The sequence below is a fragment of the Mytilus californianus genome, unplaced genomic scaffold (assembly GCF_021869535.1).
Source record: "Mytilus californianus isolate M0D057914Y unplaced genomic scaffold, xbMytCali1.0.p SCAF_10, whole genome shotgun sequence".
In the NCBI taxonomy this organism is placed as follows: Eukaryota; Metazoa; Mollusca; class Bivalvia; order Mytilida; family Mytilidae; genus Mytilus; species Mytilus californianus.
In genome coordinates, this window is record NW_026262582.1 from 22,114,862 (window position 1) to 22,259,040 (window position 144,179).

General features: G+C 32.8%; 2 protein-coding genes across 38 annotated transcripts; one reads left to right on the forward strand and one right to left on the reverse strand.

Annotated features, from left to right (window-relative positions):
- Positions 1-5,827: 5,827 nt before the first annotated feature.
- LOC127717770 (tyrosine-protein phosphatase non-receptor type 23-like) lies at positions 5,828-80,808 on the forward strand. Of its 37 annotated transcripts, XM_052223565.1 has the most exons (29): positions 5,828-5,934; positions 9,394-9,468; positions 14,436-14,563; positions 18,840-18,966; positions 22,539-22,673; positions 23,623-23,784; positions 25,042-25,200; positions 26,407-26,465; positions 27,190-27,269; positions 33,817-33,931; positions 34,923-34,988; positions 38,486-38,625; positions 39,721-39,812; positions 40,990-41,194; positions 42,260-42,423; positions 43,182-43,333; positions 44,414-44,607; positions 45,717-46,906; positions 48,910-50,895; positions 51,428-51,476; positions 53,790-54,034; positions 55,082-55,453; positions 57,151-57,247; positions 68,799-68,863; positions 70,765-70,908; positions 71,554-71,735; positions 73,624-73,728; positions 75,889-76,088; positions 77,152-80,808. In XM_052223565.1, exons 1-29 carry the CDS (start codon positions 5,848-5,850, stop codon positions 77,832-77,834), a joined length of 7,458 nt encoding a protein of 2,485 aa, XP_052079525.1. In that variant the 5' UTR covers positions 5,828-5,847; the 3' UTR covers positions 77,835-80,808. The 37 variants fall into 37 exon arrangements, with proteins under 37 accessions (XP_052079525.1, XP_052079531.1, XP_052079532.1 ...); XM_052223571.1 differs by lacking the exons at positions 5,828-5,934; positions 9,394-9,468 and adding an exon at positions 9,530-9,563; XM_052223572.1 differs by lacking the exons at positions 5,828-5,934; positions 9,394-9,468 and adding an exon at positions 9,720-9,753.
- A 6,445-nt stretch (positions 80,809-87,253) lies between these two features.
- Positions 87,254-101,236, reverse strand: LOC127717771 (perlucin-like). The gene is made up of 5 exons (XM_052223606.1): positions 101,217-101,236; positions 98,200-98,288; positions 90,194-90,284; positions 89,713-89,944; positions 87,254-87,341 (listed from the first exon to the last, which is right to left on the reverse strand). The coding sequence occupies exons 2-5, from the start codon at positions 98,233-98,235 to the stop codon at positions 87,305-87,307; spliced, it is 396 nt and encodes a 131-aa protein (XP_052079566.1). The 5' UTR covers positions 98,236-98,288; positions 101,217-101,236; the 3' UTR covers positions 87,254-87,304.
- Positions 101,237-144,179: the final 42,943 nt, after the last annotated feature.

Consider the following 144,179-nt stretch of genomic DNA (forward strand, 5'->3'; position numbering starts at 1 on the left):
CTGTTTTGCTCAGTCTGGTTAATTATTCTAATCTTTGATGACATTTTATTAAAGTTCAAAATAATGAGTGAATGACCATTGAAGGTGAAAATTAAATTTAAGTTAATTGTATCTTGTATGATGTGGTTTGATTGCCAATGAGACAACTATCTACAAGAGCCCATATGACGTAGTCGTAACCATGGGGGTCTTCATCGTGAGCAAACCTGTATCGTATAGTCAGCTATAAAAGAGGGTCTGGATGGGGGTCCTTCATTTCTTTATTCTTTAAGTGCCAGTCTTTGTAAGAATCAGGCAATTTCGAAAAAAATCAACAGCCGAAGGCCACCAATGGGTCTTCAACACAACGAGAAATTAAATCCCGCACCCGGAAGCGGGCTTCAGCTGACCCCTAAACAAAAATCTGTACTATTTCAGTGAAACACTAAACTCCGAAACATATAAATGAACTAAAATTTAAAAAAACATACAAGACTAACAAAGGCCAGAGGCTCCTGACTCGGGACAGGCGCAAAAATGCGGCGGGGTTAAACATGTTTTGTGAGATCTCAACCCTCCCCTATACCTCTAGCCAATGTATAATAAACAAACACACAGAAATACGCACAGTAAAACTCATTTTAAAAGAAGTCCGAGTCCGATGTCAGAATAGGTAACAGAAGAAACTAAGCAAAATGACAATAATATATAGATTAACAAAGGACTAATAGCAGTTACTGATCGACATGCCAGCTCCAGACCTCAATTAAACTGATTGAAAGATTATGTCCTCATCATATGAAAATCAAACACGATCTTGAATGCATGTGTAGTTTGGTTGTATTTAATTTGATTGTTTGCTAATGTCCAGTGGCTAATATTTCATAGATATTCATTACGGAAACTATTGAATCAATCTAAAATGAAAAACAAAATATGATTATGTTCTGCTGAGAAGATTAGCTGGAATAAAGTGAGTAAAATGTTGACTGCCAAAAAATATGTTGGGACAGAATGTTGTAACAGTTCCTTAACGTACAAAGAGCAGATTCGACGACTAAATATAACAATAATAAGAGGTTGTATGATTGCCAATGAAATAACCCTCCACCAGAGACCAAATGATGACATAGAAGTTTACAACTATATGTCACCGTACGGTCTTTAACAATGAGCAAAACCTATACCGCATAGCCAGGTATAAAAGGCACCAAATTACAAAGGTAAAACAGTTCAAACGAGAGAACTAACGACCTGATTAATGCACAAAACAATGAACAAAAACAAATATGACATATTGCAACAAACGACAATTACTGAATTACAGGCTTCTGACTTTGGTCGATTGGAAATGAAAAAAAAAAACATTTATTGGGACATAACATTAATATACTATTTGAAAAGGGGTAGTGTACATGGATACCACGAAGACATTCGAAATGCATAAGTCAAAGAAAAATGTTCTAGGTCATAGAAAAAATTGAAAATCGTCGAAGTCCACGAACACTGCATGACAAAATATAGAATGAGCAAGGTATGAATAATAATATATACGTGGCTGGGAAAAAAAAGAGAGGCGATGTTAAGTTCTGTATTCTAGAAACTATTCTTTATGTCAACACGAATCAACTGCAAATGAAAAAAAAAACAATTATGAGCACTTCAACATACTGCCACTAGATGTTAGTAACCAAAAATCAATCAACATACAGACTGCACAGCTATATATCTATAGCCTGGTTAATCTTTATTATCTTGTGGTCTCTTAGGACCTTCGCATTATGTTTGCATCATCTTCTCTGTACTTTTACCAGCACCATACAAAGCAGGTTACCGTTCCAAGCATACAACCTGCATGGTTCTACATAGTTTTAAATTGTTACACTCACGGTGAGTGTTTAAGTCAAACACTCAGTCAGTTGTTTTATTAAGCCTACGAATAGCTATAAGTTTAATCTTGATAAAATTTCAAATGACCGAGAATTGTCTTACAAGAGGACGGGCTATACTTCATCGCCTTCTTTTGATACATAAACATTGCATGATGGGGCGAAGTGAACATCACCATCCAAAAAAGGAAACTTAATTATTTGGAACGAAAAATCGTCCCTTTTGTCGTAAATTCTGTATATAATTTCCCGTGTAAAACTGAACTATCTAAATCTAGAAAAGGACAAGTATTGTTGATTATATTTGATTGAAAGTACTCGCTCGGAAAAACATAGAAAATGGAAACACAAAATTAAACCCAATTTACGGATTGTGGGAGTTGTCTTATGGACGAAAAACCCTTAACATTAATACCTTGGACTAGATAATAGTCCCAGGAATTTTATAACATAATTAATAGCTCATTTACTATATGTACTAATTATGTAAACAGGCAATAATCTAATTAATTAATTAATAAATATCTATAGAAAAATTGATTACTAAAACAACAGTATTTGGGAATCGTAAAGAAACACATTTATGATCAACAAAGGGGTGATGATTAGGACTTTAACCATTCTCTGAGGGTCGACACAGGGTGCAACGAATTTGTTCTTATTTAGAAATATTATCTTGTCAACTTTTTCTGAGACAATTCAATTTTTCCACCCTGTTTACGTAACTAATAGTCCTGCTGATGAAAATATTTGCTCTAGCGGTACAGAGGTCACCTTGGTAGAATGCTAGGACACGATTAGCTAAAAGTGCAGGCCTTGGAAAGGTGCTCTTGTTCATAGCGCATGAGTGAATTTTAAATGACAATTAAACACAAACATTCGAAGCGTATTATTATTTTGATTGATATCTAATTTCCCGGGAGGCGCTATTAATAAAAAAAAATTCTTTAAGAAGGCAACAACATTCTAACACAGAAATAACGATTAGTCGAGTATCATTTTGGTATTCGATACTCGGAATTACCGAGCGATACTCGAGTACTCGTTGACATTCCTAATATATAAGGTCGATGATTAAGCAAGGATGAGCTTTGAGTTTTTCATTTTGGTTGATGAAAGCAAAATAGACTTGAACCGCATTAAACAGTAAAAGGTTTCAAGATTTTAGCAGGCTGTGGCTGAATTTATAGAAAACATTTTATTTTTTTTAACAGATTTTTTTTTTTTTTTTCAAATTGATGTTTTTTTTTTGTTCAAATAAAAAATGTCACAGTGACTTCAGTTTTATGAGCATCAATATTTCTAAACTGTTTTGCTCAGTCTGGTTAATTATTCTAATCTTTGATGACATTTTATTAAAGTTCAAAATAACGAGTGAATGACCATTGAAGGTGAAAATTAAATTTAAGTTAATTGTATCTTGTATGATGTGGTTTGATTGCCAATGAGACAACTATCTACAAGAGCCCATATGACGTAGTCGTAACCATGAGGGTCTTCACCGTGAGCAAACCTGTATCGTATAGTCAGCTATAAAAGAGGGTCTGGATGGGGGTCCTTCATTTCTTTATTCTTTAAGTGCCAGTCTTTGTAAGAATCAGCCAATTTCGAAAAAAATCAAAACATGGCGAAATAGTAGGTCTTTCGTTTCTGTGTGTCCGGTAATTCGAGAAATCTCTAGATAACTTTTGGTTAGAATGATATTAAATTACGGAGTTAGCTCCCCTTAATTGTAAATTTCTAGTGCATTTCAACCAAATTATATCTTACAGGAAAAGGAAACAAATGTTATATTCGTGCACCATTATACACTTTGAACATAAATTAATGTCAACCTAAGTGGGTTTTTGTTTGTCATGTTTTCACCACTGCCTGATTCTTAGGCAGATTGGCACTTAACTTTTGAACCATTTTTCTCTATTCTTTACTTATTTTTTGCCATTATTCGTTATTATTAATTTTTGGGCCTATTTCTCTATACTTTTACCCTTTATTCTGCACTTTTTGGCCTTTATTCTCTTTTCTGTAAAAGACCCTTATAAAAGGTCCTGACATGACATAATATAAAACAATTCAAACAAGAAACTTACGGCCTGGTTTGTGTACAACAATATACAAAAACATAACATGACAGACAGCAACCAACGACAACATCTAAATTACAGGCTTAATTCTTACTTTATTTTTTGGACGGACACATTAAGAACGCGGCAGGATTAAACATGTTTGTGAGCGCTTATTGTCTCATTGGCACTCATACCACATCTTCCTATATCTATTGTGAGCTCTCAACCACCCGTATAACCTGAGACAGTGGTGTAACAGCACAACATAAGTAAAGAACAAACTGAAAAACAAGAAATGTAGATGTCCTTATTCACAGCTGTAACTAGTCTACTAAACGAGGTATACATTAGATTTTGTCCAAGGTTATGGTTGTCTTTTTGATATTGTTTTACATCTAACCCCCTTGCTTTCTTAATTTTGTAAATACATTGTGTCATATGTCAAATTTATTCGTTCAGTGTATGTTCACTTGTTTTTGTTAATATGTCTTTTGTTTGAGTTAAGCCATTTCAATTGATATTTTATAGTGTGTCTTTCTATGTTGTGCTGTTACACTATTGTTTCAGGTAGGGTGAAGGGTGGCGCCTTTTAAAACGTTTAAACCCGCTGTATTTGTTTGTACCTGGTCCTAATTCAGGAACCTGAGGTTCAGTGGTTCATAAGTGTTTCTCGTTTTCTCGATTTTTATACATATAATGATTAGACCGTTGGTTTTCCAGTTTGAATGGTTTTACACTAGTCATTTTGGGGGCCCTTTATAGCTTGCTTTTCGGTGTGAGCCTGGGCTGCGTGTGCGTGTTGAAGGCCGTACTTTGACCTATTATGGTTTACTTTTACAAATTGTGACTTCGATGGCGAGTTGTCTCATTGGCACTCATACCACATCTTCTTATATCTATTATATGTTGTTTTATGTAATATGATGTATTTATAGTTTTCAATGATTTAAATCTATATGCAAACCATGTGTGTGCGACCTTTGGAAAATTTTAATCTTCCAATATATACATCTATGATCTAACCGAGGCAGATAATAGTAAACGGTCAACTTTTATTTAAAAACACGTGTATAATATGCTTCAAAATTTTAGGCGACTTTATAGTTTAGACAATAGTTTTATTCGAAATAAAAAGTTGAATTTGGTTGTGCAACAGAGCAAGCCTGGGCTATAATTAAGCTTTCTATGTGGCTTTCAATTCTTATCGATCTGAATGCATTCCTTCTTACGGTTGTTCATTTAATGAGAAATCGAATTTATTTGATACATTACAAGAAAAAGAGAGAAGAAGGGAATTGTATTTCCCCTCACTGAATGCGCACATGCTAACACCAGATACATATTAAGTAAGATAAAAGTTCCGTGGAGCATAAGCCAGCACGGTTAGACTTGTTGAAGACTGTGGTACATGAGGGTCTGGATGGGGTTTACAGAATAGAGAATAATGGGTCAATAAAACTGACTGTGAAAAATGGTACGGGTTAACGTATTGCCTGTTTTCGTAAAAAAAAAAAAAAAACAAAACAAAACAAAACAAAAGAAGTGAAATAAAGAGGATAGTGTTTGAAAAGTAAACGTTTATCCGTGGGCAGGAGTTTTTCGTCTGCAGAATATATAGATTGTGAAAGGCTGGACAATTGGATTAAGTATTAAATATTTAATTTCGTTTATTGTGATGGATTAGTCCGCATGCTGTAAATAAGTTGATCATTTATTAACTTTAAGTTTATGTACATAAATTGTAAACAAATTTTAAAAGAGTGCTCCGTCATATGTCCGTGTGTGAGGGTTAGGGTGCAAATAAGTAAGCTTTAGAAGCGAAACTCCTGCTAGAGGAGGAAGATAAAGACTAGGTAACAAGAACAGTGATTACTTCCCCTGAAAGTACTCTTTCGCAGAACCAAAACAAGAAAATGGAGGCTGTGCCTCGGATGCCGATGCTGTCTTTCGAACTTAAACAGTGTCCAGAATATGTTGATTTTGGTCCAGTCTTAAAGCAGGTTAGTTTATTCAAAGCTTGAAGTTATTGTTTACGCTGTTGATTGTATATTTTAGAATATATTCTTGCATTGAGAGACGATTATTAGAGATACTATATTTCGTGTAACAACTGTCAGAATGAAAAAAAATAAAATAGATTATATAAAAAGGTTTATAAAGTTAATGAAATTTATATCGATTTCAGTGAATTTCCTTTTATTAAATCTAAATTAATAGAAGCTACCTGATAGATAGAGAGTTATTTTTAGTAACATAATTGTAAACAACAACACATGCCAATGACTCATCATACTCATAGGATTAAAAAAAAAGAACACTTTTGTAAATGATACTTTCATGTAATACTTGATTGTTTGGTAGCTATAAAAGTGTTCTTATTCAGGGCTGTAACAAACGTGTAAATCAGATGATACAGCACAGTGCCCACCTTTTTATCTGACTCCCTGTAGAATAGAAAATTTTATTTTAAGTGGGGTTGACATGAAACATTACAAACAGAAGCTCTGTTGAGCTTTTTCCCGACATTAATAGAAATCAAAACATATTCAATATTAAGACATATTAAACACAGTGATTTTGCTAGCGCTCGTCATTTACGAAACGGTTTTCAAAATGACGAAAGTATTCCTAATCAATTTTGTCACTTAAATTTTGAAAGAGTAGAAATATTTTTGCATGAAAATACTATTATTCTACCTGTCATATTGTTTCTGACAAGTTTATGACCCTCAGCTAATTAACATTTACAACAGGTGTTATGAGTTGTGATTACAGGTAATCCGCTTATAGCCATTGGATGGGTCACTAATCCGTTAATTATTTATCAACCTCATAATTGATCATCATAATTATTTTCCCTAGTAAAATCAGTCAGTCGGCATTTCAATTTAAATATTTATAAAACGAGCACAATTTGCAGTTCGTTTGTCGTAGTTTCGTCATTTGAGTTTTCCCTCTGACAGTTCGCATTTTAATTTCAATATTTCTCAAACAATCACAATTTGCAGTTCGCTTGTCGTAGTTTCGTCAAATGAACGTATTTTCGTCATATTTGATATAACTTTTAATCAAAAACTTTCGACAATTTCGATTAAAAAGAACTTTATTCAGAAATGTTTTCACGAGTCAAACAGGTGCTTCCTTTACGATGTACTGCGCATGCCCGAAAGTATTCTTATGAATTTAAAGACACTAAAAACATAAAATACGAAATAATTAAGTATCAAACTAAATGAGAGAGACAAATATGGTTCTTATTTAGCAAATTCAATTTAAAAAATGATAATTTCCTGCCTTTTTTAAACACGAACCAATCCGTAGATTAATCCAGATTCATTCTGAATTTATTATCCACTGTCACTTCCCGTTTTCATTTCATTTGGAAATCGAAAGTAAACGCGATCTATTCATGATAAATTTACAATTTAAAGTCATAATAATTTTTCCAATAAGGAACCTTACAAGTTCATTTATCATCGGCTGTGATTCCTGGTTTAAAAAAAATGGATCCCGACTTTTGCTGATTAGGAATTTACCCTGAAACTAACTGAAGTGAAATTGTGAACTAGATTTCTAGATCATATATCCTAATCTTCGTATTAAAGTGCCACATCAGTCAAATCATGCAGTAACTGCCTAGTATGCCCTAGTCCTCCAAAGTCTGACAAAGATGTGTAGATAGTAATATACATCCTAAGTCCCTTGCTGCAACCCAAAATAAGGTTGATTTTCATCACGCGCAAAAGTGACTAAAGCCCTCAAAATCCTAGCTTAAACCCTGAAACATATCATACAAAGTAAGAATGCTTCATTGCATAAGCAAAATGTAGTGATCTTTTTTCTTGCAATTCCTATTGGTCTTAAGTAGAGGAACTACTGTACATTACATGTAGCTTGTCAACACTGAGGTTGTGAATTCAAATTACGCACGTAGCAGGTGCACTTGACTCCAATCTTAATTGACTAGGATTGTTTAAGTTTTCCTACCAAAGGTCAGTGGTTTTCTCTGGGCACTCCAGCTTCCTCTGCCAATAAACATGATAAAAAATAGTGCTGTAGTGCTGAAAGTGGCATTTTACACCAGTCAATCAATCTTTGCAATTCTGGCGTCCTGTCCTTTTTATTTAACAACTCTTCCCTTTTAACCTCAACATTAATGATAACCAGTCAGGGATATAACTCTATAGGGTTATTAGAGAAAATATCTTTCATGTGTTATTACAGATACTTTCATGAGTTGTCTACTCTTTATTCCTGAAATTTTCTAAATCTGTAGTAACATATGTTTGTTATTTGTTAAATACATCATAAATATTTTAACTTTTAGTGGGCACTTGGGAATTCTTGAAACTTTGTGCATAAACAAAATACATAGCCTTGATAACTAATTTTCATATTAAATTAATACATTTTTCATCAACCATGGTAACTCAATGAGACAAGGCTTTTAAGGGATAAACTTAACAAGGCTTAGTTATTAAAGGCATGTAACTTATTATATGAGACACTTGGGAATCTTGCGCAGAACCTCTTTACATGCTCTGATAATTATTTCTTACAATGAATTAAAATACATTGTGATTAAGCATGATGTATGTCTGAGCAAAGGCTTTGAAGTGATGTAGAGAAGCTGTAATAACACCCTTTAGTTATTACAGGCATATTTTTTTTGTAATAGCATACGTAGGTGTACTATGCATGATTGGCAAACTATGAACTGTTATATCTTTCAATAGTTTAGTATACATAAAGGCAATGATAGTTTCAATAGAGCTTGTATACATTTTATCAAAACAAATAATGTATATTGGCCCTATGAAACATGTAACATACATACATGTATGTTATCACAGTTCTTTTTAACTTTTTTAGTCCACAATAACAAATTAAATGTATGTTATTTTTCTCTAATAACCCTATAAAGTTATATCCTTGACTGATAACTGACCATTGATTGACTTAGCTTATCTAATGATTAATTACTTACGTAATTCACTATCGATTTTATTCAATAATGCAGATCATTTGCATTCATTATAGTAAATGTATCACTTGGATGCCATGTCGTCAATGAAAGGGACTACAGACCTAGCTGTACAAATGTACCTATGTTGATGTAACACTCGCAACATTGACCCCAAATTTGATTAATACCATTTTCTCTGTAGATATATAGATATAAGAAGTTGTGGTATGAGTGCCAATGAGACAACTCTCCGTCCAAGTCAAAATTTATAGAAGTAAACCATTATAGTTCACAGTACGGTCTTCAACACGGAGCCTTGGCTCACACCGAACAGTAAGCTATAAAGGGCCCCAAAAAATTACTAGTGTAAAACCATTCAAACAGGAAAACCAACGGTCTAATCTATATAAAAAATGAGAAAGAATTTGTTTAAACCACACACTCAAGTACAATACATGTGTATGTGTAAAAATAATATGTCTTTCAATTTCAGTACATAAAGAACAACTATGGAGAAGATCCAGCTCATTATAACAAAGCTTGTAGTGATCTAGAACAGCTTAGACAGGTAAAGAGGCTAGAATACCACGTCTTCTTACCCTGAACCATAACATATATAACATTTATAACAAAGCTTGTAGTGATCTAGAACAGCTTAGACAGGTAAAGAGGCTAGAATACCACGTCTTCTTACCCTGAACCATAACATATATAACATTAATAACAAAGCTTGTAGTGATCTAGAACAGCTTAGACAGGTAAAGAGGCTAGAATACCACGTCTTCTTACCCTGAACCATAACATATATAACATTTATAACAAAGCTTGTAGTGATCTAGAACAGCTTAGACAGGTAAAGAGGCTAGAATACCACGTCTTCTTACCCTGAACCATAACATATATAACATTAATAATAAAGCTTGTAGTGATCTAGAACAGCTTAGACAGGTAAAGAGGCTAGAATACCACGTCTTCTTACCCTGAACCATAACATATATAACATTTATAACAAAGCTTGTAGTGATCTAGAACAGCTTAGACAGGTAAAGAGGCTAGAATACCACGTCTTCTTACCCTGAACCATAACATATATAACATTTATAACAAAGCTTGTAGTGATCTAGAACAGCTTAGACAGGTAAAGATTTAGGCTAGAATACCACGTCTTCTTACCCTGAACCATAACATATATAACATTTATAACAAAGCTTGTAGTGATCTAGAACAGCTTAGACAGGTAAAGAGGCTAGAATACCACGTCATCTTACCCTGAACCATAACATATATAACATTAATAACAAAGCTTGTAGTGATCTAGAACAGCTTAGACAGGTAAAGAGGCTAGAATACCACGTCTTCTTACCCTGAACCATAACATATATAACATTAATAACAAAGCTTGTAGTGATCTAGAACAGCTTAGACAGGTAAAGAGGCTAGAATACCACGTCTTCTTACCCTGAACCATAACATATATAACATTAATAACAAAGCTTGTAGTGATCTAGAACAGCTTAGACAGGTAAAGAGGCTAGAATACCACGTCATCTTACCCTGAACCATAACATATATAACATTTATAACAAAGCTTGTAGTGATCTAGAACAGCTTAGACAGGTAAAGAGGCTAGAATACCACGTCTTCTTACCCTGAACCATAACATATATAACATTAATAACAAAGCTTGTAGTGATCTAGAACAGCTTAGACAGGTAAAGAGGCTAGAATACCACGTCTTCTTACCCTGAACCATAACATATATAACATTAATAATAAAGCTTGTAGTGATCTAGAACAGCTTAGACAGGTAAAGAGGCCAGAATACCACGTCTTCTTACCCTGAACCATAACATATATAACATTTATAACAAAGCTTGTAGTGATCTAGAACAGCTTAGACAGGTAAAGAGGCTAGAATACCACGTCTTCTTACCCTGAACCATAACATATATAACATTTATAACAAAGCTTGTAGTGATCTAGAACAGCTTAGACAGGTAAAGATTTAGGCTAGAATACCACGTCTTCTTACCCTGAACCATAACATATATAACATTTATAACAAAGCTTGTAGTGATCTAGAACAGCTTAGACAGGTAAAGAGGCTAGAATACCACGTCATCTTACCCTGAACCATAACATATATAACATTAATAACAAAGCTTGTAGTGATCTAGAACAGCTTAGACAGGTAAAGAGGCTAGAATACCACGTCTTCTTACCCCGAACCATAACATATATAACATTTATAATAAAGCTTGTAGTGATCTAGAACAGCTTAGACAGGTAAAGAGGCTAGAATACCACGTCTTCTTACCCCGAACCATAACATATATAACATTTATAATAAAGCTTGTAGTGATCTAGAACAGCTTAGACAGGTAAAGAGGCTAGAATACCACGTCTTCTTACCCTGAACCATAACATATATAACATTTATAACAAAGCTTGTAGTGATCTAGAACAGCTTAGACAGGTAAAGAGGCTAGAATACCACGTCATCTTACCCTGAACCATAACATATATAACATTTATAATAAAGCTTGCAGTGATCTAGAACAGCTTAGACAGGTAAAGAGGCTAGAATACCACGTCTTCTTACCCCGAACCATAACATATATAACATTAATAACAAAGCTTGTAGTGATCTAGAACAGCTTAGACAGGTAAAGAGGCTAGAATACCACGTCTTCTTACCCCGAACAATAACATATATAACATTAATAACAAAGCTTGTAGTGATCTAGAACAGCTTAGACAGGTAAAGAGGCTAGAATACCACGTCTTCTTACCCTGAACCATAACATATATAACATTTATAACAAAGCTTGTAGTGATCTAGAACAGCTTAGACAGGTAAAGAGGCTAGAATACCACGTCATCTTACCCTGAACCATAACATATATAACATTAATAACAAAGCTTGTAGTGATCTAGAACAGCTTAGACAGGTAAAGAGGCTAGAATACCACGTCTTCTTACCCCGAACCATAACATATATAACATTTATAATAAAGCTTGTAGTGATCTAGAACAGCTTAGACAGGTAAAGAGGCTAGAATACCACGTCTTCTTACCCCGAACCATAACATATATAACATTTATAATAAAGCTTGTAGTGATCTAGAACAGCTTAGACAGGTAAAGAGGCTAGAATACCACGTCTTCTTACCCTGAACCATAACATATATAACATTTATAACAAAGCTTGTAGTGATCTAGAACAGCTTAGACAGGTAAAGAGGCTAGAATACCACGTCATCTTACCCTGAACCATAACATATATAACATTTATAATAAAGCTTGCAGTGATCTAGAACAGCTTAGACAGGTAAAGAGGCTAGAATACCACGTCTTCTTACCCCGAACCATAACATATATAACATTAATAACAAAGCTTGTAGTGATCTAGAACAGCTTAGACAGGTAAAGAGGCTAGAATACCACGTCTTCTTACCCCGAACCATAACATATATAACATTAATAACAAAGCTTGTAGTGATCTAGAACAGCTTAGACAGGTAAAGAGGCTAGAATACCACGTCTTCTTACCCCGAACCATTACATATATGACATTAATAACAAAGCTTGTAGTGATCTAGAACAGCTTAGACAGGTAAAGAGGCTAGAATACCACGTCTTCTTACCCCGAACCATAACATATATAACATTTATAACAAAGCTTGTAGTGATCTAGAACAGCTTAGACAGGTAAGGCTAGAATACCACGTCATCTTACCCTGAACCATAACATATATAACATTTATAACAAAGCTTGTAGTGATCTAGAACAGCTTAGACAGGTAAAGAGGCTAGAATACCACGTCATCTTACCCTGAACCATAACATATATAACATTTATAATAAAGCTTGTAGTGATCTAGAACAGCTTAGACAGGTATAGAGGCTAGAATACCACGTCTTCTTACCCCGAACCATAACATATATAACATTTATAATAAAGCTTGTAGTGATCTAGAACAGCTTAGACAGGTAAAGAGGCTAGAATACCACGTCTTCTTACCCCGAACCATAACATATATAACATTAATAACAAAGCTTGTAGTGATCTAGAACAGCTTAGACAGGTAAAGAGGCTAGAATACCACGTCTTCTTACCCCGAACCATAACATATATAACATTAATAACAAAGCTTGTAGTGATCTAGAACAGCTTAGACAGGTAAAGAGGCTAGAATACCACGTCTTCTTACCCCGAACCATTACATATATAACATTAATAACAAAGCTTGTAGTGATCTAGAACAGCTTAGACAGGTAAAGAGGCTAGAATACCACGTCTTCTTACCCCGAACCATAACATATATAACATTTATAACAAAGCTTGTAGTGATCTAGAACAGCTTAGACAGGTAAGGCTAGAATACCACGTCATCTTACCCTGAACCATAACATATATAACATTTATAACAAAGCTTGTAGTGATCTAGAACAGCTTAGACAGGTAAAGAGGCTAGAATACCACGTCTTCTTACCCCGAACCATAACATATATAACATTTATAACAAAGCTTGTAGTGATCTAGAACAGCTTAGACAGGTAAGGCTAGAATACCACGTCTTCTTACCCTGAACCATAACATATATAACATTTATAATAAGGTTTGTGCTCAATCTAGAAAAATTTGGAGGGGTAAAGGTCAGTGCTGGTTTAAGATGCCATTATGATTTAACCATATTAATAATGTTTATTAAGATAAAGCCTCTAATGACCTAAAACATTGTAAAACAACTAAAGACACAATTTTCCTCATCTTTGGTATTGATGATAAATACCCAAGAAATGCAGAAAATTCACTTACCTCGTCATATACATTTGTACATTACATGGATATGAATTTTAAGGCATTTGCAAAGGAAAAGAAGCATGCTGTCTTTGAAAGCATGCAAAATCTATTGGGAGAGGGTTGGAATTAAGTTTGAGGTAAATGAATGAAGGCTGCTAAGGCAAAAAAAATGTGTGTTTATGGTCACCCGACCAACCCTCATTTTATTGCTGCGACCCTAACTTCTTTTATCAATGGCTGCCTTCAGTGCCAGCACTGCCAGCATTTTGTCGCTAACTTTTAAACAGTGTCCCATTTAAAAGCAGACAAAAATGTCATAGCTTTCATTGATATATTCAATGAGTATCACGATAGTGACAATTTTCATTTGAAAAATAATGATTCTTGTAAAGTAATGACATCTCCAAATAATTTTGAGGTTACTCCTACATCATGTACATTGTCAGTCGGAGAAGTACCGGTAGTGACATTTTTCAGTGTTTAAACTTTTTTATCATTAAGAATTTTCACTTTTAGGTCTTCTTTTCTTTTAATGAAGCACGTCTTTATAACAAGTTTGATTACAAGTACTGAATACTTATTAAGGTTAAATAAGAGAGAAAATTCTGAAAAAAATGTCAACAATAATTTAAGATGCATGGGCAATGTTCATGTATGGAAATTGGGATACAGAGGAGACATGGCAGATACATATACATTCTGTTATTTTAAATTACCTTTATTTTCAGAGTGCTGTTCATGTGTCACATGATTTCATGGGATGTAGTACATTAAAGAAGTACTATGCCCAGTTACAATTCTTACAAGGGAGGTTCCCCATGGGGGAAGAAGGAGAATGTGGTATAAATTTTACCTGGTAAGTACACATGTTACTGTGAAAGTACTTTTATTTGTGGGTATCAATTTTCGTGGTTTGAGCAAAAGTTACATGTTCGTTGGTTCTTAAACTCATGGATTATAGTTTCTGAAAAAAAATTAAGTGAAGAATTTGAAGCCATCAGAAACGAAGATGAGAGAAATTAATCATATGTTGTTTTATAATGATTTGTGGGACATTGAAAAATAAGGTGTTCAATTTCACTAACTTGGTCATCTTTCATTACTGAAGACATTCATAGCTGATTTATCTTTACTTACAAATTGTCTCAATTGAAAGAAATTGCAAAGTAAACATTTGAATTGTAGCACATGTACATGTGTAATCAAAAGTGAGGACACTAATTAACCGGTGATCCAATCAACAGACTAACGTTTATCAAAGGTGTTAATTTGGCAATAAACATGTCACTTAAAGAAAAGGGTTAGATAAAACATGCTGCAAACTTGACAAATGTACATTGAAGTGTAGAAATGTTCTTTTGAAATAAAAATGCAAGCCCAATATGAAATTTTTTTTTTTCGTGTGAGAATTATGAGGAGATAGATTGAACACGTCATGATCCAATATCATCACCGGAAGTTTGACTTTAATTGATCTTTGTTAATAGTCATACAGTTTAGGTTTTTTTAAAGGTTAAATGGGTTAAATCCTTTCTAAAGCTGTATATATTTCATAGTATGTTTGCTGATATTCGATTTATTCCCGTATCCATGTAGTCAAACCTACAAGGGGATCTTTCCATGTATTGATTTGGACAACAGTTGTTATATTTCGTTTGACACTTAAATTCATTGATGGCTTTATCATGTTTATCCACAAAAATTGGTACCCCATGAATGAAGGTACAGTCACAGTAATCATTGTTTATATATAGCTTTACTAGAATAGGCTTTACATGTTGCTGATCAGAAAGGAAAAAACATATTAAGGGGGCTCGCGGGTATAAATTTTTTTTTTTTAGCTCACCTGGCCCAAAGGGCCAAGTGAGCTTTTCTCATCACTTGTTGTCCGTCGTCAGTCGTCCGTTAACTTTTACAAAAATCTTCTCCTCTGAAACTACTTGGCCAAATTTAACCAAACTTGGCCACAATCATCTTTGGGTATCTAGTTTAAAAAATGTGTCTGGTGACCCGGCCAACCAACCAAGATGGCCGTCATGGCTAAAAATAGAACATAGGGGTAAAATGTAGATTTTGGCTTATATCTCTGAAACCAAAGCATTAAGAGCAAATCTGATGGAGTATAATTGTTTATCAGGTCAAGATCTATCTGCCCTGAAATTTTCAGATGAATCGGACAACTTGTTGTTGGGTTGCTGCCCCTGAATTGGTAATTTTAAGGAAATTTTGCCGTTTTTGGTTATTATCTTGAATATTATTATATGTAGAGATAAACTGTAAACAGCAATAATGTTCAGCAAAGTAAGATCTACAAATAAGTCAACTTGACCAAAATGGTCAGTTGACCCCTTAAGGAGTTATTGCCCTTAATAGTCAATTTTTAACCATTTTTCGTAAATTTTTGTGATCTTTTACAAAAATCTTCTCCTCTGAAACTACTAAGAAAAATTTAACCAAACTTGTCCACAATCATCATTAGAGTATCTAGTTTTAAAAATGTGTCTCATGACCCCACCCTCGAACCAAGATTTGCTGACATGGCTAAAAAATAGTACATAGGGTAAAATGCAGTTTTTGGCTCATACCTCTGAAACCAAAGCATTAAGAGCAAATCTGATGGAGTATAATTGTTCATCAGGTCAAGATCTATCTGCCCTGAAATTTTCAGATGGATCGGACAACTTGTTGTTGGGTTGCTGCCCCTGAATTGGTAATTTTAAGGAAATTTTGCCGTTTTTGGTTATTATCTTGAATATTATTATATGTAGAGATAAACTGTAAACAGCAATAATGTTCAGCAAAGTAAGATCTACAAATAAGTCAACTTGACCAAAATGGTCAGTTGACCCCTTAAGGAGTTATTGCCCTTAATAGTCAATTTTTAACCATTTTTCGTAAATTTTTGTAATCTTTTACAAAAATCTTCTCCTCTGAAACTACTAAGAAAAATTTAACCAAACTTGTCCACAATCATCATTAGAGTATCTAGTTTTAAAAATGTGTCTCATGACCCCACCCTCGAACCAAGATTTGCTGACATGGCTAAAAAATAGTACATAGGGTAAAATGCAGTTTTTGGCTCATATCTCTGAAACCAAAGCATTAAGAGCAAATCTGACGGGATAAAATTGTTCATTAGGTCAAGATCTATCTGCCCTGAAATTTTCAGACCAATCAGGCAACACGTTGTTGGGTTGCTGCCCCTGAATTGGTAATTTTAAGAAAATTTTGCAGCTTTTGGTTATTATCTTGAATATTATCATAGATAGAGATAAACTGTAAACAGCAACAATGTACAGCAAAGTAAGATCTATAAATAAGTCAATATTACCAAAATTGTCAATTGACCCCTTAAGGAGTTATTGCCCTTTATAGTAAATTTTTTACAATTTTCATAAATTTTGTAAATTTTTGTAAATTTTTACAAAATATTTTCCACTGTAACTACTGGGCCAAGTTCATTATAGATAGAGATAATTGTAAGCAGCTAGAATGTTCAGTGAAGTAAGATCTACAAACACATCACCATCACCAAAACACAATTTTGTCATGAATCCATCTGTGTCCTTTGTTTAATATGCACATAGACCAAGGTGAGCGACACAGGCTCTTTAGAGCCTCTAGTTTTTTAAATATAGGATTTCGCTATATTTTTCTATAAATGAACTTTATCATATACTTAATAGAAATTAAAATAAAAAAATGGGGTCACTGTTCAATTAAGCTTACAATCTGCCTTCGAAAGAAGCATACATTTTTGTACAGGTACTTTTTTTCTGTTAAACTAATAGGAGAAATAGAGGTAATATCGAAATAAAAAAGAACTAAATTACAGAAATCGCTTAAATTTTACAATTTTGATGAAAAAAATTGCGTTTTTGCACCAAAGGGAGATAATTTGGAGCTTTTTCAATGACATGTACATTTTAAAAGTCATCTTGGGCCAAAACAAATTGATTTTTTCGGTTGATTTTTGTACCATATATATAATGAGTAACAACTAATAAAGTAATAAATAAAATTTGTAATGAAAAAAAAAATGTTTAAATTTTTGCTGAAATTTTTGTACCCTCGAGCCTCCTTAAGTGCATGAAGTGTAGGCTATGCTTTTCTGCAGATCAATTTATTGATATCAATGGCTTTGCCTGTCATAAAAATACTGAACAAATGTTGAATATGTAATTTGAAGCAGACTACATTGGCAAACAATGCACATAAAGATCTGTTATCTTGAATCAAAGCATTTTCCAAAAATTGAATATAGTCATGGCTCAGGCAGCTGTTTGGTCCCTTTCGGCAGTGTTCAGTGTTTTTGAAATGAATTTTTCACACATAAAAGATTTTATTAATAATAATACCCAGTATTTTACACAGTATTGTAACTTTAATAGTTCAATGTAATGTAAAATCTAATCTTGTTAATTTAGAATCTTTTATTCAGTTTGACACTTGTCTACCATTGTAAAACATATAATGTCTTCCATATATATAAATAAGAAGATGTGATATGAGTGCCAATGAGACAACTATCCATCCAAGTCGTAAAAAGTAAATTATAGGTCAAAGTACGGCCTTCAACACAGAGCCTTGGCTCACACCGAACAGCAAGCTATAAAGGGCCCCAAAATGACTAGTGTAAAACAATTCAAACAGGAAAACCAACGGTCTAATCTATATAAAAAAAAGAAACACTTGGGAACCACACCAACAACGACAACCACTGAACAACAGGCTCCTAACTCAGGACAGGTGCATAAAAATGTAGCGGGTTGAAACGTTTTAACAAGTGCCAACCTTGTCTATTCATGATTACTGGGGATTCATTTATTTTCATGAATTGAGGAAAATGTTTAGTTTTAATGATATTTGATTTCATGGTTTTGCCAAAATCTGCATACAATCCTATATCATGTATATAATTGATTTATACTTTGTTGAAAATTCATGATTTACCCATAAACAACCCCTGAAAATTGGTATCCCACGAATAATGACAAGTCTACAGTAACTAGTCTCATTGAAATTTATGCAATAGCGCCTTTATATTTACTTTGTTTAAAAATTTCTTGACATTACTCCAACATCTCCTCTTGTAATTATGTTCACAACTGTATATGTGTTTGCTGTTTCAGGGAGGATGTTTTCCTGGGAAGAGAAGTAACAATCCCGGATGTAAAGTTTGAACAGGCCTGTATCCTATATAACATAGGAGCTTTACATTCTATACTGGGTAGTATAGAAACCAGGCAGAGTGCTGATGTAAGTAATTTTATAACAATCCCTGATGCGAAGTTTGAACAGGGCTGTATCCTATACAACATAGGAGCTTTGCTGTCTATACTGGGCAGTATAGAAACCAGGCAGAGTGCTGATGTAGGTAACATGACAACATGAAAACTTGTCAACCTGTTTTTAGCTCACCTGGCCCAAAGGGCCAAGTGAGCTTTTCTCATCACTTGGCGTCCGTCGTCGTCGTTAACTTTTTACATTTTGAACTTCTTCTAGAGGACCACTGAATGGAATGAAACCAAACATGGCATGAATGTTCCTTATGAGGTGCTGACCAAGTGTTGTTACTTTGAAGCCGATCCATCATCCAAGATGGCCACCAGCGGGGGACTTAGTTTAACATAGGACCCTACGGGAAATACATACAAATGTCTTCTTTTAGAGAACCACTGAATGGAATGAAACCAAACATGGCATGAATGTTCCTTTTGAGGTGCTGACCAAGTTTTGTTACTTTGAAGCCGATCCATCATCCAAGATGGCTGCCAGCTGGGGACTTATTTTAACATAGGACCCTATGGGAAATACATACAAATGTCTTCTTTTAGAGAACCACTGAATGGAATGAAACCAAACATGGCATGAATGTTCCTTATGAGGTGCTGACCAAGTGTTGTTACTTTGAAGCCGATCCATCATCCAAGATGGCCACCAGCGGGGGACTTATTTTAACATAGGACCCTATGATAAATACATACAAATGTCTTCTTTTAGAGAACCACTGAATGGAATGAAACCAAACATGGCATGAATGTTCCTTATGAGGTTTTGACCAAGTGTTGTTACTTTGAAGCCAATCCATCATCCAAGATGGCCGCCAGCTAGGGACAATGTTTAACAAAGGACCCTATGGACATTTTAATACATACAAATGTCTTCTTTTAGAGAACCGCTGAATGGATTAAAGCCAAACATGGCATGAATGTTCCTTATGAGTTGCTGACCAAGTGTTGTTACTTTGAAGCCGATCCATCATCCAAGATGGCCGCCAGCGGGGGACTTATTTTAACATAGGACCCTATGGGAAATACATACAAATGTCTTCTTTTAGAGAACCGCTGAATGGAATGAAACCAAACATGGCATGAATGTTCCTTATGAGGTGTTGACCAAGTGTTGTTACTTTGAAGCCAATCCATCATCCAAGATGGCCGCAAGCTGTGGACAATGTTTAACAAAGGACCCTATGGACAATTTAATACATACAAATGTCTTCTTTTAGAGAACCGCTGAATGGATTAAAACCAAACATGGCATGAATGTTCCTTATGAAGTGCTGACTAAGTGTTGTTACTTTGAAGCCGATCCATCATCCAAGATGGCCGCCAGCTGGGGACAATGTTTAACAAAGGACCCTATGGACAATACATACAAATGTCTTCTTTTAGAGAACTACTGAATGAATTAAAACCAAACATGGCATGAATGTTTCTTATGAGGTGCTGACTAAGTGTTGTTACTTTGAAGCTGATTCTTCATCCACGATGGCCCCCATGCAGGGGGACTTCCTTTAACTAACATAAGACCCTATGGGAAATGCATACAAATGCTTCTTCTAGAGGTGCACTGAATGGAATGAAACCAAACATGGCAAAATGTTTCTTATGAGGTGCTGATGAAGTGTTGCTACTTTGTTGCTGATTTACTGTTCAAGATGGCCACCAGGATTTTTTATTAAATTACAGGGCCAATATTAAACCAAATTTGGCCTCGCTCATTATTAGGGTATCTGTTATGATTTTAATCTATTTTTAAATTACATGATTTCCAAAACCAAAGTAGAATCAGGTGAGCGACACAGGCTCTTGAGAGCCTCTAGTTTGAGTTGTTGCCCCTGAAATATACATTTTTTTTAAATTTGAAAATTATTTTTTTGCCTATAAGAACTAGTTTAGAAAAGTGTTAACTGCAAAAATGATGAACACCACAAGATCTATCTGCTAACCTTTTATTGCCTTGAAATGCTGAGTTCTAGGGTTATTTGCAGTTTTTACTGTTATAAAACTATGGAACGTAAATATGATCAGTAACACAAAGAGTAGCAAAGTATGTGCATATAAAAGTCCTAATTAGCAAACCGGCAACATAGGTGTGCCTCTTGTTATTTTTAATAATGAAAAGACCAAAACAAATTCTGGACAGTTTGAATGGAATGTCTTTTTTTTTTATTTTCATGTTAGTTTTCGTGGGTCAAAATTAGAGGTCTATTGCTTGGAAGCAGCAACCTCGATTTTATACATAGCAAGCTTTATCGAAGTTCATCTAGATAGATGCCCCAGATAATTTCATTTTATTTATACATCATTCTAATATGACGTGCTTCTTTCGCTTTGTAAACAACACCATGATAAAATTCTCGATATATCTATAGTTAGCGCAGACTCAGCGATGTGCATATTGGTGGCTGTTACTATTTACCTCCCACGTAAATCCACATGTATCGTAACCTATGTGCAAACACTATGTCGATTTCGTTGTGTCCAAATTGAAATTAAAAAAGAAACTACAGAACCGTTATTCCTATTATATTGCATAACAAAATAATATAATGCACAAGAGCTTAAAAATGTATAAAATCAAAATAAAATAAAATTCCGCCAAATTTCATGAATGATCTTGGCGCATTAACGTCATGTCATAACATGACGTCATACGAATGAAAACTCTAAAGCTGAATGTTTTCCGTTACGTATACACCCTAAGTTCGGATAATATTGCATTAAAATGGAGTTTTGAGGTAGGTGTTATTTCATTTTCTATTCCATTGCATTATTTGCACATTTGTGGATTTCAGCAAGTCAACATGGCGGCTCACTCCTTAGTCAACTCTGGCTTTGACAGTAAATAGTAGCCAACGAAAAATAAATGTTTTGGTAAAGAATTATGAGAATTGAACGCTTTTTTTCTACTGCTTATTAGAAATAATTCATGCAAGACTTAGATTTATATGAAATTTGTAGCTTTTATCTGACAGGGGGTAAAATAGAACAGCCATACACACGGCAATCCTACGTTTGCTTCTGTTTTTAAATTACTGTATTTGTCCTATTAGAATCGAAACAATTCATGGAAGCCATAGATTTGTTGGACATGTACACATGGCCTGGGCCGTGATATTCGTTAATTTTATCCCTCGCTAACGCTCAGGAAAAAATCGAATATCACAGCCCAGGCCATGTGTAAATGTCCAACAAATCTATGGCTTCCATGAATTATTTCTTAATTTAAAGGGTAAGTAAACTACATTAAGGGCAGATAATTTAATGAAGCTTGGTCATTTTGATGCTGTATCTTGTTTCTATCCCTGTAGTTGAAAAACACGTTTGAGGGTCTGGATCAGGTTAACAGAATAGAGAATAATGAACAAATGGACCAACAAAATAAAAAAATATATCCCTTAAAAAGTTGTGAATTAAGAGAATAATGGCCCAAAATATTAAAGAATACATAAACGAAGATCCCCAATCCAAACCCTCATGTATAGATGACTTTATTGAAATGATATTTTTTATAAATATTTTATATATTTTTGTACATTACAGGGGATGAAGGTATCCTGTACCCACTTCCAGTGTGCTGCTTGGGCATTTGAATATTTACGTGACCATTTTGGATCGTCGAACCTTAGCGTTGATATGTCACATGAAGTCTTAACATTCCAAGTTCATTTGATGCTGGTAAGTATAGTTTGTAGAAGTCACTGAATTTAGAGTTCAGACATATATTATAAACCCAAACATTCCGACTATTTTAGACTTTTGGTGATTGAGTATAAGGTGGAGCTGAATAATAAGAATGAGAATATGAAGCAGAGAGACGTGCCTATAAATAAGGGCTATTGGGGATGCATACATGAGACATCAATCCAACACTACTAATGCACCAAAAATAGACGTAGGTCAAAATATGCTTTTTACAAGTGTCTACACTTTATGATATACTTTAAAATCAGAAATTATTGCAATGATTTTATTAATTTGAAAAATTCAACAGCATCAATTTTGCAATAATAATAACTCGCATTTATAATTTCAGTAGTGACTTTGTTCCACAAACTTTTTGCAATCACATTAAATAGATTCCACATTTTTACCAGTGATCAGTGATTCACAATGATAAATGCACGCATTAATTTCAGAGTTTACAGTCTGTTATGAAGATAAAGTGTAAATCAATTCTGAAGAGAAAATCATTCATCTTTTATATGATAACATGACACTATGATTATGCAATATAACTGCTGAAAAGAAAAATATAATAATGATCGATGTACAAAATTATTGTAAAACAGTGCCTTTTTCATTACAGAAATGAGAGAACATTTAGTCTTTAAAACGTTAAAATGATGAAAATTATGTTCAACCTTAGGGCTATTCCATTGTATGTGGGAGGGTAGGAAGGGAAGTTTAATTATTGAATGTGGGTCATGGGTCTTTTTTCAGTATGCGTCTATTACCATTATGCAAAATTATCTAAAAAATGGTTCTTGGTTGTAGGGATATTTTGAAAGTCCCTTCCTACCCTCCCACATACATGTTAATGAAATAGCCCTTATAGAATGTAGATTTAAAAAATTTAAAACATGATTAAGATTTTAAAAAGATTTTATATTATTTACACATATAGGCACAAGCACAGGAATGTATTTTAGAGAAGTCAATGATAGATAGTAGAAAGAACACTATCACTGCTAAAGTCTCAGCACAAGTTGTGGAATTCTACAGAACTGTGATCAAATCACTTCAGACAGAAAATATGGATGCCATCTTAGGCTCACGCAAGTATAAGGTACATTAACTATGACAGAAACTGCTGTTGAATGGTCAAGGTAGTTTTATTTCTACCATGTCTACTACTACTAGGGCCAATTTAAAAATTTGCCAAATTGTACTTTAACTGATTGAACACGAGACAGTGTTTAATTTATGAATGCGATAGATTTTGCAAATTACTTACTGATATAACTGAGACCTGTCTGAATGAAAGGTTGATATTCACATTTTAAAAATATATTAACACCATATGATACATGTTTTTGCATAATTGTTGAATTTACATATATATCTTTGCATTTAGATAGAAGCATAGCTTCCTATAAATTCCCAAACATTATAATCTGATTAAAAGATAGAAGCATAGCTTCCTATAAATTCCCAAACATTATAATCTGAATAAAAATAGAAGCATAGCTTCCTATAAATTCCCAAACATTATAATTTGAATAAAAATAGAAGCATAACTTCCTATAATTCCCAAACATTATAATCTGAATTATCTTCCTTAAAGGGGCATTAGCTACGAGATATAAACAAAATGAAATATGATTGTTTTTTTGTTCATTCATTAATGAAAGTGAAATAGTGAAATAATAATTTGCTTTTAACAACTAGTTTGGTTCAGTTTTGTCAAAATAAGCAAAGAAACATTGCTAATGAATTATTCACTTGCAAGTAATGTAAAAGAATGTAAACATTGGAAGTGAAACAAAGGTAAACAATTTGGTTAACTGATTCCATCTAGAAAAAACTCATTCTTATACAGGTAAAAATGATTATTACCATATTTTTTCAACCTATAATATGAAATCAAACAGACCTAGCAAAATCCAATTGCACGAGTTCGCAATCTATTTATATCATGTATATCTATGTTTATGTTAAAATGGTTTATATGACCGTCAGCAGTCTTCGGAGGTCACCTCGATAGTTAATTAGATGGCTTCTGGACTAGAATACACATGAAATGCTGATACATACTATTGAGTCTATGCATCTTAATTTGTTTATTTTAGACTTTTTATAATTTGGATATATGCATTTTAGTATGTTACAAGTCGAATGTAAGAATTTGAGTCAAATCGGTGAACATGAATTTGACAGCTAATGTCCCTTTAACAAAAAGACTGTGTTGCAGTCTGAATGTCAATGTGAATAATATTACATGAGTATATGTTTCAGTAAAACTCTTTAATTGATCCACCTTACCAAGGGAAGCTAGGAAATTTTTTTTTTTTAAAGTATAAAAAACAAATCTTTTATTTTGTAGGACTGGAAAAAGAGAGCAGAACTGAAGATTTTATTTTACGAAGTTATCACAAATTATTACATGGGGAGAAATTCTGAAGAACAGGAAAAGTTTGGAGAATGTGTGGCTTACTATACACTATCCTATGATAAACTGAAGGAAGCTATTAAAATGGCTAAGGTATGGTCATATTCAACAATGAAGTAAATGAGACTACTATTCATCAGAGTCCAAATAAGGTGAATGTTAGCAACTATAGGTCAACTGTACCACCTTCAACAATGAGCAAAACTGTATAGTTAGCTATTAAAAAACAAAGTTTTTTGACAAAACAATATTCGATAAACAAATATGACAGACAGCAACTAATTGCGACCACTGAACTATAGTCGCTGTGCCTGCTTAATAAAAAGTAGTATTATGACTGATACAAAATAAAGTGAAAATTCTTGAAATATCATTGCTGTGTATTTACAAAGGAATGAATAGAAGAAAAGTAAACTGAAAACATAGAAATTTTTTTTACATATGAAATATTACTAAAAATATGTTTTAATAGAACAGATTTAACTTCAGTCGACTCTCGTTATCTCGAAGTCAGCTGGAACCAGAATAATGTTGTAATAACATTTTATGTTTTCGTCTCTTATGTATTTCTTTGTAAAATTACAATTTTTTCCTGTTGTTTTCAGCTGAGAGAGTAATTTCCAATCGATCTTAGTGTTATTTAAAGTTGACAAAATTGTTCATTCTCGTATGCAAGAGATTTTAGAAAATTTAGATTTTTTTTCATTGTCTTTATTTCAATCTTTTTCTGCAAGCGAAAATACAAAAAGATTAAAGACGTTGATTGAGTAGTTTTGAGTTGATGACCAACAGAAGTCTTAATCCCTACTTTATACACAACCAAGCTCATCAGTGTATGTTTATGGTGAATTTTTTTAAAGCATTTTAAATAATGTTTCATAAACTATAACAGTGTATAAACTAATTATTTATCATGGTGATCAAAGATAATCTTAGGTAAACACTTGTGGAAAAAGATATCATAAATCAATACAGTGGTCAGTGACCTGAAACTTAATTACACGTGTATTGTCAGTTTAACTCTTCAATCCATTTAAATCCCTATGGTCATGTTTTGACATATGTGTATTAGTTCAAGATAAACAATGCATTTTGAATGCTTTTGTTAACCTTGGGACTGTAAATTTAGTTCGAGTCAACTGAAATTTTGACTCATCCAATTTCGACTCATCAGGAGTGGAATTACATATGGTTATGTAGAACAAAATTTGGGACCACGAGAAACCTTCGACTGATCCGAAGTTTCTAGTCAACCGAGTTCAAGACAACAAGAGTTAACTGTATTATATATATTTTTAGAGTGAGTCATCTGATATCCAAGAGTCTTTGAGATTTACAAATGATGTTGTTGGTGGCAAGTAAGTATTTTAAAATTGAATACATAATTTATGGTGACCTATACAAATACCAATTTGTGTTTGTCTTTTTGAATATTTATATATAATGAAAATGTATGACTGTCATGACTGTCTAAAACTAACAGCTAAACATTGATAAGTTAAAAAAGATTGAAATGAAATTTACATTAAAATTTACTAAAAGCTGGAAAGAACAAAACAAACAGGTATACAAAAACAAAAACAAAATTGAAAAAAGGGATTATCTACAGAAAAATCTGATACCTTTGTTCAAGCTGTGGTGCCTTCACTATTATGTGAAATAGTTGAGGTTGTCTCACAGAGTGATACTTTGGCCTGTTTATGATTCATAATTGCTTAAATAGTAGAATTGAAAATCTTCTATTTGAACAAAACATATGTATTGTTTATTGTGATTCTAAGTCTATATATACACACCTGGTATCCCCATCCAAAATCCTCTGAGGGATCAGAATCCCGAGGAGCAATTTACACTTTGTTTATTGCAATTCTAAGTAAAACCTGGTTCTGATTGCCACAGTGAATTGTGAATCTGATCCAGATATTAATTACCCACCTTGTTGTGGTCTCGTGTAATTGTTCCTCGGGATTTGGATCCCTATGCAGATTTGGGATTGGTATACTCTGTCTGATATATCAAAAGTTATAATCTATAATGGAATGTTTAATTAATTTGCATGTTATCTTCATTGTAATTTTGTAGGTTCCAGTCTGCAAAGAAAGACAATGATTATGTATACCATGAAAAAATTCCTGCAGGAGACACACTTCCAGAGGTTAAAGGTAAGTTCAAAGTATGAAGGTCATTGCCCAAGATTGTATTATTTTTTCTCACAAAAGTAGAAAATCCTATTTCTAAGAATAAGCAGGGTGGGTAGTTAAAAGTCCTTTCACAGTATGTGAGTTGTGTCTGATAGAAATCGACTTTATGCAAGTTGATGTATACATGTACATGTATCAGACTTTGATTGGTTTTGAAACATTCAGATACAAAATACACGATGAAGTAATGTCTTATTTGGAAAGATTGGAACTATTGTTTCCAGTCTTGCCTAAGGCACCGGCCTCCCTTACAAGAAGTAGCACAGGTTAGCTACTAAATCTACAAAATGTATACACACTGAAGTATAGTTCCCTATGATTCTCCAGGGACGATTCCACTATATAGTTTAGAGCCCTTAAATCGGTCGGCGGCCCCAAAAAAATGTATGTGAATATAAATTCTCAATTCAGGAAAAATAAAATAAAAATCGATAATTTTGGAAATGTTTCCGTCACCGATTTAGGCAACTTTAATTTTTCATAGTTTGTTGTCAAAACGTATTAAAATCCGGATAAGAATGCTGTCAACGATCGTATTTTTGTCGAGCCTGCGACTTATGTCGCAAAAGCGAGACATAACGATCCTACATTCCGTCGGTGTCGTCGGCGGCGGCGTCCACAAATATTCACTCTGTTGTTAAAGTTTTTGAAATTTTAATAACTTTCTTAAACTATCCTGCATTTCAACCAAACTTGGACAGAAGCTTGTTTATGATCATAAGATAGTATCCAGAAGTAAATTTTGTAAAAAATAATCCTGTTTATCCGTATTTTACTCATAACTGGACTTAGTTTTTCTGCAAGTTAACATTACATTCACTCTGTGGTTAAAGTTTTTCAAATTTTAATAACTTTCTTAAACTATCCTGGATTTGTACCAAACTTGGACAGAAGCTTGTTTGTGATCATAAGATAGTATTCAAAAGTAAATTTTGTTAAAAAAAAAATCCTGTTTATCCATATTTTACTTATAAATGGACTTAGTTTTTCTTCCAGTTAACATTTCATTCACTCTGTGAAACTTTCAAATTTTTATAACTTTCTTAAACTATCCTGGATTTGTACCAAACTTGGACAGAAGCTTGTTTATGATCAAAAGCTAGTATCTAGAAGGAAATTTTGTAAAAATCTATTTCCTGTTATTCCGTATATAACTTATAAAAGTGATTTAGTTTTATTCCAGTTAACATTACGAACAGTTTGCAGTAATGTTTTTAAAACATTTATTAGATTCATAAACCTTCTTGGATTTTTACCAAACTTGAACAGAACTTATTACAATCAAAAGATAGTATCTAGAGGAAAATTTTTAATAATTTTCTCCCCATTTTTGTTGAGCCTGCGACTAACAGCAAAAGTAGGCCAGACACTGGGTTCCGCGGAACCCTTACGAATTTTATTAACAACGATTACATTATGTCAACATGTGGTAAACAATTTTAGCAGCCGGATTCAATTGATGAAAATGTTACGGGAGTATTGATCTTGTAAAAGCAGATCGCCCAGCAGGTCGATAAAAGGATGCTTTTTGTCAAAATGGGTGTCAATAAAGCAGACCTCAGCAGAGAGCAAAATTCAAATTTTGATATAACATTGATGAATAAATGTTAATGGGCGCCGATCTCATAAAAGGAGATCGCCCAGCAGAGCCGGTTATATAATATGATGAAAACTTGATTTGTAAAAGAAATTATTTTATATTTTGTCAGGCTCTATTTCCTCAAAAGACAAAAGTTTGAGCGTTTTTGAAAATACATGTGGATGATAGATCATTCATGAAATACGATGTCAACATTATGGAACTGTTTCAAAAGTTGTGAAGATGATCCAAATAATATTAAAATACAATGGTTCAATGCTTTAATTTCCTGTTTCTTAGGGTGACACCTTAAGTAAAACTATGGCAACCTTCTACATATTAAACAGCAAGCAAAAATCACAAAATATCTTATCAACTAAGTATATAAACTTTTGTAATTGCTTTTCTGAATTTGACAATTGGCCAGTTCAATTTGAAATCCATTTGAATCAAGGTAAATTTATAAAGATGACCTGTTGTTGAAAAAAATACCCAATGGATGATTTTTTTCAGTGGTTTATGTTAGCTAATATATATATGTTATTGTAAAAGGCCTAGGTTACCATAGCTAAGATGCAAGCCTACAAAAGATGGTGCATCATGTGCAATGATCTTCATGTAACAACTTCCTTGATCTCAATCCAATAATTGTCAAGTGATCTGGTAATCATATATATCATAATCAGTAGCCCATATTATTCAAAATGTTACAACTTCTAACATCAGTGTACAGGTGAAACTTAATATACATTTTCAGTTCTTACAGAAAAATAATGTTATTTCGTCTTAGATTTTATGCATAAAAAATTCCCAATTGGGATAAAAATTCCCAATTTGATGGTCAAGGGACCCATTTGAAAACACCTGGAATCATCCCTATTCTCATGTCTGTGTACATATGAACTGTGAAAATTTGGGTTATATTTTTATATCTTTTCATTCAAGTATGTATGTCTTTAAGGTTTGCCAATGTGCAGGCTATTTTTGTCATTAGGTAAGAGTAATGATACAATACCAGTATGATTGACACCTGTCATAATCACCAAACAATCAGATACAAGGTGGGGCCTGAACTACAAGGCACAACTCCTTAAATGCCAATCATATTGACCACATTACTAATCAACCCCTGACAGACTTACATAATTAAAAAGACCCTTCATTATACATCTCGATACACAAATACTTTACCTCATAATTGAATACACAAATGTATAGATAACATGTTTGATATATATATATATAGAAATGATAGATTTATTCGTTGCCTATTACTTTTGATCTACACTACAGGTTGCACTTTTTAAATACGGCTGTTTCACAAACCTTGCCTCTTTTGGGGATATAATATTCATAGATATTTTGTTTTGTTTACGTACTGGTTCCCAGATATGATCTCTATGTTTCATCTCATAGAGACATAACTTGGGAATACTACCAGTATATATACACATGGTTGCAGGGAATTTTGAATTTTGACCTTTGAATAAAATAGTAGTGCACATTAACTTTCCATTCTAGGATATAATTTTTCACGAAACTTCATAGTAAAAGTGGCACAGTTTTAGCTGTAAAGGGAGTTCCTATGGGAAATTGCATTATCTATTACAGAAATGTAACCTACATAAAGGGATTCTGTAAATTAAGTCTAAAAGATAAATGAATAATTACAGATTTTTCAAAAGAAAATACAAAATATAAAATCTAAATAATTTATAAAAAAGGTATTTAAGTAAGGTCTATAATTTTACTTGATAAATCTATGCAATACTCATCAATAATTTAGGTTAGTACCCTTATCAGTGATATGCTTGATACAGTAAGTAAAATTTTTAAAACCTTAATTATATACTGCAAGCAAACCAATATTTTTGTGGGAAAGACGGCTTCAAGCCGTCAATTCCCTATTTGGTTGGCCAGACTTCCAAGCTTCTCACGTCAATCATTTTTTTTTTTTATAGTTGGGAAAACACCTCAAAATTTCATACTGAATTGATAAGAAGGAGACACACAAATGAACAGATTGACTTTAAACACTTTTTTACACATTTCCCTTCTGTTTCTAGTGAAATAATTGTATCTTGAGCTCTCCCTTACACAATTTACATTTCTTTTACAATCCGGAAAAATCAGTATTACGAAATATTCTAAATATATCCAACCTAGTGACGTCATGGTTGGAATTCCACACTACGGATAGAAGAAGGGATATCCTTTACTCATTATTAAAATCATTCACAGATTTCTATACGATTTTAAAATTGGTATTTGTTTATTTAAACATAATTATATTTGCTGTAGATGATTCCAACATCAATGCTTTAATTTGTAGGTCAACTTTCGCGGTAAACAATGGGGATACATGAGATTGGGGAGAGAAATGACAGTTTTCATTCTTTCTGTAACTGTATTGAGAATCTTCCGCCAATACAGGAGCACCTCAATTGATGAGTAATTATCCACCAAAATAAAAGTTAATGTATCTGAACACTTAAAATGTGACATTTATTATATGATAAGTAGTCTTCCATTTAAACAAAATGTTGTGTACCAGCATAATGGTAAAAAAATTATAAAATTTTCAAATGTTGCTTTTTGTAGTTTAAACATATTTATTCATGAAATTTGCATATATCAAAATGTAGGATCTTGAAACAAGCTGTACACAGCTTATATCAATCTGATAGATTTTTGTAAGTACATGTATCCCTGTGATGAGAGTTGTAACTGGGAACTTTATCAATGGAATTTTAAAACTGAATAGACTTTTCAGTCCTCACTTTCTTGAGAAAGTTGTAATCAATTAAAAATCTTAGAGCACTGTCACAAAAAATGGAGAATGACCCTAGCCTGCAGTTCAGTGGTACACAAAAAAAAATTAAAATATATATTGTAGAAGTTATTAAATGATAGAATTCAATTGAATTTTATATAATTAACTTTCAACTTTAATCAAATGTTTTGATTTAGAAGGTGCCGATCTCTTCCATTTGTCCAAGTTGACTCCATGATGAATTCTTGACAAAGGAAATGAAATTACATTAAACAACAATTAATTTCAATATCGTCAACCTTTCTACATGTTCTAGCTGTTCTTTTGCTCATTCTTTGTATGAAGACTATCAAAAGATACCCCAAAAAATAGAAACAATGGCCGTCTTTTCCCTCAGAGCTCTTAAGCTCTTTGATTTAAGTTTATTCCCCATCAAATATCTGTTAACAATTTTAGTCATTTGAATACAAGAAGTGTATTTTTTTGCAATTAAGAATGAATCCCCATTTCAATAAAATAAGTTTTTTAATTTGTTGATTTTGAAATGACCTTTTCTGGAAAATTTTAAATTATAAATTGAATCAAAATTCACTCTACAACTTTTAATTTTCAGTGTTACATAATCCTGATAATTGTTTTCAAAATAAATAAGAATTAATTCTTAGAGGAGAAAAATAGTATACCTATGTTTCAACTTACAAAATACCCCAAAACAAGCTTTTTAGATTTTTTTTTTTTTTGAGACAATAAAGTTCTGAGCTTCCAGTCTATATGTTTGTCCCATGTCCTACAAGGATAATTGATAAACTTTATTAGAAGAATCTTTGTTTTGTAATTTCTTCTGTTTCAAAAGATAAAACGTAAAAGGTGAAACATGTAACAGGGAACATTATTTGGTTAAGATATAAACTGCAATTTAAACCGAATTGTTGTGCAGATTAGGGCACTTGCTATCAGTGATTCACATTTAGCTCTTTTTATCTACTTAAAAAGTGCTTATCCTTCTAAAGACCTGCAGTTAATATTATTATCAGCAATAGTGCTATATTAATGTTCTTTTTTGTCCACACCATACCTAGATATAATTTGAAATTATTTAAACTACTCTTCCAATCTTTCCATGAGTGATTTCCATCACTTTGATTATAATAACTCAGCAGTTACAGACTGTATAGAACATTTTTCAACCCAAAAAATGTTAACAGATGTATTAATATTCATTTGCATACAGTCAATTTCTATATGACGCAGTTAATGAATGCATGTATAACATTGGAGACTTGTTATACACTTTGAGATTTCAACAAGAAAGAAATTGATAAATTTTCTGCCGTACATTTTCTTTACTACCAATGAAAAGCCAGTTCTCAAGAAAATCTTCCATAAAACTGTAAAGTTCCATGATATTTTGGACCTCTGTTCAGTTCTTTTATTAGAAAGTTTGTTGTCATATTGTGTAGAAAATTAAAATCATAGAATATGAAGAAAGATTTTTGATCTAGTGATAGCAATTAGGTAAATCAAAAATAATATTAAAATTGAGAATGGAAATGGGGAATATGTCAAAGAGACAACAACACGACCAAAGAGCAGATAACAGCCGAAGGCCACCAATGGGTCTTCAACGCAGCGAGAAAATCTCGCACCCAGAGGTGGGCCTCAGCTGGCCTCTAAATAAAAATGTGTACTAGTTCATTGAAATTGGACGTCATACTAAACTCCAAAACATATAAATGAACTAAAATTAAAAAAAACATACAAGACTAACAAAGGCCAGAGGCTCCTGACTTGGGACAGGCGCAAAAATGTGGCGGGGTTAAACATGTTTTATGAGATCTCAACCCTCCCCTATTCCTCTAGCCAATGTAGAATAAAGAAACACACAGCAATACGCACAGTAAAACCCAGTTCAAAAAAAGTCCAAGTCCGATGTCAGAATAGGTAACAAAAGAAACTAAGCAAAATGACAATGATACATAAATTAACAAAGGACTACTAGCAGTTACTGACATGCCAGCTCCAGACCTCAATTAAACTGATTGAAAGATTATGTCTTCATCATATGAGAATCAAGCACAATCCCTCCCGTTAGGGGTTTAGTATCATACCATTGTAAATTATATGAGAAGAACACTTATACATACTTATAATTCCAGGTGCATCATTGGTAAAAGGTATACCATTCAACTGGAATGATCCTGAAGTATCTGGAACTGATATATTCCAGAAACTGGTTCCCATGTCTGCACATGAAGCATCTTCTATGTACAGGTGAGTTAACCATAGGGAGTGGAACTGTATGAATTGAAATAAGATTTGATAACATTTGAAAGTTCAAATGGTAGGCCACAAATTTAAATGTTCAAAGAAAAACAAATTTTCTATAGACATGCATGAAGACTCTTGCAAAACAGTGAATTTCAAAAATACACTTTTTCCCTAATCATTGTGAATCCACAAACAATTTAAACAATGATAATAAATAAATCCACGACAGTAACAGAAACAATAGTTTTACTGAATAAGAAATATCATTCAAATTTTTAAAACTATTTACAGGATTAAAGGAATTTTGAAAATTGCTCACATGGAAAATAAATATGCGAGGAATACATCAGTGAAGCAATAACTCAACAACTCATTATAAACATGAACCCAAAAAATGTAGAGGTTAACATGCAGATTTTAACATGATAAAGGTCAAGCTCTAAATCACACTGGACAAGATGTATTGTTACTAACTTTATAATATATGGTACAGAGAAAACAAAATTTTGGCGGACACAAATTTTTATGTTTTCATGATAAAAATTGTGTAGAGGAAATATTTTATGGTTTTGAATAACAAATTCAAATAGTTTCATAAATTAATTTGAATTATCAACGATAGAGAAATATTCAAAACAATTTTTCCCAATTTCTCCTTACAAATGTAATTTACATGAGAGAATATGTTCATGATTTGATAAAAAAAAAATTCTGCAGGACTTTCAAAGTGTCAGGGATTGAAGGGTAACTCCCCACATGATATTTTTTCTATAGGTATTTAAATAAGGGAGAACAATGGAGAAAGGCAAATACAATTCTGTTGCAAATGCAAATAAAAATTATTGGTGATACGTTATACAAAAAGGTGTTGTCCAACCTCCTAATATATTTTTTCCTTCAAAAGCCCTTATTAGAGTCAAGAAAACTGTTTCTTGAAAAAAACATCTGTAGCTAAAAAATTGATATAGGCTAAATATACTTTTTTTTATCACAGCGAAGAAAAGGCTAAGTTAATGAGAACAGTTGGAGCAGAAATAGAGGAGAAAAATGTTGCTTTATTGTAAGTATTAAAATGATGTTTAGAATGGACATTTAAAGTTAATACATTTATATCTCTGTTATTTTTATACGACCGCAAAAAAATTTTTGTGGTCGTATATTGGTATGACGTTGGCGGCGTCGTCGTCGTCGTCTGGCGTCGTGCGTCGTCCGGCGTCGTCCGAAGACACATTGGTTTTCGCACTCTAACTTTAGTTTAAGTGAATGGATCTCTATGAAATTTTACCATTAGGTTCAATACCACAAAAGGAAGGTTGGGATTGATTTTGGGGGTTATGGTACCAACAGTAAAGGAATTAGGGGCCAAAAAGGGGCCAAAAATAAGCATTTTTGTAACTTCCAGACATAACTTGTGTGTTAGTGTATGGATCTCTCTGACATTGTACCACAAGGTTCCATATCACAAAAGGAATGCTGGGATTGATTTTGGGGGTAATTGCCTCAAAATTATAGAAATTAGGGGCCAAAAAAGGGGCAAAAAACAAGCATTTTTCTAGTTTCATGACAATAACTTGTGTGTAAGTATATGGATCTTTCTGAAATTGTACTACAAGGTTCCATATCACAAAGGGAAAGCTGGAATTGAGTTTGGGGGTAATTGCCGAAACGTTTAGGAATTGGGGGCCAAAAAGGGGCAAAAAATAAGCATTTTTCTAGTTTCCAGACAATAACTTGTGTTCAAGTGTATGGATCTCTCTGAAATTGTACTGCAAGGTACCATACCACAAAGGGAAGGCTGGGATTGATGATGGGGGTAATTGCCTCAATATTTTAGGAATTAGGGGCCAAAAAGGGGCAAAAAACAAGCATTTTTCTAGTTTCAGGACAATAACTTGTGTGTAAGTGTATGGATCTTTCTGAAATTGTACTACAAGGTTCCATATCACAAAGGGAAAGCTGGGTTTGAGTTTGGGGGTAATTGCCCTAAACGTTTAGGAATTTGGGGCCAAAAAGGGGCCAAAAAACACATTTTTCTAGTTTCCAGACAATTACTTGTGTTCAAGTGTATGGATCTCTCTGAAATTGTACTGCAAGGTACCATACCACAAAGGGAAGGTGAGGATTAAGTTTGGGGGTGATAAATCATAAGGGGGTTCAAAAAATTTGGGGGTGGATTTTTTTTTTTTTTCCTTTTTTTTTTCTTTTAAAATTTTCCATTTTAAGTTGGTTATTTCTGATTTATATTTAAAAGCAAATAATAATGATATGGTAGGAGATACACACCAAACAGGATGTGTAAATTATTATATAATTAGTATTGTGCAATAGCAAGAAATTTTCAATTGCACAGTATTGCACAATAGCAAGAAATCTTCAATTGCACAGTATTGCACAATAGCAAGAAATCTTCAATTGCACAGTATTGCGCAATAGCAAGAAATATCCAATAGCACAATATTGCACAATAGCAAGAAATTGTCAATTGTACAGTATTGCGCAATAGCAAGAAATATTTAATTGCACAGTATTGTGCAAAAGAAGATACTTCGTATAAATTGCTTATTTCTTGACCAATTTCAATGGGGTTTTATTCTTGAATTCTTGGGGTTCTTTAATATGCTGAATCTAACCGTGTATTTAGTTTTTGGATTTTGGGCCCCGTTTTTAAATTGGTCCACATTGAGGTCTAAAGGGTCCAAAATTAAACTTTGTTTGATTTCATCAAAAATTGAATTATTTGGGTTCTTTGATATGCCAAATCTAACCGTGTATTTAGATTCTTAATTTTTGGTTCCGTTTTCAAATTGGTCTACATTAAGGTCCAAAGGGTCCAAAATAAAACTTAGTTTGATTTTAACAAAATTGAATTCTTAGGGTTCTTTGATATGCTGAATCTAAACATGTATTTAGATTCTTGATTATGGGCCCAGTTTTCAAGTTGGTCCAAATCAGGGTCCAAAATTAAACTTTGTTTGATTTCAACAAAAATTGAATATATGGGGTTCTTTGATATGCTGAATCTAACCATGTATTTAGATTTTTGATTTTTGGGCCCCGTTATCAACTTTGTCCACATTGAGGTCAAAAGGGTCCAAAATTAAACTTTGTTTGATTTCATCAAAAATTGAATTCTTGGGGTTCTTTGATATGCTGAATCTAACCATGTATTTAGATTTTGGATATTAGACCATAATAGGTGAATGTCCAATTTAAAATTTTTAAGTTCTTAGACCACATTCATTCTGTGTCAGAAACCTATGCTGTGTCAAATATTTAATCACAATCCAAATGCAAAGCTGTATCAAGCTTGAATGTTGTGTCCATACTTGCCCCAACTGTTCAGGGTTCGACCTCTGCGGTCGTATCAAGCTACACCCTGCGGAGCATTTTATTTACTACTGCAATTCTCTTATATGATACAAAACAATTTTAAAATGTTGCTTTATTGTAAGTATTAAAATGATGTTTAAAATGGACATTTAAAGTAAATACATTTATATCTCTGTTATCTTTGACTACTGCAATTTTCTTATATGATCAGTCAGAGATATAACTCTATAGGGTTATTACAGAAAATAACTTGTGTGTGTTATTACAGATACTTTCATGAGTTGTCTACTCTTTATTCCTTAAATTTTCAAAATCTGCAATAACATATGTTTGTTATTTGTAAAATAAATCAAAAATATTTTAATTTATAATGGGCTCCAGGGAACTCTTGAGACTTTGCGCAGAAACTAAATGCATAGCCTTGATAATTAATTTTCTAATTAAATTAATACATTTTTGATTAACCATGGTAAATCAATGAAACGAGGCTTTTAAGGGATAAAATTAGCTGTAATAACATAGCTTAGTTATTAAAGGAATGTAACCTATTATATGAGACACTTGGGAATTACTGGGAAGCTTGCGCAGAACCTCATTACATGCTCTGGTCATTATGTCTTACAATAAATTAGAATACATTGTAATTAAGCATGATGTATGTCTGAGAAAATGTTTTGGAGTGATATAGAAAAGCTGTGATAACACCCTTTAGTTATTACAGGCATATTTTTTCTGTAATAACATATACAGCTGATATAGGTGTACTATTCAAAATTGGCAAACTATGAACTGTTATATCTTTCTATAGTTAAGTATAAATAAACATGATAAAGACAATAGTAATATCAATAGAACTTGTATACATTTTAACTAAACTAGTGATGTATATTGTCCCTTTGAAACATGTAACATACAAATGTTATCACAGTTCTTTGATTTTTTAGTCCACAATAACAAATGTATGTTATTTTTCTGTAATAACCCTATAGAGTTATATCCCTGACTGATGATACAAAACAGTTTTTATTTATAATAATTAGGTCACCATGACCTACAGTTTGTATTTCAGTAATTCTCATATTTTTATTCATAAATACATCCGTAATGAACTAAGATACTAATAAGTTTAAAAGATGAGTCTAATACTTCTTGTTAGAAACTCCTAGCTGTTTAAAAACCTTACTAAACACTTCATTTTAAATCTGTGACAATCATTTTTGCTGATAGGCAGTTCATGTCATCTTTGAACCTTGATCCCTCTAAACTGAACTTTGAACCAGAGAGACTACCACAAGATTTGCTTGAGAAGTGTGCTGCTGTTAGCGTTAGACCAAATGCTATAAAAGATCTGGTGGATGCCATGGGAGGTAGTATACTGTTAACCAATTAATATTCACGATCAATTTATTTTTACGACTTTTAAGAGTAGAAAAGAACAAAAATATGTAAAACTTGGATATTATCTTTTATGCATACACCAACAAATTTAGATAATAACCAAAATACATTTACCTGAAATCAACTGAAAAAGGTTGAAAGTGAAAAAAAAGTATCCAAAAAATTAATTGGTTTACTGTAATAACAACATATCTTAATTGAGATTGAAGTTTGGCAAGGTACACTTATCCAATTTTCAGCTTCAAATTTGTTCAAATCTAAAACATACACATATATTGGATTCCTTGTTTGCAATACAACAACTTTACAATATGAAAAAACTATAATAACGATCAATGACTGTTTTCTATATTAACATCATTAAGCTCTGATTTTAAAACTGATTTTAAATTTTGTATTAATCTAGTAAATCATGTGAATCAAATTGATGGTCATTAAACAAAACAGGTTATAAAAAAATGTGAACTGCCATTGAATATGGAAATAAGATGAGCACATTTTTATTAAGTTACAATACCTCTCAGTAATAATAAATATTGTTTTTAATCTTATGTAAGGTAACTTAAAGAAAATATGCTTTCCTTGATTTGAGTGAGAATTTTTTAACCTTTGCCAACAACAAGGCATTGTTTTATATGAGTGAAAGAGGATAGTGTGTGCGTGTGTGACTGTGTTCATCTGTGAGCAAACAACCTAACAAATCAAAGCTAGATAAAGAAAACATTTAGATGTCAACATATGGTATTTCAGTAATGCCATGAGTCCATACCATATGACAAGTTCTAAAATTGCTCAATGCAGACAGCGGGTAGCATGGGGTGTCAACCTGAATTCCTGGAAAATTAAAGAATCTTGAAAAATAAATTATTTATTCCTGAGTCCCGATAAGTGTAAATCTTAAATTCCTGCAAATATAAAGGCCCAATCCTGAGGTCCTGAATTTTGATTTAAAAAATATTACTCAAGAGCTGACATCAACACCAAATTTATAAATGGACAAATAAATATATAAAAAAATTCTTGATAAGAAAAGGCATATTCATAGGAACATATTTAAATTTCAGCTGTATCTAACACTGCTACAGATGTTGAGCTGGCTATACAGGAAATAAATGATTTGATTGAAAATGATATAAAGGAAGATGAAGAGTTTCAGGTATTATAATAAGGGAATGTCTCACAATACCAAGAGTTTCAGATATTATAATTCAGGACTGTCTCAAAATATCAGAAGTTTCAGATATTATAATTCAGGACTGTCTCAAATATATAGAGTTTTAGGTATTATGATTAGAGACATTCTCAAAATACCAAGTGCTTCAATTATTATGATTAGGGACTATCTCAAAATAATAAAGAGTTTCAGGTATTGTGATTATATTTATATCAAATTATGAAGAGTCTTAGGCATTAAGGATACAGGACTGTCTCAAAATGTAAAGAATTTCAGATATAAGAAAAAAAGACTGCCTCAAAGTTACTAGAGTTTCAGGAAATATGATCATGGATTATCCCATAATATCAAGAGCTTAAGGTATAATAATTAGGAGATGTCTAAAATTATCAAGAGTTTTAGGTATTTTATATGAGGTGTTTAAGAATACTAAGAGTTTCAGGTATTATGATTAGGGAATTTCTTAAATAATCATGATGTTAGAACAGATATGAAAGGAAATATATCACTGAGGCAGCAAACTAACAACACAGTAATGTTTAAATTAGACTTCCAGAGTTTGACATGCAGTCATCAGTACGATAATAAACTAGTTTCTCTACCAAATGTCAATTTCTAAATATTCTTATTGTAATCATATTGCTATCACTCATTGTTTAAATTAAAGAATGGGAATGTTGCATATTTCTTTCACATTAAAAGGGAACTTATAGAAACAAAAAAGTACTGCCATCAACATTTTGAGACATTTTCTGAAAAAAACATCAACTACAACTTTTCTCACTTCCAATAGAAGTGGAGTTTCCAACATGTGCTTGTTTTTTTAATTTCTGTATATTGCAACTTTTGTGTTTGTATCCAAAGTTCCTCTTAAAGCAGGACTGGAGGTCAGTGAAAATTTACAGAATCTAATTGCTTGTTTTATTATCAAAATGGTTTTTCTGGGTTTTCCATAACAAAACATTGTTTTTACCATATCTGACAGATTTCATAGTTTCATCTTTCTCTGAAGATTTCTTTTTTTTTTTTAATAATATTCCTTCCACTGTTTCAAAATTTCATTTATAAACTTGCAAATAACTTCTAAAATAATTCATAAAAATTAGTTGTTTTAAAATTAATGGAATGGTATTAAATTGCAATTATCTTTGCTTTTAAGAAACAGTTTGGGAAAAGGTCTCAGAATCCTATGCTTCCTGAAATAAAGAAAGACTGTGACCGGTTCCAGGAAGGTCACAAAAAAGGGAACCAGTCAAATGTTGATCTACATAAAGCAATGAATACACACATTACCAATCTAAAGCTTCTTGCTGGTCCCTTAGAAGATATCAAGAATCACCTGCCTTCACTGGAAAGAGACAGAGGTAAGACTGGATAGCAGTTCATACTTTCATTGTTTTGTTTTTTTTATATCATGCATATGGCATGTGAGTTTGTATGTGAAATTAGGGGGTCTCATTGGGGGGGGGGGGGGGGGGGGGGGGGGGGGGGTGTCTTATCCTGGATCCGACTTATTGTTTTGTCAGAATCCTGTATCCGGCTTGTCATTGTAATAATAGTGCTTGTAATTTCACGTGTCCCGCCCGACTTTGTTTCCCGTTTATACACAAAATAATTTGACTTTCATCCTTACAAAAAATCAGCCAATCCTGCATCATGCTTAGACCCCAATGAGACCTACAAATTATTTTGACACTCTGAGGTTAAGAAATAAAATGTAAAAATGTCAGAAAATGGTGCATACAAGTAAAAATTTAAAATTAGAGTTTCATTTTTAGGAAACATTAGGTGTCACATTTTTTCGGGATGATAAAAAGATTGTTAAAATTTTTGAATTTACAGTAATTTAAAAGCTAAAATCTTAATTATTTGAGTAGTTCAAGGTTGTTATAGTAGCTTGGAATTGTAACATATTATCATTTGAATATTTTTTAAAATTGATATTACAAAATACAGTCAGTATTTGAAATGATCAAGATATTATTTATGATATAGTATTGATGTTAAACTTAAACATGAAAAGATGCATATTTACGAACATCCTGGCACTTTCAATTTTTAGGAGGTGAGATCTCTGGGTTTTATCTCCAACTGTATGGGAATTCACAATTTTTAAATCCAATTTAAATAAAATGGTTTAAAGATATCTCAGATATATTTTCTACCCATATCTAATATGATTATGAGATTTGCAAAATTGATCTCAAACAAAATTGTAGTGATTCAACAAAAAAAGAATCGATTTTTAGATATTTATTATTATATATGGTAAAACTTGAGGATTTCCCCCTTTTCAACTTTAAGAAAGTTAAACTTAAAAAGATAAACACAATCTAATAATCTGATCGGTCAATCTTCAGCTGTGACAAAAGCATGAAATTATCTGTAATATTCTAATAATATGCCTCTTTTATTAAATTTTATTATAGATCCAGAGTCAGAAGCTGTTGTTAAAGAGCTTCAAAGGTTACTTGATAAAGTTGATGAAATGAAAAATCAGAGAGCAATGCTAGAGGAACAGTTTAGAAAGCAGGTCAAAGAGGATGATATAACCAATCAGATTGTAGCACAGGATGGTGGTAGTAATACCATGGTGAGTAGTCATAGGTACAGTTTAGAAACCAGATCAAAGAGAACCAATCAGATTGTAGCACAGGATTGGGACTGTAATACTATAGTAAGTAGTCATGGGTACAGTTTAGAAACCAGATCATAAAAACTTTGAACCAATCAGATTGTAGCTCAGGATGGATGCAGTATGCAGGTGTTGAGTAGTCATAGTTATCAGTTTGGAAACCAGATCAAAGAGAACCAATCAGATTATGGCACAGAATATTGCAGTTATACAGGTTGAGTATTCAGCGGTATCAGTCCAGAAACCAAATCAAAGAGAATCTTATCCGATTGTAGCCCATGATTGTGGCAGTAATACTGTGGTGACAAGCTCAGTTCCGGGGCCCTACCAAAGAGGATGAGATAAGCAATGAGATTGAAATACATGATGGTTGTAGAAATAGTAACCACTTTGGTGGCATAGTATTATGAACAGTTAAGAAACCAATTGTTTTACATGTGAAATTCAAAGTTCAAAGATTAAAGATGAAAAAGAGTTATCTGTCTTTGATAAAAAAAAAAATGTAAGTCAAATCCATAAAATTTTAGTACTGCATCTTAAAGACTTCCAAGATCAATCTTTAGTGTATTTTTCCCATGATTTGATTAAGAAATTAGGTTTGCATAGATACTCTGAGATAACTGAACATTACTTAAAACTTTGTTAAAATTATCACACAACTTAATGTTTAATTTGCACTGTGCAGTTGTACATTTTTGTTTTTTTAATATTTTCAGGTAATGTTTGAAGAACAACTTAAAAAACATGACACACAGATAGGTTACATCCACCAGAACTTAGATGCTCAGGATAACATACTTAGAGCTTTAACTGATGTTAATGCCAGATATGCTACTACAAGGAGAGCCACAGCAGATACAATTACAAGGTAAGATGCTCAGGATAACATACTTAGAGCTTTGACTGATGTTAATGCCAGATATGCTACTACAAGGAGAGCCACAGCAGATACAATTACAAGGTAAGATGCTCAGGATAACATACTTAGAGCTTTGACTGATGTTAATGCCAGATATGCTACTACAAGGAGAGCCACAGCAGATACAATTACAAGGTAAGATGCTCAGGATAACATACTTAGAGCTTTGACTGATGTTAATGCCAGATATGCTACTACAAGGAGAGCCACTACAGATACAATTACGAGGTAAGATGAATTTACATGTTTTTGTCCTTTTTGTAGTTTCCTCATGGCAATCATATTTATACCCCCACGCAACAAAGTTGTGTAGGGTATAAAGTTTTTGACCTATCCGTCTGTCCGTCAATCCTGTTCTTGTCATCACAACTCCACTGAAACCACACAACAGAATTTCATGAAACTTTAAAGATAACAAAGTCATAATATGTATATGTGCATATGGACAGGAATTATGATTAACATTTTTTTCTAGGAGTTATGCCCCTTTGATCTCAGAGTTTTGGCTCAAATACACAACAGTTTTGTCATTGCAGCAGCTCTTTAACCATATAACAGAATTTCATGAAACTTTGTAGATAATAAGGCCATACTTTGTAGATGTGCATATCTTCAAGTTATTTTTTATCAATTTACTTTTGTAGGAGTTATGAGTCTTTGAATTTGTTTGTCCTGTGACAATGTGGGGTGTGGGGTATGTGAGCATACTCACAAAGGTTCTTTAAGTAGATATGTTTAAGATTCCCTGTCGTTCAAGTTTGAAGAGGATATTTATGTTTTTGTACATAAAAAAAGAGACGGAAGATACCATAGGAACATTCAAAACTCATAACTCTAGAGAAACTGACAATGCCATGGCAAAAAACAAAAGACATCAAAAGACAAATAAGTTTACAAAACATAACATAGAAAATTAAAGACTGAGGGCAATAGGAACCCCAAAATCTGTTAATTTTTGTTCGTGAAAATTTGCCCAAATCCTGACCTTTTTGTATGGATTTATAAAATCCAAGAGCTTGATTATTTCAGGAGAGAAGCCACCATAGAGGGACTTAAGAATTCATATGATGTTTATGAAGATTTATTAGCGAAGTCACAGAAAGGTTTGGATTTCTATAAGAAGCTTGAATCCAACATCAACAGGTTGTTAGAACGATGTAGAGGAATTTGTAAACAGCAAGCTGAAGAACGACAACAGATTATAGACAGACTCAAACCTAAAGGTAAAACAATATGACAGGAGAAAGTGAAGAAGGGGATTTTTGATTTTCACAAAATTGCAGTACAAAATTTAAGATTCTATTTTTGCAATAAGAAAAACAACAAAACATCTTCATGCTTTCAGTATACGTACAAGTAAGTGCAGCATTTTTTTTTTTCATCTCAGGTTGCACATTCAGAAATATATGTGGTGAATATAGCCTTTGTATGTGGTCAATACAAGATATATCAACCCAAAGAAGTATATTGACCTCAGACTTTGTCCTCAGTCAATATACTTCTTTCAGGTCAATGTATCCTTGTATCAACCTCATACAAAGGCTATAGTTGTATAATATGGTGGACAATCCAGGAAAAGCCATTTTTCATTTGATACACCTCTTTAATACCACAAAGCTAGCGTAAGTAGGCATCACATGTTTAGTTCTTAATGTATAGCATGGTTAATATATAATTAGGAGATGTGGTATGAATGTTAATCAATGAGACAACTATCAACCAGAGACTAAAGGATTAAAAAGTGAACAATGACAGGTCACAGTATGACCTTCAACAATGAATAAAACCTACATATGGAGCTCTTTTTAAATAATGTAAACAACATCACTGTAAAAATTAGGATGTGATATGCTCTAGATCTTTGTGAAAGGATGTCTAGAGGAAAAGCCAAACATGAAAACCAAATGAAGATTATAACTTATTTGTGGTAATGAAATCCCTTTTATGCATTTAACTGATTAAGTTCTTTGAAATCTAGAATGTCACTTTAGACACAGAAGTTTGGAAGTAAGCACATAAGATAGGCCAAAGAAACATCAGGGCTCTCATAAAAAGAAAATTAACAACAGGAAATACTTGACTTCCATGTTAAACAATCCAATTATTTTGTTTTAAAGGCTTAAACTATATTTTGTTTGTTTAAAAATTTCTTCAAGATGGGCAAAAAATAAAGCTCTCTCTCTCTCTCTATATATGCAAACATTAATCATGTTAATGCTCACCATTTTAAAAAATTGTTTTTACTAGGTGTATTGAAATCCATATTTATTTTCATACTTGTACATAAATCATAATTAGAGACAGTCTATACAATAGTTGCTTTTTTTTTCAGAACCACCTGTAAGACCTTCCACACAGAAACCAGCAGAATCCACATCAATGCTCCAAGGTCCAGGCAGTGCCTTACCATATGGTCCTAATGACTTTTCAGTTAGTCCAAGTGGAGTCTTGCCTGGTAGTACATCTGGTCCAATTGGTCCAATGCCCGACTTGCATGCATCCCTGCCAGGGTTTGAAGGACCTAAATTAAAAGATTATCTCCCTTTTATGAAACCTAAAACATTTGGAAAAGGCAGAGTGGCTACTGGATCCCTTCCAAGTAGTTTGATATCATCACCAGTTCATCTTCCTCCTGGGCCGGATAGTTTACCATCTAGTCCATTACATGGCTTGAGTGATGAAGATATTAGAAAACTGGGAATTACAGATCCCAAAGTTTTAGCCATGATAAGAGCTCATTCTTTACCTCCTGTGACTGGGTCAACTCAACAGCCATCAGGAATTAGTGGTTACCAACAGCCACAAGGGGTTGGTGGGTACCAGCAGCCACCAGGGGGCCATGGTTACCAGCATCCATCAGCAGGAGAAGCAGGTCAAACTGGAAGTTATCCATCTCCGTCACAATCGCCAAGTTTACATGGAGGAATGCCGGGTACAGTGAGATTTGATAGATCTACCAAACCAACTGCTTACTCACAAAATCTTGGACCTCATGGTATGTCACAACCACAACAAAGAATGGTCCAACCAAGTGTGCCACAGTCTACAACAGGATATAATATTGGTCAGCCACAATCAGCAATGTCACCAGGTATGCCACAGATGCAAGGTGGCTGTGGTCCAAATGTCAGTTACCCCTCAACTAATAATTTACCACAGATGCCACCTAGTACATCAGCGGGTCAACAGACCCCAGGCCCAAATCAATCATTTGCTAGTCAGGTTGCACCAAACCAGTCTAATTACCAACCAACACAAGGGCAATCTGTTTCCAATCCAGGATATACTACAGGAAATATAGGACAGCAACAGGTTCAGACTGGACAAAGTGTACCTCAAACAAATGTGGTGTCGTCAACAGTACAGCAGGGACCAACTAGTGGTGGGCAACAATCAGGGGGACAATTTGTACCTTCAGGACACCCAGCACAGTCAGGTATGGCTCCACCAGGGTATGGAAATGCTTTACAAGATAGAATGAATCAGATACCATCATCTGGACAACAAAGTTTTATGGCACAGGTATGTTTTTATGTTTGATTGGAATGTTTTATATATATCCATTGAAGGAGAAGGTCATTTAAAATGTAATTATGTTATACCAAAGGGATAATAGACCTGGGTCATATCTCCTTTAATTCTTTGTTTTATCTTACCTGTGACATAAAGGTATTTCTTTTCCAATTGTGTCAGGGTCAGAATAAACAATTTGAACAATACATAGATATCTTATCCTCACTTTCTTTAGGTGAGACCTTTTTGTCCATTTGGTTTCACCTAGTCTTATTAGCTTTTCATGCTCCCATCTTAAGGATAAGTTTTTACAATAGAGCCTGTACCTCTGTAACTTTCTTATAAAATAGGGTATAATATTTTTTACCTGTCCATCTGTCTGTTCGTCAGTCAGTCTGGTTATTGTCAGCGCAACTCCTCTGAAACCACACTACAGAATTTCATGAAACTTTGTAGATAATAACAAAATACTATTTACATGTGTATATGGACAGGATATTATAATTCCATTTTTTTTCTATGAGTTATGCCCCTTTGCACTTAGAATTTTGGCCTTTGTATACTACTGCAACAGTTTGTCATTGCAACTTGTCTGAAACCACAGCTTTAGTAGTGATACAATAGAAAAAATTACAACAAATATGACTCGCGTCGATGGTGGAAAGCAAAGAAGTGCATGAATGAATATTACTTATAAATTAGAACATCTTTATTTACATGAAACAATACTGTCGATTCAATTATTTTCATGGGTACCAATTTTCGTGGATTAAGGAAAACTTACATATTCGTGGATATTTAATTTCGTTGTTCACCTGTACCAACAAAATCCACAAAAATTGGTATCTAATGAATAATAATGAATCCACAGTATCTTGAAATGCTAAAAAACTTATCTACACAAATTTGACAGACACAGCAATATACAACATATTAAGTGAACATTTCATATTTAAAAACACAAAAATAATAGTTAATTTACATTATATAATATAGGAAAGTATTCAACAAGTGAGCAAACAACACATTAATTCACAAATGCATGTATATGTTTTACATGTAGATACACCTTGAGGGCCTTAGCCCGAATTGGTGTATCTAATTTACACAAAGATATTATTGCCAATACAGAATGATAGTTTTCAATAATTTAGGAGGGGTCTTTCAACAATTTTACCATATGTTTTTGAAAAGCATGATTAATGCAGGGTATCCAATTTCATTTAACAACATCTTGGTGTAAATATTTTTATTACATTGACCATGGATATTTTAATGGAAATAAAGTAGAAAATGCAAGGAACTATATCTTTTTCCACACATATTCAAGTCTTGTTGACAATTTTTTGACAACACCATTGTTGTTCCCTGTGCAATGCCTTGCGTTGGACATAGAAATGTTAGTGCTCTCATGAGTACAATTCTTGCCAGGTTTTTATGAAACTTATTTTGAAGGTTTATATCAGCAATGTCTTGGACAAATTCTAAAATCAGTGCCGATCAACTATTTTTAAAAGAGTTATGCCCCTTGGAAACATTTATTATATGGAAAATTGCATCATTAGCGCTCTCATGTGTACAATTCTTGTCAGATTTTTATGAAACTTATATTGTAGGTTCATGTCAGCAAAGACTCAGACGAGTTTGAAAATCAGTGCCAATCAACTTTTTAAAAAAGAGTTATGCCCCTTAACAAAATAAACTATATGGAAAAAAGGAATTATTAAATATATTGGATATTGCTGTCAAGTCTTCATCTCTCTAGTAAGATAGTTTAAAAAAGGTTTAAAGAACAAAAAAAAATTGTTTTAGTTATTGCCCTTGGACAGAACAGATAAAATATGTGCAATGTAGGGGACATTGGAACTCTGTTCTTTTATTTATGAAGCCAGAGGAGTTTGATTTTTTTTTTTAATTTTACTGGAAATCATGGTGTTTCATTGCAATTAATGTAATAAATTTGTTTATTAACTGTTATTATTAATGATAATTGTGAGAATATATATTTTTAGACTAATACAACTACTTACAACCAACCATCTGCACAGAGGTCATCACAGGGACAAGTTCCTTCAACACCAGGGATTCCACCACATCCACAGAATGTTTCTCAACAGTCAACATATAAGCCTCAACAAACAATGACCTCTCAGCCAAGTCAGAGTCAAGGGCAGATATATCAGCAAGGTCAGATGGGTCAAGGTCAAAACCAGCAATCTCAAAACTATCAAGGTAATTTCCCTCCTCAAAGTCAAGGTCAGTTACCACAACAACAGAGTCAACAACAGTGGTTACCAACAGCAGTTCCTGGAACTAATCAATATATCCAATCTGGACAGCAACCTCCCATTCAACATGTCCAGGATCAAAGATTTCAACAGCCAATTGCTAGTCAACAACAAACCCCTGGCCAGCCATCAGGACAGAGATTTCAACAGCCAAATGTTGGTCCACAGCAAATGTTTCAGACATCCCAAAGGTTTCCTCAGGCAAATATTAGTCAAGAACAACAGGTACAAAGATTTCAGCAACCAAATACAAGTCAACAACAAAATCACTTTTATGGACAGCAACCAAGTATTCAACAAGGTCAAGGTGGTCCTCAAAGTTCAGCACAGTATCTGCCTAATCAAGGGCAAAATACTCAAGTGACCTCTCAGACTCAGCCCCCACAGACACAGGTTCAACAACCAAATACAAGTCAACAGCAAAATCAATATTATGGACAGCAACCCAGTAATCAACAAGGTCAAGGTGGTCCTCAAAGTTCAGCGCAGTATCCACATAATCAAGGGCAAAATACTCGAGTGACTTCTCAGACTCCATCCCCACAGACACAGGTTCAACAACCAAATACAAGTCAACAGCAAAATCAATATTATGGACAGCAACCCAGTAATCAACAAGGTCAAGGTGGTCCTCAAAGTTCAGTGCAGTATCCACATAATCAAGGACAGAATACTCGAGTGACCTCTCAGACTCCGCCCCCACAGACACAGGTTCAACAACCAAATGTAAGTCAACAGCAAAATCACTATTATGGACAGCAACCCAGTAATCAACAAGGTCAAGGTGGGCCTGGAAGTTCAGTGCAGTATCCACCAAATCAAGGGCAAAATACTCAAGTGACCTCTCAGACTCCGCCCCAACAGTCAAAGACGTCATCTTCACAGCTAACTCAGTTCTCTCAGCAGCAAAGTAATGCACAACAATTTGGACAACAGCCACAAAACCAACAACAAACTAAACCACAACAGTTTGGACAACAGGCTTTGCAACAACCATATAATGGATATGGGGGTCAGCAAACTACAACATCTGGTAATGCACCTGCACAGATGAGTCAGGCTGGTCAAGGTCAAATGCAATATATGTCCAATCAATCTAGTCAAGGTTACTTAAGAGGTCAACCAGTTCAACCCATGTCAGGACAACTGACACAACCACCATCAAGTCAAGGTTTTGGCAGTCAACAGGGAAATCAGTTGTTAGGACAACAGGTAGCACAAACTACCAATATAGCAAGTACAGGACAACAAATACCAAGACAACAAGGACCACAATTTCATCAAGGTACACAGCCACAAATGCCACAGACTCCATCCACTTATGGTGGATTTGGCCAACAGCCCCAGTTACAACAATCAAGTTCATTGTCCCAAGTTCCTCAACAAATTCCTGCAATGCCACCAGGAATGTCACAGCAGAGTGGATTTATACAACAAGGGCAAACTATGACAACAATCTCCAATGTGATACCACAAAATAAAGGAAGCATTCACCAACAACAAGGTCAGGCCATGACTGCAGTGGCACAGTCAGGTCCACAACCTATTGGGAATAGCCAACAGCAAGGACAGATACAGGTGCGTCAACAGCAATATCATTCCTCAGTGCCACCGACCAGTAATGTGCAATTACAGCCGTCAGTATCCATGACTTCCCAGCACCAAGGGTATCCCACAGTACAACAACAGACAACTAACCAACAGATGCAGGTATGTATATGGAGACAATTGAAATCCAATATTGAAATAAAAATGTAATTCTTTCAATGCAAAATTTCAAAAAGTATAACAGTAGATAAGAAAGATATTGGACAGTACAACAGACCACAACATCAAAAATCCTCCTAAAAAGAAATACACTTACTAGAAAAGAATGCAACAAAGAACAACGCAATGTCAAGATAGCCTGAATTTGATGGAGTTATTCCAATTTTATGTGTGAATAAACCCCTGCCTTTGTTGTCAAAATTAATTTTTGTCATGCTATTTTCAAAAAATATAATGCAAAGCTTGGATCACAGAGCTTTTTTTTTCCAAACTATACAAGATATGCAAATTTGTCAGCTTTTGTAAGGATTATACATTATAATCAAAATAAGTAAATTTACTGTACATTTTTCTATAAAGAAGTTCTGAGTCATCTCCCTTTCTGCTTTAGTTCAAATTATTGCTTGAACAACATTAATGGACTTTTTCAGCAATATTTACAAGCGTTATAGTTTGTATATTTGATATATTGTAGAGACCTCTCTCTGGACAGTCACAAATGTCACAGCCATTAATGCAGAAAGGTGAGTATAAGAAAAATTTATAGACACAATGGCTGTCTTGTTCATGTTACCTGTTACATAAGGCTGTGCCAAAGGCCATTAAGTGTTACCCTTGTCCGTATGTACGTCTGTGCCTACATCTGTCCGTATGTCTGTATGTTCCAAAATTAGTTTCCGTTCTCTAACTTTAGTTTGCCTCAACCAAATTTTATGAAACTGATACACAATGCTTATTACTACAAAACACAGATCAAATTTGGATTGCGTCACTTTTACCGTTCTTGAGTTATGTCCCTTTATAATGTTATACGCAAGCGGGGGCATCATCCCTTGGACAAATTTTCCATTTATTTTAAACAAGAAGGTGTTTCTCAGCTGGAATCTCATCGAAGAAACATCCTCAAGTTTGTGAAAGATCATGGATAATCTGTTTATCACTGTTTCCCTAGATAACGCCAATAATGTAGGCTGATGACATCATTGTGTTTTCACTCTACTCGACAGAGAAAAAACCCATTTTTAGTCGAGTAGCCTGATATGAAAAATTATCACAAAGAAAGATAAAGCAAATTTAAGAAAACAGCAATAATTGTACTCAGATTGTTTAAATATATAGCTGACAACCATGATTTTTACATTGATGCCTGGATAACTAGCCAACTACATTTTATGCCTGGATCAAATGGAAAGTATCTTCACTGTTTGTTGTTTTCTATTTGTTTAGTTTGCTGCTGGTGGTGAATACAGTTTAATGTTTTGATCAATATTTTTTTTTGTCAATTGCTAGCAAATGCCTTCAGAAGAAAATTAAATTACACATATTATTGGAACATATCCTATTTATTCAATTTAAGATGATAACATAAGTCCAAATCATAACATTAATAGCTCTATTACTTCATCAGGGTAAATAAACTCATCATAAATACCAGGATTAAAATTGTGTACACCAGGCCTTGCGGTCATAAAACTTTCAAGCACGATTATCGTACTCAGACAGAAATCAACTAATCAAAATACTGGATTGGATGTTTCGAGCACATAATTTGTACTCTGAGTAAAGTTTTATTTATGACTGAGGGCCCAGATGTTGGTTTTATCTACAAAAGACTCATCAGTGGTGCTCCAAGAGTCCTATCAAAAAAAGTTAAAAAGGCCTAATAAAGTACAAAGTTGAAGAGCAATGAGGACCCAAAATTCTGAAAGGTTTTGCCAAATACAGCTATGGAATAAAATTGAGAATGGAAATGGGGAATATGTCAAAGAGACAACAACCCGACCAAAGAGCAGACAACAGCTGAAGGCCACCAATGGATCTTCAATGCAGCGAGAAAATCCTGCACCCGGAGATGGTCCTCAGCTGGCCCCTAAATAAAATTGTGTACTAGTTCAGTGAAAATAGACGTCACACTAAACTCCAAAACATATAAATTAACTAAAATTAAAAAACATACAAGACTAACAAAGGCCAGAGGCTCCTGACTTGGGACAGACGCAAAAATGTGATGGGGTTAAACATGTTTTCTGAGATCACAACCCTCCCCCTATACCTCTAGCCAATGTATGATAAAGAAACACATAGTAATACGCACAGTAAAAATTCAGTTTAAAAGAAGTCAGAGTCTGATGTCAGAATAGGTAACAAAAGAAACTAAGCAAAATTATAATGATACATAAATGAACAAAGGATTACTAGCAGTTACTGCTATGCCAGCTCCAGAGCTCAATTAAACTGATTGAAAGATTATGTCTTCATCATATGAAAATCGAGTACAATCCCTCCCGTTAGGGGTTTAGTATCATACCATCATAAAATATATGAGAAGAACATAGCCCGTATCATGCCAACAACTGGTTTTAGAATAAATGTGTTTATTTCCTTTTCCTGGGATAGAAAATCCTTAGTATTGGTAAATTATAATTTAACTTTTAACCTTACTTGAACATATGGGTCATGTGAGCTATTGACATCACCTTGTGTCTGTTGCTGTAAACTTTAAAAAATATCTTCTTCAATAGAAAGGTAGAAACAGTAAACAGCAAAATGTTGACAACTGAGTGCTCCAGGCTCTTAGAAGCCTAAGGCTATTGTTTATATTAATTTCAGTTGTAACATCTCCAGTGGTCAATATTACAAGAAAACTGAGTGACATATTATTAGTTGACAGCTTGCTTTAAAATGTTCTTGTAGTAGGAAAATGTTATTAGACTGTATAAAAATATTAAATGAATACATAAATGTCATTCGGAATTTATTTATAATCTTCAACTGTGTTGGCCTTTGTTATATGTGAAATTTTATCCTTGAAATGAATGCACTCTCCTTTTTCATAGGTACACCACAGCCAAGTTATTCATCAACAATACAGCAAATGAACCCACTTTCTCCACCAGATATCTTACCACAACCAATCCTACCAAGCCCAATGAAACCAGTAACAGAGATCCAGTCATCCTTTCAGGAAGTTACTATGGAAACAAAAACGCCATCCATACAAGATGTTACAGAACTAGAAACTACATCGAAGATGGAATTTCATACACGAGCTAGAGAATCTCCAATAATACAAAGAAAACAGGTATATTGTGTGGAAACAAAAAATTTTGTTTCAGATTTATTTGTAAGAGTTGTACTACTATATAGAAACTTGAAGCCATAAGGTGACATGCCAAAATAAATGCACAATACAAAACTCTAGCATTTTGCAAAATAATTTGGTGCCTTCAATTTTTTGATACATATTTCATATAAAACTATGCTTTTTTCCAAAATTAAATTGTTGGATTCTAATGAATTTTGTAACAATAGAATATAACTTGTCACAGGTCTATTTGGTAATATTTTTGTTGTGAGAAGTTCTCATTTTCTGCTGATTTAAACAGAAGTATTATTTTTGTCCAGAAATTTGCTATATATTACATTAATTACAACCAAATTGTAAACAATGATCATACATGTTCATATCAGAAGAAAACAAAAACCACTGAAGACAAATAAACAAATATACTTCAGGCATCTGTGTCTTTCAACATCAGGATTACTGAAGTACAACCACAAAGCCTTCAAAATAATTTTTTGAAAAAAAGACATATTTTTATATGAAATATACAGCAATAACTTGTATTGTTTTATAGTTTCTGTTTAATTTGTTCACACCCTTTTTACACTTTTTAAACAATTTTGAGCTAACCAAAATGAATAAACACTTATCTACTGTTGAAGACTATATATTATCCCTTTAGATGTCTTTCTATACTTTATGTCATTGAGTTGTGGCCCATTGACTTATACCCAACATTTCATTGTATTCATCATGTTCAAATGAACCAGTTTGTTAAGATAACAAGATCTATATCTGTATGTACACCTTGTAAATTTTCAAATGCAGTAGAAAAAAAATTTGCACACATTTATTTGAAATCTATGAAAAGCAGCATTTTTTTAAAGCCAAACATTATGACGAGATATTAAATTCTAAACAGATTGACAAAAATTGAGGGTACATTTGTTCTATTAGAAAAGATGTCGTTATTATCTTAATTTTAGTAAAAATACTTTTTTCTTTCATTTTTCCATGATTGGTGTAAAATTCAACATTGAAATAATTTTGTTTGTATCATTGTAGCCTGAAAAGTCACATTCCAGATCAAATTCCAACACCAGCCAATCAGATTTCAAGTTGTTATCAAGGAAACATTCCTGTTCATCCATTGGTTCATCTCTGGATGATATTTTATCATCAAGTCCTGTAGATTCTACCCATGAACCACCTGACTCAGTTCTAACACCCAAAGTTCTTACAGCACAGGAAATAGCACAGCAGAAAGAGGATGCTATATTGAAAGGAACGCTTGGGAGACAGTTTTCTAAAGACCCATATCCAGATTCATCTAAAATGGATAAATTTGTTGCAGAGACTGAAAAATTAGCCAAGTTTGTTGAAAGTTTGGATAAAGCTACTTGTTCTGGACCTTCACATTTGGATATAGCTTGGAAGGTAAGTAGTCCCCTACCGACTTCAACAAAGTTGAAGGGGACTTTAGGTTTGCACTCTGTCCGTCCGTCTGTCTGTCTGTCTGTCTGTTCTGTCTGTCTGTCTGTCTGTCTGTCTGTCTGTCTGTCTGTCTGTCTGTCTGTCTGCCTGTCTGTCCATCCATCTGTCTGGCAACTCAGTTTTCCACACTTTTTTCTCCTTGCTTGAAGATATTGATTTGTAATTTGGTATATAGAGTTATCATGACAAGTTACAGATCAAGTTCGAATTATGTTCGGGTCTGATGATTTTGTGCAGAGATATGGTCCTTGGACTTAGAAAATTCACTCAAATAATCAGTTTTCACACTTTTTTTTGTCATGAATGAAGATATTGATTTAATAATTGGTATATAGTTTTATCACAAAAAGTTACAGATCAAATTCCAATTTTGTTCCAGTCTGACGATTTTGTGCAGAGTTATGGTCCTTGGACTTAGAAAATTCACTCAAATAATTAGTTTTCCACACTTTTTTTCGTCATCCTTGAAGATATTGACTTTATTTTTGTTATAAAGTTTACATCATGACAAGTTACAGATCAAGTTAGCATTTTGTTCCAGTACAATGAATTCTTAACCGGTAGGGGACTATGTATTGCCATGCAATACTCTCAGAATGCTTTTTCTTTATGTGCTTGCTCAAAGTTGGAGCCTGTAATTCAGCAGTGGTTGTAGTTGGTTGAGGTTTGCCTGATAAAATAAATCAGGTTTTTGATTTTTTTCTTTTGAATTGATTCACACTTTAGCTGTGCCAGGGACTTTTATAACGTGCTATACTGTATGCTTAATGTTGAAAGCCATACAGTGCCCTACAGTTGTTAACGTCCTCATCCTTTGGTCTCTGGTAGATAGTTGTCTCAAAGGTAATCTTACCACATCTCCTTAATTTTATTTCACTGTGAGAAAATAGCTATACTGTTTATTCTTGTTAGCATGTTTGTTCCTTGTAAATTCTTAAATGAAAATGAACCAGCTCAGAAGTCAGTGCTTCAGTATACGTACTGACATGATTTATAACATATTTGTTTTTTAATTCTATGCTTATAGATTAAGAAAATAGATTCCATCTCCCTCAGGCAAAGTTGAGCTTAGATATATTTGGTTATTCTTTTTAGGTCCTTTTTGATCATATACCTCCTTCATGTTTTTCCAGAACTGAAACATCCTTGGATTTCAAATTTTAGGGTTTATGAGTTTCTGATGAAGGTAAATCCAGAAAAAAGGGCTTGGACGCAACTAAGTTTTACATGTATTTTCAATTTATTGAACTTTGGCACACCAGGAAATCTGCTTGTCATTAGGTGCTAAAAACACTATTGGATCTTTTTATCTATTTCAAATTTATCACATTTAGTGTGCAAATTACCCTGAATATGTTGGAATGAGCTCTTTTAATGTTATGCATATAAAGCTGTCATTGGGAAAATTTGGGGGAAAAAACTGCCTTAAATTTTCAATCAGTCAAGAGATTTATTTTAATTGGGGGTTTAAGTTTTGAAATTGCTATTTTTTATAAATCAAATATAAACTTGCAGGATATATATATAAGTTATCTTGCAATCTTTTGAAGTATCAATAAAGCAATGTTTTTTTTTATAAACAGTAGTATGTTTCTCATTACTTTTGTTATTGAGTTATGAATATAAAATATATATTTTAGGAGGTGACAGAAGACTATGATATCCATGGTAAGAAGAACTCAATGGCGATTGGTCGATGTTATCCAATGAAAAACAGAGATCAGGATGTTTTACCTTGTAAGTGTCCTAACTTTATACAAGTATTTGTACTGCATACATGGTACACATCTCACTATGTAGTGAGTGATATCTTGCATTCAAAATTGCAGTAGTGATTTTCTTTCACAAAATTTTTACATTCACCTTAATAAGATCTCACATTTTTACCACTAATCAGTGATTCGTAATAATAAATGCATGCATTAATTTCTGAATTTTCAACATTTGGTCTATAACTTTAGATTGTTGAATTATATGTTGGAAACTATTAACTGATTTGTTGGTCAGAAAATTGACTTTTTGACATTGAATTTTTATTGTACCCTCTAAGTGAGGAATTTTTTGTCATTGTCTTAAAACGAGTACAGTATACTTTTCAAGGCATCACATGTAGTGTCTTGTTCAATTTTCAAAATTTTAGATTACCAGATCCACGTTTTGCAAAATTTGCAAAGAAATCATAATAGATACACTGGTAGACCTATTTGGCAAATGACCGCGATTTTTGGATAATCTGCGCGGAACGGAAAATAATTAGAGGTTCATCGTAAATTTGCTGTGTCACAGAAAATTATGCATGTCATCCGGAGATTTACCATGTCGGCGGGAATTTGCCGTTTGTCCGATAAAACTGGTGTGTATTGAGTCAATGATAGAACCAGTGATGCGTGAGCGACGGTAATTAATAGATCGTTGTATATAGATGTTTACATAATCCATTATACAGTGTCGACGGGAATTAGCCGTTGGTCCGATAAAACTGGTGTGTATTGAGTCGTCAATAGAACTACTGGTGCGTGAGCGACGGTTATTAATAGCTCGTTGTGATATATACAATGTTTACAGTCAGATAAACAAAACTGTCTTATTACTCTTTTCAGTCGAGATAATAAAGTTACTTACGATTTAAATATCGAATTTGGTAATTGTTCAATAAAGAAAAATCTATTTTAATGTGACCAATGAACAGGATGAATACACGTGGTAACTTTGCAATACACAACTACAAATATTCTCACCTTATAAAATTCTTCTTTATTGTCATGTTTAGAAAAGAAATCAGTTCCTGTACTAATAGAGTCTTTTTACTGAAGATTCAGTTATCCGGCAAGATGTCATACTGATTTGACACTTGTCCTAGTGTAATTAACACCTGCTGTGATATTCCTTGTACAATACAAGTGGAAGGTCGTAAATAATTCAATCTGTACCCGATTGATCAGAATTAAATTTTACCTGTACAGATATTTACGCTTTATGGAGGATATCATAGATACATGTTATATATTGTATTGTATTTGATGAAGATAATTTAAATACATTATATAATAAAGACCTATTTGCATATACATCGAACATGTTCATTCCAACCAAGAAGGTTTGAAATCGAATGTTTTCATCAAACTTTCGATACAATCAGTCCCGTAAATTATAAATACGAGTCATTCGTTTATGGTTACAAAATTGTTACCCTTCTATCGTCTTATTTCTTTGTGCTATTAAAAGAAACTCACAAATTTCCATATCAGATCGACATATCGTACGAGTCCTAAAATAAATAATTGAATAATCTTCTTTTTACTTTAGACACCACGTTCCCCACAAGAGCCTCAAGGTCTAATCATACCTGTCAATCATTAGCCGCAAGTTGAACATTTTGGTCAGCCTTTCTATTTTGACATCGTTGCGAATTTTTTTAAATTGATATGTGATATGAATAAAGTGATGGGAGGTTTATATACGGCCGATCAGAATTTTTTTTTTTATTCTAATAAGATTTTTCTTAGTGTCAGAGTCTGAATTCGTAATCGTCAAAATAGCATGCTTTACAAAAAGATCGGGCAATTCAAACGTTTCTTTACACATAGATGTTATTAAATACGTCATACAATACATGCAAATAAAACATTTGAGTTCATTTTTTCTGTATCTATATTCAATATATCAAAATTTATTTCAAAAGGTAAACATTTATAATCATTACAAAGTTATAATTTGATTTTTATTTAAGTCGGTTTATTGAAACAATATAATGACATTGTCTTTGCAGAAGTATTAATCCAGAAATTAACGTATTTTGACTTCCCATTTGTTCCACTGTGTAGGATAATTTATTCACGAATTGCATCATAAATAATGACTAACAAAACAGTTGCTGAAATGCAAGTTGTATATTTATAATTTATCAATATGCGTTTTGGTTTCGTTCAGATTTGCTGTTATAGCATGTATTGATTCCTTGATTTTCATTATTTATCTAGTTTTCAGTTGTATATACTAGTTCCAGTCAGTATAGGGCTAAATATTTTGCCTTCCAACAAAGCCAACAATTTAGCATCGGACGTATACGTGATTGCGTATTTATACATTAATCATATATCTATATGTAATATCAGAAGTAATGGACTCCTAGTATTTTGTCCTTTCATAGCTGGCTATGCGGTATATGCTATGCTCATTGTTGAAGGCCGTACGGTGACCTATAGTTGTTAATTTCTGTGTCATTTGGTCTCTTGTGGAGAGTTGTCTCATTGCCAATCTTACCACATCTTTTTTTATAACGGACTCGTTTAGCAATGTTATATCATCACAACAGATGAGAAAAACCCCATGGATGACAATTGTCTATATCCATGTCAACTGGGGTTAGGAGCGGAACATATTGATTGTGTATGTTTATGAGGGTCTGGATAGGATTTATAGAAGAATAGAGAATATAAATGGACAAAAAGTGCACAACAAAGGGCCAAATAAAGTGAAGAAAATAGACGCCAAGAAAATAAGGAATAGAGAAAAATATGAAGAATAGAGAAAAAATGACTTACAAATTAAAAGACAAACAGGATTGAAAGACACCCCTTTCCCCCAATATTCAAGACCCTCGTATGTGTTCAAAGAAAATCTGCATACGCTATAGTTCCTTGCTATAAAGTTACGTTCTCAAATGTTATTTGCCCAAGCCTTTTGAATTAATCAATTCAATTTAAAAATCGGCTCTTTCCAAGTCAATTGTAACGTATTAACGCTCTAGATAACTCATATTATTGACAATTCTGTGTTAAGGGGGTCTCAAATTCTGTTAGACAGCTTCAGACGTACTAATATTTGACCTTTTTTAACTGGACCAAATCACTACTTAACATCAGAGACATATAATACAATTTATATGTCTCTGTTAACATAAAGATTCAGCACCCAATTTTTTTTAATATGTAATTTCATCCACTTACATAAAATTTCATGCATTAGATATCAAGAAATAAATTGGGAAAGTGTATTATAAAAAAAAAATGCTAGTTACACACTGTTCACACCACGACTTTAGGTAAACAAAAACCAAAGAACGATAACTGTGTCCTCGGACCATGTAATTACCTAACTCGAATTATTCAAGCCCTTAACGTCTCCGATTCTCTCCACCTTAGTTTATTTTGGCACCTTCTGCAGGAACGAAAAAAATGAATAGCAAAATCTAGTAAAGTTTTCAATATTCTGAAACTTAAAATGCATTTAAATTTTATTTATCTAGGTCCTGCCATACTGAGGGGGGTAGTAGGGGTCCTGATCCCGAAATACCGGGCTTAAAAACATGGAATCCCGAGGTCCCGAATTTAAAAAAATGTAAATCCCGACATCCCGAAATTCGAAAAAAGAATTCCCGGATCCCGAAATCCCGAGCTTAAAAACACCCGATCCCGGAGTCCCGATAAAGGTCCTACCCCCCCCCACCCAATACTCTAAAAATTTTCAAGATGCACAGGTTTGTCTGTACTCAGAGTGAAATTTGTAGTGTAAATACGGCCCTATTTGCGAAAAGGTTATGATGAACATTAACAGTCAGCAAACTGTCACACAAGAAATAGATTTAATGTCCGAAAACATGTGAAATAGACCACCTTTGTGAGGACATATAATAAAATATGTCGCATATATCTCGACTCCTCTTCGTGACATGTCATACAGAATTTTAATTTATACCGTCTTAGATGACAATTTATCAACGAGGCTGCTTCAATGGTATATGCATAATATAAACTTCATACACATACATTAGTCCCATTTCTAATGTTGTCTTTTCGTCCTCCAACATTTTTTTCAAAATCCGGGATCCGCACTCGACTATATTATGGGAGTCTATCAATGGAGCCAGAGATACATCATAACAAATGGAGGTTTCAACGACCTTGACTGGCTATACAGCCCTTGCACGGTCGGTAAATACATTATACACAGATACACTGGCTAGTTAAAGGGACAATAAACAGAAGTATAAATTGCCCCAGGTATTTAAAGTCATTTATACTGCACTCGTTCTATTTGAGCAGTCAAAATGCGTTGACCGTATATTTCTATGTCATATACAATCACTGACCTGATATCACTTTTCCTCATGAATATTTAAATAGAAATTGCCGAAATTATAATTAATTATTCATACGACCTATTCAACCTGTTCTTGTTTCCAATGTATGCAACGACTCAAACTTATTTCTTTTGCAATTTTTAGAAAAAAAACATATTTCACTTGTTAATACTTTTGGTTTGCAAACTATAAATCATTAGGTTTTATGCTTATTGTTGATATTTTAGTTCATTCTCAAACAAATTCGTTCACCATCGACTGCGGGTTTCAACAGGCAATGTACATTTCATTGTTATGTATATTTCCCCGCCTGCATGATATGAGGCCTTTTTATAAAAGGGGGAAGTTTCCCAATATTTAAATCAAATAATAACATTAACACATTAAAAAACAAATGAAAATGTTTTTTTTTAGATTGCAGTATAAAGACAATAATAGTGCATTGACTTGACATATCAACGATATAAGGATTCGGCCCGAAACGGGGAAAAAGCTCGGCAGAGCCTCGCATTTCCCTGTTTCTAAGCCTCATCCTTATATCGTTGATATGTCAAGTCAATGCACTATTATTGTCTATATATTGTGTGTTATGTGTACACCGCCACGTGTGAGTGATTTCAAAGATAATCAAAATGATGTAATTCATGTAGTATCTACCATGCAGCTACGCATCATCGCACGTAATATTGGACATCGCAAAAACCTAGTCTTTTTTTATGTGCATTGTAAGATATTCAAAATGATATAACACACATCAAATGAAAAAAGAAATGTTGAAGATGGACATAATTTTCTGATTTACTGGTGAATTAAAAATTCTATAGAATATCTGGAGCATGCATCTCGTTTATCTGGGTTTTTTATGCTAAGTTAGTATAATAAGTCAAAGTGTTGATCGAATTATAATTGTGTTTTGTCTTTTAAAATGTGTAGCCGTGTTATTTTGTTCACAGAACGAGGACAAATTGAAATTGACACAAAAGAAAAATAAAAAAAAAACTAAATAAAAGTTATTACCGTACCATAAGTTGATTAATAATCATAAAAACTAAAATACTGTAAAATGAAATATATTTATTATACCTATTCCGACACACATGAGGCCACACTAAAAAAATATTTTAGTTTGCCCAAACCCTACCCAAAGGTAGAGACAGTGGGTAGATAGGTAGGTAGGCAGGCATTTTCTTTCTTTTTTCGGCAAAGAGAAGTTGAAGTATCAGATATGTTTAAGTATACAGGACTATCTGATTTAAAAAAAACTTTTCAAATCAGGGCAATAAAAGATTTTGAGCAGCAGCTTTTTTCTGGATAGGTAGGGTTAGGGCAAACAAACATATTCTTTTTTATGGCCTGAGTTCAATTTATTAATCCCTCAAGGGATACCAGCTACCAAGGAGACATTTAATTTATCGGTACTCAAATCACTTCAATATTTTATTTCTCCGCGTGAGTACCTGATGAAACTTAGATTATTTCACATAGACGGACCAAGGATTAAAAAAAATAAAAGTAGTAAAAAATATATCATTTATTAGCTAGCACACCAGTGGCGGATCCAGAAATTTTCATATGCATTGGCTGCCTAAAAGGGGGCTCGCTCTAGTCATGCTTCAGTGATTCCCTACATAATCAACCAAATTTTTTTTTCCAGAAAAGGGGGGACCTGCCCCTTCTAAATCCGCTTCTGCCACACTATATTTAAAACTATATTGTATTTATACATTCGGTCTTGCATGGTGAACTACTATTAAAATTAATTCGTACCCCAGTCTTCGAGCTTAACCACGAGTCCTACAGCCATGGCGTACAGAATTGTTTTGGGGCTTGTAAAATTCTTCTCTACATGCCAACAGATTCCAACTTAAATGTTCGTAAAATTGAGCTTCCGGCTTGTGGATTCAAAAGTTTATCGTGAAGACTGGTACCCAGCCACTTATTTTTCAAGCGCATCTTTCCCGTTTGACAGAAGGGCCTAACTTGCCTTTAATTTTATGTTTTATTACTTATGAATTAAAGAACACTTTCATTAAGAGTTAAAACTTTGTCCGTCACTCCCTATATCTGAAAAGAGGGTGGTAAAGGGTTATATATAATCGTGCAACTTGTTTTGCCATTTTTATTTCATGTGCAGCTGTGAAAACAGGTTCGTTATTCACCGTGTTTCGTGAAATCGGTAAAAAGATCAACGTGCAAGACATTTTTAATTGTTCGTTCATCGTGAAATGGCAATGTTATTTCGCGTTCTTCCGTGCAGGAACGCCCCCTTTTACGTCCCTCTGAAAAAGCTTTCATTATTTAATAATAATAAAAAAGTGCAATCACCATTATCTTATGATTGATTTAAAATGGCCATTAATTCTCGCTCATTGATAATCCAAGTTTAATTAACCACTTGACCATGCACCAATACCCTGAAATTTCATATTACTATACAAATCCTATGGTACAGCGTTGACACGTTTATTAGTTGGCACATCCAAGATATTACCTTCACAGCATTTTTCTAGATATGTTTATATCTATGACCCACTCTTTGAGACCTAGCCTAAGTATGACGAAAGTGCTATATATAACGAAAACAGCGGAGAAATGGATTAAATAGACTTGCTATATTGTACAAACTAAAGAAGGTCGGAGTTGAACTAAACCCGAAAAATTCAGTCTCTCCCCGTAATCGATTTCTCCTATATACTTGTTAATGAAGTAATCGTAGATCAGCGGAATATGACGACTGAATTATTAGGGTAGGTGCAAATAAAAGTCTGAATTAACCAAATATGTAGTTTCATAAGGAGGGACCTGGACAACCTGCCCCCATCCCACCCCCCTAAATCAGCCCCCGAGTTGTCATACGTATTGACCGTTCTTGGCGCACACACGGTTTTCATTGCCTTTGTGTATTTTTGTATAAATAAAAAAAATGATTATAGTACTTAATTCAATCCATTTTCTTGAGACATATTACACGTACACGAATCATAAATTTTCTACGTTTTTATAATTTTGAACACAGCGTATGTCCTGGGACCTGACCTGAAATATACATGAAACATAGAAAATTCATGATAGTAACGCGTATAGGAACAACATTTAAATTCAAGGGGTTAGGGGGTTTGGTCTGAGTCAGAAATCATTTGGAACACAACGTTATTCCCCACTGTTACCAAGCAATTTTTTTCTCAAAATAAACGGTATGGGGAAATCTGGAATTCAGAATATTTTTTTGTCATCTGCCTGACCAAAATATTTTTTTCTCTCATCAAATTGGGGATCAGAATATGATTTTATGAGGGGAAAAAAGCAGTCACCCACCCCTTTGAAGTTAAATGGTTGTCTTAAGAATTAATTAAATTGATATAGGTATGGTGTTTCAGGGGGGCTATCAGGGATTTGGAGTACTTGTATTCGGGATTATTTTTATAATCTGAATATAAAATAAGTGGTACAAATATATAATTACATTAGATGTATGTTTCATTATAATACGTTATTCTTAGTGGCTAACTGAAATCTCCCGTTATTCCTTAATCAACTTCATTACACAATGAAATTTATCATTCATGATGACACGAGATCCAACAGTAAAATGCACAGGCAAATTAAATAAAAAAATGATAAAAATCGTGTTTTCATGATCCTAGCTAATTAACAATGTAATTATAAGTATTGGATGCTTCTTTTTGTAACTTCATAGGGGTGTAAAAGCATTGACCGTGCGCACATTTTTAGAATGAAGCGCTTCCGCGCTTCATACAAAAGGTACTTCGGCCAACGCTTTTACACCCAAATGAAGTTACAAAAAGAAGCATTCAATTCTTAAATAAAAAAAAAAACATTTGGAAATCAACTTGACAAGATATCAGAAAACGGGAGCGATGAGAGATCGATTTTTAATTACATTGAAGTTATCCTCGACATACAAAAAATAACTAAATAAGTTGTCTAATTTGTTGACAAATATAAATATTCGTGGTAAAAAAAAGACAAAACATTGCGTATGAGGGTCTACATGGAGTTAACAGAATAGACAATTCGGGCAAATCTGATGAAAAAAAAAACGAAAATTTGTAGTTATAGGAAATTAACCCAACGAACAGCAATTGAAATCTCCTCCCCATCAAATTGTACCTCACGACCTGTATAATGCTGGAAGTGGTTTAATGTGCTTTTGGAACACCCTTTAAAAATATGAGTAGGGTTCTGCAGGCCACGGCTTAGGTAGCACTTCACAGTTAGAAAATAAAATTAAAATTGAGCCACAGAATGTTTAATAATCTTCCGATCCTGGCCTTCTAATATATTAGGCCAACTGCAGCGCTTGTGTCATACATGCGAAACTACACACCTATCTATGGAGTGCTACCTTACTCGAATGCTCCCGATACAGTTATGCTGATGAAGATATAATGAAACTAATAGAACCGGGAGTTTTTAACGACCTTGACTGGCTATACATATATATGGAAGTTTTTAACGACCTTGACTGGCTATACATTGCTCAGTCGGCTATATAGGGGGAATGGCACGGTGCCCACCCCCTTTTTGTTGGAAAATAAATGTTGATTATATAGGGAATCACTAAAGAATGATTAGCAGTTAGTGCCCCCTCCCCTTATATAAAAAAATCTGGATCCGCCACCGAGAACAAGTTAAACTAATACAAATAATGCCGAAAATGGAACATCTCAAGTATATAAGGTAATCACACTCCCACTCCCGAAACAAAAAAAAACCGTCATGTTATTGCAATCTAATAACAGTTATTTAATTCGCTATATTATTGTTTTCATTAGTTTACAAGTTGTGACCTTCGAAATTGTTTTATTTAATTTTCCTATAGACTTTTATGGTAACCCCCTTTGCCCCTAAAAAACAAATAAAATAAAGTTTCCCTCCCACAAGATTCAAAACTTAAACGTTGATTTGAAAAAAAAACTTGATTTTAGATTTTCGGTTATAAATTGAAATGAACCTTCTAGAGCCTCAACTTTAACGCGCACAATAATGTCAATCATTACACATCAAATTTAACCCTAAATTGACATTCCACAATCGGTCAGTAACATCACCTGTGTTTATAGTTACATGATATTTCCCGCCGTTGGAAAATCTCGTGCAGTCGACACAATTGATCTGAGTTATTTTTAACATTCTCTTTTGTGAGCTAAGTCAAGTTTAAGATCAAGTTGATTACAGATATTTTTGGCGTGCATTATTTCATTATTTAAAATGTTCGGTCTACATTCGTTACAGTCTAATTTTTAATTAAAAGAAACGTAACATCATTTCTTTTTTTTTTGTTGGCAATTATAGTAAATTAATCTCATCCCGGAATGTATATAATATACACTTTAACATTACACCTGAAAGTGCTTTATAATAAACGGAGAAACTGTCTAACAATTAAAATTTAAAAGAATATTATCTCTCAGGCTTATTTTAAGATGAGTGATTGTTGGTTGCTTAACTTCCAGTGGCAAATATTCCATGCATGTCAGAACGAACTTAGTTTTAAGATCGCACTCTCAAAAATAATTGAAAAACAATAATGATCAGAAAAACTTTTATTCATGTAAAATAACCCTCCAATCTTTTAATTAGAACTTATTTATTTTTCACAATGTAACAGATTAGCTAACAAGACGTGCATTGAGGTATACATGTACGCAACTTTCATATCTTTTAAATGGAACTTTTTTGTCTAAAAGACAACCTACGAGTTAGCGAAATCGAGTTTGAAAGGACTGCATTTTGCGTAAATACATATACATATTATGAAACGACGGTCGGTGTATTACCAACATACTGCTATACCAGTTGACCCCTGATATCAACTAAGGTTAAAACTTTCCCCTGTCCGTCAGAAATGTAAAGCTTCAATTCAATGTTGACACCTGTATCAAATAAACAGATGGTTCATTGTATTTAGTTCCAATAAACGGTTCTTTTTGTATAACCACAGTTGAATAGTAATTCAATAAAACAAATGACGGATGAACTAATTAATTATGAATATGAAATAATGTCCAAATGTTCCTATATATATACTAGTATACACATTCGGACTACAATTCGCAACTTGTTATTATCTCATCGAATCATGTTGTTTTGTTTATATATGCCTTCAACCCTAGGAGTATAAATGTGCATTTCATTAATAAAGATTAATGGATCACACAGGTAAATCAGATCGTAGTAAAAATTCATATTTGCCAATGAAATTTAAATGATCTCTGGCCTCGGACATATACATATATTTTTCTATTAAACAAGTCTCAAATCAGTATGTGACATCTTGCTGGATTACGGCATCTACAGTAATAAGACTATTAGTACAGGAACTGATTTCTTTTCTAAACATGACAATAAAGAAGAATTTTACAAGGTGAGAATATTTGTAGTTGTGTATTTCAAAGTTACCGCGTGTATTCATCCTGTTCATCGGTCACATTAAAATAGATTTTTCTTTATTGAACAATAACCAAATTCGATATTTAAATATTAAGTAACTTTATTATCTCGACTGAAAAGGGTAATAAGACAGTTTTTTTTTATCTGACTGTAAACATTGTATATATCACAACGAGCTATTAATAACCGTCGCTCACGCACCAATAGTTCTATTGACGACTCAATACACACCAGTTTTATCGGACCAACGGCTAATTCCCGTCGACACTGTATAATGGATTATGTAAACATCTATATACAACGATCTATTTATAACCGTCGCTCACGCATCACTGGTTCTATCAATGACTCAATACACACCAGTTTTATCGGACAAACGGCAAATTCCCGCCGACACGGTAAATCTCCGGATGACATGCATAATTTTCTGTGACACAGCAAATTTACGATGAACCTCTAATTATTTTCCGTTCCGCGCAGATTATCCAAAAATCGCGGTCATTTGCCAAATAGGTCTACCAGTGATAGGTTGCATCATTCATTTAACAGAAAATTTATAAAGAAATTATAACAACAATATATTGCATCAATCTTTCATATAATATTCAGTGTAATAAAATGCTGTTCAAAAGTTACTTTCAATTACATAGACAAAAACAGTTAGATTTTCATTGGATAAAAGCATGAAGATATTTTGAAGTGATTGAATGATCAGAAAGTTTGAATTAATTTTTAGGTATTTTAAATTATTACATGTTGAGAAAATTAAGGATAAATTTACATTTTTTCAAGATGATATGTCCAGGGTATTACTGACACAACATAAAGATGATTATATAAACGCTAGCTGGATAAATGTAAGTCATTATTGTCTTAGAACTTGCTATATTCACATTTAAAATAACCATACTTATCAAAAAATTTTAATGTTTGCTTTATTCTTTTAAAAGAAATCCAGAAATCAATGTTGTAAAAAGTAAAATCACAAAAATACTGAACTTTAAAAAGGAAAGTCCCCAATCAAATGGCAAAATCAAAAGCTCAAACACATCAAACAAATGGATTACAACTGTCATATTCCTGACTTGGTACAGGCATTTTCTTATGTAGAAAACGGTGGATTGAACCTGGTTTTATAGCTAGCTGAAACCTCTCACTTGTATGACAGTCGCATCAAATTCCATTATATTGACAACAATGCGTGAACAAAACAAACAGACACAATAGGTACAAATGTCAAAAATAGGGGTACAGCAGTCAACATTGTGTTATCATCTTAATCACTATAAAAACAAACAAATGTAACGAAGAAGCACAAAAAGGCATACATCAAATTTAACATCCTCATTTTGCTTATATTATACGATTTTATTTATCTATGTAAAATCCACCCATAAAGGATGGAAGGTTTTAAGTACTAGCGTAAAATCATGCGTTTGAAATTCGCACAGATAGACATAAAATAATTTTTTCGTTCAAAGTATGACGGGATACATAAATACAGAGTCACGTAAAATGGATATCACAAAAAACAGACTTAACAGTAAAAGTAATATTAATAAATAAAATAATAATGTGGTCCAAAGTATGACGGGATACATAAGTACAGAGTCACGTCAAATGTATATCACTAAAAATAGACTTAACAGTAAAAGTAATATTAATAAATAAAATAATTTTGTCTTTCAAAGTATGACGTGATATATAAATACAGAGTCACGTAGAATGGATATCACAAAAAACAGACTTAACAGTAAAAATAATATTAATAAATAAAATAATAATGTGGTTCAAAGTATGACGGGATACATAAGTATAGAGTCACATCAAATGTATATCACTAAAAACAGACTTAACAGTAAAAGTAATATTAATAAATAAAATAATTTTGTCGATCAAAGTATGACGGTATACATAGGCACAGAGTCACGTCAAATGGATATCTCAAAAAACAGACTTAACAGTAAAAGTAATATTAATAAATAAAATGATTTTGTCGTTTAAAGTATGACGGGATACATAAGCACAGAGTCACGTTAAATGGATATCTCAAAAAACAGACTTAACAGTAAAAGTAATATTAATAAATAAAATAATTTTGTCGTTCAAAGTATGACGGGATACATAAGCACAGAGTCACGTCAAATGGATATCTAAAAAAACAGACTTAACAGTAAAAGTAATATTAATAAAGACAAATAAAAGAATACTATAACACATAAGTAAACATCTGAATATAAATTTGAAACACCACCATGAGTTAAAATCATATTCTGTTGTTACTCATCTAAAACATGATGGGGATTAGGGGCGGGGGGCTCAATGGGCGAGTGGTCTTAGTTTGTCAAAACTGATAACTAGCCTGTCAACACCTAGCTTGTGAGATCACCACCCACTTGTGGCAGGTAGGTTGGACTCCTATCTTAATTGACTAGGATTATCAGTTTTCCTGCCAAAGATTGGTGGTTCTCTCAGTCACTCCAACTCCTTGCACCAATAAAAACTGGCAGCTATGATAAAGTTAATAGAGCTGAAAGTGGTGTTAAACACAATTAATCAATCAGTGGAATATGATGACTAAGAAAAACTTAAAAGTACTTGTAAGCATACAATGAGTAATAAGAGTATGAGTTGCTAAAGGTCCCCAATAGGTGCAAGAGAGAAACCTTGAAGAAGCCTTGACTTTAGATAAGAATGTAGTGTGTTTGTTTTTCATTCCCCAATTTTTGGATTTAAACATTCATATGTTTATTTTCAGGATTTGGCAGAATCTTGTCCTAAATTTATTGCCACACAAGCTCCATTGCACTCCACTATGTTTGACTTCTGGTTAATGGTATATGAACAGGGGTCAGAGGTCATTGTTATGCTGTCAAGTGAAGTGGAAAACAAAGACACAAAGGTATGTTAATAATTGATTTTAAAAATAACTAATTGCTTGATCTGTACTAACTTGAGAAATATGGTACAGAATTTAGAAAATACAAAACCACTTTTTTAAACATATTTTTCCAATGATTTAAAGCTGAAATGAGCAATTTCCTAATTCTATTCTTTTACCAAAAAGCAACAACAACAATATTTTTGTGGTGACAGATTGGTAACTAGCATATTTAACATATTTGTACAGCCAAGGGACAACCATAATTATTTAACTTTGAAAGAAAGACGCCAAAGTGATATGTAAATCATGAGTTGAAGACAAACTGACTATGACATGGCGAAAGATGAAAAACGAACAAAAGACAAACAAAAGTCTACAAAACACAACATGGAAAAGTAAAGACTAGGCAACACGAACTCCACCAAAAACCTTGGATGATCTTAGGTGCTCCTGAGAAATGGGGAATATGTCAATGAGAAATAAACCTACAAACACTTCTCTCTTCAAAAACTTGCTCTAGAGGTGCTAGGTAATGTGTGTCAAAATTCAGTGGTGCTACATTTATATAAAGGTTTTATAAATCATATTTTACTTTCATTTAATCAGCTGCCAACTTGTTTTTTTCTGTGGAAGATAACAAATCTTATAATTGGAATATTATAGAAATTTCCTGAATATTGGCCACCAGAGAAAGGCAAATTAACACACCATGGTCCTATTACATTAACACTACAGAGCTTGAAAGACACACAATTGTGGACAGAGAGAATTATCTATCTACAACACCAACAGACAAAGACTGGGAGGACTATAGTACATCTACAGTACAAAAACTGGCCTGTCAGGTAGGAAAATGTTACATCTACAGTATACAAACTGGCCTATCAGGAAGGGAAATGTAACATCTACAGTATAAAAACTGGCCTGTCAGGTAGGGAAATGTAACATCTACAGTATACAAACTGGCCTGTCAGGTGGGGAAATGTTACATCTACAGTATAAAAACTGGCCTGTCAGGTAGGGAAATGTAATTATCTACCTACAACACCAACAGACAAAGACTGGGAGGACTATAGTACATCTTCAGTACAAAAACTGGCCTGTCAGGTAGGGAAATGTAATATATACAGTACATAAATTGGCCTGTCAGGTAGGGAAATTTCCTGAATATTGGCCACCAGAGAAAGGCAAATTAACACACCATGGTCCTATTACATTAACACTACAGAGCTTGAAAGACACACAATTGTGGACAGAGAGAATTATCTACCTACAACACCAACAGACAAAGACTGGGAGGACTATAGTACATCTACAGTACAAAAACTGGCCTGTCAGGTAGGGAAATGTTACATCTACAGTATACAAACTGGCCTATCAGGAAGGGAAATGTAACATCTACAGTATAAAAACTGGCCTGTCAGGTAGGGAAATGTAACATCTACAGTATACAAACTGGCCTGTCAGGTGGGGAAATGTTACATCTACAGTATAAAACCTGGCCTGTCAGGTAGGGAAATGTAATTATCTACCTACAACACCAACAGACAAAGACTGGGAGGACTATAGTACATCTTCAGTACAAAAACTGGCCTGTCAGGTAGGGAAATGTAATATATACAGTACATAAATTGGCCTGTCAGGTAGGGAAATGCAACATCTACAGTACAAAAATTAGCCTGTCAGGTAGGGTATGTAATATCTACAGTACAAAAATTGGCCTGTCAGGTAGGGAAATGTAATATCTACAGTACATAAACTGGCCTGTCAAGTAGGAAATGTAATATCTACAATACACAAACTGGCCTGTCAGGTAGGGAAATGCAACATCTACAGTACATAAACTGGCCTGTCAGGTAGGGAAATATAATATCTACAGTTCATAAACTGGCCTGTCGGGTAGTGAAATGTAATATATACAGTACATAAACTCGCCTGTCAGGTAGGGAAATGCAACATCTACAGTATACAAACTGGCCTATCAGGTAGGGAAATGTAATATCTACAGTACATTAACTGGCCTGTCAGGTAGGGAAATGCAACATCTACAGTATACAAACTGGCCTGTCATGCAGGGAAATGTAATATCTACTGTACACAAACTGGCCTTTCAGGTATGGAAATGCAACATTTACAGTATACAAACTGGCCTGTCAGGTAGGGAATTGTAATATACACAGTACACAAACTGGCCTGTCAGGTAGTGAAATGTAATATCTACAGTACACAAACTGGCCTGTCAGGTAGGGAAATGTATATCTACAGTATAAAAACTGGCCTGTACACTGCACAAACTAATCTTTCAGATGGAAATATATATATGTTACATGTAAAGTACACAATCTGCCCATTCAGGTGCAGATATGTTACATGATCAGGTATGGTACACAAACTAGTATTCCAGGTGGGGGATGTGTTTACATCTCCAATACACAGACTGACCTTTCATGCAGGGATATATATATATATGTTACATGTACAGTACACAAACTGACCTTCAAATAGATAAAGGGATAATGTTACACAAACACTACAAACACTGTCCTTCCAGGTTGGGATGTATGTGTTAACATGTACAGTCTTTTTGTAATTTTTTGCACATTTTTGTGTTGATTTTAAAATATTCAAATGTGTATAGACCATGGAGTTTCTATCAACTTTAAATTTAATTGTGGTGTGTAATTCAAAGGCTTTGAAAAGAAAAAAAATAGTTCATTTCCATTTTGATTACAGTGGGTTTCCAGAGAAGGTTCCTAGTGTGTTACAGTTTATCAATGAAGTCCATAACTTCTACAGACAGCAGAGAAGTCTTCTAAAACCTGTCATGGTTCACTGCAGGTATAGAAATAAAGATAGAAATCATTTACTCACCAATCATGGACCCTTGAGGGGTTGAAATTTCATACAATTATTACAATATTATTTTAAGCCAATAAAATAATCAGTTAAATACAGCATAATAGATTAAGGAACAGTGTATGCACATGAGAGAGAAAATGTTTATAGGGTAGATAATCATTTTATATAAGGATTACTTATCTTTGTACAGTATCTGATAACATTTCCATATCTTGTGTTTTTCAGGTTCTATAATATCCTGTACTTCACTTGTTACTGATGAAATCAATGTGATTATTTTATAGACTTCATTAAACACCTTCAGTTGTCACTTTCAAAATATTTACTCTTTTGTCACAATAAAAAAAAACATGTTTATGCCCCTGCCGATCAGAGAGGGCATTAAGTTTTACCCTTGTCCGTCTGTACGTCCATACGTCCGTCCGAACGTCCCAAAATTGGTTTCCGTTCTCTAACTTTAGTTTGCCTCAACCAAATGTCATGAATTTTTGTGGTGTCGCTTTTACTGTTTTAGAGTTCTGCCCCTTTACAAATGGAAAAAGTACTGAATTAGTCGTTTCCTTTCTCTAACTTTAGTTTGCTTCAACCAAATGTTATGAAACTTATACACAATGCTTATAACCACAAAACACAGATCAAGTTTGAAAGTTGGTGGTGTCACGTTTACCGTTCTAGAGTTATGTCCCTTTACAAATGGAAAAATTACTGAATTTTTCTTTTCCGTTCTATAACTTTAGTTTGCCTCTACCAAAAGTAATGAAACATATGCACAGTGCTAATTACCACAAAACACAGATCAAGTTTGAATTTTGGTGGTGTCACTTTTACTTTTCTAGAGTTATGCATCTTTACAAATGGAAAAATTGCTGAATTCTTCGTTTCTGTTCTCTAACTTAAGTTTGCCCCAACTAATTGTTATGAAACTTGTAAACAATGCTTATTACCACAAAACTCAGATCAAGTACAAATTTAGGTAGTGTCACTTATACAGTTCTTGAGTAATATCCCTTTATAATGTTAAATGCAAGTGGGGGCATCGTCTGTGTCCCATGGACATATTCTCCATTTATTTCAGATATTTCTATTTGCATTTAAACTTTCTAATCAGTTTGATATTTTTTCTGAATCGCACATTGATTTAATTTTTGTGTGATTTTTCAAATCTTTTATTATAAAGAGCATTATACTCTTAGTTTTATTTTTAATCAATAGATTAACAGATGTTACAACTTAATCTTACTATTATGATGTTAATCAAATTTTAATTGCAGTTGAAAAAAGTGGCCGAATTATGATGTTAATCAAATTTTATTTGCAGTTGAATTTTCATATTTTTTAAATGCTTGTCTTAAAGTTCTTTTTTTTCAATCTAGAGGAGATAAATATCAAAAGTGGTATTATGGTAGAATATGTATTTATAGACATGATAATATGATTTTCATGTTCTGGTGTTACATTGTACATGACTTAATAGTAGGAAATTGAGATTTAGGGTATCCTTAAAGCAGACCCAATAAACAACTATTTCCAACTACTGTAAATTCATATATTTTTTGCATACATTTATTATTGTGATTTCTGAAGAATGGACAAAAATTGAGATTTCAGGAAAATCTGCATTAAGGTATATATATATATATCAGATGTCAGAATGGGAGTTCTTGTTGAGATTTTCACCCAATTGCATTATTTGCATTAATAATAAAAGCCTAGCAATAGTTTCTGTATTTACATTATGAAATTATACTCGGAATAGCTGAGACATGGAACATAATAAATGAACTTAATTCTTTTTGCAGTTAACTTTAAATTCAGTTTTGGATTGAAAATTTTCTGTTGGACATCAATAACTTTGTTAGGCCTTCATATTATTTTTTTAGAACAAAAACTGTCTGAAGAAACTATTAATTTTTTCATTAGTTTTCCGTACTTTACTGATAAATGGAATTGGTTTTTGGCAATCAACATTACACTTTTACACTGACAGCAGCTATCGCAGGAAAAACTTTCAGCAGAGCCCTTTATGAATTTTTTGGCAGTAAACCTTAAGATTTTACACTGACAACAGCAGTCATAGGCATGACAAAGGACTCATTAATACCCTTTATGAATTTTATATACTGATATTAACAATTTCAGTAATGGTATAGGAAGAACTGGTACCTTTCTGATGATTTATACTGGAATGCAAGAGATAGATCACGGTAATGGTATCATCAACGTCCAGACTGTTGGTAAAAAGATGTTACAACAACGTCGATATGTCATCAGAGAGAAAAGCCAACTCAAATTCTGTTACGGAGCTATCTTGTACCATGCTCAGGATATATTGGCAAAACGTAAGTAGGAAATTTTAGAAAATATTTTAACCTTCTTTTGACTTTAGGGGTCCTAACCCATATAGAGCTATGCCTAACTAATTCTTACCCTAACCCAGCTGTAACGCTACATAGAACAAGCCTTAACCATAAATGAACACATAATCCCAAATCACTTGGACCTGTAATTAAAGGCATAAGGCAGTGTACTTGTTAGGGGGTCTATTTTACTGGTTTCCTGTTTACAATAGTATACACTACATTAGGTATAAAAGTAAATAAAATAAATATCAATTATTAGGTAAACTGATTATCTTTGTAGTAATTTGAGTTTATCAGAATTTTTTAAATTTTTATTTTATTGAAGCATTATTGTCTAAAATTCATATACAAGGGTTTAATCGAGCTGAAATCTATGGTAAAATATTAAAATATTGAAAATCAATAAAATTTATATTAACCTTTGAATAGAACATAAACAGGGAAGTTCTATTGCACCATTTATTTATGTTTTTCTCCAGAACAGTTGAATATTGTAGAGATAAAAGTTTACAAGTTCTGTTCTTTAGATTAATACAGAAGATATTTTTGAAATGAAAGGTGATAAGAACAAGATGTTGAAATAAAACAGATCAATACTGGTAACATAAACCAAAGTTCTGCTGAGCAATGATTAATTCTGTCATGCTATTCTATAATCTGACCATCACTGCCCTGCCTCTCCTCTAGTAAATCAATTGTAAGAAATTGGTTGTTGTTAAAAAAATAAGAAGATGTGGTAAGAGTGCCAATGGGACAACTCCACCAGAGACTAAATGACTAAGAAGTTAGCAACTATCAGTCACTGTATGGCCTTCCAACAACAAGAAAAAACCATACCGCATAGCAAGCTTTAAAAGGCCCCTGAAAGGACGGATGTAAAACAATTTAGATATTGTTGGCTTCTTCTATGATATAATTTTTAATTGTATAGTACCTATAGAATTGGTAGTTATATATCATTTGTCCTAAATAATATATGAATCCACAGTATATATAATGTATTTTACTAATTTTATTTGCTAAAATATTGTTTTTTTTACAGAAGGAATATTGGTTCGTAAAGCTTCATTTGGAGACAAGCTTCCTCATCCTGGAGAGAAGTCATACCAGTGGACACCTACAGATGATGTCATTTTTGGAGCATGTAGTATAAATGATCTTAAGAGCAATGTTGAAAGACTTGGATTACATTTAGGTATATCAAACCAACATTCTAGTCCAAAGAAAACTGTCACTCCAAAACAGGAAGTCTCCAGTGAGGAGGTGGATAAGCAACAGAAACATTTTTTACCTTCAAAGACAGAAGATCAGAAAATGGAGGGAACTTTAATGAGCAGTTTACCTGATGTTGTTCAAAGAACAGATGCGGCTAGACAGAGTGTGGATAGTGACCAAAAGTTGACTGGGTCCCTGTCTGGCTCTAATGCATCACTTTTAAGTGTTGGATCAGAATCGGAAAAGATAACAGGTTCACCGATACATAAAATAAGGTCTAGAGAAGGTTCTCCGAAACCCAGTTCTTTACATGGATCTCATGAGGGATCACCGAAATTGCAGTCATTGATGGATTTACAGAACCCAAGTTCATTTACACTTGGCTCTGATGGAGGAAAAAAGAAAATAACAAAAGCTAGTTTTCTTGAAAAGACTTCAGGTTTAAGTGATAATTTGGATTCAGATGATCCCTTTAGTTCGATAGATCCACTTTGGACAATGAAAAAGTAATATTTGTATTTTTTTTATATAGTTTTTTGTAGCATGTATTACAGTGTAAGTCTATTTCTGTCATTTCTGGAGGATTTTTGCAATAAAGTACATTTTTCACTTTATTTTAGGGTCGTCAAATTGCGATAAAATTCAATGCATACCAACTTCTCGAATCCTCTTATGGGGAAATTTAAGCACAAGATGACCTACAAAATATGTAGTCTAAATCTTACACAGTTTATAAGTGTTTCAATGATTATATGGTTTTGAATGAGTGTATGTCTGTTTAGAAGCCATTTATAACTCCTCTGAATGCTATTTTTGAGGTACTGTGGATTCGTTATTGTTTGTTGGATTCCAAATTTCATGGATTTCATGGCTATAGGTAGACAACAAATTTAAGTTCAACGAAGTAGGAATTTTTTGTAGACTTGTCTGTAGAAACCATGTAATCAAATATCTTCGAAAATGCAATTATTCATCAATCCACGAAAGTTGGTATCCACGAAAATAAAGGAATCACAGTATTCAGTTTATATAATGAAGGATTTAAGGAGTAAAGTCAACACCTCTCATAGAGGAAATCTCCCATCAAAGTAAAGTCAACACCTCTCATAGAGGAAATCTCCTACCAAAGTAAAAACACCTCTCATAGAGGAAATCTCCTACCAAAGTAAAAACACCTCTCATCCAGGAAATCTCCTTTCAAAGTAAAGTTGTTTAGTTGACAAGATGGGATTTTGATACCCTATTAAAATTATTGCTGTCAAATTATAAAATTATGTTTATATTTTAGTATAAAACATTTGTTGCTATTGTTCGTCAGTGATAATTAACATTGAAATAAGATAAATATCTTTGCTTGCATGCAATTTGTGCAATTGTCATATTTTTACTGTCAAATGTTCAGACTTTATCATCTTTTGTGATAAGAATATTGTATTTTGGAAATGTCTTTTGGGGCTTTATTTGTTATTATGAAGTTTTTTATTCAGACTGCATAATATTTAAAAGATGAATACCAAGCATTATGTTAAGACTGTATAAATTAATGCACAGTTTTATCAGAGTTTACAAAAGTGCTGGACTGCATATTGCACATTTGTGTACAGTTTTGTAAATTTTTGCATGCATTTGTAACTGTGATTTTCTTTACAATGGAAAAAATGCTGGATGAATTATTCTGATTTTAAGAAATGTAGCATACAAATAATGCTTTCAAGGTTATTTTTGCAGAATCTATCCTGTTGCAATTTTTCCATTAATGAAATCATTGCAAACATTTCTGAATTTACAGTATTTATTGACGGCAAATATATTTATTTACAACATACATATTTAAGTGTTTACAGAAAACATTAGAATTAAGTTCATGAAGTTAGCTGTTTTGCTAGATGGACCATGAAATTTTGAAATTTACTTTGAAAGAACAACAATTGCTATAATTATCTAATCAAATCATGGGAATGGTAAAAAAGGATATCAGACTGAATACCCTGTTTCTGATTTTACAACCAGGCTAATAGAGAATGCATGGTTTACATGACAAACTTCCAATTGACAGTTTGATTTTATGCATGAAGTGCATGTATGTACACACTCAAAAGTTTAGCTATAATATATAAAAATATCTACCTTCAATATTTATGAACTTTTTACACATAATCAGAGGGCATTATAGTGTGAATTTAATGATCTTTTTTTTATTTCCTTCATGTTTTGACTGTATAAGTGTACAAGAATAAGCACATTACATTGATGATATAAACTAGACAGTCCCAAAACTTAGTGATTTAATTTTACTGGTCGAGCTTCTCAGAGGTCTTTTTATGATTGAATTATTTTGAATTATTATTCATAAACAATTATTTTTTTGCATCAAGTCAACTATATCAAACTGGATTTTTCAAAGTGTTAGGAGGAATTTCAGGATAAGTGAAAACAGATAAACTTATACACACAAATTTATAAAAAAAAAATGTGAATTGTGAATTTATATTTTATTTCTGAAATGCTAAGGCACAAAATTATGTTTTTTTTTTTTAATCATGAAAAAAGATTAACAGGAACCAAGGAGCCAAGTTTGTGGTTACTAAATTCCGGACTTGACACATAAATTTTAGTTGAAAATATCCATAGTGCTTATGTTTAATTTTTGTGGCAGGTTGGACCCCTAGCTGCAAAATGTCAGTAGTTTTCCTTGTAAAAATTTGATGAGGTAATATTCTTTTTAATTTTTTAAAACATATCATTTGGGGTGTATGCCTTGAGGCAACATCTGATGAAATAATATGATATAGATCATGGCATTGAATGTAGAATATGAAGAAAGAGATTGTTATAAATAATTGAATTCAAAGAACTATTTGTTTATTTTTATACGACCGCAAAAATTAAAAAAATTTTGGTCGTATATTGGTATGATGTTGGCGTCGTCGTCGTTGTCGTCCGGCGTCGGCGTCATCTGAAGACACATTGGTTTTTCGCACTCTAACTTTAGTTTAAGTGAATGGATCTCTATGAAATTTTACCATAAGGTTCAATACCACAAAAGGAAGGTTGGGATTGATTTTGGGGGTTATGGTACCAACAGTTAAGGAATAAGGGGCCAAAAATAAGCATTTTTGTAACTTCCAGACATAACTTGTGTATTAGTGTATGGATCTTTCTGAAATTGTACTACAAGGTTCCATATCACAAAGGGAAAGCTGGAATTGAGTTTGGGGGTAATTGCCCAAAACGTTTAGGAATAAGGGGCCAAAAAGGGGCCAAAAATAAGCATTTTTCTAGTTTCCAGACAATAACTTGTGTTCAAGTGCTCTGAAATTGTACTGCAAGGTACCATACGACAAAGGGAAGGCTGGGATTGATTTTGGGGGTAATTGCCTCAAAATTTTAGGAATTAGGGGCCAAAAGGGGGCAAAATACAAGCATTTTTCTAGTTTCAGGACAATAACTTGTATGAAAGTGTATGGATCTTTTTGAAAATGTACTACAAGGTTCCATATCACAAAGGGAAAGCAGGAATTGAGTTTGGGGGTAATTGCCCTAAACGTTTAGGAATTTGTGGCCAAATAGGGGCCTAAAAACAAGCATTTTCTAGTTTCCAGACAATAATTTGTGTTCAAGTGTATGGATCTCTCTGAAATTTTACTGCAAGGTACCATACCATAAAGGGAAGGCTGGGATTGATTTTGGGGGTAGTTGCCTCAAAATTTTAGGAATTAGGGGCCAAAAGGTGCAAAAAACAAGCATTTTTCTAGTTTCAGGACAATAACTTGTGTGTAAGTGTATGGATCTTTATGAAATTGTACTACAAGGTTCTATATCACAAAGGGAAAGCTGGGTTTGGGTTTGGGGGTAATTGCCCTAAATATTTAGGAATTTGGGGCCAAAAAGGGACCTAAAAACAAGCATTTTTCTAGTTTCCAGACAATAACCTGTGTTCAAGTGTATGGATCTCTCTGAAATTGTACTGCAAGGTACCATACCACAAAGGGAAGGCTGGGATTGAGTTTGGGAGTGATGAATCATAAGGGGGTTCAAAAAATTTGGGGGAGGGATTTTTTTTTTCTTTAAAATTTTCCATTTTAAATTGGTTATTTCTGATTTATATATAAAAGCAAATAATAATATGGTTTGAATAGGTAAATTAAAAGTTTTTAAGTTCTTAGACCACATTCATTCTGTGTCAGAAACCTATGCTGTGTCAAATATTTAATCACAATCCAAATTCAGTGCTGTATCAAGCTTGAATGTTGTGTCCATACTTGCCCCAACTGTTCAGGGTTCGACCTCTGCGGTCGTATCAAGCTGCGCCCAGCGGAGCATTTTATTATATTATATATTATTATTTATTCAACTAATTGCACAGTGAAGAACAATACATGTATGATAAATATATATGGGATCATAGATTTATTCTTACGAGGAAGCTCCGAGCATGCTCGGAGGATGCTCGGAGCTTTTTCAGTAGGCTCTTCTCAGCAGTTTATGTGACAATAATTATCATGATCCATTAAGATGTCAATCAAATCTATAGCACTTTTATAATAAGGAAAGTAGAGCATTATAGAGGAAGCTCCATTAACACCTGTGTAAACATCTGGTCTATTCAAACAAATATTGCATTAAATTTACAAAACTATAAAATAGATGAGAAATTCTTCAATATTACTGTACAAAGCTTGGTATCAAGTCTTCACAGAAAGAAAATTATTTCAAAACATTTCCTTAATAATTATCATTCTTTTTCAATACACATGATATAAAAAAACACTCAAATTTTATATTTGAAATATAAATATATTTTAAATTTATACTATATAAAATGAAATATAAAAGTCATCAAAGACACAAACTATGGTTATTGATTTATAACCATACTACCAAAGCATAGTACATTCAGTTTCATACGAAAAAGGGTTGATCTTTTTTTATATTCCATTTAATTTGACAGTTGTTTGAAATAAATCCGCCATTTCATTGCAGAAAAGTTTTTTTGAGACCCAAACATGTTTCTTGGGTGTTACAAAGCAATAAAAATATATTATATTCTACAGGGAAAAAAGGGGGAGAGAAATTGACTGGTTAACTTCTGGTGATGTTTACTTTCTTATATGCACTGAAAAGTTATGCTATATTTTCACTGTAGTAAAGGACATTTATTTATGTCAAGTATTTCTTTATTTAAAACATAGATAAATTCTGCACATTTTTTTTGAAATATAACAATCATGACAATTAAACAAAGACTTATAGGGGGAAAATAATTTTACTCATGCCAAGTATTTCTTTATTTAAAACAAAGCTAAATCTGCACAATTAAAAAAAAATGCCAAGTAAAGAGAGACGTACTAGAGGGAAAACAATGGTGGTATTACCCCCTCAAACCAGGCATCCACTAATGAATTAAAACTTTTCTTAAAGTAGCCATAATTTTCTATAAAAGAACTTAGTTTGCTATTTAAAAAAAACATATTACCATTGTTTAGTTAGGGGCATTACTTAAACAAGTAATTTTCAAAATTGCCTATACAAGTTATGTTGAAAACAAGGCTGTTTCAAATATTACTTCTATATCATGAATAAGTAACTTCTGTTAATATTATTTTTATAGGTGTTCATTCATACAGGTTTTACTACCTTTAACAAATTTTCACAGACATCTGGTTATTTTCCCCATGAAATATACTGGTAAAGCTATTTAAATCCTCAACAAGCACTAATTGCTTTTCTGATGCCACACTTCTTGGTCAAAGATTGGCCTCTTGGGGCTATTATAATATCATTTCCCCTTAAAATCTTAGAGATAGACAGTTATAACTAGATATGGAACCTTTAATTAAGACTTGAGTTATTTATGATTTGAATCTTAATCGAAAGCAATTACATATATTCCTTAAATAATTGTAAGTACCAAGTTTTTTGAAGTTGTATAAAATAATTTATTAAAGTAATATTTTTGTTATTGTTTTTTAAAGTTACCTCTCTATACTCATCTAAAATTGGATAAATACTTAATTTTATTTAATGAAATGATATAAAAATTCTTGAAAACTACATTTAGTCCATGCTTTATTTGTCATTTAAAATAACTATTGAGTTATTAAATAATTTTTAAAAACAAAAAATATTTATAAAAGTGACTAAAAAAACTACTTGTTTAGTATCGCCACCTGACTGTTGTTTGTGTCTTGATAACTTTTATGTAGCATATTATATAATATAACTATTTTTAAATCATATCATCTAATTATAAAATTTGAGAATTTTTTTATTATAAAAAAAGGAATGATTATTAAATATATTAAGAAAATATTTAAATGACTTTTACTTTTTGTGGAGACTTGAGATTTCTTTCTAAGCATTACACAGCACTGTTGAAGAATTTCTAATCTATTTTATAGTTTTGTAAAATATAATGCAAAATGTATTAAAATAGACCAGATGTTTACACAGGTGTTTATGGAGCATCCTCTATAATGCTCTACTTTCCTTATCATAGAAGTGGTGTAGATTTGATTGACATCTTAATGGATCATGATAATTATTGTCACATTAACTGCTGAGAAGAGCCTACTTAAAAAGCTCCAAGCATCCTCCGAGCATGCTCGGAGCTTCCTCGTAAGAATAAATCTATGATCCCTATATTGGATGAATATCCATGAGTCAACACACAATTAAGCTAGACAATTTTTGTAACCAAACATAAAAAAAACTTGTTGGATAAAACATCTTATTTGAATATTTGGTGGAAATTCGTCATTTTCACCTGCCTATTACTGTCCACTCAAGTATTGCGTCAGAATTTGGACAAAAATATTTAATTCAATTGGTGTATATTCATGTAAAGTATTTGTGTTAATCTTATGATGAAAGAAAAGACATTTATTTATGTTCCATAAAGCTCTTACAGGCCTGATAGTAATTTTGCAAGTCTGGTTAGTGTTCCTGTGGCTAAGAGTGAAAAATGCCAAAGAAGAGACACCCACTTCCACCATGGACAATTGGAAATTATAAAATCCACCAAAGCTGCAGTATAGTAATGTTGTAGATACTTTAAACCCTTTGAATTTGTATATGGTGTATATGAATTTACACTTGCAAATCTGTCTTCTCATTCAACACAGAAAATGTTGAAAATTTTATTAATGAATTTCAGCAGCCTTTATTGTGATAATGTTGTGTATAATTGTTATCATTGTTTTGCTCCACAACGCTATATATGTATATTATGTTACTATGAAGACAAATTATTTATTGTTAATTGTGAAATATATAAATTACAAACTGATTTATTCTTAATTTTTCTCTGCAACGTTTGAGTAATCAAGTTATGTGAAGTTAACTTGCTTTAGGTGAATCCCTTTCTTAGTAGAAATTAAAGCATGAAATAAAGCAGTTGTTTCCAGGTGTAAATGTCTGTCTGTCTTGGTTCACCTGACCTTGACCTCATTTTGATGGTCAATTTTGGTTCATTGTAAATAATCCTCATTAGTTGTGTTTGTAATTTTACACGACTGTCATACAAGTGAGAGGTTTAGCTAGCTATAAAACCAGGTTCAATCCACAATTTTCTACATAAGACAATGCCTGTACCAAGTCAGGAATATGACAGTTGTTATCCATTCGTTTGATGTGTTTGAGCTTTTGATTTTGCCATTTGATTAGGGACTTTCCGTTTTGAATTTTCCTCTGAGTTCAGTATTTGTGTGATTGTACTTTTTGTCAGATACTACAGATTGTGTAAGTAATAAATCAACTGTGTTTAGTGTGTAAAATGATTGTGAAATGTACATGTCCCATCTGGTAGGGTATATCTGTACTTGATACTCTTTTCATTGTTCATTTGTTAATGTTTTGTTTGTTTAAATTATCGGTACAAAAAGGTCAACTATGTTTATTGTATAGAGTGATAGTATCGTGTACATGTCAGTCTGGCTAAAGTCAACTCACTTTGACCTCATTTTAATGGTTTATTAGTCAACCATGTTTTCGTAATAAGGTCCGGTTCTGAGCATCTAGAATAATTGTTAGGCTTACATGCCCATCTGGCAGGGTTTATCTCGACTGTACTTCATTTTCATGGTTCATTCCTCAATGCTAAGTTTTCATAAGTTAGATTGTTTTCGGATACTATAAGTGATAGGTCAATCTTATTGAGTTGATAAAATGATGTAATGTGTAAAATCTGTCTGATAGCTATTTTCATGGTTCGTTGATTGTGTCAAGTTTATATAGTATTTGTAGTAAGGCCATTAGCTTGAAGACTCAAAATAAAATTCAATTCGGATCAGAACAATTAAGGCTGTGCACATTGTTTTTGAGTTGCTGTTTCATTGATTCACAACTTGTTTGGACCAGGGTCAACTTAGGCCTTAACATTTTATATTCTGGGTAGAATTTAAAGTTTCTAACATATTAAAGAAAAGTGAAGATGGTATAAAAAACAGTTCTTTGTCATTATATTTGTAAAGGAGACATCAATCTATACGAATTTACAGTGTTTCAAGTTGTGTCAGTTTGGTACATAAACGTTCTAAATAAATTTCACAGAAAGAATAAAAGATCTGCCTTTTTGTCCAATTTTCCAAATTACGAAAACATGAAGTTGTGACTGATGAGATCCCTCACTTGTGCCAGAAATATGAAAATGTGGCTAAGTAAACTCATTCATTTAGATCTGGATCAACAGAGACGGATTTAGGGGCCTCGTTTACGGAGCTACATGAATTGTTATTAAATGCATAGGCTTTTTAAATGTTCTACTAACCTCTAATTTGGGGCCCCTCATTTTCAAAATTCAAGATCTATATCTGATCAGTTAAACAAAAGTACATATACGAACATAGCCATACGTTGACCTATAGTTGCCTACATCCACGTCATTTGAACTCTTGTTGTCCCTCGCGTAACGCGTTGCGGGGGTCATGGAAATACCGGGCGTCCGTTCGTCCGTCCGGTCTTGTTAGCGCTCTCACAGGTACAATTATTGCCAGATTTTTTTAAAACTTATACTATAGGTTATACCACGGACAAGTTCTATAATGGTGGACGATCGACTTTTTTTAAAAGAGTTATGCTCCTTGGTAATATTAAATTTATGGAAAATGGCATCGTTAGCTCTCTAACGGGTACAATTCTTGCCAGATTTTTATAAAACTTATACTATAGGTTAATATCAGCAATATCTCGGACAAGTTTTGTAATGGTGGGCGATCGATTTTTTTAAAAATAGTTATGCCTCCTTGGAAATATTAAAATTTATGGAAAATGGCCTCGTTAGCGTTCGCACAGGTACAATTCTTGCCAGATTTTTTTATAAAACTTATACTATAGGTTAATATCAGCAATATCTCACACAAATTCTTAAATGGTGGACGATCAACTTTTTTTAAAAGAGTTATGCCCCTTGGAAATATTATATTTATGGAAAATGGCCTTGTTAGCGCTCTCACGGGTACAATTCTTGTCAGATTTTTATAAAACTTATACTATAGGTTAATATCAGCAATATCTCGGACAATTTTTATAATGGTGGACGATCGTCTTTTTTTTTAAAGAGTTATGTCCCTTGGAAATATTCAATTTATGGAAAATGGCCTCGTTAGTGCTCTCATGGGTACAATTCTTGCCATTTTTTTTTTTAAACTTATACTATAGGCTAATATCAGCAATATCTCTGACAAGTTCTATAATGGTGGACGATGGACTTTTTTTTAAAAGAGTTATGCCTCTTGGAAAAATAAAATATGTGCAACGCAGGGGACATTGGAACTCTGTTCTTTATTGAAAGTTTTCGCATTGGCAATCTTACCACTCTTTATTTTTTTATGTATACAATTAAACACAGCACAATATTATAATAGAATTATAGATATCAAAACACAATATTAATAACAAATTATATCAAAATTGTTAAAATGCTCAATTTCTTAATGTTCATTTATTTATCCATTTATACTTTATCTGACGTGATTTGACACTTATCCAATAATTTCTCCACTATCCACTTCTTCAGATCTGTAAAAAAATAATTACGTACATGACTATGTCGTTCAACTTATAGCATGTATAGGGCATGCCATCACAACAAAAATAGGGAGGGAGAGGGGATATTGAACTATACCCATGTCTGTCAATTTGTTCATCCATCCCTCCCGCATTGTGTACATGCTGGTTTGTCAGTTTTCAAGCATTAACGTTTTTATAACGCAGTGTTTCAGTACATATAATGAAGGTGAGCATGATATCAGGATTTTGCTTCTTTTGAAATTTCCATAAATGACAAGTTGTTGACTGTAATCATTTATTGTCAAATCATGCATGAATTAAGGTAACATGGTTTTTCCTTCGAAATGATGGTAAGTTATACTAAGTAATTGTTTTGATAAATAAATGTTGCATCTTTATCCACTCAACTCCTGCAGATTTGGAACCAGAATGTTTAATAAGTAGAAAGTTTGTGTACATTTACTAGTCAGAACGATTTTCAATACCTGAACATAGCCCAGCACTTAGTACTGTAAATTCGGAAATTTTTGCGATTTATGAAGAATGGACAAAAAATTGTGATTAATCGATTTCAGAAAAAAACGCATACATATTATATCAGATGTCAGAATACAAGTTATTATTATTGCGATGCGCACCCAGTCACATTATTCACATTATTAAAAACTTCGAAATAATTTCTGAACTGACAGTATATCAAAAAACATGTGAGTGCGTCATATGTCTTATAGTCACCCGATACTTGCAATGACTTGCAGGGTAAATAATATAATACTATTTGCTCATTATACACTTATGTGCAAAAGAGCTTTGTGGATTTATGATTTGTATTACGTGTTCACCTTTAGTGGCGAAAACTCGCACACTGCTTTATCACATATATATGCTGGATTGGATACCATTATAGTAAGTTTGTGCATTTTAACTTAGTTTGTTAGTCAACCCATTAAGGCTCCATAATAATTTTGACACTTCATATAATTAATACATTCACCATTTTTAGATATTTAAAAATATTTTTTTTCAAGGATAATAATTTTGTTTCAAGTTGCACAATACGGAAGTATACTAAGCCAATATGTCCCCCAAAAAAATCGTAAAGATATTGAACTTATGGAATTGAGTTTAAAGTAGTATTATTCTATATCAAATATTTTGCAGATGTTGCATAATACAAAAGAAAGGTCACTTTTTTTTGCTACTTAAAGAAATATAAAAAAGGTGATGCAGCTTGTAAATAATGTCTGTCAGATGTACACAGTGTGTAATTTGTGATCCATTAAAGATAAATACTGCTTTTATCGTAGCTTATAAAGCTTGTATTTTGATAGGCTTATAGAACAGAATGTATCTTATTAATATCCTTGCCTTATTCTTGCATTAGATCTCGTAACAAATAAAATAGGATTTATAAGTGTTGTATCCCTTTGTATATCAAATCATTCTGGCGGGATCAGATGTATATCTTGTCGGAATAGTTTGGTTTGAAATTTTCATACTTAATTTTATGGGACCTATGTTAATGAGATTACGATACGAACACAACAGAAGTGAATTACATTTGTCTATCAGGTTTCAGTATTTATGTTTTACTTAGTCTTCCATATTTGCTTTAAGACTTAAAACTGCATGTTTTAACCTCCCAAAAAATAAAAATAAACAATAAATTGAAAAAAGGCTATTGAGATTTTGTCATTAAAATTTAGATATAGACACATACTTGCAAAAAATAACAATATTTTCCTACAATATGTCTAATACAAAAGATGGTACAGCACTTTGTATAAAACATCTTAATAAATTTCCTTTGTTCACATCTAATTTTTTTAAGAAACTATGTATAAAATGACTGTTTTAAGGATGTTCGCTCCTCTGGTTTAAAATAACAAGCTTTTTAAAAAAAACTGTTTTAAATTGATCGTTTATAATTAACAAAACTTAAAAACAGAAAAAATGTTGGGCCAGTGACCTTGTTTTTGAGATATAATCAATTGAAAATTTGGCTGGAAATTATTCTCTCTTGATTTTTCTACATTTTACATTGGCACCTTTTTTCTTTCAAAATCAATGAAATAATAACAAGGATTTTTTATTGGCTCTACATGGATAAAACTAGAGGATTCCGAATATCTGACAGAAAGTCAAAAACAGGATTAGCATCATCCTGAAGCCAAACAAGTCAATATAACATACTGTGCTATCATAATTTCAGCACATTTGGCACTGCAGCTGCTAAAAATAAGATCGTTTACACAGACAATTTCAGAGTCCATATAATGGCTCTTACTGTTTCCTTCCTCTGTTTTGAAGTAATTTTAGTTTCGTATCGTTAAATGTAATAAATGTGTGGATACTGACACTGCATAAAATTTGTACTTACGGTCGTTCACAGATAAAATATACCCTGTGTTCACAGTAATCATCATTCCAGTTCCAAGCCTGATTCTTTGAAAGTTCTAAGCAGTTTTCTCCAAGTCCTTTATGACTGTTGTCAGGTTGACCTGGACCCCAGTTCGTGTAGGTAAATTTGGTATGCGTTTTAGCCCACATCCATTCACTCTCAGTTACAATATCGTTTCCACCAAGCCAAAACTTCGGAGGATCATAACTACCTGCAAAATCATAACAAGGGGCGATATTTTCATTTCTTGATGTCATATTTTTTTATAAATAATCTTGCTAATATTATATTCAATTCCTTGTTGTTTTTAACATTGCAGGAATGGCAGGCTGATCAACGGCTACTTCTGATAACATTTTACAAAAATTTTCGTATTTTTCTAAATGCTGATAATATTGTTTTTCCTAACCGCCTTGGTTTTATAGCATAGTACCACAGTTATTTTATTTTACCTTCTTACCTCCCAGGTTTTGTATCATTCCATGTACGAAATGATCCTCTATTGCTGTCTCTAAGTTTGCCAGTTCTGATCCCATTGCTCGGCAGTATATCTATGATATAAGCAAGCACAGAAATATAAAGAATACATAATGCGCAAAAAAAAAGAAAAAAGAAAGCAAAAATGACATAAAAAACTAAAAGAAACAACTTCTAGACCCTCAAATATAGAATATTAAAGGATGCATTCGTTATTGACTGGAAGTGGGATACCACAACATCAGGTGATTTTTAAAAATGTGTCCTATAAAAAAAGTTTTATTGTTGACTTTGTCCAGATTTTATGGTAGTGTATGTATGTTTATTAAATGAAAGTTCCGGCCTTTTAATGACATCACTTTTTTTCATACGTTTATTATTATTGAAACACTAGTGCACGTGATATGTCATGTATGTATATAAACTCAATTGCAATATAAATTCAGAGAGGAGTTTTCTTATCACATAACAAAACCAACATTTTATGAATGCAAAAAAGAGTGTTCAGCTTGTATATAAGATTGATTTACAAAGACATGAGTTTACCTCTCTGTAACATTTTCCCTGTTCTAAACCTCTATTTTTATTGAAATAAATGAAAGACGGTGATAATTCACAGTGTAAGGTAGAATTTAGGTACTCATATATTCATTACTCACGGTTGCTTCAGCCCATGTCGCTAAAGTTCTTATAATTTTGTAACAAGACTGGTCATGTTTGAGGTAACCATTCGGACATAGACAATATGCTGAAAATACATTAACAAACGAAAGAAAGCGAGTATGGAAAATAGACGAAATAGTGATGGTAATAACTTCTTGTTGCAAATATTTATATCATCTATGTCTCAAAACCTTTCCCAATCAAGACAATAATCCATTTGACATGGCTAGATACTTATACATCCCGTCAATGTGTTTGTATTATCTTTCATTTTTGCTGGTGTGTTTTGTATATGCGACTTTTTGTGTTTCTGTGGTTCTTATAACGTGACTCTGTACTTAAAAAGATCCCGTCATTATGTTATTGTTCTATTATATGTCATTATATTATTGTTCTATTATAAATTTGAAAATACTTTGAACGACAAACGACAAATTTATTTTACTCGCGTAGTGGTATTTACCATATGTGGATTCTTACAAACTTTTTTCTTATGTGACGTTTACATTTTCTGACGTCAGACACGCGAAGCAATGAATATGGTTTTTAATTTGATAGATGCTTTTGTGCTTTTTTTTGTAAATAATTGTTTGTTTTGATATTGTAACACAGTGATGACTGCTGTACCCATATTTTGACTATTTTATTTATAATGTCTGTTTTGTTCACGCATCGTTGTAAATATAACGGAATTTGATAAGACTGTCGTACAAGTGAGAGTTTAGCGCTATAAAACCAGGTTCAATCCACCATTTTCTACATTTGAAAATGCCTGTACTAAGTCAGGAATATGACAGTTGTTGTCCATTCGTTTGATGTGTTTTGTCATTTGATTTTGCCATGTGATTAGGGACTTTCCGATTGAATTTTCCTCGGAGTTCAGTATTTTTGTGATTTTACTTTTTTCAGTTAATTTAAAAACAGCTGCGCAGTGTTCTTTTGTGTTCTAATGTACACGAAGTTTCAAGTTGATGTGACCACATTTCAGCGGGATATAAACTGTTCATGTGGAACATTATTTTAGAAATGAACCTTTTTGTAAATAAGTCAAAACACTTAGTGGATCAGTCAAACATTAGTGGATCAGTCAAACATTAGTGGATCAGTCAAACTCTTGAATGAATAAGTCTAAAGACTTTAGTAAACTAGCCAAACTCTTTAGTGGGTCAACCAAAACTCTTTAGCAGATCAGTAGAGACAATGAGTTGTAATTTTAAAGTTGCATGAGAAAGTTAAACTACAAAGATTTTATAAAAAAAGGTCTTATAGAATATTTAATATATGGTCAATAAGGATGTTCAACTCCCCCTTCAGTGCATAATTTGAATGATAAACTTTGCACAATGTTTTTACATACGTTGATTAATTGATTGTTGATTGCTTAACGTGTAGTGGAATTATTTCATGAACATCCATACAGATATATACATTGAAGATGTTCACCTCACTTTGTGTACATATTTCGACAGCATGTTTTTGACGATATGCCTATTTAAACAAATATCTTCAGGGTAATTGTGGATCTAAATACGAAATGTACATGATGTACATAGAAAATGTCAAGTAAATATATAATCTTACCATAATCTATCAGAAACAGTGCAAACAAAGCAGCTTTGATTATAGTAAACATTGTCATACCATTAACTCTTTCTGATCTTTCAGAGAGATAAGATTGACCTTGAGATAATTTATGTCAACAAACGGACTAGACTTTGTGGTGAATTTGGTCAGTAGGACTAAGGCACTATTGTCATAAATCGTAGTCTGATATATCATCGTATTGTTTTCATATAAATGCAAGTATTAATATTCCTAAATATTCTTCTGCATTTCAGCAATTTTATGAAATTTGTGTTTTTAAAAGTATTATGAAAAATAAAAAGTTACGGTTTGGTTGCTAATGAGACAACTCTCCACCAGAGACCAAATGACATTAAAGGTCACCCTACGGTCTGCAGACATGAGCAAAACCCATACCGCATAGCAAGCTACAAAAGGCCCCAAAATGCCACTTGTAAAACAATTCAAACGACAAATCAAATATAATATACAGCAACAAACGACAACCACTGAATTATAACCTCCTGACTTGGTATAGGCACATACAGAATATGGCGGTTATAAACATGCTAGCGGGCGCCCATACTTACCATAAACGTGGGCCAGTGGTGCAACGCAACAACACAAGAACACAAAACAAATATGATAAACAGCAACACGCGAAAACTCTGAATTACAGTCTCTTGACTTGGGACAGGCACATACAGAATGTGCGGGGTTAAACATGTTAGCCCATACCTCCCCTAAACGTGGGCCAGTGGTGCAACAGAACAGCACAATAACAAACTGTACAAAACAATAAACAAAAACACAAATATGATGAGCAGCAACAAACGGCAACCACTCAATTACAGGCTCCTGACTTGGGACAGGCACATACAGGATGTGTTGTCTTCATTTCCATTGCTAATTAATTATAAGGTTAAGTTAACAAAACCCGTTGTTCATTGGTCAATGCTAAGTTTTCATTAGTAAGAATATTAGTTTCAGATATTATAAGACTCAGTCATTAATATTTGGTTCATAAAATGATTGTAATTTATAAAGTCTGTCTGACAGATATAGGGTTCATCGAACTTTGTCTTTATATTCTTGGTTCGTTGATAATGTTAAGTTTATATGTTATTTGTAGTAAGGCCTTCTGCTTGAAGAATATCAACATAAAATTCATTTGGATCAGTACAATTAAGGCTGTGCACGTTTTACATGTCCTTGAGATGCTGTTTCATTGATTCATAACTTGTTTTAGAATAGAATCAATGTTGATCTTGATATAATATATAGACACCTGTGTTTTGTTGAAGACAGTATGTTGAACTGAAGATGTCATTTGTTTGAAGTTACCATTATTATTTATGTGAAGTGTTCTTGGTCATTCTTTTTCTACAGGAGACATCAATCTATTAACTATAATTTTCAAATGTTTCAACTTGTGGCATTTTGGTCTTTAAAAGGTATGAATAGATTTCACAGAAAGCTTCAAAGATCTGCCTTTAACAACCAATTATCCAAATAACGAAAACATGAAGGTATGACATACAATAGGTTGGTTCCCTCCGTAATATATTCAGTATGCCTTCGGAATATACAAATAGTAACGTCAAACTTGTCAAATAACGGCCGGGTACCAGTCTAGACATACAACTACTTAGGAGGTTTCTGACTTGGGACAGATACTATTTAGGAGGTTTCTGACTTGGGACAGATACTATTTAGGAGGTTCCTGACTTGGGACAGATACTATTTAGGAGGTTCCTGACTTAGGACAGATACTATTTAAGAGGTTCCTGACTTGGGACATACTATTTAGGGAGTTCTTGACTTGGAACAGATACTATTTAGGAGGTTCTGACTCTGGGCAGATACCATTTAGGAGGTTCCTGACTTGGGACAGCTACATGAGAATGTGGCTGAGTAAACGCATTCCTTTAGATTTGAACCCATTTAAATCTGGATCAGTTAAACAAAAGTGCATACAAGAACATGGCAATATCTTGACCTATTGTTTCTTACATCCACTTCAATTGAACTTTCGTTGATAATTGTCTCATTGGCAATCTTACCACGTCTCCTTGATTTATATAAAATAAAACCCAGTACACAAAAAACTCTTAACTAAATTATCAATAATAAAGATAACAAAACACAATATTAATAACAAATTATAAAAATTATAAAAATTATAACAAATTGTAAAAATGCTCACAGTTCTGAAAGTTTATTTATGATTTATTTTATATTTGATGTAATTTGACATTTATCCAATAATTTCACCACCATCCACTTCTTCAGATGTGTAAAAAAAATTGTTCAAGAATTTATGTCGTTCAACTTAAAGGTAATGCCCTCACAATTAAAAAAACCCAGGGTGTATTAAATTATCTATGTTTGTCTATCTGTCATTTTGTCCATCTATCCATCCATCCCACATTGGGTACATGTTTACCCCTTCTTCAGTTTCAAGCTAGAACTGTATATTGCACATGGTTTCAGTAACGGTGAGCATGATATCAGGATATAGGTTTTCTTTAAATTTCCATAATTGACAAGTTGTTGAACTTTAACATTCTTTGACAAATCATGCATGCAGGCAACATGATTTGTCCCTTGAAATGATGGTGTGTTGTACTAATATAAAAATAAAAAGATGTGGTATGATTGCCAATGAGACAACTATCCACCGAAGTTCAAATGAACTGGATGCAATTAGTTGTTTGTTAGATAAATGGTTCATCCGTATCCACTCAACTCCAAGATTCCAAACTAGAATATTTTATTAGCAGAAAGTTTGTGTACATTTATGAGTTAACATATATTTTCATTACTTGAACATAACTAGGAACTAAGTATATCAAGACTTAGACTACTAGATTACTATAACACATGTGTAAAATACTGTAAATGTGTTATAGTAGTCTTAGATCAAGATATCTTGTTGAAAAACACCTTGGCTTTTATCTAATTTTGCCACACTATGTGGACATATTCTTGATATCATAGTGTTATAATTATACCATTCTACTCGTTGATATATAAACCAAACAGATAATTTAGAAAGTTTGAGAATTTAAATTTGTTTCCAGTTAATGGCTCAAATCACACCTCTCCTTTGTTTTGAGGTAAACTGCAGTTTCGTATCGTCATATGTACATGTAGTTGAAGTGCTGATACTAACACTGCATAACGTTTGTACTTACGGTCTTTCACAGACAAAATATTTTCTGTGTTCACAGGTTTCATCATTCAAGTTCCAACCCTGATTCTTTGAAAGTTCTAAGCAATTTCCCCCTAGTCCCTTGTCAGGTTGACCTGGTGCCCAGTTTGCGTAGGTAAATTTTGTATGAGATTTAGCCCACATCCATTCACCCTCAGTTACAATATCGTTTCCACCAAGCCAAAACTTTGGAGGATCATAACTACCTGCAAATTATAACAAGGGGTGATATTATCATCTCTTTTGTTTATTTTTTTTCATAAATGATCTAGCTAGTTTTATGTTAAATTCTTTGATGTTCTAAACGTGGAAGGAATAGTAGGATGTTTAACAGATTAGATTGATACGCTTTCACAAAAATTTTTTCATATGCTGATGGTATTGTTTGTTCCTACTACTTTTATAGTACCACAGTGACTGTTACGCCTCCGGAGCACCTGAGATCACCCCCAGTTTTTGTTGAGGTTCGTGTTGCTCAGTCTTTGTTTTTCTTTGTTTTGTTTTGTGTACTATTGTCTGTTGGTCTTTTTCTTTTTAGCTCACCTGGCCCAAAAGGCCAAGTGAGCTTTTCTCATCACTTGGCGTCCGTCGTCCGTCGTCGTCCGTCGTCGTTAACTTTTACAAAAATCTTCTCCTCTGAAACTACTGGGCCAAATTAAACCAAACTTAGCCACAATCATCATTGGGATATCTAGTTTAAATAATGTGTCCTGTGACCCGGCCAACCAACCAAGATGGCCGCCATGGTTAAAAATAGAACATAGGGGTAAAATGTAGATTTTGGCTTCTATCTCTGAAACCAAAGCATTTAAAGCAAATCTGACGGGGTAAAATTGTTTATCAGGTCAAGATCTATCTGCCCTATAATTTTCAGATGAATCGGACATTCTGTTGTTGGGTTGCTGCCCCTGAATTGGTAATTTTAAGGAAATTTTGCCGTTTTTGGTTATTATCTTGAATATTATTTTAGATAGAGATAAACTGTAAACAGCAATAATGTTCAGCAAAGTAAGATCTGCACATAAGTCAACTTGAATAAAATGGTCAGTTGACCCCTTAAGGAGTTATTGCCCTTTATAGTCTATTTTTAACCATTTTTCGTAAATTTTTGTAATCTTTTACAAAAATCTTCTCCTCTGAAACTACAGAGACAAATTTAACCAAACTTGTCCACAATCATCATTAGGGTATCTAGTTTAAAAAATGTGTCCGATGATCCCGCCCGCGAACCAAGATGGCCGCCATGGCTAAAAAATAGTACATAGGGTAAAATGCAGTTTTTGGCTCATATCTCTGAAACCAAAGCATCAAGAGCAAATCTGACAAAGAATAAATTTGTTAATTAGGTCAAGATCTATCTGCCCTGAAATTTTCAGACCAATCAGGCAACACTTTGTTGGGTTGCTGCCCCTGATTTGGTAATTTTAAGAAAATTTTGCAGCTTTTGGTTATTATCTTGAATATTATTATAGATAGAGATAAACTGTAACAGCAATAATGTACCCCAAAGTAAGATCTACAAATAAGTCAACATGACCAAAATTGTCAATTGACCCCTTAAGGAGTTATTGCCCTTTGTAGTCAATTTTTTACAATTTTCATAAATTTTGTAAATTTTTGTAAATTTTTACAAAATATTTTCCACTGTAACTACTGGGCCAAGTTCATTATAGATAGAGATAATTGTAAGCAGCAAGAATGTTCAGTAAAGTAAGATCTACAAACACATCACCATCACCAAAACACAATTTTGTCATGAATCCATCTGTGTCCTTTGTTTAATATGCACATAGATCAAGGTGAGCGACACAGGCTCTTTAGAGCCTCTAGTTTAGCCATGGTGTATATTTTATTTTCGACTTATGAGTTTGAAAGTCCCTCTGGTATCTTTCGCCTCTTTTTGCAAATTGTTCTATTGCATCTTCTTACCTCCCAGGTTTTGTAGCATTCCATGTACGAAATGATCCTCTGTTGCTGTCTCTAAGTTTGCCAGTTCTGATCCCATTGCTCTGCAGTATATCTATAATTTAAACAAGCAGAGAAATTCGAGGGTCTTGATGGGTTTACAGAATAGAGAAAAATGGACCAAAAAAAAATAAAGGACCCAAATCTAGACCCTCAAATATTGTATATAGATCTACCATTAAAAGAGGCATTCGTAATTGCCTGGAAGGGGAAGACCACAACAGCTAGTGATTTTAAAAAAATGTGTTTTTAAAGATTTTATTATTTGGATTTTTTCCAGAAGATAGTAGTGTATGTATGTTTAAGGAATGAAAGTTCCGTTCTGTTAATGACACCACTATGTATTAGGTATCTAAACTCTATTGAAATTTAAAGAGGAGTTTTCTTATCACATAATAAAACCAACATCGTATGAATGCAAATAAGAGTGTCCAGCTTGTATACAAGATCAATTTACAAGCACATGAGTTTGCCTCTCGGTAAAATTTTCTCTGTTCTAAACTTTCATCACTCTTAAAAGGAATAAAAGACAGTGTTTTCACAGTTAAAGGTAGATTTTAGTTACTCGTATATTAGTTACTCACGGTTGCTTCTGCCCATGTCGCAAATGTTCTTATCATTTTGTAACAAGACTCGTCATGTTTCAGGTAGCCATTTGGACATAGACAATATACTGAAAATATATAACAAACTGAAGAAAGCGATAATGGAACTTACGTTGTTTAATTTGAAATCGGTTTTGAACTTTACTAGATTGAAAATATAGGACCATGATATTAACTTTTTGATGTATTTCCAGTAGTTCCTCTTCGATCATTAGAATATTTATTAACAAATTTTTTGGTATCAACATAACTCAAAATAAGAACATGTCCATAGGACACCATGCTCCGCGAGCACTGTCACATTTCTGTTTGCTATGAACAATGAAATATGGGTCTACAATATAATTTGGTAAAATAGGTACAAAGTTCACATCATAATAAATATTTGTACCAATTCGCAAGTTGATGTGACCACATCTCCATGGTAAACCAAAATGTTGTTGTACATCAAAGCGAACTTTTAAACTACCTTAAACCAAAACTTTAATCTAATCAGTATACAGCGATATTTGGGTCCAAACCGTTATTTTGAATACATATTAAAAAGTACGTTATCATGAACATGTGTACTAAAATTAAAAATTCCGTGACCACAACTTCAATGTAAACTACCTTCAACCAAGACTTGAAGTGATGTACGATAAGACAAACAAATGAACGCACTAAAGGACGGACGGACGGCCACACAGACTAGAAACATAATGTCACTTACTATCGAAGACGGGACATATAAATTCAGTTGAAAATATCAAGACAAATTGCACTTTAGTAGATCATTTCCATTCGTTAATAGTTATTTCTAATAAAACTAAATACACGCGGTAAATTGGTAAAATAGGTACAAAGTTCACATCATAATAAATATTTGTACCAATTCGCAAGTTGATGTGACCACATCTCCATGGTAAACCAAAATTTTGTTGTACATCAAAGCGAACTTTTAAACTACCTTAAGGTTCATCATAACAAATGGACAAATATGACCGTATTTTCACATCAAAAACTACTCTGTGTACAGACTTACCTGTACAGTTTGGAAAGTTTGAAGGCCTGGCATCCACTAGATATATAAAAGTTAAAATTATTTTGCATATCAGAAAGATGAAATCTTGTTTGGATTATGATGGGCATTTTTTTTCGTTCCATCAGAAGGTGTAAAAATTAACTAAGTTGGGAAACAATTTTGAGATGCTCCCTCTCAGGTAACAACTGGTTTGTATTGTATTGATTGTCCTTGATTGGCATGGACAATAGATATCTACACATCTATAGGTGAGTTAAAGGTAGGAATTGAGTGGACCGTATCAAATGCAACTCGGGTGTTTGTTTTTTTTACATCTTCTGCAGAAAGGAAAAAAAAATGCCCATCAAAATCCAAAAACGATTTTATCTTTCTGATATGCAAAATAAATTTAACTTTTATATATCTAGTGGATGCCAGGCCTTAAAACTTTCCAAACTGCACAGGTAAGTCTGTACACAGAGTAGTTTTTGAGGTGAAAATACGCCCATATTTGTCCATTTGTTATGATGAACCTTAAACCAAAACTTTAATCTAATCAGTATACAGCGATATCTGGGTCCAAATCGTTATTTTGAATACATATTAAAAAGTATGTCATCATGAACATGTGTACTAAAATTAAAAATTCCGTGACCACAACTTCAATGTAAACTACCGTATAGCGGGTTATTTTCGCGGGTGTAAAATTTCGCGATTTAGGTGCAACAAAGTATACGAAAAATCTTGGCGGTTTTTATTTTGGCGGATTCCTAAATCCCAATAAAATATTTTGGCGGATACTGAAATGATTGCAGTCAAAAGTTGTAAACATTGAGAAGTGTCTATTGTTATGTTTAAATGATTGTTTTACATGCATGACGTCGTATTTATTGATTATATTTTGATACAGTTAATCAATAGAATACCGGAACTTAGATCTTTGTCACAAGTGCACAAATCTCTGGTAAATGTTACGGTTGATAAGTTACGAAATTGACCGAACCTTTGATGTACTAATTAGATCATAAAATTCGCATGAGTGACTTGCAACTCTTATATAATTTGACACTAATTAATAAGGATAAAACACCTGACAAAGATCCTTACACTTTTATATTATATATTATTTTAGTATGTAACCAATTAACTATTTACGCCCGACACCCAGGGAACAATGGCCTGTCGCAATTATGTTGTTTAAATTAACATAAACCATCATTGATCCGACAAACGAGAAAAATAGATAGTTTTCAAAACGCTTTGGCTATTAGAAAAGATCGAACGTATTCATAAATTTTCGAGGAATTTAATTTCGCGATTTCCATATACCCGCCAAAATAAGCGGAAATAAACACCCCGCCAAAATAACCCGCTATACGGTACGTTTAACCAAGACTTGAAGTGATGTACGATAAGACAAATAAATGAACGCACTAACGGACGGACGGACGGCCACATAGACCAGAAACATAATGCCACTTACTATCGAAGACGGGACATATAAATTCAGTTGAAAATATCAAGAAAAATTGCACTTTAGTAGATCATTTCCATCAATTAATAGTTATTTCTTATAAAACTAAATAAACGCGGTAAATAGATAATTTTTATATAATAGTTAAAATCTTGGTGCAAGGTGAGCCAAAAGGCGGGGGAAATAGGATATACAACTCCTACTTCAGGGTTCAAACTAATTGTTAAACTTAAGCTAATGTTTGTGTATACATTAATTGTTTGATTGTCACTTGCTTAACGTCAGGTGGCAATCATTTCATGCATATTCAGGACGATATATACTTTAGTATGTTCACTGAAGATATAAACCCCACTTTAAATACAAATTTAGATTGTCACAATATTTCACCAAACATATCGACGGAGGTAACGAAGTTTTAAACGATTTTTCTTTGAAGTCAAATTATACCTTCAGTAAAATTGTAGCTTTAAATACCGAATATACAAAGAAAATTGCAGTTAAAAATAACCGTATTACCATAGTTTACCAGAAACAGTGCAAACAAAGGAGCTTTAATTAAAGTAAACATTATCTTTCAATTCACATTACCCTATCTTTCGCAAAGTGATAAGACCGACCTTGACATAAATTAAGTCAAAATATGGGCTAGACGTTGTGACAAATTTGGTCATTAGGACTAAGACTAAGATACTATTAACATAAATATCGGTATGATATTTTTCAATATACACACTTATTTCACGGGGGTCACCGTGGACGGCACCGCTGCTGGTAGACTTTCAGTTCCCGAGGGTATCATCAGTTCAGCAGTCAATAATTGGGTACCGACTTGATTTATAGCAAACCTTTCTTAAAAGGTCCGTTTATGAATTATGTAATTGCTAAGAAACTAAGGTTTCAACTCCCTCGGGCATGGTTGACCTTAAATAGATTTGGTTATTATTTTCTAGGTCCTTTTTGGTCATATAGCTATTTAACTGTATCGGTTCTTTTACATCCATGCCTTCCAAGATTCGGCTTTGAGCTTTCCTGATATAGGTAACTTCAGAAAAGCGCTTCGGACGCATGCAATTTATGAAGTTTTGTTTTCATTTTTCCAAAATAATCTTTCGCATCTCACCGATTGAATGAAATTTGTGTTTTTATCAAATTTTTCAAATAGTAAACTTGTTTAGAAGAACCGCGTTTAAGTTTTAAGTTCTAAAGCATTATTAAATAAATGAAAAATGTGTCCATGGAACTTTGGCGTGGTACCCTTTGTTGCAATCTTCGGCACATAGTTCATATCGGTTCTTCGCCAAAACATAGTATTGAACGGAACGGATATGATCTCTGTGCCGGATATTGCCTTTGTTGATTGTGCTACTTTTGCCTCAAAGTTGAACCCGTGATCGTTCTTCATTCTGGTCAATTAATATTCTAGATAAATAAGGAGAATTCAGAGAAAAGTGGAAAAACATCGTCGTGTTTTGATTAATATCGATAAGCCTTGTTATCAAATGTCAGTTACGTCCTCAAGTCAATTAATCGAAGACAAGTTTGGTCGTTGTTAAATAATCAAGGTTACCCAAGCAAAAGAACAGCGCTTTAATTGCTGTTCTTTATCTCAAAGCCACAGTGAGACCTTCAACACGGAGCAAAATTTCTCTCTCCACTGCAAAGTTTGAGACGGCCCGTGACATCGATTTGAACGGAGTTCGTTGCAAACTGAGGATCACGTCACAACTCTGAATTGAAGAACAAAACCATGGAATAATACCAATAAGATAAATCTGGCAAATAAATAAAACATTTACTCTATTTCTGTAAGCTATGATTGTCGAATAGTTATTTATAAGTGCCTTATCCTTATAAGTTAGTTTCGGGAAGTTAATAAATCTGGTTGAAAAAGATCCTATAACATTTTTTGAGAACCATATTGCTAGCCAAGTCGCCATTATTATTGTACTCTCTTGTTAGGTTGCCAGCACTCGACTTGTTTTTGGGAACTACAAATTAATGCATCCTAAACTTTGCTATCAGGCTTCATGTAAACAAGCTTTATATATAATGCGTTTTAGATTTACCGCAACGCATGAAGTTTTCGATGCCTTTTTTCTACAAAAAGAGCTCCCTGTAATTTGTTATCAGGCTTCATATAAACATCATTGGTTGTCATTCGTTGCTGTCTGTAATCCTTGTTTTTCGTATATTGTTTTGTCATTTATCAAGCTGTCAATATTTTCGTTAGACTTATTTCACGTTTTTCTTGTCGGAGCCTTTTATACTGAGTACATGGTATGGGTTTTTTGTAAAGACTAAATCCCGTCTGGTGACCTATAAATGCTTACATGCACGTTGAACTCGGGTGGATAGTTGTTTTAATGGCTATCACACCTTATCTCTTTATTTTCATACATGCTATTCAGTATGATGCATTTTAACATGCATCGCTCTTCAGCTTCCTGTTTATTGCATGCTTATATATTTTACACATAATGATCATGAATGAAATTTATCACATTTTTGTCAGGTTCTACAAATTTAAGCAATCTGACATTAAGTATCAACATTTATGCCAGTATGCTACACCGTGTGATGCGTTTTGGCATCAATTGCTCTTTAACTTCCTGTTTATTGAAAACAAAGAGCATAATGAGCAATAGTTAAAATTGAATTTGTTGTTTACATGTTTTCGTCCTGAATATGCATGAAATAATTGCCACTGGACGTAAGATTAACAAAAAGTAGATCAAAATTACCGATCTCCAAGGTAAATTCAAAAAAGGGAAGTCCATAAAAAACTGACAAAATCAAACGTTATCAACCAACGGAACGAGTGAAAAACAACTGTCATATTCCTGACTTGTTACAGGCATTTCCCGAAGAAAATGATGATGGATAAAATCTGGATCTATAGCTAGCTAAACCTCCCACTTGTATGACAGTTGTTTATAGTTCCGTTATATTGGCAAAATTGTGTGAGCAACCCAAACAGACACAATATGCAAATGTGACAATAATTGGGATCCAGCAACCAAAACTGCGTAAATATACATCACAGACATACAACACAACTGACTACAAAATTCAAACACATATTCAAATAAATTTAACAAAGACGCCTACAAAAAAGTTGTTGTAGTTGATAGTAAATTTGACAAAGACGCCCACAAAATGATTTATTAGTTGATAGTAAATATACAAATACGCCGATACAAAAGTTGTTGTAGTTGCTAGTACATATCGTATATAGTATACAATGTCTCGATAAAGTACAAATTATGTACTAACATATAAAAACTAGGATTAACAAAATGGAAACAACACTGCAAAAACCTCTTCCGTCCAAATCGAAACATAGGACCTAAGCTCAAAGAACGCCCAATGTAAAAAAAACCCGATAGCGGAATGCATAAATACAGAGTCACGTCAAAAGTCATATGACCAAAGAAACATAATGGCACGAAGATGAATAAAGAGAAAACTGTTCAGTAAATAGAAAGATACGCGTACCAATACTGTAATTAGATCTCTGAATATAGTTTACATTGGCACTAATATCGATTTTGTCATTAGCAAATTAAAACATAACTAAATTTGTATTTTCTTTTCAAACGGGATGTATAGAGACACACACACGTTTATTTTTATCTATAAAGAAGTCACTCCTAACTATCCTACTACCTGTCGATACATTTATTTTTGGCATTGCACAAGTCATGTCTTCTTTGACTGTTCATGACGTTAAAATACTAAATCCCTGGGATGTATTTTAGTTGATTTTAGTCTCTGATGCATGATTTTTTATTATTAATTGTTTTGGCTTTTAACTAGCTGTCAGTAACTGCGAGTACTCTCAAATCGTACTTACTTTTTAATTTGACCTGTTGATACTATTTGTAATGCTTTTTTGTTATTTAATGTTAACATGGATCTTGTCTATATATACCAGCTTTGATTATTTGGTATCACTACAAATTTTCCCTTATTCGTACTATGAACATCAAAATTATTTCATTTTTCCTTAGATGCTGTTCTTGGACCTGTACAGGAAGATTTATCTAGCACTAATTGTATAGTTTTATTGTTGATATTCACCCCATATGTACCAAGTGTTAGATTAGTTTGATTGATATTAAAGAAATTTCTTGGTATTCCTAAACGGAAGATTTTATACACACAGAAGAAGAAGTATACTTAACAACAAAATTATTTTCATTTACCTGTGTATAATATGACGCAGGTTTCTTCATACGTGATGATTTTCTAAATATTATTTGACATTTCACAGTGATATCATACTTTAACTTTGTTTAAACCTGTTTGTTTACTTTTGACTTTAAATATTTATCCCTTGTATTTTTTTTATTAACTGTGTACTTGCATTCAGGTGTCACAGGTCAAATTTATTCGTTCATTGTGTGTTTATTTACGTTTTTTGATTGAGTTAAGCCTTCCAATTGATATTTTATAGTGTGTTTTTCTATGTTGTGATGTTATATTATTGTTTCAGAAAAGGGAGAAGGATTGGTACCATTAAAACGTTTAATCCCGCTGCAAATGCTTGCACCTGTCCTAAGTCAGGAATTTGATTACAGTAGTTGTCGTCTGTTTATGTAGTTCATATGTGTTTCTCGTTTCTCGTTTTTATATAGATTAGACCGTTGGTTTTTCCGTTTGAATGGTTTTACACTAGTAATGTTTTGGGGCTCTTTATAGCTAACTGTTCGGTGTGAGCCAATGCTCCGTTTTGAAGGCCGTACCTTGACCTATAATGGTGTACTTTTATAAATTGTAACTTGGATGGAGAGTTGTCTTATTGGCACTCATACCACATCTTCCTATATCTAACAACTTCAACACCTTGAATCTTATACTAAAGAGAATCTTGTATTATTAGTGAAGTAGACACTGAATAATTATCTATTAGTCATGAATCAATCAACCAGAGTCTGGTACTGACGCACTTGAAGTTTCCATACGTCGTGAGTTTCTGGCAAAAATCAAGTCCTTGTGTAGGAGAAATGTGATTATCTCCAAGTCGGTTTTATATTATAGTAGGTGTTTGCGATGCTAAGTTTAGTCAACAAGTGGCACATGATAAAGTTCGGATGCATCGAAAGTCTGTGTTATATCAGGTTGCCTTGTTCTTGTATGTGTACTTGTTTGAGCGGGTCTTAGGTCTGGTAGTATAGATTGTGATTGCGAGGGTAATTCTAAGTCAGTAGGTGGTGCAGGATAAAGTTTGGATGCAATCGAACGTCTTCTACATGTTTTGCAAGAGAATAAATGCTTATTTGTCGGTAAATGGAATTTTCGCTCTGACAGCTTTTGTTTTGGTATGATCCCTTTATGCTAGGTGGGACAAAACAGACAAATAAGAGCTCCTATTGTTTGATGTTTTATTGCACGTTAATGACTTTGTTCTGGTGGACCTGTCGTTAGTTCATGTCTATTTGTTATTCGTTAATTGTTTTGTTGTAAATTAGGCCGTAAGTTTTCTCAATTGAATTGTTTCATATTTTTCCTGTCGGGGCCTTCTATAGTCGACTATACGGTATGGGGTTTTCTCATTGTTGAAGGCCGTACGGTTGCTTATAATTGCTTACATCCACTTTATTTGAACTTTGGTGGATAGTTGTCTCATTGGCAATCATACCTCATCTCCTTATTTTCATATTAGTGTCTGGGTTAGTAAATAGTTCTAATCCAATAGAAAGATACTCCCACATCGTTGCCTTATGAATCTGCACATTAGACTTTTCATTAAAATCGTCTTCATTTAGGTCGTCGTTTCCTCAATCATGTGGTTCGTCGGTTACCATTCCAACATTCAAGCATTTGGTTACAAATGCTATAAATGTGAATTATAAGAACTTAATTGAGACAGTATTCATTCCATTCTTTTTTTAACTTTTGGCTTCATACAAATCGACGTTGTGGCATAATGCTTATGTTGACACTACTATCAACGAGTTCTCATGGAAACACTAGACAGTATCCCAGAAACTAAAAGTAATAGTAAATAAAAAGGAATTGCCTGAAATATTTGATAGAATAACAAAACACATCCAATTTTTTTAACAAGTGTAGGTGCACCATTTGACAACACCTAATGATTTAAACATTAATGCAGTTTATAATTATGTACATAGATATAAGAAGATGTGGTATGAGTGCCAATGAGACAACTCTCAATCCAAATCAAAATTTATAAAAGTAAAACCATTATAGGTCAAAGTACGGTCTTCAACAAAGAGCCTTGGCTCTCACCGAACAGCAAGCTATAAAGGGCCCCAAAAATTACTAGTGTAAAACCATTCAAACGGGAAAACCAACGGTCTAATCTAATTAAAAAACGAGAAACGAGAAACACTTATGAACCACATCAACAAACGACAACTACTGAACATCAGATTCCTGACTTAGGCCAGGTGCAAACAATTGCAGCGGGTTTAAACGTTTTAATGGTACCAAACCTTCACCCTTATCTGAAACAATAGTGTAACATCACAACATAGAAAGACACACTATAAAATATCAATTGAAATGGCTTAACTCAATCAAAAGACATATTAACACCAGTGAACATACACTGAACAAATAAATTTGATCTATGATACAATGCAAATACAAAATGAATAAACTAAGGGGAGAATAATTAAAGTAACATGTTATACCGCTGTGAAATGTTAAACAATTTAAGAAAAACAATATGCTTGAACAAAAATATCAGCCATTTGCAATTATACTTTAAACACAGGTAAATGAAAATAATTTTGTCGTTGGGTATACCGCAATAGTATACGTGTACAGTACATCTCCGTTCTCATATTAATTCAAGTCTTGCATGTCATTCATACTTGATTATGTGCTGAGAAATCACGTGTCAAAGATGTTTATACATTTGTATATCAGAAACCGAGAATGACGATGGAATCCTTATAATGTAAGGAGGAAATAATGGATATTTTTTTTTCTGTGTTATTTTGGATCGTGCATGTTTGATTTGTTGTGTTGCAGAAATATTCATGTGAAACAGAAATGTCTCTCTCTCTCTCTCTCTCTCTCTCTCTCTCTTTCTCTCTCTCTCTCTCTCTCTCTCTCTCTCTCTCTCTCTTGCACGACATTTAAATTGTGATTCAAATTTTTAAAATCTATTATGTAAAAGGGGGTATTGTTGATAGATGCCTAACAAATTGAATATCAGCATTCAAAACCACTAAAAATAAAAAATAAAATTTATGTTTCAACTATTGACATTTCATTGCTTGTTTTTAAAACAAATACATTTTTCTAATTCAAAGAAGAACGTTAATTGGTAGCTTTGATTTATAAATTGCGTCAGTTGCCAGTATTGCACCTTGAACGAACTGATTAATTATCATTCCTTACATTTCTGTTTTCAAATAGCTAAAAACTACATCACTCATCATAAGTATTCCATTTTTTTAAATTTCAATACACAATAACATATATTCTGGAATATGAGGTAAAAGCTATTTTAGCGAATCATTTTTGTTCATTTAATGTACTTTGAAAGAAATAATTAATAATCATTCCTCACATTTTCTGCTTTTTAAAAAAATAGTTTAACATTACTTCATTCGTTATAAAAGATACGGACATTCTTAACTTGTTTTGCAATTAAGTGAATTGATGATTAATGATTGTTGCTGTACAAGTCATCAAAGATGTGTTTCATTAATTACGAAATATATGTTTAAATGTTCTCATTATACATGTTAAATGTGCAGGCAGACTTTTTTCCTTAATTCATTAATTGCACCATTATCGAAGCTTTGAATAATTACTATTTTCTAAGTGGAGTTTTACTCCATATAAAAGTCACAAACTCAGAATTTTCAACATTCAACCGTTTAACAAATCATCACAATTATCGTAAATTATTGGAATAGAAATAACGCTTGTGCGTATTGTATATAGTGAAACAGTATGTATTTCAAGCTTGCCCATAAAATGACCATTTTGTTTACAATTCAACACATAATAGTTGCAAAACCTTGTTCAACAAACAACTGCTTGGAAGTCCGAATGCCGCTTTTGTCCGACAAATTAAAAGCTCCGTTGATAGCTGATTTAGACGTGTCATCCATAAACCAGCAATTGAAGGAATATATCGATTTCAATATTAATTATACATTCAGTCAAAAAATCGAAGACGTTGTCGATTCAAAACAAGGTCTTTTGAAGACGTCGATGTTGAGTCAATATGACAAAAATCTGAACGAAACAAAGAATATATATCACGAACAAATTCATAACATAATCACAGGCATAGAACAAAAACAGGATGGATTAATCTTAAAAATACACAATTACTCATTACAATTAAATAACACTAAATATGTGTTTGAAAAGGGAGTTCAAAATGCATTTGACAATGTAGACCATCAGCTAGAAAACCTGAAATTAGCAATGTTATCGGAATATGTTAGAGATCTTCAAAATACGAAATCAGTTTAAGAAAAGAAATATACAGAGTTTGTAAGTGAATTAAAATCACAATTCACAGACTTTTCGAAAGGTCTTCGGGAAGAATTCGAAATAATAAAAATAAACAGTGAAAACCAGTACCATGAGATGATCGCATGGAAAGATAATATAACTGAATATAGGGGCAAGATTTTTTATAATTTAGAAAAAATGAGTTTTTTGGGTATGATATTCTATACTTCCGACCTCCTGACTGGTTTCGTGGGAGCGTATTCGCCTCGAGTGCTGGAGGTCGTTGGTTCAAACCCCAGTCGGGTAAACAAATGACGTTAAAATTGGTATTTGCTGTTTCAACGCTAATCACGCGGCAATAATGAGTAATAGCAAAGATTATTCTGCTCGGAGTCAAAAACGTGTCTGGGTAGGGTGACTTTTCGTCATGCGAACTGTTACCTTGTGAACTAACACGTTAGATCTGGCTCAGCGTGTCTGTCTAGTACATAGCAGGGTTAATATTCATATTAGATTTACATGTTCTCGTCCTGAATATGCATATAATTTGCCGCTGGACGTTATGCCGCCATCCATTACCATATAATTTTGTCTACCGTTACTATAAAGTTAAGTGTTTTTCGTATACTGTTTTTATAACACCTTCTTTGATTTCCACTGATCGAGATTAAAAAAGGGTAGGTAATATTTTCAACCACACAAAAAGTTCTTGTGCCTTTTATAGTATCTTTGACGGTAAATAATGTTAACTTAAAGGGGCATTAGCTGTCAAATTCATGTTTACCGATTTGACTCAAATTGTCATATTTGATTTATAACATACTAAAGCGTATATCTAAATTATAAAAAGTCTAAAATAAACAATTTACAATGCATGTGCTCGATAATATGTATCAGCATTTCGTGTGTATTTTAGTCTAGACGCCATCTAATTAACCATCGAGGTGAACTCCGAAGACTGCCGACGGTCATATAAACATAAATATAGATATTTTTCTAGGTCAGTTTGATTTCATATCATAGTTTTAAAATATATGTTAATCATAGCTTTTATCTGTATAAGAATGATTTTTTGTGGATCGAATCAGTCAATCAAACGGTTTACCCTTGTTTTATATCTCGTAGTTAATGCCCCTTTAAGACCTTATTTTTTAGTTATGGGGCGGTTTTGAGCTTAATATTCTGTATATGCATCTTTCTATCATAAAAGACTGTATGTTGACTCTAAATGTCTTGATTTGTTTGTGTCGTTAGTTTGTCTCATTAATGTATACCTGTATATCGTTATATTCATTTCAAAGAATTGACAAAAAATTGAAAGGAAAAAAATATTGACATATCTGGACTTCTCCTGCCCGACAGTAATTCTTGCTAAATTGGTGCGTCCGTTTGGCTGTGTTGATGTATAAAAACGCAGCTACGTCCGGTCGAATTGGAGATGTCGTATATGCCTCGTGTAGCGACAGTTTCACGCTCTCTACGCGTTAAAAAACCATGTGATTAACTCTTTGAGGGGAAAATGAGATCTACACACAAGTTATATGATTGAAATCTTTAAACAGCAACAAATGTCGTCATCTAGATTTTCACATAAGTCACATGGCTGATTCTAACACATTTTTTGCGCCCTTTGCAAAGACAATCGTAGATGAAGAAAAACTTTAAAAAACGAAAACAGCCAGTAAGACAATATCTACAATTAAATAAATGAAACGGTAAAAGTAATTTGAATCCTTATAAAAAATTGTTGCCCTTAAAAACACTTTTTTATACATTTTTGCCTTGAAAACTATACCAGATAAAGAAAAACTTGAAACAGCAAATTTTGTCACCTAGACTAGACTGCCATCGTTGTTTGTTATTATCACCGAATGAAGATTTTTATCTGTTCTACCCCCTCCCCTAGTTTGGCTGGATAGAATACAATGTAACCTCTGATGTGGACTACGTTATGTAATATATATATATATATATATAGTAATAGTTAAATCAGAATAGATTGATCTGATTCATTTTGCATCATAATCATACTGATAAAGGATGTCTGTTATCCGAAATAGTTGTAGATACTTACATTAAATGTTTCCTTTTTTTAATATTGGTGTTGTTTTGTACACTTTTTAGGCGTTTATATAATTTATTTATAGTGTACAGGCATCGTTACTCATAACGATCCAGCGCCCTCGTAAGAAAGATCGTTGACTAATTATTATCTAGACGTTTTATATATATATGATTACGATTCCATTGTCTGTCATAAAGTTGTCACATGTTTAGGCGTGTATAATAAAATTAAAATTTGATGTGGCGGCATGGTAATTATCTTTATCATTCTTTACGACAAACAAGATAGCTGATCTGAAAGGTACACCATCTACTTGCCACTATACATCATGTACTGCGTTACAACCCTAGATAAAGCTGACGAGGAAAGTCATTACATCGACCACCGAAAGCTATATTTTTATGTAGCCTAGGTAATCGAGTGGTCTAGGGCGCTGGACACGATGCAGGCGGTGTTGCACGATGTCACAGAAGCAAGGGTTCGAATCCTGTTGAGGGAAGAACAAAAATTTGCTAACGCAAATTTGAAGATCTAACATTGTTGGGCTTTTATTGTAGATCTTCTTGCTATTTGTGAAAAAAAAATCTAAAAAAAAATCATAAAACATCCAAAGTCCTTACACAATTTAATTACGATTCCATTTTTGATCTTCAAACACCATATTACAAATCAATGCCGTTGTCTGTCGCCTTTTTACCCTTCGACATTTTTGTTTTAGGATTGGTAAATTAAAAATCCGAAACAAAGTTACTATTTTATTGAGGGGTATGTAATGTTCAGCTGAATGTTAAGTTACCACCATAAATCATTTATTTCAGATAAAACCGAATCGATCGTTTGAATTTTAATTTACAAAAAATAGTAACTGTATTTTTCATATATAGGATTCCCTATTATATACGTCTTTAAACCTATCCATGTAAATGCAAATTGAAAGATTTCTTTTCAACTGAAACCCTCGCTTAAAAAATCAAATATCTTATATCGGAAATCAGCTGTTTGAAACAGGTATACACTGAAGACTAATGATTATACATCACTAAATAAAGCTGATTGATTGATTGCTCCTTTAACGTGCAGTGACAAATATTTCATGCATATTCATGACGAGATGCAAAGTACGTCAACCTGGAACAAATGTGAACAATTTTAGAATGACACTTTAATAAGATGGAGCGTTGGCTAGAGGCAAAAACGTATGTCTTACTAGAATAAAGTTCAACCATGATAAAAGTCGTAAGTAAAGCTATTAATCCCCCCCTTTTCTGCACGGTAGAAGAATGCCAAAACAAAACGTAATGAATTAACAGCCAATTACGGCCACTATAAGTAAATAAGATGTGCACTTATTTTGTACATAAGTTTCTATTGCAGCCAAAATTTCCCGGTTTCGATCAGGTTTGGATTTCCACTCAAATACCACCTGCTTATCAACCAGAGATAGTCAACCAAAGGCACTTTAATTCTTTAAAAATGTAAATTATGGTATTTCGCTGGAATTTTTTTTCTCTCCCGATTCTATATTGGACCCCTGATTCTAATGGGCGTGTCTGATTAGTCATACTGATTAACTGATTAACTTTTAGTAAATAGAACTTAAATTTAAGGACCTATACTGGGTTTATATGTAAACAAAAGTGTTTTGCTGTATATCATACATTTGTATTTGTTTTTCATTCATTGTTTTGTACATAGACCAGGCCATTAGTTTTCTCGTTTAAATTATTTTACATTTGTCATTTTGGGGCCTTTTATAGTTGACTTTGCGGTATGGGGTTTGCGCATTGTTGAAGGCCGTACGGTGACCTATAGTTGTAAACTTCTATGTATTTTTGGTCTCTTGTGGAGAGTTGTCTCATTGGTAATCATACCACATCTTCTTATCTTTATATAAAAAAGAGATCCTAAATAAAATGGGATATTCCTAGGTATCTTAGAAAATAATTTTGCGTTTAATAACAATGAAAACTGTACGAAAAGGTTTGTAATATGCATTAAAATAGAACTAATGAACATGCCAAAATCCAAATGTTGGTTTAAAAAGCTCGAAAGCATTGTTAAACCTAAAGGACAATTTCTTTTAAGAAAATGACCCCAATCGGAAATATTTTTAAAGCCATATTTCTTTTTATTTCTGGCAAATTTGAGGATGAATAGAGGGAATATCATCAATTATACATCGTATTTTCTATGGTACATATGTTTATTACTTTAACAATTTTTAGAAACAATAAAATACATTAAAATGACAAGGTAAATCGTAGTGGGTTGAATGCTAATTTATTATCAATTATTATCAAGACTGCGATTGGAAAAGAGGTTATACTGGATAGGGGTATAATTGTCTTGCAACAGGTTACCTACAGATTTCTAAAAGAGTTGATGCAAGAGTTCTTAACATGAACTTAGCGTGTCACTTTCCGTACACTAGGTATCAGAATTCAAGCTCCCCTCCAGACTGCAAATGACCGTGTATAATTCACAACCGATTAAACGGATATCCTCTTGATTAAGGCTTTTCGATGATGGATGAAGGGTATAAAGTGAAGAGTGGCGAAAGAGCGAAAACATTTTGGAAATCCGTAAATTTGTCTCGATATTGTTTTGAATATGTTTTTACTTTATCTGCACAATAGTAGTAGCTTAATTTCATAAAAACGACCTTTGCACTACTAGAAATGTTTTTATGGAATTATATCACATCCTTCTTCTTATGCTGTATTTTTTAAAGGTGATGATGTTTTTTTAATTTACAGTTGGTTTTACTGTTTGTGCTGCACGCTACACATCTGAAAACAGAATCAAGTTTACAGAAGTAAGAACAGCATATGGACTTTCTCGATCCCCTCCTTATGGTGACGGAAATTTTATTGTTGAAAGAGCTGAATTTTATCTCGTTAGTGTTAATATACTATCAAAGGTTTCAAACACATTTGATATTAGATTGAATGGACGTCCTATATCAAGAACGTATTCTCGTCTTGGATTCTCCACCGCTAATGTACAATTCACGGGATCAACATCGTCTTTCATCAAAGCAAAGGTCAACGATACTATATACATTCATGGATCCGGAGGCGATTCATCAACTGGAAGTTGTCTGACAATATTGAAGCTATAATCTGAACACTGTTGCTTTTGGGACACAATTGAATATTGTATCATTTTGCAATATCAATAAGACATTGTCATAAGCATAAAGGTTTAGACAAATAACACGTTTACCTTTATCAAGCATTGTACATTGATTATAAAAATTTGGAACTCTACGCAAATGTTTAGGCATATATCTTATATATAGTACGTTTATAAAAACCTTAGTTGTAGTGTTTAATCAAATAAGATTCTCAATCTGAGAAATGACGCATTGAGAATTTCTAGAGCAATCGATTATTATTATCTTTTTTTAATTTAGCTGACAGAAACTTTGCGGCATAAATATGAAAATGAATGAGTATTTATCAATGAAAGGGAGGTTTTTCTAAATAAATATCTTCCTGGTGTTTTACATGTTTAACGTAAATACGACAAATTTTGGTAAAAAGTAAAATCACAAAAATACTGAACTCCGAGGAAAATTCAAAAAGGAAAGTCCCTAATCAAATGGCAAAATCAAAAGCTCAAACACATCAAACGAATGGATAACAACTGTCATATTCCTGACTTGGTACAGGCATTTTCTTATGTAGAAAATGGTGGATTGAACCTGGTTTTATAGCTAGTTATGTTTAACATAAACGTTTCAGGTTCTTAAAGCCTCTAGTTATTTCATTCTTTTAAGAAAGATAATACCAATATAGGAATTTCTATAACAAAAAAAAAAAAATGGACAATACAAAAGACAGAAAAACCACAACCCCCCGACTTAAAACAAATAGGCGTACTAAAACAATTACAACAACACATGGCCCAGATAGACCGACTTGGTACAGGCACAACATGTAAGGGAGTTTCACCCTGTGCCTACCTAGATCATATGTCTTTTTAAAACAACACATGGTACAAAATCATCTGAATACTAGTAGTCATTTTCCCTTCAACAATTTTAACAGTTCTTGAACAGCTACAATTAAAATTATTCATTTTGATCTATGTCACTTAGCAGAATTGATTCTTTTATACTTTTACTGAGCATTTTATTTTTTTGTTTTTTAGAACTAATGTTAAGAGTGCTTTTTTCTGTCAACCTTTTATAATAAGTCATCAAAAATATCAGGCTTATAATTGTATACGCCAGACATCAGACTCACCAGTGACGCTCGAATCAAAACAATTGAAAGGCCAAACCAAATACGAAGATAAAAATCAATTAAAATTAAAAAAAGTTGTGCCAAATAAGGCTAAGGCAACCTGTATCTATATAATTCCAGTCATGGACATCAAAAGAGGAGGGTCATTTAAAAAGGAAGATAAACCCCCACCCGATCATTAGCTGTTCCCATGTTAGAAACCTTGTCAGCGGGATTGTTTTGTTCTATTCCTTCATGTTATGCCCGTATTGGAAATTGGTGTTGATGGCAGTTAAATTTATTCACTGCTTTTCTGGTGACGAAGCTATTTAAATCTTACCGTACTAGATAGATTACTGTTTAAGGTGACCTCTAGAAGGATTTATTCTGTCGGAGTAACTTCGTTGGATTGTTTTATTATTTACATCTACTTTAATTCATATATATTAAAATGATATATACTTTTCCGTGTTGCGTGAATTTATCATGAGTGGTAAAAATTGAGTTTAAGTCAAATAATTGTCATGAAAACGTTGTCATTTTATGAATAAACCTTCATTAACACTCGGATATTAATTAAAGAGCACCTCTGCCGATGAAAAATAAATGCACGGGGATCTTAACTCATCGAAGAGGTTTTTTTTAAGAATATTTAACCAATTTCATTGAAATGTTTGTTTGAGGAAGATACATGATTAAATATATAAAATTAACGTAAAACAATATTTTTGTTTTGTCTGCTGATTTGAATAGACTCACACCTCCTTTTACTAATACACATTTGATAATACTGTGGATTCATTTTATTTGTTTGATACCAATTTTCGTACATTTCGTGGAATAAGGGAATCACGAATTTAAATTTTCAACGAATTACTAATTTTCTAAAGGAATAGATGCAGATTTTTGCAAAACCAGGAAATAAATATTCACGAAAATGCAAGATTTTCTCAATCCACGAAGATTGGTACCCACGAAAATAAATGAATCCACGGTGTATACTTTTCTGTGTTGCATGAATTTAGAATTAAATTTTTGGTTTAGGTATTTTATTGAGTGCAATGTGCTTTTCTGGATAAACCATCACTACTACCCGGATCTAAATAAAGAGCATCTCAGTTAAAGAGAAAATCAAATCCCGGGAATCCTCATAAATCGAAGGGGCTTGAACATGTTGAAGGAATAGTAAACCCATTTCATAGAAAAAAATTATTGCATATATTTCTATAAAATAAAATTAAGAATGGAAATGGGGAATGTGTCAAAGAGACAACAGCCCGAACATAGAGCAGACAACAGCCGAAGGCCACCGATGGTTCTTCAATGCAGCGAGAAACTCCCGCACCCGAAGGCGTCTCTCAACTGGCCCCTAAACAAATATGTATACTAGTTCAGTGATAATGGACGTCATACTAAACTCCAAATTATACACAGGAAACTAAAATTAAAAATGATACAAGACTAACAAAGGCCAGAGGCTGCTGACTTGGGACAGGCGCAAAAATGCGGTGGGGTTAAACATGTTTTTTGAGATCTCAACCCTCCCCCTATACCTCTAGCCAATGTAGAAAAAACAAACGCACAACAGTACGTACAGTAAAACTCAGTATAAGAGAAGTCCGAGTCCGATGTCAGAATAGGAAACAAAAGAAAATAAACATAATGACAATAATACATAAATAACAACAGACTACTAGCAGTTACTGACATGCCAGCTCCAGACCTCAATTAAACTGATTAAAAGATTATGTCTACCTCATATGAATATCAGGCACAATCCCTCCTGTTAGGGGTTAAGTATTATACCGTCATAAAATATATGAGAAGAACATAACCCGTGTCATGCCAACAACTGGTTTTAGAATAAATGTGTTTAATTCCGATGCAAAGACCCTATAAGTGAATTAATATTAAAGCCAAAATATGCAATCTTTAATGACCTGACAACAGTATCGTAACTATATTCCTTCTAAATAAGTCTGTTTAAAGGTTTTCATGTTGAGTTATATTTACGAATGATGTCCTTATACCGATGATAAATTTTAGTAAATGTTTTGACTAGTTTATGATATCGAAAACCCTGGTGTAATAATTGTTCAGTAATACATACATTTCTCTCGCTAAAATCTAATACGTTGTTACATACACGAGCGAATCTTACAAGTTGAGATATATAAACACCATAAGATGGTGACAAGGGAACGTCACCATCTAAAAATGAATAATTAACGATAGGAAATGAAAAATCATCTCTTTTATCATAAATTTTTGTATTAAGCTTCCCGTTAATGATATAGATATCAAGATCGAGGAAAAGGACAGTGGTCATTGTTAGTATTAGCTTTATTTAAAGTAAGTTCAACAGGATAAATTTCTTTAGTAAACATACTGAAGACGTCATTATTGAGAGCCAATATATCATCCTAATATCTAAAAGTATTGTTAAATTTTTGTATCAGATGTTGTTTCGATGGGTCTTTGCTGATTTTAGTCATAAATTGTAACTCATAACAATACAAAAACAGGTCGCAATAAGTGGTGCACAGTTTAGCCCCATTGGAATTCCGATAACTTGACGATATACGGAATCTCCAAAGCGAACAAAAATGTTATCAAGTAAAAATTCAAAGGCAGATAAAGTATCAAAGCATGTCCAATTGACATTAGTTCTTTTGTTTGTTGCTACTAAAAAATGACCTAAAAGAGTTTGAACATATGTATTCGCATTCCGACTTTTTAAATGCCCAAGAATATGAGGCAAAGTGGTATATAGGGTAGAAAAATCAAAACTTTGAACCGATTCAAAATCACCAATATATGCATGCAATTTATCAAGTACTTCCAACGAGTTTTTGACACTCCAAAAGTAATTAATTCCACTATTTTCAAAGGCCTTATTTGAACAATTTATTATCAGGTTTTTGATTGTACCAAGTGTACTAGTAAGTAGAATAGACAATTTAGTAGTGGAACAATTACTTGAAGACGAAATAAATCTATGTTTGTAAGGTGATTTGTGTAGCTGCGGAAGCCAGTACATAGTTGGGACTTTCATTGTATTTGGTTCTGCTTGTAAAGAAGTAGCAAATAGTTTATGTTTGTTACAGATATCGTTTTCTGAAAATGAAGTCAGTTGGAATGTTGGTGAATTGGTGATTTCCTTTTGCAGAACCTCAATGTAAAATTTACGTCAAACTATAATAATATTATTAGCAGCTTTATCAGCCGGGACAAAAACAAATTCCTTGGCTAGTTCTTTTAGTTTATGTTTGATACGAGAAATAGGATTTTTATGGTTGTTGTTAAGAGTAAAATGTTCTTTAAAATGTTATATACGTATATCAACTATCTTCATTACTGAATTAAAAAAAGAGTCCAAAGATTTTTTGTCAGCTTTTTCCCGTTTTATCCATTTCAAACAATAAGCACGAAGTGAGTCGTTGATGATATTACGACACTCATTATATGTCTGCTAATTTGCAATGATATGACGCTTGAATAATAACGACGTGGCTACATAATTTTGTTTTTTCTCCAGATAATGATATGCAATTAACAAAGATGCGCCAGTAAAATATGAAGTCTGATAAACAAATTCTGCAAGGTCTAATATTTTTCTAGTCAAAGTCATATTTTGAAAAAAGTGCAAGTAGTTCAAATCCTGCTAATGAACTCGTTAACTCAATTTATTTTATTCTACTAATGACGTTGTTTTCTAAAATATAAAAACACAAAAGTATGAAATAATGTATAGGATTTAAGCATGATTTGGTAATATTTATCATGTTTAATGACAGAACCAAGGGCATTAAAACAAATAATTTAGATAGACACACTCAAAAAGACATATTTAGTAATTCACCTAGAATAGAAACGTTACAATTATAATATTTTATCTTAAGCATTTATTTAGCATATCTGAAATAGTTTAAATATTATGATTACATATACATTTTATTTACTTTAAATCAATTTATCTCATTACTGTACGAATTTATACGCAGATAACTGAACAAATAAAAATATCTAGTTGTAATTTATGAGGGATAATATTTGCATTTCATATTTGGAGAAAACTATATAAAATGTTTGCTAAAATAGTAGCCGTAACGTTTATTTTTCATAGCGGCTGTTCATTTCTGCTAGATAGTAGTACCGTCAGACCTAGTGGTGGAGGTCAGTACCTAACCACAAGGCATTATATGCAATTAATGGATTTACTGTACGAAGAAAAACAGACACGGCGTCAACTAGAGCAGATTGTCACAACTCTTCAGACAAAAGTAGATGCCATGAGTAACATTGAAGGACAACAAGCGGTAAACATTACAACATATCTTCAACCATATGTTACCCGTTTAGAAAATCAAGAGAAAGATCTAACGACTGTACGAAATACATACAATAATCTTCTCCATACCAAGGCAGCCGAGATAGCTAAACTACATACTAGAGTGACTGTTTTGGAACAGAATTACACAAACTTGATGCACGATAATACAGTGACCCAGGCAAACTACCACAAACTTAAGCTGGAAGTGGAAGGTTTAAAGCAAGTTAAGAATTTGGACGTGGCTAATGGTTTGCAGGAAACTACAAACGAAATAAACATGTTAAAAGCAAGTAATCAAGCGAGAAGTCAGGATTTTCTTGCTCTTTACAACTTGACAATGTCCTATAAAAATGACATCAGCACAACCATAAATGAAGTTAATGGCATATATAATGGTAAGTAAGACAATTAATACGAATTAAGACGGAACACACATAAATCAAACTTTAATATATATTTAAAATTCGGGAGAATTTGAAAGTTTGAATAAAACGCAGTGAGGAAGAGTTATTTTATGAATTGTAACCTGCAGTCAGTACCAAACCAAAGAAATTCTACATGTCCTTGTAGATTGATCGACGTTAATATTATATAGATGTTTTCTTATATTTTCATGAAAAGGAGCTAAATGTGTTCTGTCAACATACAAATAGGTCACAGGAATTAGTACTTATTCATTTAATTATCCTATTTTGACATGGAATTAAGGGGAAAATATTCTTTGACGAATTAAACGAAACCGTGTCTATAATAGTATTTTGTTTTTTTTTAATCTCAATATGATTAAAACCCCTGGTTCCATAAATGCATTTGTATCGCACAGTGAAGGTTACGAAACTAGTTTTGGGTACATGGTTTATCGAAGCGTAAACCGAAGGAAAAATTCTAACGAACTGAACCATATGTTTGGAAAATGCTATAATAAGTTTTATTACAGAAGAGCTTGACGATCAATAACATTTTGTTTCTGCATTTACAAATTGTGCAAATGATGTGCACATTAAAACTTTTCCCTTGTATGTTTATTATCGTTTCGATCTCACATCAACGCTAACATTCTAAGGCTGTACAATACTCGCACTTCAGCCTTTCAGCAGTTCTGACTTTTTCCAAGCAAATGTATACATATTGTAGGCCTAGTACCCTTGCATTTTTAATTGTTATTTGCCTGAAGAACAACCATCTCCAATACACTTTTGACAAGATATTTTAAAATTCAAAGATGTCTTGGCAAGAAATGTCCCAAAATTAGTCCTCTATGCAAGTAAACACAACCGTTCAAGTTTTATCTACGAAAGAGACGATTTTCGCCTTGCTAATTATATCAGTTTGAGTGTATGTATCGACCGAGTCTGCGTCCCCATCTGTTTGACTACTTGGCAAACTAACATATTTCCAAAACGTTATGATATACCCAAAACAAACATGTTGTGGTTACAGCATTTATGTCTTCAAACAACATTCCAGTTCTATGAGTTGAAATATTCGCATCTAAATTTGCGATTTTACCTTTTGAAAAAATGTCGACACAAAAGACAACAACACTAAAATCTTTACCGCATAGTACTGGTTTATTTAGTCGATATGTTTCGCCTAAAGATAGGCGTCATCAAGACCTAGTAAACCAGTACTATGCGGTAAAAATTTGAGTGTTGTTGTCTTTTGTGTCGACATATTCATATTTATTTTAGGACCTAGCGGTATCCACTCGTTTTACCCTACTGCACAATCACCACTTCAGGTGTTGGTTCACTTATAGAACTTTAGAGAAAATAGTTAATTGTAAAATCACATTTTCGTTAAAACAATGGTTATCTCATTGAATTAAAATAGAAAAAGAAACGTGTAAGTAAGTTACAGAGGTATTGTTATTATGGTAAAATTTGTTTTTGTTATAACCAAATCTCATTGTATCGTCAGATACAAACGTATATTTTCAACATGCAACTGACACATCTGTGTTATATAAAAGTTGGAAGTAAAATCAATGGTTAACTTTTGCTATTCATTTGTAATGTTTTCACGATTTTTTTATCGCATTTATTTTAGTGATAACTTAAATGGCATCTAAACAAAGAAACACTTTGCAGCAAACTGGATGAAGACATCTCTATCATGTTTTTCTATTCGTTCATTTTTCTGATTAAAAGTTGTGTTGTTTTTCTGGGAAAATGATCTTATATGAAATTTTGTGTTTTTACCCCAAGCATGCGACAATAAAACTGTAAGATATCAAAAAGTATGCCAGGAAGGTAATTTTGCTTGACATATTTCGCGAAAATTCATATGGACATTAACTTTGAGTCAAAATAGCAAGAAAACACATTGTCCGATCTATTCTGTATAGTTTACGCTAAAAGCATACACTTTTTTACGACAAAAAATTAAAATATGTATTTTTATTACATTTGAAGTGTATAATTAGTTGATATTCATTTTTCATTGGTTTCTCTCTGGTTAATTTTGTGCTCTATTTCCAAACACGAATTCTACAGTCAACCCGTTTCAACAAGAGTTAATTCTCATCTGACCAATGGATTCTTTTCCTATGGCGAATATTCCATTATTTGTAGTTTTTAACCCACATCATTCGTTGACTTCGATGCCTCACACGAAGTTCTGGTTGTTGTTTTTTTTGCTCGATCAGCCCAAAGTCGTGAACTATGCAGTCTGTATATAAAAGTCCTCAAATTGTCACAAATCAGTAACACCAAAATTGTCAGACATGTTTTAAGAACCCATTTTTGGCAGTTAAATCAGTTTAAAAAAATATCAACTATATCTATCCGTTACCTTTTATTAACAGTTTTTTGCTGAGACACTCTGGTTTTGTTTTATATAAAAAAAATCTTTTAAAAATTAAAAATTGGTGATGCTTTACTTTTTTATTCGAGTGTATATTTCCTATGTATCTTAGCTTTAAGAAAATAATCTTAACAATGCTTTTCCTTCAAAAGAATATTAAATATTGTGAGTTTTTATGAAATTGTTTGAAAAGAAATTGGCACCGCCTAACAAAGCAATCAAACGGTTCTAGATGGCGACCCCATAAATGCTTATTCAAATGCTCAATTGAACAGTGTATGAATGCTTTATAAAAGGCAGAGAATTGTAAAACACGTAAATATGTTAAACGTAAGCATGGTAAAAAGTAAAAACACAAAAAAACTGAACTCCGAGGAAAATATAAAAAAGGAAAGTCCCTTATCAAATGGCAAAATCAAAAGCTCAAACATGTCAAACGAATGGATAACAACTGTCATATTCCTGACTTGGTACAGGCATTTTCTTATGTAGAAAATGGTGGATTGAACCTAGTTATATAGCTAGCTAAACTCTCACTTGTATAGCCGGATTTGTAATAACATAAGCCAGACGACGGGTGCCACATGTGGAGCAGGATCTGCTTACCCTTCCGGAGCACCTGAGATCACCCCCAGTTTTTGGTGGGGTTCGTGTTGCTTAGTCTTTAGTTTTCTATGTTGTGTCATCTTTACTATTATTTGTCTGTGTGTCTTTTTATTTTTGGCCATGGCGTTGTCAGTTTGTTTTCGATCTAGGAGTTTGACTGTCCCTCTAGTATCTTGTGTCCCTCTTGTATGACAGTCGCATCAAATTCCATTATATTGAAAACGATGCGTGAACAAAACAAACAGACACAATAGGTAAAAATGTCAAAAATAGGGGTACAGCAGTCAACATTGTGTTATCATCTTAATCACTATAAAAACAAACAAATGTAACGAAGAAGCACAAAAAGGCATACATCAAATTTAACATCCTCATTTTGCTTTTTCATTATACGATTTTATTTATCTATGTAAAATCCACCCATAAAGGATGGAAGGTTTTAAGTACTGGCGTAAAATCGCGCGTTTGAAATTCGCACAGGTAGACATAAAATAATTTTGTCGTTCAAAGTTTGACGGCATACATAAGTACAGAGTCACGTAAAATGGATATCACAAAAAACAGACTTAACAGTAAAAGTGATATTAATAAATAAAATAATTTTGTGGTTCAAACTATGACGGGATACATAAGTACACTTTCTTTTTCTCTGAAAATATATTCGATCATGTATATCATGTATATTATTAAATGAATATATTCTTTTTGAACTCATTATGATTATATTTAAATAAAAATCAATATTGATTATTATTATAATATAGTAAAATTGAAAATTGGAACATAAGTGGTTTGAAATATAATTTTCAACGAGCTCGTTCAAAACAGAGACGTTGTAGCTGAAAAGAGCAGAGATTATCAAAGATCTGACATCAACGCTAACATTCTACGGCTGTCCAGCACTCCATTTTAATATTTTCGACAGTTTTGACTTTCCAAGCAAATGTATACACATTATATACCCAGTACGTCTGCATTTCTGATTGTTTTTGCCTGAAGAACAACCATCTCCAATACACTTTTGACAACGTATTTTCATATGCATGTTAATATTTTATTTCAAAATTCAGCAGCGACTTTACTTAATATCTAAAAACCGACAACAGCAAACATGCTCAATGATAACCAGAATGGAACTGAACCTCAATAATTCCTTTAGTGTATATAAAAAAGATCAGGCACTTTAAATTCAGAACAGTCATGTTTTGTTTGAATGTTTGAATATGTGCAATTTGAATTTTACAAATTAAAACTTTTTGAAATACAGGATCAATAATTGACACAAAGATAAAGGAATTGAATGACAAGATGTCTCGGTTAGAAATGTCCCAGAATTTGACCTCTATGCAAGTTCACGCAACCGATCAAGCTTTATCTACAAGAGGTAAGTGTTTCTCCTAACCTAAACGATCGGTTTAATTTTATGTGCCGACCTTGTCTCTGTCCCCATCCGTTTGAAAACTTGACAGACCAACATATTGACGAAACGTTATGTTACATCGAAATCAAAGATGTTGTGGTTTCAGCTTAAATGAACCCCTAACGACATCTAAGCTAAATAAATCTAAATATTTGCACCTAAATGTACAATTATACCTTTAGAGGAAATAGTTAACTGTAAAATCACATATCAATTTTCTTTTTCACATTTCTGTCAATATAAAAATAAGAAGATGTGGTATGGTTGCCAATGAGACAACTCTCCACAAGAGACTAAATGACACAGAAAATCAACAACTATAGGTCACCATGATTATCTCTTTGAATTAAAATTAGGAAAAGTAATAACATTTAACTGGCATGTCTTTGTTATATAAAAATTGCAAGACAATCAACGATAGACTTTTTGCTAATCATTTGTAGGTTTAACATGTTTAAATGGCCCTAGAAATTGTAATATCATAATTTATGCAAAAACCTATAATTATGATCATAATTATACATATTAAGATGAAATAGACCCCTTTTCTCTCTGCTGTTCATTTGAACCATTTTGACATCTTTCCAACATATAATTGTTTACACTATTGTAGCCAGATGGCATGTTTTTATGCATTTCTAAGGTATATTTCCTTATGAAATAGCATCGACCAAAATAAAGTTTTTATGTAAAGATGTATACAGATCAGATACACATCCTGACAAAAAAAAAACCCCAAAAAACATGGTGGTCATTGCTTGTGATCAATGTCGTTTAATACAAAAACTATTAAAATTTAGCTAAAGAGTTAGTCAAAATTTGGATTTATGAAAGAGTGCACATTTATCATTAAAATTGAGAATGGAAATGGGGAATGTGTCAAAGAGACAACAACCCGACCATAGAACAGACAACAGCAGAAGGTCACCAACAGGTTTTCAATGCAGCGAGAAATTTCCGCACCCGGAGGCGTCCTTCAGCTGGCCCCTAAACAAATATATATACTAGTTCAGTGCTAATGAACGCTTTGTTTATTACGTCATAATGACATTTTAAGTATTATAATGCGTCAGATTTTGTTGGTTTTGTATTTGTCAAATAATTTTACACATTTTGTCATAAGATGTTTACTTTTATAACTGAATTTATATATTGAAATCACTGCATAACTAATGTTATTTTTTTTCTATTTCAGTTGGTTTTACAGCATGTGACGGATATAAAGTATTTGGAGGTAGAATAAAGTTTCAAAAGGTGAAATCATCTCACGGTATTTCTATGGCTTCTTCGTATCATGATGGAAAGTTTATTGCGCCGAAAGCAGGATTTTATCTTGTGTTAACAAATATACTTACAAAGAGCCAGAGCGGTAATTACATTCGAAAAAATGGTAATGAAATATCAAGGGCTTGGTCTCATGTTTCTGCCTCAAATATAACTCCATATTATTCTGCACCTTTGTCGGCGTTTGTAGAGTTATCTGTTCATGATGTGATTACTATTGAAGGCGCAAGTTTAGATCCTTCAAGCTGCCTTACAATAGTTCAGCTTTAAATGAATAACATAATTGTATGAATAACGTATATCTTTAATCTTTTTCTTTTGATTCAACACAACTTTAACATGTTTGAAAGGAGTATAAAAAAGGAATTCGGAATATTTATTCTTTTGTTTTATGTTTTTAATGCCAACATATGCACTTTTGTATTACACATGTTAAATTAGACATCTTATTTAAAAACGACTTAGATAGAATGGAATATGTCTCTTATTTATCAAATTGCATTATATTTGATTAACCACTACTCTCTTTAGTTAGAATGTTGATATATTTCAATGCATACAATTTGTTTTTGTAAATTGAAAAGTTTGAATATTCATAAAGGCAACAGTAGTATACCGCTGTTCGTAATTCATAAATCGAGTGAGAAAAAAACAAATCCGGATTACAAACTAAAACTGAGGGAAACACATCAAATATAGGAGAAGAACTACGACACAACAGAAACACAACATTAAAATGTAACACACACAGAAACGAACTATAATTATATAACAATTGCCATTTTCCTGACTTGGTACAGGACATTTTAAGAAAAAAATGGTGGATTGAACCTGATTTTGTGGCTAGCCAAACCTCCCGCTTGTATGGTAATGTTTAATATAACATTAAAATGACAACATTACATGACAGGACTACAATACAAATAAATAGGAGAACATATAGGACAGAAAAACATACGAATAATAGCTAACAAAAGGTACAAGGTTTAAAATTTAAGACGCGCGTTTCCTCCACTCAAGACTAGCCAGTGACGCTCGGATCAAAAAAGTTCGAAAGCCAAAACAAGTACAAAGTTGAAGAGCATTGAGGACCAAAAGTTCCAAAATGTTGTGCCAAATACGGCTAAGGTTATATGTCTGGGATAAAAAAAATCAGTATTTAGAATAATTCATACTTTTGCAAACAGTAAATTTATACAAATATAATAGATATACATGATAACACCTAAGTGGTGACTAACTACAGAATAAAAACGGATACATAAAACAACATAAACCAGCACATAAAAATTCACAGCCGAATTAGCCAAAGAGATCAACGCAAAAAAAGTGACGTCACATTTGAATTTCTGAAATTTCCCCAAAATAGGATAGAATTAGGATAGAATTCAAGATTTGGTTTAAAATACTCATAATTGTTTTCAGTATATGCAGGCATTTTTTACGGTATAGTTTGCTATTTAGTTTGTGTTTTTGTAATCTTTCATATCTTCATCTTAGAGTGATTCATGTTTCAGTTAGTGAATTTTATAATATATTCATTGATGTACGTTTTGTAAATCTACTGATTGAGATGAAAAACAAGATTCAGGGTTGAGATCTGAATAAAAATGGTTTAACCTCGCCATATCTGCATGTGCCTGTCCTAAATTAGGAACAGAATCAGCAGTTAATGTATGTCATTTCTTAACGTGTTTCGTAATTTGCAAAATTGGCTGTCAATGGCAGATCGTAGATTTTTCCTCTTTTATATTTTCACAACTTTCACACATGTTACAGACTTAGAAAGATTAATATCCTGACTTAATGCATGGACACCTGTCTGTTATTGAAGACTGTATGTAGCCATATTGTGACTTGGATGGGGAGTTGTCTCATTGGCACTCATACCACATCTTCTTATATCTATATAATTGTCTTCTGATTATTTGGTATCGTTGAGTTGATGTTTCGTAGACGTATACTCCCCTTCTCATATTATTCATATTCAGTGTAAGCAATTGTGCATTTTGTGTGTTAATTTGAAATAAATTTGATATGGCTTTCGTTCTTTTTTTTTTCTCAAGTCTTATTTAGAAATCAAAAAGGCGAGTCAGGCGTAGCACATTATAAGCTTGCTATCGTTGTTAAGATGAGTTTGTACAGAATTAAACTTATACATGACTGTGTTAATTTGACTGTTATTTTCTTTCGTTCTAGACGATAACGTGATCGTTTTTATTTCATATTTATTATAAATAAAGAAAATGATTTGTAATAAGAACTTATGTTTGACAGTAATAACATAAGCAACACGACGGGTGCCACATGTGGAGCAGGATATGCTTACCCTTCCGGAGCACCTGAGATCACCCCCAGTTTTTGGTGGGGTTCGTGTTGCTTAGTCTTTAGTTTTCTATGTTGTGTCATCTGTACTATTATTTGTCTGTTTGTCTTTTTATTTTTGGCTATGGCGTTGTCAGTTTGTTTTCGATCTGTGAGTTTGACTGTCCCTCTGGTATCTTTCGTCCCTCTTTTAGATTAAGAAAAAGGCATTATAAGTTGAAAAATTGTACACCAAAGGAGGCAATCACAAATTATTAGGCGAAGGAATAATAGTGAAAAAAAACAAACAAAAAGCCCTTCACATGAAACATATTGAAGATTGAGCAACATAAACCTCCCCCAAAACACATACCCGCCGCGGATAAACCAATTTTCACAAATGTACCCAGAGTAAGGTAACCAATTCTTTTTCGTGCTCTTGTCAAAAACCGATGTTAAGTCGCTTACGATTATTGTATCAACATTTTGTGTAGGGCTGTAATACAGCTTAAAAGAAATACATTTAACTAATTCAGATTATAAAAATTAAGTAAACACAGCCATTGAGATATAAAAAGATAAACCCTGTCACAAATACTATAATTTTATATGAAAATGACGTTATTCATAATTTTGAGGACATCATAGTAACGTGTTCTTCGATTACAGAGTGTGAAATTGAGACTGTATTGTTCACCTTGTATATATTATACATACTACTGAAATGTTTGATGCTGAATACCGTGGGATGCCTTGAAAGCTGAACATTTTTCAAAAAATGCTGAACACATTCGTTGAAACCTCATTAAAATATTTAACTAGTCAGTTTGTATTCGCCAGTTAAAACCAATGAAAGATCCGTTGATCTTTTAAATTGAAATAAAATTTTAAGTTCATAGGAGATGACGAAAAAATATGTTTGAAAGGCGTATGATAAGAAGTATGTCACAAAATCTGTCAATGTGTGCCAACAAATTAAAATGAAATGTGAATTGTTTGTAGCAGATCTTTAGATCGGACCATTAATTAACTCAAGTGTCAATTATTTTGCCCTGTACTTTTAGAGGTGAACAATTTTAAAATTAGTCAGTCAAAATTAAAGATTGTCTCTGCCGGCCAGAAATAAGCATCATTTGTAGAGATCACATATACATTTTTTATTGACCAAGTAGATAAAGATAAGAAAATATTAATGTTATCACACAAATATAACGGCAACTATAGACCACCTTTGGTGCTGATATTTTAAAACGGATCATTTCTAAGGTCAAAATTTATTGAAGATAAGTAAATGTTTAAAGTCATGGATGTGAAGTTAGCCGCCGGTACGTTTTTCGTTATTCGATATTCAATATCCAACCGGCTGCTAGCAGTCGGTTCGATATTCAAAATTCTTAGTTGAAAATATCAAAAAGATCAAATATTCGATAACATTAAAAGCATGATAGTCGTAGTAAATCGTTTTATGACCCTTTCAAGCTGATGTAATTTCTTGTTGTATTTCAATAAATCGTTGTCAGATGCTATCCCATCTCCCCAACTCCATAGATAACAAGATGTTTCGAACATCTATTTAGACCAATTAGAATATATTAATTGACCATGGCCATGTCCATCGTCAGGAGCCCAAGCCATTGCATGGTGACACTTAATCTTAAAAATACTGTAATGTTTATAAGGGACTCTAATATTAATATTCAATAATTGGGTTTTAGTCGTGGAAATGGGAGGGGGAAGAAGATTTCTCTCCGTTTAAGTACGAAATATTATAGAACAATATTGGAATGACTATGTACATCCCTTTAACCGGAATATATATGATGTAGGTGAACATTTTAACATCCGACAAGTCAAATGAAGATGATAAAACATTTAACGTGTGGCTATACACGTGATGTTTTTGACAAACAGCTGTAATTTGTGTAAATAAAAGTGTAATATCATATCAGTTCTTCAGTTATGCTTAATTTATATATAATTGAACGATCAGAAAAACAGCAGTTTAGTTTATTAATGAACCCAATGTAATTATGATGATAAACAAATGTTTACAACTATCTCTTTATTCTAAGATTCAAAGATACTATTCTACATTGTTTAAACGAATAGTCCATAATTTCACTGAAAGTGGTCTTACTTAATACATTATTATTAAATACACCGATTATTATCAGCAAAAGCAATAGTGTTTTGATAATGTGTTTCTAATTTCTGGCAAAATAGATATTAAATTTGAAATATATCAAACCGAAAGGTTAATGGGTTGATTACATACCATCGGAATACGGGGAAAGTAAATGTAAAAACCGAAACGTCAGAGAATCTTTAGTGAGAGGACAAAGTTGTTAATTAGGTTATAAATATCAGCGGTATGCTGAGCAATACAAAAATTAATGGTTTTGATCGTCTGATAAATTGAAATTAACAAATTGGTAATGCATCTAGTATACTTGTCAGTTTATTATACAGTGAATGCTGATTGGTTGCAATGTCTAGGAGGGATGTTCTCCTCTTCCCCTAATATGGTTTCCTACTGAGTAACTGATATCTGATTGGTGTTCAAGTTCATACAGGCTAGACAAAGGATCAATATAACAACAAGAACTGAATTGCACGCTGCCTTCTGGCGATATCCTCTGATCTGTAAGCATGGCCAACATACACTTTAAAAGAGCGAAAAAAAAAACCCAAAAAAGGCTATCAAGAAAAAGGCCTTCTATCAGAAAAATATAAAGATTAAGATTTGCTCTCTCTCAAGAGGAAAAAATCAATTGCAAAGGCACGTGAATATGTCAAAATTTTCACGACTGAAAACATAAAAGACAATGAGATTTTGTTACTCAGTAAAGGATTAAAGTATATATCGTCTCCCTCGACGAAATTTGCAAAATCTAGTATTGCATCACATTTCAATGAATTTGCAAAAAAACAAAGATGTAAATATCATTTTGACAAGGGTGATATTTTTAAACGTCATCACTTTTTAACAAAATCCGGATACGAACCCGAACTTGTAAACAATGCAATTGAGTCATATGTTACAAAACTAAGATTGAGATAGATAACTTAACAATACAAAAGCCTACGATAATCTCTCTATGTCGCTGGAAAGAAAGGCAATTTTTTCCCTGAAACAAAACAAAAGAGTTATTCGAAGAGCAGATAAAAATAACACCACAGTGATCTGGGATAAAACAGAATATATAAATGAAGGACTTAGGCAACTTAGTAGTGCTACTCACTTCATTGAATTTGAAAAATTAAATATAATAGAGAACAACCAGAAAATCAATAACATTATCTTTGAAATGCATAGGGTAGGGGTCATGTATGAAATCACATTTAAATATCTTTCTGTTAAGAGAATTAGTATTTTAATGACTTTCCAACATTAACAGAAAATATCGAGCCTCTATAAATTTAGGGACGATGGCTGTTTTATTTACAATGAAGGTACAGACGATGAAATAGCACAATTTTTTGAACATGCTAACAGACACCATGCACTACTAAAATTTACATACGGAAAATCACAAACTAAAATGCATTTTTTAGATGTGTTGGTATTCAAAGGTCCAAGATTTAGGGAAATAGGAATCTTAAACCTTACGACATTCCGGAAAAAAAACTGAAAATTATCAGTACTTAGAGAGGTCCTTATGTCATCCATCCTCTACTTTTAGAGGGAAAATTAAAGGAGAAATGCTTCGCTTTAAGAGATGTACGAACGATCCAGTAGATTTAAAAACAAAATATGCGTTATTATCTGAATGCCTTATTAAAAGGGGATATAAAAAAAATGCAATTAAAACTGTTATGCAGGAAGTGACTGCAAAACAAAGAAATGACACATTATTGGTTAAACCCAAATCTTACAGTCGCCTTCCTTGGTATTCTCCCCAGTGTGTTTTCAAGACAGAAAACACACTTAAAGAACAATATTGTGTAAAGCACTGGGATAAATTAAAAGATGACGAAGAGGCAAAACCTTTATTTGATAAAAGACCTCTTTTCGCTTTCCTTAGGCATAAAAACTTAAGCGACACATTAACATGTGCAACTCTTGGTAATTAACATGTTGCAAATTATGAAAATATATTCTATAATATGTTTGTTAAATTGATAAACATGGAAAGAAAAGAAAGAGTATAGAAAAGAATTAGTCAAACAGATCACGAAGTGTCGAGCCCCTTATAAAAATTACAGTACTTTTAAGATGAAGTGTCACCGTGCAATGGCTTGGGCTCCTGACGATGGACATGGCCATGGTAAATTAGTTTATTCTAATTGGTCTAAATAGATGTTCGAAGCACCTTGTTATCTATGGAGTTAGGGTGCTTGGATAGGATTTGACAATGATTTATTGATATGTTTGAGCTATTATCACGTTGTCAGCCTGAGAATTGTTTTAGTTGACATCATGTCGACTTTAATGATCTCCTCGTACCACAATGAAGTGGTTATTTGGTGCATTTTGAACACTGCTGAAATTTCCTGTATCTGCTTATTCAAAAGAGAAAATATCTATCATCAGCAATGCTATAAAATTCTGGATTTTACCCATATCGTCTATAATTACAATTTGACACTTTGAGGGCAGTCCCACCAGTGATTTGATATGACATTATATTTTATACAGTTTCATAAAAAAAAAACTTAAAAAAAAAAAATAAAAAAAAATAAAAACTTGAATTACATAAATGCAGCTCGCACTGATAAGACTATATATGCTAAGTTTTAACAAATATAGATATTCTTCTAATGAGAAAACAAATCGAAAAAGAAGATACTCACATGCAGGATTTTATTTCTTGTAGTGGGACTGTCGGCAAGAAAGAAGAAAACCCATCATTTGGAGACATATCTTTCGATTTTAAAATGGATAGTGGGGATCTTTTAAACTTTAATCCTGAAAAGGAAGGACTAGTCACACAGTGTTTAGAGGAGTTAGAAAACATACTCAGAAAGAAACACCAGGTAGCAACCTTCAAAATCAGTCTTGGTAAGGTTGATCCGACACACCTACCAAGTTATATAAGATTAACGATTAATTTCACGCCGTCATTGGACCAAGGCACCAATTCGTTTTTCAACGAAAAACTGGATATAGAGAGAATTAAACTTTCGGAACAATTTCTTAGTAAACTGATTAAAATGTGTGAGGAGCATCATAAAAGCATGCTATCCAGCATATCCAACCTGCTGGAAGACACAGAGAGGCAGTTAGGTCGTGGAAACTCACAAGAGGATGCACTTCTAAAGTGAAGGAAAAGAAATTATATGGAATGAACGTTATCTGTGGGCTATTAGAAACATGTCTGCACCAAGTAATGAGAAACTGGAAACTGAAGAAAATACTATATCTAAACTCCAGGAAGAGCTTCGCGAGTAAAGAAGCTTCCTTGAACCATCCCATCGAGGACGAGGCGGACGTCGTTTTTATTGTGGAAGGGGGAGGGGAGGAAGAAGATTTCCCTCCGTTTAGGTAATAAATATTATCGAACAGTATTGGAATGACCATGTGTACATACCTTTTATCGGCGGAATATATATGATGTAGGTGACGTTTTAACATCCGACAAGTCAAATGAAGATGATAAAACATTTAACGTGTGGCTATACACTTCACTAGTGACGTTTTTGACAAACAACTGTAATTTGTGTAAATAAAAGTGTAATATCATATCAGTTCTTGAGTTATGCCTAATTTATAGATAATTGAACGAGCAGAAAACGGTAGTTTGGTTTATCAATGAACCCAATGTAAGTATGATGATAAATGAATGTTTACAAATATCTCTTTATTCTAAGTTTAGAAATAAAACATTAAAGATACTATTCTACATTATTTAAACGAAAAGTCCATAATTTCACTGAAAGTGGTATTAATTAATACATTATTATTAAATGCACCAATTATTATCAGCAAAAGAAATAGTGCATTGATAATGTGTTTCTAATTTCTGTGAAAATAGATATTACATTTGAAATATATCAAACCGAAAGGTTAATGGGTTGATTAATTATGTCTTACATACCATCGGAATACGGGGAAAGTAAATGTAAAAACCGAGGCATACTGTAAAACATGGTATGGTACGGTGGTATGGTATGTGTTATGGTATAGTGGTATGGTACGAATACCACCATACCATGGTATACATGAATGGTTCCATGGTATGGTATGTTCGTATGGTACAAATTACCATACCATGGTATGAAGCATAGTATGGTTTTTAGAAGTATGAAATTTAGAAAAATTATTAAACCCATTCTGAAACAGGATTTGATTTATTATCTGTTTTCTTTTCTTTTTGACCTTTTCAAAAACAAACTTTTTTCAATGAAAAACAGGAACAAGAGTATTTGTTTAAACACAATGTAAAAAATATTTATTGTTTCAATTCCCCTTTGAATGTTTTTCCCAGACATTTAGAATCAAAACAATTAATTTAGAAAAGAATGGCTCACACACATTCAAAAGATAAGTCAGTTCTTCAGTCAGGATATTGACATACGTTAAGTAAGTTACATGTAAGAACTTCAGAAAATAGTTAGAAAAAATAAAATTGATATCATTATAGAGCTGATATAGTTTCATTCCCTGGGAAACCCCAAGCATCAAACATCGTTGGCAAACACTTTATCACCAGCTCTACCGATGCTAAAACATCAGGTCAAGTAACATATGACAGTAACTGTCTAAGATGGGAACTGTATAAAGTATGCTCCCATTCGATTGCAGCAGCAGAACACTGTAATTTACTTGAAAAGTTTGTTAACTAAAACATTAATTTAAATCGTACAGGTCTTGCAAATACAAAAAGAGGTAAAAAAACCACACAAAGCAATACAGAAGCGTAAGGGGGAGGCCATTAAAATCAACGAAAAAGCTTTATAACTTATTTGGATGATCATGACCAACCAAAAGTTCCAGCTCTAAGTCCACCCGATGGAGGATATATAATATATTTTCTTAAAGATTGTGACAATAAAGTGTCAAATTGCTATGGATAAAGGGAAACTTAAAACACAAAGGACAAATACCCCAACCACCAGGGAATTTAGTTGTTGTTTCTAGAGGGAGACATGAATATTTCATTGATGGCACAAAATTATATGGAGAAATAAACAATATTTATTTTCATCTGTCTTAACAATGCATCAAGTCAAAAAATACCTTTTTTGTTCCATCATTAGTATATGTAGCACCATATTTGGTGAGTCAATTTCAACAGAATCATAAAGATTTGCTTGATCAATGAATTATTACATATAACATATAAGTATACTATTTCTGTAAAGATATTTGGGATGTATGTCGGTTTTTTGTTGTTGTTGTTTATCATATGCTATACTATCTTATAAAAGTTTGATATTGAAATTAAGATTTTATTTCCATGAAAGTCAAAGCTTTTAAATTATTGAGGTTAAAATGAAGATTTTTTTTTGCTGCGAAGCAATTATCTAGATTTAAGAAAAATTCTGTTTGGAGGGGTATCTAGTACCTGTACACGTAGTTTTATATTTCACTGAAATAATTGAATGGTTTGAATGTGCATTTGCATGTTAAAGACCAGTTTTTTGTTTATACTTGTAGATAGTGTGAAGGGACTGAGTTAACAGATATTTCATACATGTATATTTTTTAATTTACAACAAATTGGAATATAAATCATAAATAATAATAAAAGGAGACACTCTTTGATTGATATTGTGATTAACTATTCCTTCATGCAACAATTTTCACATATAAAAACATGTGGTAAATATCAACTAACATAGTAATATATGAGTGACAGTTTAATTTGAAAGTATTGTGTTTCCTAATTGATGCAGCAGATGCATTCACCTTTTATTCACATTTTTTAAATGTGATTTCTTGGGCATACACACAGAATATGCAACTGTTGAAAGGTCTTGCAAATACAAAAAGAGGTAAAAATAACACACAATCAAAACAGAAGCGTAAGGGGGAGGCCATTAAAATCAACGAAAAAGCTTTATAACTTATTTGGATGATCATGACCAACCAAAAGTTCCAGCTCCAAGTCCACCCGATGGAGGATATATAATATATTTTCTTAAAGATTGTGACAATAAAGTGTCAAATTGCTATGGATAAAGGGAAACTTAAAACATAAAGGACAAATACCCCAACCACCAGGGAATTTAGTTGTTGTTTCTAGAGGGAGACATGAATATTTCATTGATGGCACAAAATTATATGGAGAAATAAACAATATTTATTTTCATCTGTCTTAACAATGCATCAAGTCAAAAAATACCTTTTTTTGTTCCATCATTAGTTTTATGTAGCACCATATTTGGTGAGTCAATTTCAACAGAATCATAAAGATTTGCTTGATCAATGAATTATTACATATAACATATAAGTATACTATTTCTGTAAAGATATTTGCAATGTATGTCGGTCTTTTTTTGTTGTTGTTTATCATATGCTATACTATCTTATAAAAGTTTGATATTGAAATTAAGATTTTATTTCCATGAAAGTCAAAGCTTTTAAATTATTGAGGTTAAAATAGTATTTTTTATTTGCTGCGAAGCAATTATCTAGATTTAAGAAAATATTCTGTTTGATGGGGTATCTAGTACCTGTACACGTAGTTTTATATTTCACTGAAATAATTGAATGGTTTGAATGTGCATTTGCATGTTAAAGACCAGTTTTTTGTTTATACTTGTAGATAGTGTGAAGGGACTGAGTTAACAGATATTTCATACATGTATATTTTTTAATTTACCACAAATTGGAATATAAATCATAAATAATAATGAAAGGAGACACACTCTTTGATTGATATTGTGTATTAACTATTCCTTCATGCAACAATTTTCACATATAAAAACATGTGGTAAATATCAACTAACATAGTAATATATGAGTGACAGTTTAATTTGAAAGTATGGTATTTCCTAATTGATGCAGCAGATGCATTCACCTTTTATTCACATTTTTTAAATGTGATTTCTAGGGCATACACACAGAATATGCAACTGTTGAAAGTGTCATATTTCAAAACAATATAAAAGTTGGTCATTGACAGAAGGTTAAGCAATAAAACTTTAACTACATTATCTAGCTTATAATCATTTAATATGCAGCCCTTCCCAACATTTCAAAGATTAATTGACAGAATTTTCAATGTTTTAGGACGGGACATAATATTTATCTCATCTTAACTTTATGGTTATCTGAGATGTTTAAATTGAGTTTTCTCTTGTTTTCTTTTCAAAAATTTATGTAAGTGATCTGTTTTGTCTACATCCACTTTTTTAGCAATATTTTCTTTTAATAAATAAAACAGATACATAGTGTCAGCCAATTGAAAAAAATCATGTTTCAAAATTACCTTAATTAACTTTTCAAAATTTCCTACTTCAAAAAACCATACCATGCTTCATACCATCAAATTATACCACGGTATAGTAATTTGTACCATACCATCATACCATACCATGGTACCATTCATGCATACCATGGTATGGTGGTATTCGTACCATACCACCATACCATAGCACATACAATACCATCGTACCATACCATGTTTTACAGTATGCCCAAAATCGAAACGTCAGAGAATCTTTAGTGAGAGGACAAAGTTGTTAATTAGGTTATAAATATCAGCGGCATGCTGAGGTTTGCAATACAAAAATGAATGGTTTTGATCGTCTGATAAATTGAAAATATCAAATTGGTAATGCATCTGGTATACTTGTCAGTTTATTAAGCAGTGAATGATGATTGATTGCATGGTCTAGGAGGGATGTTCTCCTCTTCCCCTAATATGGTTTCCTATTGAGTAACTGATATCTGATTGGTGTGCGAGTTCATACATCAATATTACAACAAGAAATGAATTACACGCTTTCTTCTGGCGATTTCCTCTGATCTGTAAGCATGGCCAACAGACACTTTAAAAGAGCAAATAAAAAAACAAAAAAAGGCTGTCATGAAAAAGGCCTTCTATCAGAAAAATAGAAAGATTAAGATTCGCTCTCTCTCAAGAGGAAAAAATCAATTGAAAAGGCACGTGAATATGTTAAGATTTTCACGACTGAAAAAATAAAAGCCAATGAGATTTTGTTACTCAGTAAAGGATTAAAATATATACCGTCTTCCTCGACGAAATTTGCAAAATCTAGTATTGCATCACATTTCAATGAATTTGCAAGAAAACTAAGACGTAAATATCATTTTGACAAGGGTGATATTTTTAAACGTCATCACTTTTTAACAAAATCCGGATACGAACCGTAACTTGTAAACAATGCAATTGAGACATATAAATTCAAAACTAAGATTGAGACAGAATACTTAACAATACAATAAGCCCACGATAATCTCATTACGCTGGAAAGAAAGGCAATTTCTTCCCTGAAAGAAAAGCAGATAAAATAACACCACAGTGATCTGGGATAAAACAGAACATATAAATGAAGGACTTAGGCAACTTAGTAGTGCTACTCACTTCATAGAAATTGAACAATTAAATATAATAGAGACCAATCAGAAAATCAATAATATTATCTTTGAAATGCATAGGAAAGGGGTCATGGATGATCTTACATTTGAATATCTTTCTGCTAAGAGAAATCTTAAACCAGGGAGGTTGTATCTTCTGCCGAAATTGCACAAACTGGATCTTGAACTAATAGAAAGGGTTTAACAGAATTCTACGCTGTATAAAAATGTCAGAATTCAAGGGAGGCCTATTGTTTCATTATCTGGTACTGTTTAAGAGAGAATAGGGAAGTATTTGGATAAATTCATGCTTTCAACAGTAGTACAACAAGAAACACATTTAAGGGACTCTTTAGAATTTATAAATATTATTGAGAAATTGCAGGTAAAACCTGACGCCTACTTAGTCAGTTTTGACATAAAAGAAATGTAAAACAATATGTCCCATGCAGAAATGATTTACTCAGTCAAACATGCTTGCCCTGCGCTATTTAAATGTAAACATGCAATACCATTGCCTCTCCTGCAATATATATTGGAACTTCTAAAGATAGTTCTTGAAAATAATGAATTTATGTTCAATGATAAATTTTACTTAACTCTAACTGGAGGTCCAATGAGAAAGAGTTTATCACCTTAAACTACCAATCTGAGAGTCTTAAACAGTATTCTAAGGACTTTCCAACTTAAACAGAAAACATCGAGCCTCTATAGGTTTAGGGACGATGGCTTTTTTTTTATTTACAATGAAGGTACAGATGAAGAAATAGCACAATTTTATGAACATGCTAACAGACACCATGCACTACTAAATTACATACGAGAAATCACAAACTAAAATGCAGTTTTTAGATTTGTTGGTATTCAAAGGCCCAAGATTTAGAGAAACAGGAATCTTAGACCTCACGACATTCCGGAAAAAAAACTTAAAAGGAGAAATGCTTCGCTTTAAGAGATGTAAGAACGATCCAGTACATTTACAAACACAATTATATGCTTTATTTTCTGAACGCCTTATTAAAAGGGTATATAAAGAAAATGAAATTAAAACTGTTATGCAGGAAAAAAGTAAAAATTACAAAAATACTGAACTCCGAGGAAAATGCAAAACGGAAAGTCCCTAAATAAATGGCAAAATCAAATGATAAAACACATCAAACGAATGGACAACAACTGTCATATTCCTGACTTGGTACAGGCATTTTCAAATGTAGAGTGACTGCAAAACAAAGAAATGAACCATTACGTTGCTTGTTTTCTTTGAAAATATGTTTTAAAAGATGAAATTTGATATATAGTTTTAATTTGCTTATTACGTCAAACGGTTTTGCAAATATTTTGATCAATATATCAAACAAAAATAGTTCTTAACATTTGGTTAAAAGTCAAGATTAAGAATTAATAACACGTGTAGCTAATTAATTAATCCTCCTTCCTTTTTTCTATTTTCAACTCTTTATGAAGTACATGACAATTTTTTTTTTACATTTCAATCTTTTTTTAAAATTAAGTAAGTAAATGGAAAGTTTGGATGAGTACCAATTTTGTTTCAAGTCATAAAACGTTTTTTTCTCTGTCTTTAATTACGGAAGAAGTGCAATTTAGAATATTTTCAAATAAAAATTCAACTGGAGAATATAGTTACCGCAAAAAACAATCATATTTTCAGATTTCTCGTCTAATTGATTACGAGAGTAATATGGTTAAACCTCATGTTACATGTATATTAAAGTGCAGACTTAACCCTTTCAACATTTGATTTTAAACTGTTTTCCCTTTCTCATTAATGTGATTGAAAGTTTTAAATATTGCCAAGATAATGTCAAAGTCTTCAACGTTTTTCGTCAGATTTTACTTTACAAACAATCTGCTTTGGAATATTTTCAATTAAGAATACAGCTACATAATATTGTCTTTCTCTACTGTATCATTACAAAAAGATACGAATAATCACTTTTTGTAGAGAGTATAGTGTTACATTCACTCGATATAAAAGTTACAAACTTAAATCTTCTCCACATTCAATCGGCCAACACATCATCATAGTTAACGGTAATTATTCGAATTACAGAAACTTTGGTGCTATGACATATAGTGAATTATGTATTTGCAGTTTGGGGATATAGTTACACTGTTGTTAACAATACAACACATGATAGTTGCTAAACCTTGTTCGTCTAAAGACTGTTTAGAAGTCCGAATGCCATTACTGTCCGAAAAATTGAAGGCTCCATTGACAGCCAATTTAGATGTTTCATCAATTAACCAGCAACTGAAGGAATATATTGATGACAACATTAACTATACATTCAATCAAAACATTGAAGAGATTTCAAATTTAAGAACGATGATGTTGAATCAATATGAAAGAAACCTCAATGAAACGAAAAACATGTATGATGAACAAATGCATCATGTAATAACTGACATTGTACAAAAACAAGACGGATTGAATCTAGATATACAAAATTACTCATTAAGATTAAACAACACCAAGTATCTGCTAGAGAAGGAAATTCAGAGTTTATTCGAAAATGTAGATCTAAAATTAGAAAATTTGAAATTAGCAATGCTTTCGGATTATTTCAGAAATGTTCAGAACTCTAAATCATCATATGACAAAAAATTCACAAAGTTAGAAAGTGAATTGAAATCACTGTTCTCTGATTTTTCCAAAATTCTTCGAGAGGAAGTGAAAATAAGAAATGAAAACCACTTCGAAGAAACGCTCGCATGGAAAGACAATATTACTTCATATATGGGTAAGATAGCATTTAGTACTTGATATTCATGTATATTTACGCAGCGAATACTTTTTCCTATTTCAAATAAACCAATTATGTTTAATGTAAATTTGAAAGTTTCTTATGATTGTTAAAGAGAGACAAAAAGATTTAAAATCACGTATTGCATACAACTTGTTTAACCTTGTAATAAACAAGAGGAAACATTTCTTTTCTCTTAATGTCTTTATATATTTAAACGATTTCTAGCCATTAAAAAAGCAGTCGATTTACATTTCATATTATAAAAGAGTTGATTGTTTAATTTATTGATTTTGATTGCTTAATGCCTAGTAGCAAATCTTTTAATGCATATTCAGGACAAGAACAAATTAACGAAAAATTCATAAGTAGGTTCAGTAAAGTTAGTCAACCGAGATGAAGAGCAGAAATTAAGATTAATATATATATAAATCTAACATTAGTGAAAATGTCCCGATCATGCATCGTATTGGCTGATTCAATTACAGGTTAACGGGTTTTTAGCATTAGCTGTCAAATTCATGGTCACCCAAATTCATATATTTGATTTATAACATACTAAAACGTATATTTAAATTACAAAAGATCCATAAGAATAAATTGTTACAATGCATGGACTATTATTAATGTATCAACATTGCATACGTATTTTAAACCAGACGCCATTTAATTATCAATCGAGATGAACTCCGAAGACTGTTGACTGTAATATTACCTGATTCAAACATAAATATAAATTTAATAACAACCAAGCAGGTGCAATTGTATAATGACGATTTTTCTAGGTCTGATTGATTTCATGTTTTTTATTAAAAATATGTGTACATTTTCGTTTTACCTGTATAAGAATAATTGGGTGGGCCGGATCAGTCAATGAAATGGTGTTCCATGTGTCTCCCTTGTTTCACTTTCCATTGTTGGCATTGTTTTTTTTTAATATAAAAATAAGAAGCACAAGCTGAACACGTAAGCAAATCATCTCAATTAAAAATCAGATTGAAGGTAACATCAATACGAATTCAAATGAGGTTGAATTATTTACTTGGAAATCAATAATAAATCAGCGATGTTTTTTTTTTAGCTTATTTCGACGAAATTCAACCAAACGGACTGGTAGCAGCGAAAAATAATTGCATAATTCCGCTTTTATAAATGTTTAAAACAAACTAGTTGATGGTTTATATTTTAAGAACAGTTTTTTTTTCATTTAGGGACAACTATATAGACGTGTGATTATCGTTGGCGTCCCCGTCTTGATAATAAGAATGAGGATGACATATCGTGCATGCCATCAATAGGAAGGGATAAATTCATTTAAAAAATCATGCAAGTCAAATCTTATCTTAAACTTAAAGAATCTAAATATGTAATTAAAAATTAAATTTTAAATGTGTACAGATTGTTTTGTGTAGAGTTTTTGGTTTCCAAAGTATGATATTGTTCTAGTTTTTTACGCTCTTATCTGTTAAAATACATTCAAATGAATAAGACCTTGAAGAAAAATTCGCCTCAACTAAATTAAATGTGATATAAAGATGCATTTGGACCTAATTCACACTATTACAAACAATTATGTTGGTCAATGTCGTTTGAAGAACACAACAATTCTGCAATAAACAATATTCAATGTATGGCATCGTTATAAAATATCAACATCAGTCAATGCAGTCGCTTCACTAATTGCACTTTTTAAGCTGACATTCCGTTCAATAACTAAGCATTTTGAGCACATGTGCATGCACTTCCAACTAAGGTCAAGTATACGTAGGATCCACACAGATGCAAAGAGCTCGAGTAATTGTCACGCTAATCAATAATGTGTAAGTGAGTTTGTAAGTTTAATTTGACAATTTTGCATTAAACTGACTGCTGAAAGCAAAATGTAATTCAGAATTTCGTTCTTGTAATTAATGAAAAAAAAAAAGAAAAACCACTTTGATTATTTTTAACTTTTACTGTCAAAGTCGTACTTTATATCTCTTTAAGATAAAAGTAAAGGATACATTCATTTTTATTTCAGATTCAGTGGTTGAAGTGAAAATGACAAATATGGACAGAAGAATAATTGAGCTTTCAAACTCATTGATGTCAATATCTGAAAACCTCAAAACAGTAGTCCTTGAACAATCAGAGAGAGGTGAGCTGTAAAATTAATGTTGTTACAAATAGCCTCATGCATATCAGATTCGTTTACTTACCACGTGTTAACTTTCTTCTGGATCCTGACATTGTATTTTTATGGTATCTTAGTCCTTTCAAATTACTTGAATATGATATACAGTCGACGAAAAATTCTTAAAATAATGTATGCATGGTTTCGGGTCAGTAAATATAGACGTTATGTTTTAATTTGTAGTTTTACAGATTCATGTTAGCTGTTGGTCTCGCATGTCTCATATTAACTGTAGGTCTCACATGTCTCATATTTTTTCCTCATACATTATGACCTTACGAGTTCGACGCAACTGATCTTTCATCATTTCGAATTCTTATGAATCCTACTGTTTTTGCAGCATGACTGTTGTGGTTAGACTAATGATTCTTGAAATAGGACACTATTTTCATGTCTTCAAATTCATAAATCTTTGTAATATAGTGATGATGAGCATCTGAATTCAACTCTGCTGTTATCTCAACCTCCAGCATTTTCATTTCTCATGTTTAGGTATATATGCTTGTGGGGGATTGTTAAAGTCAACTAGGTGACCTCTAGTTGCCTTAATCCGCT

Excerpts from the sequence above, each read along its gene's own strand:
- LOC127717770 (XM_052223565.1), top strand. The coding sequence starts at position 5,848 with ATGGAGGCTGTGCCTCGGATGCCGATGCTGTCTTTCGAACTTAAACAG. Across the intron at positions 9,469-14,435 it reads ATCTAGAACAGCTTAGACAG|AGTGCTGTTCATGTGTCACA; the intron begins GTAAAGAGGCTA and ends CTTTATTTTCAG. Across the intron at positions 68,864-70,764 it reads TAAACGCTAGCTGGATAAAT|GATTTGGCAGAATCTTGTCC; the intron begins GTAAGTCATTAT and ends GTTTATTTTCAG.
- LOC127717771 (XM_052223606.1), bottom strand. The coding sequence starts at position 98,235 with ATGATAAGAACATTTGCGACATGGGCAGAAGCAACC. Across the intron at positions 89,945-90,193 it reads AATGATACAAAACCTGGGAG|GTAGTTATGATCCTCCGAAG; the intron begins GTAAGAAGGTAA and ends ATGATTTTGCAG. Across the intron at positions 87,342-89,712 it reads TATTTTATCTGTGAACGACC|ATCTGAAGAAGTGGATAGTG; the intron begins GTAAGTACAAAT and ends ATTTTTTTACAG.